The 144179-nt window shown below is 38.6% G+C and overlaps 1 protein-coding gene and 1 pseudogene across 2 annotated transcripts; one reads left to right on the top strand and one right to left on the bottom strand.

The window, feature by feature from the left end:
* Window positions 1–29701: 29701 nt before the first annotated feature.
* Window positions 29702–30841, top strand: LOC308614574 (cyclin-dependent kinase 4-like; annotated as a pseudogene). The gene has a single exon. The product of its transcript is annotated as a cyclin-dependent kinase 4-like (transcript).
* A 42072-nt stretch (window positions 30842–72913) lies between these two features.
* On the bottom strand, window positions 72914–137673 carry FSIP1 (fibrous sheath interacting protein 1; the record flags this gene model as incomplete). Its single annotated transcript, XM_081229046.1, has 9 exons — window positions 72914–73136; window positions 94981–95139; window positions 103034–103144; window positions 104630–104754; window positions 107019–107117; window positions 122053–122146; window positions 125892–126046; window positions 129884–130070; window positions 137548–137673. The coding sequence occupies 9 exons, from the start codon at window positions 137671–137673 to the stop codon at window positions 72930–72932; spliced, it is 1263 nt and encodes a 420-aa protein (XP_081085172.1). The 3' UTR covers window positions 72914–72929.
* Between the last annotated feature and the right edge of the window lie 6506 nt (window positions 137674–144179).

Genomic DNA, 144179 nt, shown 5'->3' with positions numbered 1-144179 from the left:
GTCACAATTAAATCTGGGAGACTCACTTATCAGACGTCACAGCTACCAGGTCAAGAGTCACCATACAAGATTTGGTGTACCCTTGAATAGCAGTTTGTTAATAGCTTGCTAAAACTATCACTTTTCACAGCTTGAGTTGATATTGATATCAACAATATCAGTTTTGAACAAAGATAAAATACCCACAGGATCTCAAAAACCTAAGCTTCCTACTGAAGGGAGGAGGATGAAAAGGGCTGGTTACCTTCATGGTTGCTCCCAATGACATCTGAGCCTTGCAGTTAATGTTCCAATTAGCTACGCCCCAATGGGAGAAGGGGCTTGAGGGTAGTAATGTCAGAAGCAAGGTAGAAAAGTAGGAGAACAAAAAATCAGCTATGTAAATTTGAAACATAAGTCATGATTCTACTTATTGCGCAATAGTATTTTTTTTTTCAAATGGGCATGATCTCATGGAAAGACTACACACCACATTGTTCAAACAACTGCACCCCAGTCCTCCCCTACCCCCACTGCTGCCCTCCACCTACTTTGGCCATGCACCCCATGCTCAGATCAGTGCTCCAAGAAAAGAGTCTTGACCACAGTCAGTACTCAAGTGTTTGTTAAATGAATACTATACTGTCTTCTACTACATTTAACAAGTGGGTATTTAAGGCATACTATGTATAGAGCAATACCTGTGCTGGATACTACTGAAATAACATGGCTGTCTTTTAGAGGCTCACCCAGCCTAGAAGGGAGAAAAAGACACACACAAACAATGCCAATGCAAGCCAGACTACGGAAAGTGTTATAAGACAAATACAAACTAAGCCCTTAAAAACAACAAGGTACACTCAACGACAATAAAACACCAATCCAAATAAAAAATGGGCAAATGACTTGAATAGACATTTCTCCAAAGAAGGTATACAAATGGCTAATAAGCACATGAAAAGATGCTCAATATCACTAATCACTGGGGAAATGCAAATCAAAACCACAATAAGATACCAGTTCCCATACCCATTAGGATGGTTATTATTAAAAAAAAGAAAGAAAGAAAGAAAGAAAATAACAAGTGTTGGTGAGGATGTAGAGAAATTGCAACCCTTGTGTATTGGTGGTGGGAATGTAAAATGGTGCAGCCACTGCATAAAACAGCAGTTCCTCAAAAAATTAAACATACCATCTAGCAATTCCACTTCTGGGTATATACCCAAAAGAATTGAAAGCAGGGACTTGAACAGACATTTATATACCCATGTTGATAGCAGTATTATTTACAATAGCTGAAAGGTGGAAGCAACCCAAGTATCCACTGAAGGATGACTGGATAAACAAAATGTGGTGTACGGTATATGTATATACACACACACAGTGGGATATGATTTAACCTTAAAAAGAAAGGAAATTCTGACACATGCTACAACATGGATGACCTTGAGCACATTAGTAAGTGAAATAAGCCAAACACAAAGGGACAAACATTGTATGTTTCCACTTACATGGGGTACGTAGTCAAATTTAGAGAGACAGAAAGTAGAATGGTGGTTGCCAGGGTCTGGGAGGAGGGAGAATTGGGGAGTTATTGTTTAATGAGTACTCAGTGCCAGTTTGGGAAGATGAAAAAGTCTTGGGGATGGATGGTAATGATGGCTGCATAACAACGTCAATGTGCTTAATACCACTGAACTGTGCACTTAAAATGGTTAAAATGTTAAGATATTGAAAGGGTACAGCATGGTGATTTGATACATGTATATATTGTGAAAGGATTCCCACCATCCAGTTAATTAATATATCCATCACCTCACATATCTTACAATTTTATTTGTCAATTATACCTCATCAAAGCTGAAAAATGGTTAAAATGATAAATTTTATGTTACATATATTTTACCACCATAAAAAAAAACCCACCAACAACAACAATAGGGGAGAGAGATTGCTTCTGCCTGGAGTCTTACAGGAAGGCTTGACATAGAAGAAGGATCTTGACCTGGCTGTAAAGATTGGGGAGCATGGGACAAAAAGAAGGAAATGGGGGATAGAGAGGGTGCCACCAAAGGCACTGAGTAATTAGTCTGAAGGTGTTTGGGGGGAATTTGGTAGAGAACTCCATGTCTAGTATAGAGATATATATTCTACAGATCAGATGAGGCTGAAAGGACAGTTGTACATATTCCAAGGGGCTTTGAATGCCAGGCGAGAACATCTGTACACAGAGGAAGGGAGGACATGAATGTGTTTGAACCCTAAAAAGATGCCTTTGTTAGACCAGACTAGAGCAGGGAGTGCGTGGAGGCTGGGGAGTCAGTGAAGAGTTTGTTATAACAGCTCAGATGGGAATGTAAGGAAGGAAAAGACTTCAAGAGCACAATGCTTTGTCACAACGCTTCTCATGCTTGAGTATATTACACAGGCTGCTTGTAAATGATTTTTCAAATTAAATTATCATTATCATAATGTTACTTAAATGTGTACGACACAGAATTTGGTATAAATCCCTTACACCTATAGCTCCTATGAAACTAAAAACCATAACAAAGTTACCAACCTAGACAGTCTTGTTCCAAAGCTTGTCCTTTCGTGCAACTGGACACACCTCAACGACGTCCAACACCCTTCCTGGGGAATGAATAATTTTCTGAGGGTGTGGTGCCTGGAGCAGAGGACCTGGGTTCAAATCCTGACTCTGCCACTTACTAGCTGGAAACTTGGGCAAATTCTTAATCAATATGAACTTCAATTTCTTCATCTATAAAGTAAGCAAACTAACCTACCTCACATGGCTTTTGTGAGTATCAAACGAGATATGAGGAAAGCACCCTGTTATCTACAAAGCAGAGAATCATCAAAGCTTACATTTTTCTGGGAAAGAGGTAATCACTTATTTCTAACTCCTTATACTCTGGGGATCTTGTGTTCCTCCATCTCATGCCCTTATGTACAGAAGAGAAAAGGCAGACAGGTTGAGGGCCCACTGCTGCTGGGACGTTGATTAATTTGCCATTTGGCAAGAGTATTGACTATGTACTTTGACATAAAACTAAGCATGTGGGTACATTTCCACTGTTTAAATATTTATGTTATATTCTTTTACTCCATCCTACTAAAAAATGAGTACTCTATTAGCATTAATTATCAGGTTACCATTTTAGGCAATGAAATATCAATGCAAATTAACCAATATTCTACATGGAAATTTGATTCTTCTTTCAGCCTCAGCAGACATGATAATCTATTCCTTTAATCAACATACCTTATACAGCCAAACAAGTCTCCCTAAATTATCTATAATTACAAAATAATCTGTTGCATTAAAGTATGATTTTTAAGTTAGATATAGCAATACTTAGTTTATCCCAAATAATCTAATTCCAAAATCTTGTTTGTATTTGACTGCTTCCTATTCAGGAGCTGTATTAAAAGTCAATGGATTCTTCGGGCTTCCCTGGTGGCACAGTGATTAAGAATCTGCCTGCCAATGCAGGGGACACGCGTTCAAGCCCTGGTCCGGGAAGATCCCACATGCCACGGAGCAACTAAGCCCATGCGCCACAACTACTGAAGCCCGCGCACCTAGAGCCCGTGCTCTGCAACAAGAGAAACCACCGCAAGGAGAGGCCCGTGCACCGCAACAAAGAGTAGCCCCAGCTCGCCGCAACTAGAGAAAACCCGTGTGCAGTAACGAAGACCCAACGTAGCCAAAGATAAATTAAATAAAATAAACAAATTAATTTTTAAAAAAGTCAATGGATTCCTCGAAAAGCTCAACATAGAGCTGCCCTATGACCTAGAAATTCCAACTCTAGATATAGACCTAAGAGAACTGAAAATAAATCCAAACAAAAACTTGTATATGAATGCTCATAACAACATTATTCATAATAGCCAAAAAGTGGAAACAATGCAAATGTCCATCAACTGATGAATAAACAAAATATTCCATACATTGAAATATTTTTTGGCCATAAATAAACTGATACTTGCTACAAAATGGATGAATTGTGAAAACTATGCAAAGTGAAAGAAGCCAAACACAGAAGTCCACATATAATATGATTCCATTTATATAAAATATCCAGACTAGGGCTTCCCTGGTGGCGCAGTGGTTGAGAGTCTGCCTGCTAATGCAGGGGACACGGGTTCGAGCCCTGGTCTGGGAAGATCCCGCATGCCGCGGCGCAGCTGGGCCCGTGGGCCACAACTGCTGAGCCTGCGCGTCTGGAGCCTGTGCTCCACAACAGGAGAGGCCGCGATAGTGGGAGGCCCGCGCACCGCGATGAAGAGTGGCCCCCGCTAGCCACAACTAGAGAAGGCCCTCGCACAGAGGCGAAGACCCAACACAGCCAAAATTAAATAAACAAATAAATGAATAAATACAAAGCTAAGCATTTGAAGCTCTTTAAAAAAAAAAAAAATTAACTTTAAAAAAAAAAAAATCCAGACTATGCAAATCCATAGACAGAGAAAGATTAGTGGTTTAGGGTGGGGGCTGGTGGTAAGAGTGACTGGTGACACTTAATGTGTATGGTGTAAGAGAAATCTTCTGGTATTTGACAGCAGTGAAGGATGCACAACTCAGTGAATACACTAAAAACTACTGAACTGTACACTTTAAAAGAATGAACTTTATATTATGTGAATTACAACTCAAAAAAGCTGTTAATTTTTAAAAAAGCCAAGGGCCTTTCAAACGGTTTCTGAAATTTGTTTGTCTCACTTTGCTCTTTCTTATTTGCTACTGGTTTATTTCCTCATATATAATAAATAAAAATCCATTACATGAATAAATCTGAACGCTTTGTCAGTGTATGCAATGCTATAATATTCTGATTCTGGAATTTTTACTGCAAGTTTATGTCCAAAATTGGAATGCTATAGTGTAGAAAATTCAACGTCATTGGGTCCTCTTATGAAAGCAAGAATTTAATCATAATTCTGAAATGTCTTCTAAATATACAGTATCTGAGGCCAAAAATTATTTCAAAACATGAAATAACACAAGTCTATTTGTGACCTCCTCCTTCCATTCCTGCTCACCATTCCGACAGAACCTGCACCCATCTATAAGGAAAAGAAAAATGGCCAACTCCCAACCAACTGCAAGGGCAAGAATGACCAGCCTGCCCCAGAATCAAGAGAGGAAAGAGAGAAGGAGGGGCCCACATCTGCCCTGACAGCATAGCAGCAAGTAAAAACCAGCAACACTTCTATCCTCAGCTTGGGCCAATCAGCTTAGCAGCCCCACCTCCCTCAGGGGAAAATGGAGTAAAAAGAGGGGCAGAATGTCCTTGGGTTCCCTCCCTCTTGCTAAGCATGGAATAGAGGGAGGACAATCTGCTCCCCGACATAAGGAAGTGCTCATAAATGTCAGCAATTTTTATATTTTCTTCACCCCAGACACCAGGCAAATGGAGCTTACTGTGGGCCTTTTAACAACTTTCAAGAAGTAGCTGAACTCATTGAAAAGGTTTAAACTAATCAGAAAAAAAAAAAAGAGAGAGAGTGACAGAAGGGCTTATTGGATTTTTTTTTTTTAATTTTTTAATTAGTTTCTGCTTTATAACAAAGTGAATCAGTCATACATATACATCTGCTCCCACATCCCTTCCCTCATGCATCTCCCTCCCTCCCACCCTCCCCATCCCACCCCTCAGGATATTTATGATATTATAATAGTTTTGACGGAATATAAGCCAGTGGATTGATTCCTTGATTTTATTTTTTTTTTTTTTTTTCCCGATAAAATGAATATATAATTGTGTTGATGTCATTAGGAACCAAGATTTTCAATGTAAAACAAAAGAGACACAAATATAAAATGAAAGTAAAAGAAGCTTAGTGGTAGTGATTTTGAATTGGAAATAACAGTATAAACTCATGACTATTTTCCCCTTAAAATATATACATCTTAACTCTCTCCACTGGAAAGACCTAGAAGCAAAGAGCCACCCAATAGTAATTACTCTGAAAACTGGTAAAGGGAAAGAATTGAGGATTTATCCTCCCTCTCCTATACAGACTGATGATTCCTTGATTTTAAATCCTACAGTTAGATTTCTTCTAGCAGAAAGTAACATTGGTGATATTTTAGCAAAGTTAAAACACTAATCTAAATGAAAAATGGCTGATAAAAGTCTTTAAAACATACAGTACAGAAGTAACAACTTACTGGTTTAAAACAAAAGATTATTTACTTAGAGTAAAATTTTATTTATTTGGCATAAGAAAGCTGAAAATGAATCTTACATAAAATTTTAACATCTGCATCCTAAATCCTAGGGAATTTTCCTGTTTGAAATACACACCTTAATCCAAAAGCAATAATTGAGAAAATGAAGACTTCTCTAGTGAAAAACATACAAGATTGTTGGTATGCAAACTAGGGACTTCAAAATACTAAGGAGCTAAACATTCCCCTTGGAATTTTTTCTCCTATTTATTTTAACAAACTCTCTTTCAACATATAGAACAAGGGTAAACTTCCAGTTAAGCTATACCTAAGGATGAGATGGCTAAATAACGGGGAAGCTGAGCTTCTGCTACTAATTTTGACTCTTTTGAGCCTGGTTTAGTGAATGTAAAAATTTCCTACTTAAATCAACCCCAGGTTGTTTTGTACAATCTTACTACTTGGATACTTTTCATACTAAGACCTAATTTACATGATTACTCTGAGAAAAATCTGAATAATATGAAGATGAGAAGACAATTCCAAGTGGATTTTGCTCACTCACCATTAGCTTCAAGATGGTATATTTTTTTCTGAGCACTGTCAGTGAAAATTCATTTGGCCCAAATTGCTGAAAATGTGACAATCTAGACTCAGAGCACTATGGATTTGGTTACAGATGTCAGAACTAATTAACTTATTACCTTATTCCTTCCCTCAAGTCACACACCAGAGAAAATTTGACTCTGTGAGGGATATAGCTTCTTAACCATAAATATTAATTTTTAGGTCATATCTAGTAGAGTTCTGCCCAGCTGGAAATCACTCTTTTTTTTTCCACTAAGGTTGACTGGTTTAACATTACTAAAGGTTATAAAAATATTATTTAATCAGCCATTCAGAAGCCTGCTCTCCTTCATTCCATTAACACCTTCTAATACAGTGTAAGCATTGTCAAGGTTATAGTCTTAGGCCAGGATGTCTTTGAAAAATTATTAGATCGCCCTCTGAAGGATACTGTAACCCAAACGAATGAGTCACAGGACTAACTGGAAGAAGGGTGGTATCCAGTTTTCAAAAATACAGCTAACTATAACATTAAAAGACTTTTTACTTCATGTTCAACTGCTTACTCTCTTTCTGGCTGGAGTGGGGGTGGGGAAAAGGGTGTGAGGAGGGGTGAAGGTCATTATTCAAATGTACTAAAACAAAAAATTTAGGCAAGTTGCATTATTTTTTAATTTTAATAGTTATACTGGTTAGCAGGAGTCTAGATGTGCCATGCCTAGAATAAATTTAATCATCTTAAAATATTAGCTATAAATACTAAATTCAATCAACTCTATTTCAGTTTTTTAAAAATTTAGAAAAGTTGAAAACCCAGGACCTAAAAGGTCCTTTAGAAGGTGTATTATCAATGAGGGTCCCAGTATCTACCTAAAAAGGAAAAGGAAAGATTTAGCAGGTAAGATGCTTTAAAATAACAGATGTTTTGGAAATTAAAGATGTGTAGTCATACACCCTGTGACTCTTTTCTCAATTAATTTGCATAATATTGCTCAAAGAAGAATAATGAAGTGGATACATTAATAGGCTGTGAGGTGTTCTCCAGCCTTCCATACTGAACAGTACAGGGAAATTAAATCAACTTCCTCAGTTAGACAGGGATGATTATCTTAATATCCAGCACTGGACTGTAAGGTTAAGAAAAATCCATTAAGTTGTAGGAAAAATACAATATTGATACAATTAATGCTTGTATTAATTGACTTTCTTAAAAAGCCTATTAATTGATAATAAAATGCAAGTGCTATTAAACAGCGCTTAGAAAAGCAAAACAACTCCCTGATAATTGCAAATCTGGTTAATGGCATAAAAGAAGAGACCATAAATCAAAAGACAGCCAAAGGATTACTGTCTCGTGTTCAGTATATTTTCTCACTGGCAAAAACCTTATCCAGCAAAAATACAAAATGACATATTTAAAACATAATCTTAGATAACATCCTTACTAAACTCAAGCAAGCTCTCTTGTTCAAATTTGCTTTGATAAAACTAATTCTGCCCAAAACTTGAAAGATTCATAATGTGTAAAGATCCCTTACAGGTCTACACCGTGGTTCTCAAATCCCCTAAATGCCATATAATAGTGACTAAATTTAATAGAACTCTTACCACTTGAAAATGCATAGATCACACTACTACACCCACTTGTGCAGAGTTTTTCAACAAAACCTATAGTTCCACTAACACGATGAATCCTAAATACACCAATAACTGATATCACAACAGAAGAAATTCACTCCCCAGTGTATAAATAAATATATACAGTTGACTTTGTATCTCAATAGATACAAATAATCTCTATATCTATCTGCTTATTTGTGTTCAAATCTAGGATTAATATATCCAACTTGATACTCAGTCCAAATTAAATTCTGCTATAAAGTAAAGGAAAGGTAATAAAAATTCACTCTTAGGTCTCTATGGTAGAAGTAGTTATATTCAAATCAGAACAATAGGAACTGTACTTGGCACACTCATAATACATCCTTATAAGATTAGGAATGAAAATGGACTAAACCATTTTCATTGAAAGTAACTTGAGCAGAAGTAACAATGTGCAATGTATTGAGAGAAATAAGGTATGAAACAAAAGGGGCTGCAGAATTAATTTCCACGATAAAACATTGTCCAAGGGGAGATAAGAAAGGAAACAGACAGAAGTCTTAAAGGGATAACTAGGTTTTAAGAATGTTTCTTAAGGCTTTATTCACTGATCCTACACTCTATTTAATCTCTACTTCACTGGCAAGAAAAGAATTTTATGGAGACAGATATTGTGCAATGGGATGTAACAAAGCATTGTTCAAACGTATTGTCTATTAATTTCTGTCACTGATTTTTGGATCCATTCCTAATGGTAGCTAAAAGCTTTTTGAATTGACAACATTAAAGGGCTGTTAAAAGAAACAAATGCAGAGAGCAGTGCAGCCATGAAATAACCTGCCAGGGTTGGGGCAGGGGAAGGGGCTTCACATTTAGACAGCACTGGCAGAAAGCAGGGTTTTTTGCGTTACTAAAATTATGTTATTCTTCAAAAACTAAAAAAACCATTCAGCAATAAGAGTTTCACCTGATACAATTTATTCCATTTAGAAAAGCAAGCAATTAAAAAAGGGTGGGCCATATTTAATGTCAATTTGCAAAAGTCTTTATTTATGTTCGAAAAGAATTAGAATTAAGAAATCTGTTGTAATTTGGGCTAAATGAGCACATTTTAATGGATTTTTAAAATAAACATATGGGTTCCATCAGATCTACATAAAACTGGTCAAGAATCCATCTAGTCATCTAATTTATTGCAGTCAATCAAAACCTCAGCCCTAGATGAACTCAGACATTAACCTGTAGCCAAGGAGCTGAATATTAGACTATTAATAGGGAAAAATCAAACCAGGCAGATGTATTTTGTTTTAGATTTGTGATTGCTCAGCTCAATGCTGCCCAGAAATCCTGCTGTATTTCTCTTAAGTGTACACTCCCAGCTCAGACAATTATTTCACTCCTGCTCCTCTCTCCATCAACTACCTCAACACACACCTGGACCCCAACCTCACCTGATGACCTCAGTCAACTTGGCTGGGAAAACTAACATCTTTAGCAAAGAGCTCTTGAAAATCCCACCATCAAGTTCCAAACCTCTGCCTCGATTCCCATTTTCCCTTTCCCCTTCCTATTACCAAAGAGAGGTGCCCCTCCTCCAACCAAGGCTAAGTCCCTGACATGTGCTCTTGACCTTCCACAAAGCATCTATGACCCATTCAAGGGGAGAAAGTACAGAAATAACTTCCCTCCTCTCTATCTTTGAAAATACTTCCCCCCTCTCTACCTTTGAAAATACAACCTATTTGTCAAAAGTAGCTATTTCTTCCCACTTGAATATAAGCTCCTAAGAGCAGAAATGTCTTGTTCACAATGGCTCTCTAACATGTGCAAGAGTGCTCATCTATAGTAGGTGTGCAATAAAAATTCCTTGAATATTTGTTGAAAATTACATCTTTTTCTACCACCACTCCCAATCAATTAGCATGACCCCCCAACTACATCCAGGGAAAATTAATTGCTCCCATAACATTTGTATCCCTCCTAGAACATAAGAGGGACTTTTAAAAAATATATTCTCCCTTATTTTGACTCTCATTCCACACTATAAAACAAGGTATTTAAGAGGAAAGACCGTGCCTGATTATGTACCACTTACTGGATTCTAAATCAATGCCTCAATTGATCTAAAGTTTCTTTAACTGAACTGGGGGAAACGTCCAAAATTGCTTTATGAATTAATTTCCAAATTTCATCGCATATTTTTTCACAAAAAAATATTTAAGATAAAACACCTATTTAATGAAGAACCAAAACATTACTTTTCTTTGTTTGCAAAAGTCATCTAGACATAAAATTGACAAGTAGAGTACCACTTAACTTGATGAAAAGATAGTCTAAGTCTGTAATGTCAAAACTAAAAACTGAAAATGTTTTCCCCCCAAAGTCATAGACTAACTCCATGGCAAAGTCAATTAACTACACTTTATCTCACCGACACGAAAAAGAGCTTTCATTTTCCACCAATCCACATCCTTAGATTTCAAGATTTTTGTTCTTATGGAGGTAGTTGATAATTTTATTTTGCCTACTAACAAAAGCAGAGTAAAGTTTTAACTAATTAATTGTACTAAATAAAACACAGGGTAGGAAGCTACTAATAAGAACAAACCAGATTTTTTTCTGGGCCATACCACACAGAGCTAAACAAAAGCCACTTATAAAAAAATTCCTTCAAAGCACAATAGCTATTTTTCTGTGTGGATTCCTACAAGATAATGATTATGCAAGAAAAACAGCTAATTTCCTTTTTTCTTGAATTCTTGTGTTTCCCAAGAGAGGTTACATTCACAATGTGGAAACTGATGCTCTTAGAAGAATCACACATACTTACTAACTTCAGTAAACTTAAAAATTAAATAATATATCAGCTGTTTGAAGCTTCTGGTTAATCATGAAGGGAATAAACAGTGAAACAGGAAACTCTGTGTTAATCATTTCTATTGATCTATCAATTCATGTTTCCTTAAAGTGAAAATGGCAGGTTGCACTGAAAAGTAAAATAAGATAAAGCTATGTCTGTGTGACTAAAAAATTCAGCCAGCCCTGTTCCTGGTACAATTAACACGTATGGTAGAATGACATGGCCAAGACTTAGAGAGACTAACATTGTCTATAAATCTGTAAGCTTGCAATTTACAAGAAGTAGTTTTAACAGTAATTAAAAAAAGATAAGAAAAAGTTCCAAATAAAGTTATTGTTATTATGATTTCAATATTGTTATTTGCATGAATGATTCCGAACTATTTTTTAGTCCATTAGTTCTGGCATTCATATATAGGAGCCACAGGAATGTCAAAGATGCAACAATTAAAGTATCGATTGTTTTACTTTATTCAAAGTGAAAGTAAATATCCATATGGAACATTTTATAAAGTAAAGGGTTTCAAAATAAAAGATAAAATGGCCAGTTAAACCATACTATCAAAGTGAATGAAACACAAATTTTCAAATTTTTCAAACTAAATATACATAGTCTCTCTCATTTTTTCGGTTGAAGATACAGTATTGAACATCGGTCAGTCGTGTGTGATTTTTAGGATGCCTTTGGAACTGAAGTCTGAGACCACAACTAACAAAAAGCAAGCATTTGGCTGCTTCACAGCAGGATGCAGATTCCTTTTTCTCAGCAGAATTCCAGACATTCCATGTGTTTCCTATGAAAATAGAAAATGTCCATCTTAAAGTAGGCCAGCCTGAACTCAGGCCAGCATAAAATGGCCAAGAAATGCACTTATTATGAGAAGGTTTACATTAGCTCTTGTAAGCAAACTACAGACTTCCACTCTTCACTTCTATCCTACTCTTCCCCCAGCTCTTCCTTACAAGACACTGGATGCTGTAAAGAGATGAGCTTTGGGTCCAAGGAAAAACATCAGATTAGGAGAGTTTTTAGGAGAAAAAGTGGATGAAGTACTTGATCTTCCCTCCCCTTAAAAAATGAGTCCTTAAAAAAAAAAACAACTGGTTTTAATAATAATATTCAAAATTATCACTTCTCATAATTCAATGACTTGATTAAGGAAAATAAACTTTTAATAAATCAAAAGTACCATATATTTTTTAACCTGACATGACAGTATACACTAAAATATGAAGAGTACCAGGTTTAAGCAAAGATCAGAATTTTTTTTTAAATGGTAGACATCACAGTAAAGCCTTGGTTCCTAGTCTTTGTGGTATAGCAAATGTACAGCTTAATGTGAGTGGGATTTACACTGGCACATATTCATCCTTAGATGGCCCCAGAAGTGAGGTGTGAAGCACAGGCTGGTCAGCAGAGGATTACATGAGCCTTCTAAATGCTTCATTCAAAAAGATTCAACGGGGGCTTCCCTGGTGGCGCAGTGGTTGAGAGTCCGCCTGCTGATGCAGGGAACACGGGTTTGTGTCCCGGTCCAGGAAGATCTCACATGCTGCAGAGCGGCTGGGCCCATGAGCCATGGCCGCTGAGCCTGCGCATCTGGAGGCTGTGCTCCGCTACGGGAGAGGCCACAACAGTGAGAGGCCCGCGTACCGCAAAAAAAAAGAATTTAGCAAAAAAGCCACAGAATTGCAACAATTTAATTTACGTCTTCAAACTGAAATAAATTTTAAGAGCTTTTAAAAGAAAAATGCTTTGCTGAAACCCTTCCAGGAGTTCAGGCTTTTGCACCTTCCTTCACTACAACCCGGCGTCAGTAGATTGGCTTGACTGCACATGTGTGCAGGCGAGCAGACCCAAATTTGGTTTGGCAACAAACATGTTATTACCTGTTATGATCAGTTCTAAAACAGAGCATTAGAGAAGAGGAAGAGGGTGACCCAATCTAGTCTAGGTATTAGCGAAAGCTTTACCAAAGGAAGTAACGTGTACACCGAGTAGAAGCTAACCAGGTATAGAAGGAAAGGGAAAGGGCAGTCCAAGATTAGGAACCAGTAAGGGCAAAGGCCTGAACCAAGAGGGGCAGAGCCCGTTGGAGGAGCTAGTGAGGCAGAAGGATGGGGAGAAGGAGGGGCACAGGTTGTAGGCTTGGGTTTGGAAATGTAAACAGTAAGAGGTGAAGTTGGTGGCTCCAGGCAACAGTCAGTGCCAAGAGTTGGCTTGGCCAAAAAGTTCGTTCAGGTTTTTCTGTGACATCTTAGGGAAAAACCCGAACGAACTTTTCAGCCAACCCAATATTTTGGCCTTTATGAAAGTAATGGGAAGTAGGAAATACTGGGATCAGAATTTCTGTAGCATGAAGAATGGGTTGAAGGTGGGCCTACAGTAGATAGGTGGAAAATTGTTGCCAGCCTACTTCAGTAAACTGAGGATAATAATGGGAGGCTAAACCCAGCAGGCAGCTGTGGGAAAGGGACAGGTGGGCAGTCTTTAATGACCTCAGATCTGTTACTTTCATTAATCTTCTAATGAACTATATCATTAAAATTTTAAAAAGGCCTGGTCCCCAATAAGCATCCCCACAAATATCTATTGATTCAGCCCATCTTTTTCATTCCATGCTTCTTCCTCTCCTTTTTTAAAAAAGTGCCCTGTTGCATCTGTCTAGAACGGCTCCACATTGCAGAAGCAACTTCTCTAGAAAGAAAAAAATCTGTTAATTCATTTCCTAATACATCAACACTAAAGGCATAAGAGAGATACAAAAAAAAAAATAGGGAGAAAAAGTTCTCTCTGACTTTAAGTTCAAATCTTCATTTCTTTAACAACATTTTACAGTTCAACTTGTTTTGGGTATTTAAGTAAATTAACGTGTACTGTGTGCACTCCCTGCTATGAACACTAATACTATGTACTTTCACCTACACTATTTAGTCAATGCGCCAACTTCATTCCTTTTATTAACCAATCAGAACCCCAAAGGTCAGAGTGACCAGGGACTTATCTGTCACAGAGCCAGAGAGAGCATGAACTGGGAGGTCAAGTCAGCTGGAATCTAAACCCTGGCCCTTTCTCAGTCACCATGCCAGCTCTTGAGTAGCTACGATTTCTTCCCCTTGCATTTTTCCTCACATACACTGACCACCCATTTAAAAATAATATGTCCATTGTAGCATGAGGTCAGTTTGCTGAAGGCTAAGAGAACAGGACACACAAGTTACTCTTTCTAGCTTTGCCCAGAATTATCCAAAAGATCTTTTTTCTTTTTTTCTTTTTTTTTGCGGTACGCGGGCCTCTCACTGTTGTGGCCTCTCCCGTTGCGGAGCACAGGCTCCGGATGCGCAGGCTCAGCAGCCATGGCTCACGGGCCCAGCCGCTCCGCAGCATGTGGGATCTTCCCAGACCGGGGCACGAACCCGTGTCCCCTGTATCGGCAGGCGGACTCTCAACCACTGCGCCACCAGGGAAGCCCTATCCACAAGATCTTAAGCAAACTGTCTTGCCTCTATTTTTCACTGGTCAGATGAAGATAATGATATAAGTGTACAACAGATAAGTATTACTGTTAATAATAATTATGAGAGCCCCACATGGTAGAGCTCAGTCCCTTCGAGAAGGACTTTCCGCCCAGCTGTGGCGAGTGTGGTCGGCAGACAGCCTCCAGCAGACAGCTCTCCAGGCAGCCTCAGCTGCTCAGAGCCTCTTGCCTGAGGTCACACATTTTCCTGGATGGCCTGCGTTCAGTGACTGAGCAAGGGGGAGAGAAAGCCAGCCACTTCAGCCAACACAGGACACTACTGACTGGCAACCAGTTGGTGGAGGCTCGCCAGGTCTGCAGGAAGCTCAGCTTCTCCCTCTGCCCAAATATGCTTCCTCCCCCTCCCTTTTACAGGTAAGGCTCCTAATAAACATCTTGCCTCCCAAACTCCATCTGCACACCTCTGCCTGAGAATCCAAACGGCCACACTCTACCGACTTCAGAGATATTAACTAGGTCAACATAAAACTTAACTACATATTTGAAATGCCAAGAGCAGTCCCGTTGAGTAACATGATTTGAGATTACTCTATTAAATAACAGAAGGATACTTTCATTTCATATTTTAAGTAAATCAAGTCCTAGCTGATACTTTTTAAAATAAAATCTCAAGTTAATTGAATCACAGGCCGAGTCTGAACACTTGACTTTTTATTCCAATAACTTTGGAAGAAAGTGATGAAGCTAAAAATAAAAGGGTAAAACTAAAGTAACATGTCTAATGGAATGACAGTGTCACTGCAGTGACTCTGCCATAGCACCACTATATGGCAGAGATCTACTACGTTAAATATAGACGATATTCCTTCTGTAACCAGAACGGAAGGGAACTTTTGGCCTCTCTGCTCTCTGCATATCTAATTCATATATTTAGGGATTTAAGTGCACATTTCCCTTCACATCAAAACAAAAATGTATACTTCAAAAAAAGCATTAAAACATGTATTCTCATTATAATAGATTATTTCAGGTTATCATTCAAAGGACTTGTCACTTTACTCTTACAGAGCACAAACTTTCAACTATATCTCGGAAAGTAAATTCTGAAATATAAAAAATGAATTGATAACATCAACAGGGTTATTTTTATATGTGCACATGCAATTCCATGATGTAAAAGAGAACAAAAACAAGTACAATAATCCAAACGTGTGATACCCTTCAGTCTAGTTTTCAATGCATTACACAAAACTGGTTCTATAACTGCTTGGTATCAATAAATTAACAATCAGCATTTTTGCCAGCAAAGCACGTATATAAAACCAACAAGGGAGGGATGATCCACTCATGAGTTACTGCCAAGTCCTAATGCAACCAGAGCCATTTAATTTAATTTTAGTTCTTAATTAGAGTGGAATCATGCTCGTTCTAGGAAAGTCTTTTTTCCAACCCTCTTAGAAACCAGAAATTAATATATTTCCCTGCTTACTTATAGCCAATGCCATAATTTTACTTTTATCTAAGTCTGAAGGTAATATTTAAAGACTGGAACTTTAAACCATTCAGGTAAGGATAAGTTTTAAAACATTACATATGGGCTTCCCTGGTGGCGCAGTGGTTGAGAGTCCGCCTGCCAATGCAGGGGACACGGGTTCGTGCCCCGGTCCGGGAAGATCCCACATGCCGCGGAGCGGCTACACCCGTGAGCCATGGCCGCTGAGCCTGTGCATCTGGAGCCTGTGCTCCGCAGCGGTAGAGGCCACAACAGTGAGACCGCAAAAAACAAAACAAAACAAAAAAAATTACGGGCTTCCCTGGTGGCACAGTGGTTGGGAGTCCGCCTGCTGATGCTGGGGACGCGGGTTTGTGCCCCAGTCCGGGAGGATCCCACATGCCACGGAGCGGCTGGGCCCGTGAGCCATGGCCGCGGACCCTGCGCGTCCGGAGCCTGTGCTCCGCAGCGGTAGAGGCCACAACAGTGAGAGGCCCGTGTACCGCAAAACAAAACAAAACAAAACAAAAAATTACATAGATAGCAGTGATATGAAAGGAAAAGTTCACTCTAAACCCCTAAATACATGACCACTGAATTAGACATGCAGAGAGGCCCAAAGGTCCCTGCATTCACTGTCCAGCATTTATTCATTCAAATATTATTTACTGAGCACCTACCACGTGCCAGTCAATGTTTGGATGAGTAAATCTATTCCAATAGTGATTAATTACCTCGCTTGGTGAACAGAAGTAGGAATTCAGAAAACAAACTTGGCCTCAAAACACATAAAAATGGCAGAAAATGTACTTCCACATGTTAGGAGTAAATTAAAGAACGAAGTATTGGATGTAAACTAAAGAGTAGTGATTATTACTCTGTTAATGATGTACAAAAGAATACTGAAAAAAGGTCAATTGATCAACTGGTTGAACTGGAATGTTGAACCCAACTTCTTTCAAAGGCAGAAACAGCCGCTATCTTAGGCTGTTTAAATGGAAATCCTAATAGGATTGTCATGTTATACTGCATTTTATTCAATGTTACCAATAACTTAAATACACTATAAATGCTGAATATTGAGGGATGCCATAGAAACTCTCAGGAGTCACAAATTTCTAAATGTATTGTAAGCACGTTTGCAACCTTTTTATAAACAGAATCTGAGAGTTATGATACTATTTTTCACTTTAGAATTCAGTCATATTCTTTACTGAATTCAAAACCAAGCCACATACACACTACTTGAGCAAAAGGGAGGCTGCAAAAATAACACTTTGACAAACTGACAGAAAAATGTTACCTCCTGCAGAGAAACAGAGGTGTTGAAACAAATCAGGTTGATTCTAGTTTTTATTAATGTTTAATCATTTACAGGACATACTTCATTTGCAATGAAAACACTTGTTCATCAAGTTGAAAGATGAATGATGACTGCTTCTTGAGTATTTTAATATTAACTGGATCAAGGTAGGGAACTAGCAAAAGGGCAAAAAATAAAATGTAACAATTCTTCCTAAAACTTTGTGTCACTTTTTTGGTGTGCTACAGAAGGAAAGGCTTTTAAGTGGAAATTTTTATCCTTTTGTGCTTTGGTTAATTATCATTAATTAAATACTTAGTAAAAGTAGAAGAGCAAACTAACGTTTTAAGTTGAATTTCTTTTTCAAAAAATCGGCTGTCAGTATGGAATGAAGGAATCAGGGCTTCATTCTGTAAAGACTATGTTAATGCTTCACTTGGTTGTGTTTAAAGAACCCGAAGGCTCCTGCAGACTGCTTTCCTTCTATGCCGCTACCCTAGTCCTGGGCATAACCACCAAATTTTAGTGCCACCTCCATAAAAGCCAAGGGAGTAAGTTTATTTTTCCCAAGGTTCAACAGAGATCTCTTGTGCTTAGTGTGAGGGCAGTGGATTCCTGCATTAATGCATATTTTTATGAAGCTCTCAGTTTATTTCAGCATGCTACAGATATTTTCCAAAGGCTTTTATAAACCCTCTAGTTTTCTGAGTTAAAAATCCAAAATACAGCCATGAAGGTCACATATCTAAATGTTCTTACCCGAAGTGGATAATGCAAAATCTCTCAAACCTACCAATCCCAGCATTAACTCATTTTAGATTGAATTTTTAATAGAAAATGGTCAACTAGCCTCCAAAGTTTCCAAAGCCTCTCTTGCCTCAGGAGGGGCTGGCTTCCCCCAAATGGCACAGAGAATCCAACTATCACCCACTCAGCAGATCCCGCTAAGTTCTCGGCTCCACACACTTTCAAGTCAGAATCCAGAAAATGGGATATAAAGATTCTCCAGGAAACAGCATCTGCATAGGCAGTGGTTATGAGTGTGGGTTTTGGAGTCAAGAAGACCATGGGTGGCTCCTGGTTTTGAAAATTACTAACTGCATGACACTGGGCTAGTTACTCTCCAAGCCCCAACTTCCTCATGTTAAGATGAAGGTGAAAGATCTGCTTTGGGGGATTGGGTGAGAATCCAGTGAGATGCTAAGGGTAAGGCATTCAGTACAGTGGCTGCTGCAGAGATGCTCGGTACAGGAGCAGTCGCTGTTAGTATTGTTCCCAGCATTGAGATCAGCCCGAACACCTCCATTTATCAGCGATGCTTAGAAAGGGTCTGGCTGTAAGCCACATGATTGCCTGTCTCTCCCCTCTCTCCAGAACTAGCTCAGACAGAATAGAAAAAAATCACTGGTTGAAAAGTAAAGATAAGGATATTTTGGCACTGTGGTTCTTTTCAGAACTTCGGGAATAAAACAACTGGCACTTTTAGTACACTTAAGGGAAAAACCAGACCAGTAGCTTGAAACTGCATCCACTCTACTTGGAGATTCAAAAATTAATTATATATGATGGTGATATGACAATAATAATAATAATAGATGCAGTTTAACACTCACAAAGACCTTGGAGAAGATGGCATGCAAATTTTTCAGATAACTGATGCTCAGAGTGGTTATTAAATTTTCTAAAGACCACACAGCTGGAAAGAGAAGAGCCAAGGTTCAAATTCAGGTCTGTTTCATTCCAAATGTTCACAATCACCATAATACATTCCAAGTCTTCCTCCCCATAGACTACAAACCTCATACAACAGCACCACATGATGAGATGGATGGGATGGGGGTAGGATGGAAATTCACAGCATATTTAATACAGAAGTGTGTGGCCTAAGAAACCAAAAGAAAAGAGTGAGGCCCTCTATATACTACAGAACATTGTGTACAAAGTGTCAACCTAAAATGAGGGCCATTTAATCATCGAGCAGTTTGGGGACTAAACAATGGAGAACACAGGAATAGTCATAGAACTTACCACTCTTAGGAGGTGTAGACCCTAAAGTACATATGAGTCCATGACATTAAGTTTCATAACCAAAAACTGCTCAAAAGGTCTCTAAAGAAGAGGAACTTAACCAATAACAATGAAGAATACTGGCATGTTTAAAAGACGCTTCTTACTAATCCAGGAATAAATGCAACAGTCTCATAAAGAAATGTAAATTTATTATTTTACCACAGAACTGTATTAATTATCATTCTTAGTTCATAACACATACACTTATCTTTCCTTAATGGTCCATTCATGATCTGCTTTGTATTTAACCATTTGTGTTTTTATGCATATATTTGTATTTTTAGACAATGTACTATACCCTCATGAACTTATCACCTGACATGAGAACTAGAACATTAACAACAATTTACATCTATCAAGTGATTTTTCCCATCCCACCTGGGTTAACTGTTCTGCTAAGTCATGTACTTATCATTGACTTGTTTTTTTAATACGTAGTTTATCATATGTATAGCTTAAAAGCAGATTGTTTAGTTTTAGTTATTTTAAATTTTAACACATTAGAAGTTTAAAGGAGGAAAACTGGTATATCAATAGATTCAGAAAAGCTCTTGGTAAAATTTGAGGTAAATTCTTGATAAAAACTCTAAGTAAATTAGAAATAGAGAATGGAATATCCTTAACCTGATTTAATTTTTTAAACCCTATAATATACATCACACTTAATGGAAAACATGAAAAGCATGGCCTTTAAAATCAAGGACAAGAAAAGAATGCCCATTATTGTAACTTCTAGTCAACACTGTCATGGAGTTCCTAAACACTACAAGGAAAAAAGGTAATAAGAATAGAAAAGAGGAGATAAAAATGTCAACTATGACGTATATACAGAAATCCCAAAAGAATCTACAAATAACATTATTTTTTCAAAAAGAGTTTAGCAAGATGGCTGGATATAAGATCAAGATACCAAAACTAATCACACTTCTGTACACCAACAATAAACTACTAAAACACATAATTTAGAAGACATGATTTATAATTAGCATTAAAAATATCAAGTAACTAGGAATAAATAGATGCCAGATTCAAACACGGGAATGTTTTAAACTTTATTGGGAGACATTAAACAATACCTAAATAGATTGAGAGATATACCAGGTTCATAATTAGGAAGACCTAATATCATAAAGATGACATTCTCTCCAAATTGACCTAAAAATTCAATACAATGCTAACTAAAATCCTAAGAAGGTTCTTCATGGATCTTTAGAAGCTGATTTTAAAACTCTCATGGAAGAACAAAAAGCCAAAAACAGCCAAGACACTTCTGAAACAGAAGAGCAAGGAGGGGAGTTGTGCCCTATCGAATATTAGGACTTCTTCTTAAGAACCAATTAAAAGAACATGACTCCAGGCAGGGATAAACAGATTGACCTATGGAATAGAAGAGAGCTCAGGAAAAAGTCCCACACACATATGTGACTTTAATATATGACAGAGATGGTGAATTAGGTGATAAAAATGAAAACTGAACCTCTGCTTCACATCATATGAAAACTAATTCCTGATGGATCAGGACTAAATATTAGAAGCAAAAATTTTTAATTTTAGTGGAAAATATATTTTAGTTCTTTCTGACCTTGAAAGGAAAGGTTTTCTTTAAAAGACAGAGAAGTGTTCATTATAAAATATTAATAAATTTGACTCTGTTAAAATCAAGGATGTCTCACCATTAAAAGTCACCTCAGAAAAACTGAAAAAAACAAGTTACAAACTGGGAGAGGATATCTCCCATCTATAAAATCACCAAAGGATTAGTATCAAGAATATATTAAAAACTCCAATAATAAGAAGAAAAGCCCAGTCAATCCAATTTTTAAAACTAGGCAAAAGACATGGACAGGCATTTTTCAAAAGAAGGAATACATATGCAATAAGTATTTGAATAAACATTTAACCTTAATAGTGATCAGAGAAATGCAAATGAAGACCATTATAAACTCACATACTGAGCAAAAATTTTAAAGTCTGATACTATCAAGTGTTTACAGAGAATATGGATAAACAAGATTTCTTAAGTATTGCTGGTAGGAATGTAAACTGCTACAACCACTTTGGAAGGCATGAATGCATTATCTTATAAAGCTGAACACTCAGATACCCTATGACTCAGGAATTCCACTCCAAAGTAGTAAAAACCAGAGGAATTCTTATATATGTGTAGCAGATGACATAGACAAGAATGTTCATGACCAGGGCTTTCAGAGTAAAAAAAAAAAAAAAGTCTGGAAATGACCCAAATGTCTATTTACAAGAATATGTATTAAAAAATGTAGGTACATTCCCACTGTGGAATGTTACACAGTCCTCAAAAAGAGTGCACTACTGATACATGCAAAAATATAGAATGTATCTTGGCAACATAATATTGCCTGAAAAATTTAAGTCCCAAGAGATTACCAATACCAAGATACCTTTTATCAAATATAAACTCAAATATAAAATTTAAGGATATATTAAACCAGGAATCCAAATAATAATCAAACGGAAACCCCTACCTCTCTAAAAACTTGTCCTAAAAGTACAAATCTTCAGAATTTCCATGGTGTAATATGCAATCTACTTCACTTATTTTATTTGCTAAATAAAAGTATGTACTTCATCAAGATCAGATGAAATACAAATGGATAAAACTATAAGTGTGAAGTGGTAGAAGTTATACCATCCCTCATTATTTATTAAAATAGTTTGTTTACCCATTTAGGGACGGAGATCATACGCGCAGTCATAAAGACAGTCTTGGAGAATTCCAGTGGAGCAGAAAAACATTAGCTATATTACTGTGAAAAAGTATGTTTTGGAAAACAGCTCAGTCACATAATTTATCTTGCCACACTTGGTACAGTGCCCACCTGGAGCCATTTTTGAGTGAATGGAGAAGGCCATACATTTGTTCAAAGATCAGTGTTGAGCCCTGTAAGGAAATCTCTTTAGCTCCTAAATTAGAAGCCAGAGGAGCTTGGCAGCCTTCACATGTGGGAAATCTATCGAGTGGTGAACAGGATAATTATTCCCAAGGACTGTATATTCTGGACATGGGAGTGCAGCTCAGTGCTCCATGAAAACCACATTTGGTCTCCCAACTCAGACAACACTAAAACCATGGGGGTTTTCCCCTCCTTAATGTCACTAGTCTATTCTGATGACAAATAATTGCCTTTGATTGCCAGGTATTTAATATACGAGTTATATGAATACAACCCATCAATCTACTGTCCTGAAAACTGGGAAATCTGCTGTTTTTGTCCTGAATTATTAAGGCAGAGCTTAATAGGTATTGGAGAATCTACAAATTAAATATAATAGCATTACCATGAGTTTTCACTACTAGAGGTATTTAGGTTCCACTCTTACATGCCTTGTCCATATTTATAAAGAACACATATAAAATAAGGGTCTTTCTCCTTTGAAAAGGAGAACAAAATCGTAGTAAGATAGTTTTAAGCAAATGAGTCTTTATCAACCATTCCAAGCGTAAGTGCAGGGTTCTACTCTGTAGTGTCAGCGGCAGAAAGTACCAAGACACTGGAAGAACAAGGTAGGAAAGACCTTGTAAAGCTATGGAAATGAGAACACAATACAAATGTAGACGAATGCCTTGGTAAAGAAATGAGGATACTGAAATGAATTAGGTTTTCTAAATCACTAATGTCAAAAATTATTAGGTATGTGATTCAGGATATGTACTAATCAAAACACAAATATTTTATTTCCTATAAAGTATTCCATGATGCCCGAATTCAAAAGAACACACATACACATTCCAGAACTACCTGCATATATTGACAATGTTAGTGACATGTAAATTAATACAACCTCTCTGGAGAGCACGGACTTGAGCTTAATCATACCTATGTCTGTCCCCCAACTAGACTGTGAGTTGATAGCAGAGACTGTCTTATTCATTGTTGTATCCTGACAGCACCACATATTATTGGTGCTTAGAAAATATTTTTTGATTGAATGAATGAATTTGGCATTACGTATCAAGAGCCTTAAAAAATTTTTAATAGCCTTTTAAGCCAGTAACTCTATTCCTAGGAATTTATCCTAGGGAAATCATGAGGGCTACAAAGATAAATATATGGGGATGTTTGCTGCAGCATTTTTTCTAATAGCACAACATCTAAATGTTCAACAACAAGGGAATTGGTAAGATGTGGTATATCACACAATGTACTGTGGTACTAGGCAGTTATTTAAAAGCGTATTCACAAAGTATAATTATTGACAAGGGGAATTTTTACAATATAATATTATTTACACAGTATATATTGTATATTTATATATGATATATATTTTATATATATGTATACAAACACATTATGCACACACACTTAGATTCTAATTTATTATATAGGTGTGGGTAATTGGTATACATTGAAAAAGAACTTGTAGAAAGAAAATACACTGAAATGTTAAAAGTACGTTTTACTAATAAATAAAACAGCAATATATTTAAAAGCTTACAAAAATAACTAAAACTGTTCTTTATAAATGAAATATAAATGTATTTATTTAATAATAAACATTCTTTTTGTGCGTGTGTTCTATCTGTAAGCTCTCCAACAACCACACAAAAAAAGCATTTGGTATTTAGTCTTATGTCAGAAACAAGACATTCATAAGGAAGAGGAAAATATGTAAATATAGTTTAAACACCACAAGAGCAACTCCACCAAAACGAGCACACGCTTTAAAAATAGTCGTGCAAATAAAATATCTTATCAGAAAGGTAAATATTAGTGAATATTTTGTTTAAAATATAGAAGCATTCATATGTAGAGTAATGATAACAGCGAAACACACGTTACAAAAATACTTTAAAAACTTTAAAAATAATAAATACAGTTGGTTCCAAATTTTGCTTTCTAAAAATAAAATTCTGCTACCAACTATTACCAAGGGTGTGGGATTTTCTTTCTTTAACGCTGTTTTATGTTATCACTATGTAAAGTCAATGACAGTAACAGAATTCTGGACTCATCCAATGGAAACGCTGCATCCCTACAGGAAGGCAACATGAAATCACAAAGCCCGAGTCTGCCTCCCTGTAAAATCTGTCCACACCAAGCCCTAAAAGCAGCTAATGTTAAACAGTAGAAACCAGATTCACTGATTGATCAAAAGGCTGTTAGGTTTTTCAGTTCTTTGGGTATTGTTTTGTTGTTATCTTTTTTTTTTTTTCAATCCAGGAAAAGTCTTCACTGCGAAGGTCTCAAAACAGAATCCAAAAGCAAGGGAGGATCTTGTCTGGATGTTGGGCTATTCATAAACACAGGTTCATTCTTCAGCTGAGTTTACTAAGCTGTTTAATGTCTTTGAAACAGTTTTTCTCCTTATTAAAACAAGCTAAATCAATTTTCATGAAGTTTTAGGAAGTTCTATAGGTTTTTAAGAAAGATGGAGAACAGTTCAGTGTAATTACCGCAGTAGCCCAGAAGTCCTAACTAGGCTAAAAGCTAAGCAACCAAAAACCCTGAATATCTTAAATCCAGCTTTAGAAACCAAACAGATCTGGACAAATATTGTAAGTCCATGTACATTTTCCTGAACTGTTGCCCTGGCGAACTGACGTGGGGAAAAGAATGTCTGCCCCAAGTAACATCCAAGTTTTGGTCATAGTCTCAGCTACTATTCAGCTAAGGCAATCATGAAGTCTCATTTAAAAATAAGAGTTCTGCTATATCTGAAATGACAGATGGAAGATACAGGGGCCCTCCATATCTGCAGTTTCCACATCCATGGACTCAACCCATGCAGAACCCGTGGACATAGAGGGCTGACTGTACTACATCATTTTAAATAAGGGACTTGAGCATCCACAGATTTTGGCATCCATGGGGGGTCCTGGAACCAATTCCCCATGGATACCAAGGGACAACTGTATACAAGCATCAAGGTACAAAGAACCTGGTCCTTAGTAACTGTGGAACCACAGTCAGCCCTGGGCCTTCTATCTAGACATAATATGGGAAAGAAGTAAACTTCTATCTCGTTTGCACGTAATTATTTAGAATTACTCTATTAAACAGCAATCAGTAATTAGTCAAAACATCACTAATACAGCAGCTAACATTTATTTAGCTTTTACTACGTACCAGACACTGTGCTAAGTGCTTTATATACAATCTTTCATTTGTTCATAACAACAACGCTTTAAAACAAGTACTACTATCCCCAGAAAACCAGGTCTTATAGAGGAGAGATAATTTGCCTGGAGTCACTCAGCTACCAGGCCTTGAACACAGGCCTCTCTAATGCCAACGCCATGGCCAGGCTGTTAACTGCCACCCTCTACACCTTAAATTCCATTTGCCCAGGGCTTCCCTGGTGACGCAGTGGTTAAGAATCCACCTGCCAATGCAGAGGACACGGGTTTGAGCCCTGGTCCAGGAAGATCCCACATGCCGCGGAGCAACTAAGCCCGTGTGCCACAACTACTGAGCCCGTGTGCCACAACTACTGAAGCCCACGTACCTAGAGCCTGTGCTCCACAACAAGAAAAGCCACCACAATGAGAAGCCCGCGCAATGAAGAGTAACCTCCGCTTGCTGCAACTAGAGAAAGCCCGCGTGCAGCAAAAAAGACCCAATGCAGCCAAAAACAAATAAATTAAATAAATAAAATTTTTTTAAAATTCCATTTGCTTAGTATGGCGAGCAACCATGACCCCTCCTACAAAGCACTCCTAGAAGACTGAGTTGTATAATCCTCATATTTGACTAGCACACAAGACTGTGAAGATGAAGGAGGGGGAGGGGAGGGGGAGGAGGAGGAGAGGAGGAAGAAGAAGAAGGAAAAATGTATATGTATCAGCATAGAAATGAGAAAAAGTTATATAGCCAAGATTCACAGAGGAAAAGAAGTTCCCACTGCCACTCCAATATAATACAACTTAAAGTCATGCCATAGAGCTATACACCAAATAGTTAACAGTTTGGGGTTTTGCTTTTTGAGTTTTGTTTTTGTTTTTGTTTTGGAAGGAGGAGATTCTAGAAGACCTTTATTTGCTACATTGTATATTTCTATGATGTCTGAAGTTTTTATAACCAGTTAGCATTACTTTTATTATCTGAAAAGGCAGTAAAGATTTCTTAAAATATGTCCCAGGAATTTTCCTGTTTGGAATTTTATCATTTAAGAATACGTAATTGTCTAAGTTACAAAAAAAAAAAAAAAGGCAAACTGCTAGGAAAATGTAATGATATGGATGAAGTGATCAAAGAAAAAGAAATCAGATTTATAAAAATCTATTTCCAACTATATAATTCCAATATGGATATACAGTAACTTATAACACTAACTACAGCATAACAAGGGAAGAGAGTTAAGTAAAAAAAATTAGGCAAAAGAAAAATAAAGGTGAAAGAAATAAGATGAAAATGACAGTATGCCAAATGCATAGGCTAAAAGTTCTGTAGCCTTGTTAGAAATGGGCTGAAGAATCTTTTTCTGAGCTTCCTAGCAGACAGGGCAAAAGGAGCTCAGCATGTCAATCAGATGATAGAAATGAACCTATGAGAAGGAAACACAACTGATTTGGGGACCAGAAACTACTGAGATGCTTTCTCTGGTGAGACCATGGAAAGAAGGTACTTTTTCACATAATGAATTATGTCTCCAAACACAGATGGGATTTTTGAAACTTTGGGGCCCAGTTTCAAGTACAAAGGTTTAATAATTTTAAGGCCAAAATTTAAATAACTTAAAGCTGAAAGACATGCATATTATATAAAAGCTGAAATAAAATGGTCTCAATATGGTTGCTGAACTAGTTTCCAACCACCTTCTCCTTTATATAAATGATATATTATCATTTACTTTCCATAATTTACTTTCTTTGCAGATACTAACATCTTAGATATTAGTGACCCATTTTTTAAATATGTAGCACTAAAATCATTATGGTCTGACATTTTTATATGCTTATAAAACATATTTTGTTCCAACTGTTTTTATTAGAAAAAATGTGGCCTGCTGAAAACCAAAACCTACATATTTTACTTTGAAAAAAAAAGGCAGCTAAAAATATAAAACCCCACACGTTTGCTTTTAACACTGCTTGTGAACTAAAACCTATAATGTGAATTTTACATCTATTAATGGTTTGCTCAAAGAAACTGAGACTATGTTTCAACAGAAAGCAGCACTCTGAGCTCCCACCACAACCCATGGCATCCTCACTGCTTCCCAGGAAGGGGGCAAGCAGGGAGGCCATGCACTCCGAGGCTCCCTGGATGAGGGCTTGCTTTCACAGGGTTCTCTGCATCGCTGTACTGTCTCCAGACTCAAGAATACAGAAACAAATTCTTTGGAATTTAGCCCCCGGGGAGGCAAGCAAATTATGTTAACCACATGCAAACATTTATATTACTCTCTGGTTTGTTTCCATGACCTTCCAAAATAAATTGCAATTTAAAATCAGATCTTAGAGGACTACATATGACAAGACATCCATATCATTTTCTTGCCTCATGAAAGGACCAAATTAGTGAAAATAATTACTTAATATCATTTAAATCTGAATACTCTAATCACAGATGTGTTTATATTAAAATAAATGTTTGTTTCTTAAAATACAATTTATCCCCAAACTCTTCTGCTATAAATTAAATATGCCAAGCACAGATGGAGGAAGTAGATGCCTAGAAGTGGCCAAGAGATAAAAGGTCCTGGTCCAGTACAGGCAAGGAAAAAGAACAAAACCAAATATATGTACATAGATGGGGGTAGAAGTAAAGTATATAAGCAGCAGAGGCATGGTTGCTCACTGGGTGGGTTCTCAGGGAGCAGGTCAACAGAAGTTAATTGGGTGGTTAACAGCCCAAATAGCCAACTGATTTCCAGTATAAATATCAGCCCAAACACAAGTCTACATGTTCTCTGCTAGTTGATCCCTTATTAGACATCTCCAGTTGGAACTTCAAAACTTGACATAAACCTCAACCAAGTAGGTTTATCATGGGAACACAAGACTAGTTCAATAGGCAAAAACCAACCAATGTAATCTACCAGAGTAGCAGTCTACTGGAAAAATGATAAAAAATAATAATAACAATCACATCAATTGATATAGAAAAGCATTTGAAAAATTTAACATCCATTCTTGATTTTAAAACTCTCTCAGCAAAGCAGGAATAAAAGGGAACTTCTTCAACCAGATAAAACCTGCAGCTAAAATCATACTTAATGGTAAAAGATTGAACGCTTTCATCCCAAAATTAAAAACAAAGCAGAAATGTCCACTCTCACCACCCCTATTCAAAACTGTACTGGAAGTTCTTGCCAGTGTAAGAAAAAAAGGCAAGAAGAAGAAATAAAAGGTATACAAGATTGGAAATTAAAAATAAAACTATTCCTATTCACAGACAAGATGAATGACTATGGAGAAAGCCCCATGGTACCAGGAAGGAAACAAAAAAACCCTCCTGGAACTAAGAAGTGATTTTTAGCAAGTTCACTGGATAAAAGTCAACACACAAAAATTAATCATATTTATATATATACTAGCATGGTACAACTAGATCCCCAAAAAACATACCATTTATAATAGTTCCAAAAAACTAAATACTTAAGTATAGATCTAAAAATGTATGTATAGGATCTATATACTGAAACTGCAAAATGCTGCTGAAAGAAATCAAAGAAGAATTAAATAAATAGAAAGCTGTACCATGTTGATGGATTGGAAGATTCAACATAATAAAGATGTCTGTTCTCACCAAAATATCTATAAATTTGTGCAACCTCAATCAAAATCCTAGCATGATTCTCTATACATATAGACAAGCTGATTCTAAAATTTATATGAAAAGACAAAAAAGAACTAGGATAGCCAAAATAATTTTTATAAAAGAAAAATAAAATTAGGGAAATCACATGACCTGATTTGAAGACTTACCATAAAGCTGCAGTAATTAAGACAGTGCAGTACTGGCAAAGGGATAGACACAATAGAGCAACAGAACAGAATAAAGAGTCCAGTAATAGATCCACACACATATGGCCAGGTTATATTTGAAAAGAGTGTAAAAATAATTCAATGGAAAAAAAAAAACAGTCCTCAGCAAATGGTGTTGGAACAAATGGACACCCATATGCAAAAACAAAAGAACCTTGACCTAAACCTTATACCTTTGATAAAATTTAACTCAAAGTCTATGGTCGGCCCCATAGCGGCCAGCTGCCCCAGACCAAGCTCAAGTGTATGGCGCCGCAAGAACTGGCTCCGAGGCCCCAATAACAGGCCGCCCCCGCAGCTCCAGACACGGGGTGAGGCTCATACCACCCGAACTGTGGAAGGAATTTCAGTGGTAGGAGTCTCTGTGATTGTAGGGTCTCCTCTGGTCTGAGAATGGCTACCCCTCGAAATGAGCCAGTGGCTGAGATTGGTGTTGGTGCCTATGGGACGGTGTATAAGGCCCATGATCCCCACAGTGGCTACTCTGTGGCCCTCAAGAGTGTAAGAGTCCCCAGTGGAGGAGGTGCTGGAGGAGGCCTTCCCATCAGCACAGTTCATGGGGTGGCTTATTGTGGCAGCTGGAGGCTTTTGAGCATACCAGTGTTGTCTGGCTGATGGGCGTCTGTGCCACAGCCTGAACTGACTGGGAGACCAAAGTGACCCTGGTGTTTGAGCATGTGGACCAAGACCTAAGGACATATCTGGACAAGGCACCCCCACTAGGCTTGCCAGTGAAGACCATCAAGGATCTGATGCACCAGTTTCTAAGAGGCCTAGATTTCCTTCATGCCAACTGCATCATTCACCAAGACCTGAAGCCAGAGAACATTCTGGTGACAAGTGGTGGAACAGTCAAGCTGGCTGACTTTGGCCTGGCCAGAATCTATAGCTACCAGATGGCACTTACACCTGTGGTTGTTACACTCTGGTACCATGCTCCAGAAGTTCTTTTGCAGTCTACGTATGCAGCCCCTGTGGACATGTGGAGCATTGGCTGTATCTCCACAGAGATGTTTCATCGAAAGCCTCTCTTCTGTGGAAACTCTGAAGCTGACCAGTTAGACAAAATCTTTGACTTGACTGGACTGCCCCCAGAGAATGACTGGCCCCGAGATGTGTCTCTACCCCCAGGAGCCTTTTCCCTCAGAGGGCCCCGCGCAGTGCAGTCAGTGGTATCTGAGATGGAGGAGTCTGGAGTACAGCTGCTGCTGGAGATGCTGACTTTTAACCCACACAAGTGAATCTCTGCCTTCCGAGCCCTGCAGCACTCTTATCTACATAAGGCAGAAGGTAACCCAGAGTGAGCCACGGAATAGTTGCAACAGAACCAAGAGAAGAGAAGCCAATATTCCCTTCCTTTGAACATTTGAGGTGGAGAGCCCCCCACTAAGAAGGCAAACTCTGCCTTCATCTCTGAGGCTATGGAGACTCCCCCAACTTTTTACAGAGAATATTTTGCTGCCTTAATGACATTCCCCTCCCACCCCTCCTTTTGAGGCTTATCCTTCTCCTGCCCCCTCTGTGTCCTTACACCAAGGGGTATGTCCCTTGTTTTTCCCCTTCCCTATACCTTGATATTGGGATCCTTTTTTATACAGGAAAAAGAATGAAACAAAACAAAACAAAACAAAATTAACTCAAAATGGATCGTATATCTAGTGTTAAAATGTAAAGCTATAAAACTTTTCAAAGAAAGCATAAAAGAAAATCTTCATGACCCGGGGTTAGGCAAAGATTTCTAGACATGACACCAAAAGAAGAAAACAATAAATTAAAACTACTGCAAAATTAAAATTTTCTGCTCTGCAAAAGACACTGTTAAGAGAATGAAAAGACAAGCCAACAAAGTGGAAGAAAATATTTTGCAAAAAAGATAAATCAGTCCTTTATCTGATAATGGACTTGGAAACAGAATATTTAAAGAACTCTCAAACCTCAACAGTAAGAAAATAAACAGCCCAACTTAAAAAAAAAGGGGCAAAAGACAAACATTTCACCAAAGGGGATGTATACATGGCAAATAGGCTCATGAAAATACATTCAACATCATTAGCCACAGGAAAATGCAAATTAAAACAATGATGATATACCACTACACACCTACTAGAATGGCTAAAATTTTAAATTCTAACAATGCTAAGTGCTGGAAAGACTATGGAACAATTCAAACAATCATATATGACTGAAGGGAAATGCAAAATGTATAGCCACTGTGGAAAACAGTTTTTGCAGTTTCTTCTAAAGGTAAACAAATACTTACCAAACAACTCAGCAATTCACTTTTGAGGAGAAATGAAAATTGATGTTCACACAAAAACCTGGATACAAAGTTTATAACAGTTCTATTCATTACTGCCAAAAATTGGAAATAGCCCAAATATCCTTCAACAGATAAACAGACAAACTATGGTACATCCATACAATGGAAAACTATTCAATGTATTTCATACAATGGAATATAGCAATAAAAGGGAAAGAACTATAGATACATGCAACTTGAATGAATTTCAAAGGCATTATGCTGAGCGAAAGAAACCAGACACAAGAGTATATGCCACATTATTCCATTTATATGGTGTTCCCCTACAGATGTGGGAAGAGTGTAACTACAAAGGGATAGCATGGAGAGTTTGGGGAAGCAACGGAACTGTTCTGTATTCTTACATGTGTTAAACTTCATGGGACCTTACACCAAAAACGTCCATTTTGGGGCTTCCCTGGTGGTGCAGTGGTTGAGAGTCCGCCTTCCGATGTAGGGGACACGGGTTCGTGCCCCGGTCCGGGAAGATCCCACATGCCGTGGAGTGGCTAGGCCCGTGAGCCATGGCCACTGAGCCTGTGCGTCCGGAGCCTGTGATCCGCAACGGGAGAGGCCACAACAGTGAGAGGCCTGCGTACCGCAAAAAAAAAAAGTCCATTTTTCTGTATGTTAATTTAAACTTTAAAAAAACATAAATATCTTTGAGATAATTTAATATTAAGGAATTATTCTTAATTTTGTTAGGTGGATAATGGCACGGTGGTTATATTTCTATAAAACCCTTATCAATTAGAGACTCATACTGAGTATTTATGGGTGAAATGACATAATGTCTTGGATTTGCTTTAAAATAACTCCTACAGGCACAGGGTCAGGAAGGGGGTCACAGATATGATAAATGTTGAAGCTGAGGATGGGTAATGGGTAACTGGGTTTTCATTAGACTCCTCTGACTACGTTGTTATATGTGTTTAAAATTTTTCACAGTCAATGGTTTTTTAACATAAAAATTTTGTGATGTTGAGCATGAGGAATCCAGAGAGCACACTGAGGCACATGGGGAAAATTATTTAAAAGGCTGGAGAACAAAAACTACAGCAGTGATTCTTGTCAGCCTCCCTGCCCATTGGATTCCCCAGTGCCAAGCACAGTGCCTGGCACATAGGACTTAGTCCATAAATCGTTGCTCAATGAATGAAAAATGAATGATGAGCAAACAAGGGGAGAGCTTACTTTTTGTCCTTAGCCCTATAGAAGGACACAGCATCAAGAATCATAATTCTTTGTATTTAATTTTTGATAGTTTGATTAATATGTGTCTTGGCATGTTTCTCCTTGGATTTATCCTGTATGGGACTCTCTGTGCTTCCAGGACTTGACTATTTCCTTTCCCATATTAGGGAAGTTTTCAACTATAATCTCTTCAAATATTTCTCAGTCCCTTTCTTTTTCTCTTCTTCTTCTGGGACCCCTATAATTCAAATGTTGGCGCGTTTAATGTTGTCCAAGAGGTCTCTGAGACTGTCCTCAATTCTTTTCATTCTTTTTTCTTTATTCTGCTCTGTGAAAGTTATTTCCACTATTTTATCTTCCAGGTCATTTATCCATTCTTCTGCCTCAGTTATTCTGCTATTGATCCCTTCTAGAGAATTTTTAATTTCATTTACTGTGTTGTTCATCACTGTTTGTTTGCTCTTTAGTTCTTCTAGGTCCTTGTTAAACGTTTCTTGTATTTTCTCCATTCTATTTCCAAGATTTTGGATCATCTTTACTATCATTATTCTGAATTCTTTTTCAGGTAGACTGCCTATTTCCTCTTCATTTGTTAGTTCTGGTGGGTTTTTACCTTGCTCTTTCATCTGCTGTGTTTTTCACTGTCTTTTCATTTTGCTTAACTTACTGTATTTGGGGTCTCCTTTTCACAGGCTGCAGGTTCGTAGTTTCTCTTGTTTTTGGTGTCTGCCCCAGTGGCTAAGGTTGGTTCAGTGGGTTGTGTAGGCTTCCTGGTGGAGGGGACTAGTGCCTGTGTTCTGGTGGATGAGGCTGGATCTTGTCTTTCTGGTGGGCAGGTCCACGTCTGGTGGTGTGTTTTGGGGTGTCTGTGGCCTTATTATGATTTTAGGCAGCTTCTCTGCTAATGGGTGGGGTTATGTTCCTGTCTTGCTAGTTGTTTGGCATGAGGTGTCCAGCACTGAAGCTTGCTCGTCGTTGAGTAGAGCTGGGTCTTGGCGTTGAGATGGAGATCTCTGGAAGATTTTTGCTATTTGATATTATGTGGAGCGGGGAGGTCTCTTGTGGACCAATGTCCACAAGACATTTGTGGCTCTCCCACCTCAGAGGCACAGCCCTGATGCCTTGCTGGAGCACCAAGAGCCTGTCATCCACACGGCTCAGAATAAAAGGGAGAAAAAAAAAGAAAGAAAGAAAGAAAGAAGAAGATAAAATAAAATAAAGTTATTAAAATAAAAAATTATTATTAAAAAAAATTTTTAAGTAATTTAAAAAAATAAAGAAAGAAGAGAGCAACCAAACCAAAAAACAAATCCACCAATGATAACAAGCGCTAAAAACTATACAAAAAAAAAAAAAAACGGACAGACAGAACCCCAGGATAAATGGTGAAAGCAAAGCTATACAGACAAAATCACACACAGAAGCATACACATACCACTCACAAAAAGAGAAAAAGAGAAAAAAATATATATATCGTTGCTCCCAAAGTCCACCTCCTCAATTTGGGATGATTTGTTGTCTATTCAGGTATTCCACAGATGCAGGTACATCAAGTTGGTTGTGAAGACTTACTCCGCTGCTCCTGAGGCTGCTGGGAGAGGTTTCCCTTTCTCTTTGTTTGCACAGCTCCCGGGGTTCAGCTTTGGATTTGGCTCCGCCTCGGTGTGTAGGTCGCCGGAGGGCATCTGTTCTTTGCTCAGACAGGACGGGGTTAAAGGAGCAGCTGATTCAGGGGCTCTGGCTCACTCAGACCCGGGGGAGGGAGGGGTACGGAGTGCGGGGCGAGCCTGCGGCGGCAGAGGCCGAAGTGACAATGCAGCAGCCTGAGGTGTGCCGTGCCTTCTCCCGGGGAAGCTGTCCCTGGATCATGGGACCCTGGCAGTGGCGGGCTGCACAGGCTCCCGGAAGGGGAGGTGTGGATAGTGACCTGTGCTTGCACACAGGCTTCTTGGTGGCTGCAGCAGCAGCAGCCTTAGCGTCTCATGTCCATCAACAGGGTCCGCACTGATAGCCGCGGCTCGTGCCAGTCTCTGGAGCTCCTTTAAGCGGCGCTCTTAATCCCCTCTCCTCACGCACCAGGAAACAAACAGGCAAGATAAAGTCTCTTGCCTCTTCCGCAGCTCCAGACTTTTTCCCGGACTCCCTCCCGGCTAGCTGTGGCGCACTAGCCCCTTCAGGCCGTGTTCTGGCAGCCAACCCCAGTCCTCTCCCTGGGATCCAACCTCCAAAGCCAGAGCCTCAGCTCCCAGCCCACACCCTGTCCCGGCGGGTGAGCAGACAGGCCTCTTGGGCTGGTGAGTGCTGGCTGGCACCGATCCTCTGTGCAGGAATGTCTCTGCTTTGCGCTCTGCACCCCAGTTGCTGTGCTCTCCTTTGTGGTTCGAAAGCTTCCCCCCTCCGCTCCCCACAGTCTCTGTCCGCAAAGGGGCATCCTGGTGTGTGGAAACCTTTCCTCCTTCACAGCTCCCTCCCACTGATGCAGAAAATTATAAAACACTGATGAAAGAAATTAAGGATGATACAAACAGCTGGAGAGATATACCATGTTCTTGGATTGGAAGAATCAACATTGTGAAAATGACTATACTGCCCAAAGCAATCTACAGATTCAATGCAATCCCTATCAAACTACCACTGGCATTTTTCACAGAACTAGAACAAAAAATTTCAAAATTTGTATAGAAACACAAAAGACCCTGAATAGCCAAAGCAATCTTGAGAAAGAAAAACCAAAATGGAGGAATCAGGCTCCCTGACTTCAGACTATACTACAAAGCTACAGAAATCAAGACAGTATGGTGCTGGCACAAAAACAGAAATACAGATCAATGGAACAGGATACAAAGCCCAGAGATAAACCCACGCTCATATGGTCACCTTATCTTTGATAAAGGAGGCAAGAATATACAGTGGAGAAAAGACGGCCTCTTCAATAAGTGGTGCTGGGAAAACTGGGCAGCTACATGTAAAAGAATGAAATTAGAACACTCCCTAACACCATACACAAAAATAAACTCAAAATGGATTACAGACCTAAATGTAAGGCCAGACACTATCAAACTCTTAGAGAAAACATAGGCAGAACACTCTATGACATAAATCACAGGAAGATCCTTTTTGACCCACCTCCTAGAGAAATGGAAATAAAAACAAAACTAAACAAATGGGACCTAATGAAACTTAAAAGCTTTTGCACAGCAAAGGAAAACTTAAACAAGGCGATAAGACAACCCTCAGAATGGGAGAAAATATTTGCAAATGAAGCAATGGACAAAGGATTAATCTCCAGAACATACAAGCAACTCATGCAGCTCAATATCAAAAACACAAACAACCCAATCCAAAAATGGGCAGAAGACCTAAACAGACATTTCTCCAAAGAAGATCTGCAGATTGCCAACCAACACATGAAAGGATGCTCAACATCACTAATCATTAGAGAAATTCAAATCAAAACTACAATGAGATATCAGCTCACACCAGTCAGAATGGCCATCATCAAAAAATCTACAAACAATAAATGCTGGAGAGGGTGTGGAGAAAAGGGAACACTCTTGCACTGCTGGTGGGAATGTGAATTGGTACAGCCAGTATGGAGAACAGTATGGAGGTTCCTTAAAATCTACAAATAGAACTACCATATGACCCAGCAATCCCACTACTGGGCGTATACCCTAAGAAAACCATAATTCAAAAAGAGTCATGTACCCCCAATGCTCATTGCAGCTCTATTTACAATAGCCAGGACATGGATGCAACCTAAATGTCCATCGACAGATGAATGGATAAAGAAGATGTGGCACATATATACAATGGAATATTACTGAGCCATAAAAGGAAATGAAATTGAGTTATTTGTAGTGAGGTGGATGGACCTAGAGTCTGTCATACAGAGTGAAGTAAGTCAGAAAGAGAAAAACATATACCATCTGTTAACATATATATACGGAATCTAAAAAAAAAAAAGGTCATGAAAAACCTAGGGGCAGGACGGGAATAAAGACACAGACCTACTAGAGAATGGACTTGAGGACGTGGGGAGGGGGAAGGGTAAGCTGGGACAAAGTGAGAGAGTGGCATGGACATATATACACTACCATATGTAAAATAGATAGCTAGTGGGAAGCAGCCGCATAGCACAGGGAGATCAGCTCAGTGCTCTGTGACCACCTAGAGGGGTGGGATAGGGAGGGTGGGAGGGAGAGAGATGCAAGAGGGAAGATATATGCGGATATATGTATATGTATAACTGATTCACTTTGTTATAAAGCAGAAACTAACACACAATTGTAAAGCAATTATACTCCAATAAAGTTGTTTAAAAAAAAAAAAGAATCATAATTCTCCACAACTGAAATCTGAATAGGAAAACTGGCTTCAGATCTTTTTTTTTTTCTGAAGTGTTCAAAACTCAGTTCTATTCCTATTTTCTCCCTTTCTAAAATATCCTAGCTCATACTGGTTTGTCTTTTGTGAACCATTCTAGTAAATGGTCCTATCAATTTCCTACTTGATAAAATACAGTGTTGAAGTGTCCTCTTGTGTATGATGCCTATGCTTTGGCTTCCTCACCAGATGATGAGACGAGAACACCTAATGTGGACTGAGTCCCCCCATATATCCAGGCACTGTCCTAAGAACTTTCCATTCAACCCTACAAGGTCAGTTCTTATTATCTCCACTCACAGAGGAAGAAACTGAGACAGAGAGAGGTCAAGTAACTTCTCAAAAGTCACACTACTAGTAAGGGGCACAGCAGGGACTCAAACACAGACAATTTGGCTCCACACTTGTCTCAATACTGCCTCTTATTAGGACCTTGAGAATACAGACTCCATCATACGTACTTTTGTATTCTTCTCAGCAATGACCCCCATGCAGTAGACATTTTACAATCTAAGTGACTGGTGTTATTATCTGGGCTGTCTTTGCAAATCTCAGAGAGCATCTTTCGGGAAGTTTTTAGCTGAAGTCTGCGTTGCTCTGAAGAGCTCTCCTGTTCTTTCTTTAATGTTTTATTTAATTCCACCATGAGAATTTCCTTGACAAAAAAAAACAACAACCAACTATTCATGTGTAATAAAGACAAAATGTTAGTACCTAATCAGATGTTAAGATTCTTTGTGCAAATACTGCCCAAAATAGATACCAAAACAATACTAATAAAGTAAAAATCTTCTGAGAAAATTTATTTTATAACCCAGTAAAAGTCCTTTACTGCAAACGTTCCTCCCCAACCCCTAACTCCCTCCCCCCATCATACACACGAACAGAGGAACTTTCAAAGATTACTCGTCACTGAGGAGATAAAATACACCTCTGGGAATTTTGATCATTCTTAAGATCTCTATCACTAGCACTTTGTTTTGAAAAACTTCAATATTTGACACGATTCTGGATTACCTGTGGTTTAAGGGTAAAGAAAAGAAATTAGTACAGCCAGCTGTCTAAAAGTACAGGCTATCATTCTAATGAGGTGTGTGCTTGCTGAACACAGCTAATCTGAAAAAAAAAATTCGAAAAGATGAGTTCCCATTGATCTTTTTCTTCTATGGAATTATTCTAAAGACAGATTAATCCTAAAAGAAGAATAAAGACTTTTAATGAAATTTCACTGCACCTGGCCATCATGCAGACTTCGGTTAGGTCCCACAATACACTCCAGACACACTACATGTCTTCTGTATGTTCACATGTGAGATCATTTCAACGAAACGGTAAAAAATCACGAAGCTATGATTTTCAAGTATAACTCAAATCTTGCTGGCATAATTAGTTAACACTAGCAAAAAGGATAACAAAAACCATCCAGCTAATAAAAGTTATTTTAAATAATGAATTTGGAGCAGGATAATTTTAGTGACCATAAAACAAAGGGAAAAACATTATCCTATCAAGACAACAATATGCTAATCGATTCACCACTTACATCTTAAAGGGATTCTCAAGGAAACCCTAACTCTACCAAGCAACCCTCCACTGACTTCCAATTACCTCTGGCAAGAAAGAGAATACAGACACGAGGATGTGACCACTAGGTGGCACCTCCACACCGTTTCTTTCATCTCAAAACCTTATTTCCTCCGTTATTATGGCTTTCACAAAATATTAGCAGTGCAAAATACAAAATCAGGTGCCTTACTTCAATAAAGAAAACAGACAAAAACAAATTTAGAAAGCACATTTTTAGTTAAAAATGCTTCCTGTAACTTTATACATATAATGCTTTGGTTTACAGTCATCAAAGACTATCTCACACAACTATAAATATGAATTAGTATTCTGTATCCCTCTCTCTTTGGTAACGTATCATTCCAATATCACAATATAGAATTGGGATGAATTTCTTTTCTTTTTTGCCATAAATACCTTTTAAGGCAAACTTCTGCATAAAAATCCCTGTGTGGGAGATTATCGGTTCAATATGGTGGATTAGAAAGACGTGCGCTCACTCCCTCTGTGAGAGCACCAGAATCACAACTAACTGCTGAAAATTCATCGACAGGAAGACACTGGAACTCACCAAAAAAGATACCCCACATCCAAAGACAAAGGAGAAGTCACAATGAGACGGTAGGAGGGGCACAATCACAATAAAATCAAATCCCATAACTGCTGGGTGGGTGACTCACAAACTGGAGAATACTTATACCACAGAAGTCCACCCACTGGAGTGAAGGTTCTGAGCCTCACGTCAGGCTTCCCAACCTGGGGGTCTGGCAACGAGAGGAGGAATTCCTACAGAATTAGACTTTGAAGGCTAGCGGGATTTGACTGCAGGACTTTGACAGGACTGGGGGAAACAGAGACTCCACTCTTGGAGGGCACACACAAAGTAGTGTGCACATCAGGACCCAGGGGAAGGAGCAGTGACCCTATAGGAGACCAAACCAGACCTACCTGCTAGCGTTGGAGGGTCTCCTGCAGGGATGGGGGTGGCTGTGTGTCACCGTGAGGACAAGGACACTGGCAGCAGAAGTTCTGGGAAGTACTCCTTGGCATGAGCCCTCCCAGAGTCTGCCATTAGCCCACCAAAGAACCCAGGTAGGCTCCAGTGTTGGGTTGCTTCAGGCCAAACAACCAACAGGGAGGGAACCCAGCCCAACCCACCAGCAGACAAGCAGATTAAAGTTTTACTGAGCTCTGTCCACCACAGCAACAGCCAGCTCTACCCACCACCAGTCACTCCCATCAGGAAATGTGCACAAGCCTCACAGACAGCCTCATCCACCAGAGGGCAGACAGCAGAACAAGAAGAACTACAATCCTGCAGCCTGTGGAACAAAAACCACATTTACAGAAAGATAGACAAGATGAAAAGGCAGAGGGCTATGCACCAGATGAAGGAACAAGATAAAACCCCATAAAAACAACTAAATGAAAAGGAGATAGGTAATCTTCCAGAAAAAGAATTCAGAATAATGCTAGTGAAGATGATCCAGGACCTCAGAAAAAGAATGGAGGCAAAGATCGAGAAGGTGCAAGAAATGTTTAACAAAGACCTAGAAGAATTAAAGAACAAACACCTAGAAGAGTTAAAGTACAAACAAACAGATGAACAATATAATAAATGAATTGAAAGATACACTAGAAGGAATCAATAGCAGAATAACTGAGGCAGAAGAACAGATAAGTGACCTGGAAGATAGAACAGTGCAATTCTCTGCCGTGGAGTAGAATAAAGAAAAAAATGAAAAGAAATGAAGACAGCCTAAGAGACCTCTGGGACAACATTAAACATAACAACATTCAAATTATAGGGGTCCCAGAAGAAGAAGAGAAAAAGAAAGGGACTGCGAAAATATTTGAAGAGATTATAGTTGAAAACTTTCCTAACACGTAAAAGGAAATAGCCACCCAAGTCCAGGAAGCGCAGACAGTCCCAGGCAGGATAAATCCAAGGAGAAACACACCAAGACACATAGTAATCAAATTGACAAAAATTAAAGAAAAATTTTTGAAAGCAGCAAGGAAAAAACAACAGATAACATACAAGGGAACTCCCATAAGGTTAACAGCTGATTTCTCAGCAGAAACTCTACAAGCCAGAAGGGAGTGGCATGATATATTTAAAGTGATGAAAGAGAAGAACCTACAACCAAGATTACTCTACCCAGCAAGAATCTCATTCAGATTCGATGGAAAAATCAAAAGCTTTATTGCCAATCAAAAGCTAAGAGAATTCAGCACTACCAAACCAGCTCTACAACAAATGCTTAAGGAACTTCTCTAAGTGGGAAACATAAGAGAAGAAAAGGACCAACAAAAACAAACCCAAAACAATTAAGAAAACGGTAATAGGAACATAAATATTGATAATTACCTTAAATGTGAATGGATTAAATGCTCCAACCAAAAGACACAGGCTTGCTGAATGGATACAAAAACAAGACCCATATATATGCTGTCTACAAGAGACCCACTTCAGACCTAGGGACACATACAGACTGAAAGTGAGGGGATGGAAAAAAGATATTCCATGCAAATGGAAAACAAAAGAAAGCTGGAGTAGTAATACTCATATCAGATAAAATAGACTTTAAAATAAAGAATGTTACAAGAGACAAGGAAGGACACTACATAATGATCAAGGGATCATCCAAGAAGATATAACAATTATAAATATATATGCACCCAACATAGGAGCACCTCAATACATAAGGCAACTGCTAAGTGCTATAAAAGAGGAAATCAACAGTAACACAATAATAGTGGGGGACTTTAACACCTCACTTACACCAATGGACAGATCACTCAAAAAGAAAATTAATAAGGAAACACAAGCTTTAAATGACACAATAGACCAGACAGATTTAATTGGTATTTATAGGACATTCCATCCAGAAACAGCAGATTACACTTTCTTCTCAAGTGCACATGGAACATTCTACAGGATAGATCACATCGTGGGTCACAAATCAAGGCTCAGTAAATTTAAGAAAACTGAAATCATATCTAGCATCTTTTCTGACCACAACGCTATGAGATTAGAAATCAGTTACAGGGAAAGAAACAAAAAAACACAAACACATGGAGGCTAAACAATATGTTACTAAATAACCAAGAGATCACTGAAGAAATCAAAGAGGAAATCAAAAAATACCTAGAGACAACTGACAACGAAAACACGACAATCCAAAACCTATGGGATGCAGCAAAAGCACTTCTAAGAGGGAAATTTATAGCAATACAAGCCTACCTCAAGAAACAAGAAAAATCTCAAATAAACAATCTAAACTTACACCTAAAGGAACTAGAGAAAGAAGAACAAACAAAATCCAAAGTTAGTAGAAGGAAATAAATCATAAAGATCAGAGCAGAAATAAATGCAACAGAAACAAAGAAAACAATAGCAAAGATCAAGAAAAGCAAAAGCTGGTTCTTTGAGAAGATAAACAAAATTGATAAAACATTAGCCAGACTCATCAATAAAAAGAGGGAGAGGACTCTAATCAATAAAATTAGAAATCAAATAGGACAAGTTACAACAGACACTGAAGAAATACAAATCATCCTAGGAGACTACTACAAGCAGCTCTATGCCAAAAAAATGGACAACATGGAAGAAATTGACAAATTCTTAAAAAGGTATAACCTTCCAAGACTGAACCAGGAAGAAATAGAAAATATGAACAGACCAATCACAAGTAATAAAATTGAAACTGTGACTAAAAATCTTCCAACAAACAAAAGTCCAGGACCAGATGGCTTCACAGGTGAATTCTACCTAACAGTTAGAGAACAGCTACCACCATCCTTCTTAAACTCTTCCAAAAAATTGCAGAGGAAGGAACACTCCTAAACTCATTCTATGAGGCCACCATCACCTTGATACCAAAACCACATAAAGATACTACAAAAAAAGAAAATTACAGACCAATATCACTGATGAATATAGATGCAAAAATCCTCAACAAAATACTAGCAAACAGAGTCCAACAACACATTGAAAGGATCATACACCATGATCAAATGAGATTTATCCCAGGGATGCAAGGATTCTTCAGTATATGCAAATCAATCATTGTGATACACCATATTAACAAATTGAAGAAGAAAAACCATATGATCATCTCAACAGATGCAGAAAAAGCTTTTGACAAAATTCAACAACCATTTATGATAAAAACTCTCCAGAAAGTGGGCATAGAAGGAACCTACCTCAACATAATAAAGGCCATATATGACAAACTCACAGCAAACATCATTCTCAACAGTGAAAAACTGAAAGCATTTCCTCTAAGGACAGGAACAAGACCAGGATGTCCACTCTCACCACTATTATTCAACATAGATTTGGAAGTCCTAGCCATGGCAATCAGAAGAGAAAAAGAAATAAAAGGAATACAAATTGGAAAAGAAGTAAAACTGTCACTGTTTGCAGATGACATGATACTATACACAGAGAATCCTAAAGATGCCACCAGAAAACTACTAGAGCTAATCAATGAATTTGCTAAAGTTGCAGGATACAAAATTAATGCACAGAAATCTTGCATTCCTATATACTAATGATGAAAAATCTGAAGGGAATTTAAGGAAACACTCCCATTTGCCAATGCAACGAAAAGAATAAAATACTTAGGAATAAACCTACTTAGTGAGACAAAAGACCTGTATGAAGAAAACTGTAAGACACTGTTGAAAGAAATTAAAGATGATACTAACAGATGGGAAAAATACCATGTTCTTGGATTGGAAGAATCAATATTGTGAAAATGACTATACTACCCAAAGCAATCTACAGATTCAATTTAACCCCTATCAAATTGCCAATGGCATTTTTTTACAAAACAAGAACAAAAAAATCTTAAAATGTGTATGGAGACACAGAAGACCCCAAACAGCCAAAGCAGTCTCGAGGGAAAAAAGCAGAGCTGGAGGAATCAGACTCTCTGACTTCAGACTATACTACATAGCTACAGTAATCAAGACAATATGGTACTGGCACAAAAACAGAAATATAGATCAATGGAACAAGATAGAAAGCCCAGAGATAAACTCACTCACCTATGGTCAACTAATCTGTGACAAAGGAGGCAAGGATATACAATGGAGAAAAGACAGTCTCTTCAATAACTGGTGCTGGGAAAACTGGACAGCTATGTGTAAAAGAATGAAATTAGAACACTCCCTAACACCATACACAAAAATAAACTCAAAATGGATTAGAGACCTAAATGTAAGACTGGACACTATAAAACTCTTAGAGGAAAACATAGGAAGAACACTCTTTGACATAAATCACAGCAAGATCTTTTTTGATCCACCTCTTAGAGTAATGGAAATAAAAACTAAAATAAACAGATGGGACCTAATGAAGCTTAAAATCTTTTGCACAGCAAAGGAAACTACAAATAAGATGAAAAGACAACCATCAGAACGGGAGAAAATATTTGCAAATGAATCAGCAGACAAAGGATTAATCTCCAAAATATATAAACACCTCATTCAGCTCAATATTAAAAAAAACAAACAACCCAATCCAAAAATGGGCAGAAGACCTAAATAGACATTTCTCCAAAGAAGATATACAGATGGCCAAGAAGCACACGAAAAGCTGCTTAACATCCCTAATTATTAGAGAAATTCAAATCAAAACTACAATGAGATATCAGCTCACACCAGTCAGAATGGCCATCATCAAAAAATCTACAAACAATAAATGCTGGAGAGGGTGTGGAGAAAAGGGAACCCTCTTGCACTGTTGGTGGGAATGTAAATTGATACAGCCACTATGGAGAACAGTATGGAGGTTCCTTAAAAAACTAAAAATAGAACTACCATATGACCCAGCAATCCCACTACTGGGCGTATACCCTGAGAAAACCATAATTCAAAAAGACACATGCACCCCAATGTTCACTGCAGTGCTATTTACAACAGCTAGGTCATGGAAGCAACCTAAATGCCCATCAACAGACGAATGGATAAAGAAGATGTGGTACATATATACAGTGGAATATTACTCAGCCATAAAAAGGAATGAAATTGGGTTATTTGTAGAGACATGGATGGATCTAGAGACTATCATACAGAGTAAAGTAAGCCAGAAAGAGAAAAACAAATATCGTATATTAATGCATATATGTGGGACCTAGAAAAGGTACAGATGAACCAGTTTGCAGGGTAGAAATTGAGACACAGATGTAGAGAACAAACGTATGGACACCAAGGGGGGAAAGTGGCAGAGGTGTGATGGTGGGATGAATTGGGAGATTGGGATTGACATATATACACTAATATGTATAAAATGGATAACTAATAAGAACCTGCTGTATAAAAAAATAAAATAAAATTCAAAAATTCAAAAAAAAAAAAAAGATCATTTACTTAGACTGTTAGGACCTGACCCATTCCAGATTAATATTTCTTACTTTAGGTATCTTAACTCCAAAAGAGTGCAATGATTTACAAAAGACATTTTAGTCTGACAGTTTTGGTATATAATATGAGATGTCAAGTATGATAAGAAATAAACAAATTTAATATGCAAAAAAAAAAAATCCTCCCTGGTTGGGACACATAGTTTTTCGAGGCAGGAGCCTGCTGTGTCCCCTTTTGCCTGGCAAAGCGATAATGCTATCCTTTTCTACTTCACCCCCAAAACAAAAAAACAAACAAACAAAAACCCAGCATTACATTAGGCTCTCAGGGTTGGATTCAGATGGTTTGCAGTAGAGTTTTTCCAATGATTTAGAAATTCCTGTCTTGGCCCAATCTAAGAGATCCTTGGAGGAAGTTACCATGTGCAAAGGGCACCATTTCATGTTAGCTGAGACTCGAACGGATCCATGAAAAAGGCCTTTTTCTAAACAGAACAGGGCACAATCCTGCCCTACTGTTCTGCCATGCCCTAATCCAAGCCCCAGGAGAGCTGCACTGCATGGGGACAGAAGGACATGCTCATCAGCAGGGCAGGAAAGGGCACCATAGAGTCAGACCACAGGCAAGAGAAGAGTTATCCAAAGCCCACTGCCACTAACTCCAGGCCACCTGTGGAGAGGACAGAGCCCCTGAATCTACCTGCCTCCTGATGAGAAAGATGGATGAAACAGAGAGAAAGAGGAAGGAGGAGGGACCCGGCCAGGCCTCTTCCCATGCCAAATAAGTCACTCCCACACAACTCCAGCCAGTGGAAGAAAGAAAGAGAAAAACGGCATACAGTCACACATGAAAGCTTCAGCCCTAGAAAATGTGGCCTAGTCAGGGTTTCAAAGTAAAACAGCATTCCTCCTCTTTGGGAATGGAGTAACTTGCCCTAGATTGCAAGATGGAGCAGGCAAGAGGCCTTGAATTCAGCCTTGAGGACAAATCTATCTAGCATGATTTCAGAGGTCCTTGGGGAGGTTTCATTCCTACCAAACACTTAGCCTCCAAATTCATTCTTCATTTCACAAAATTAATAGACTCTACCATTGCCAGGCATGGGCCAGGTATCAGGTAAATTCATTCTGAAATGAATAAGTAAGACATAGTCCCTGTCCACAGCCTCACGGGAAAAACAGACATGTGGAGAGAAAAGCTTGACAAAGCATGTGACATTTCAATAAGCCTTTAAGGATGAGAAAGTGAAAAGCAGCGGGAAGAATAAACTGTGCTAAGCACTCACATGAAAAAGCTTTGTATGTTTGGAAAATGGCTAGGAGTTCATAGCAGTGGGTACACTGGAAAGACAGGGAGCTACTGCAAGAGATGGGCCGGAAGAGAGGCTCTGAGCAGGGAGTGAAAGTCCATACACATCCAGCGAAAGAATCTGGATTTTATCCTAAAGGTAACAGGGCCACTATAAGATGTTAAGCAGGGGACTTCCCTGGTGGTCCAGTGGTTAAGACTCCAAGCTCCCAATGCAGGGGGCCCGGGTTCAATCCCTGGTAGGGGAACTAGATCCCATGTGCCAAAACTAAGACCTGGTGCAGCCAAATAAATCAATAAATTAAAAAAAAAAAAAGATGTTAAGCAGGAATGTAACATACCATATTTGCACTCTAGAAAGATCTTTTTTTCTTTTTTTTTGCAGTACACGGGGCTATCACTGTTGTGGCCTCTCCCGTTGTGGAGCACAGGCTCCGGATGCACAGGCTCAGCGGCCATGGCTCACACGGGCCCAGCCGCTCCGCAGCATGTGGGATCTTCCCGGACCGGGGCACGAACCACTGCGCCACCAGGGAAGCCCTAGAAAGATCATTCTTGTAGCAGTGTGGAAATGGCCTGGAGAGACTGGCCATTTAATGTGGTGAAGCAGAGAAGAAGGACTGGAAAGAAAACGAGGAGGAAGAATCTCCTGATATGGCTCCCTTCACAACTGTGGGTAAAGAATACAGTCCCATCTCTTACTTTTCCATTCATTGTTTCTGATATCCCATCAGCCACAGTATTAGCAGCAACTTCACTATCTCCCTCTAGAAGCTACTCCCCAATCCCTAACCCCAAATTGTTCAGAACGTTTGTGGCCTGTCCTGCTTCCAAACGACAGCCTGAAAGAAACTGGAAAGTCTAATCAGTTTAAGATGGGTCCAGATTTCTAGCTGCCATGGCTCCTGGTAAAGCCACAAATGTTCCATTTTTGTTCACTGCTGCCATGAACCCTGATGTAGATCCCTGCACAGGGTACAGCAGTGCCTCACACAAGGGACCCCAGGGCGTTGCTGTTTTACCTTCACTCACATACTCTGCCCAAGCACCGGTGCTGTGCCACGGACCCAAGCTCAGCCATCAGAACCTCCCCCACGAGCTTCCAAAAGCCCCAACGTTAAGCCTGGGTCACCAAGTCAACCTCCTCCTTCCTCCGTGCTGAGTTTCCCTTTGGAACCCCCGGAATTCTTTCCTTCCGAGGGACCTCACCTGGGGCAACATCAATCCATCAGAGAGGTTTTGGTAAAAGTGAATCGAAAGAGAAAGGGGTTAGAGTCTGGTTCCCTTCCCTCCCGGACACTCGCTGGTCCCTGTGCCGGCCATCTGCAGCGCACACGAAGGGATACTAACAGTGGCGATGTTGTCCGGCCACAAATTTCCTGTCACTCTTCTCCCAGGATAGTGGTTACTTATTTGCCTTATCTTTGCATAATTAATAGCGTCCAGTCAAGTGTTTAGGAAAGGGAGACTTTCTATGTCCACCTAAAGAGCAATGTGCCTGAACAATTCACCCAAGTTAAAAAAGAAAAGAGAGAGTAGAAGATGTGAAGTGTCTAGCCTTGGTGACTAGGTAGACGGTGTTCAACTGCCCCTGCCCTGAGTCTCATCAACAAGCAGCACCTACACAGGATGCCTTTGGACAAATTGGAAAAGGTGCCCCTCCAGGAAGAAGCAACCTCACTGAGGTGCTTGGCCAGTGACTAGAGCCTTTCACGTAAAGAGAAAGTCTCTCCCTTATCATGGTGATCATTGTGTGATGTATGGAAATATTGAAACACTATCTTGTGCACCAGGAACTAACACAGTGTTGTAGATCAATTATACTTCAAAAACAAACAAACTCACAGAAAAAGAGATCAGATTTGTAGTTACCAGCGGTGGACTGGGGGGAGAGGGGGGACTGGATGAAGGCAGTCAAAAGGTACAAACTTCCAGTTATAAGATAAAGAAGTACTAGGGATGTAACAACATGACAAATACAATTAACATTGCTGCATATTATATATGAAGGTTTTTAAGTGAGTAAATCCTAAGAGTTCTCATCACAAGGAAACAATATTTTTTCTTTTTATTTTGTGTCTATATGAGATGATGGATGTTCACTAAACTTCTTGTGGTAATCATTTCACAATGTATGCAAACCAAATCACTATGCTGCACACCTTAAACATATACAGTGCTGTATGTCAATTATATCTCAATAAAACTGGAAGAAAAAGAGAGAGAGAAAGTCTCCCCTTCCTCCAGGTGAATTCAGCAGGTGCCAATGAGCAGGACTTAGTAAATGGAGCCCAGTGGATTTCAGCCCCTTCCTGTCCCTTAGCCAGTGATCTCTGAGCAGTGCCCAGTGACCAAGTAGCTCTGCCTGACATTGCCATGGCTGAACACTCTCCTTCAAGAAGTTTAGTTCCACGATGAGTCTCTGACCTTGACAAGTCAAGGTCATTTCCACCCAGTCTCATCTGTTAAAGAGGAGAAATCCCAATGAGGTAAGATAGCAGAAAGGATCAACCGGTGAACAGTTTTTTCATGGCGGGAGGGGGGATACTGGACAGGAAGTTGATATATCTCTCAACTGATGTGGTTCTTACCCAGCCCTATTGTGAAGACAGAAAGTCTCTGTAGTTCTCTTAACCACTCTGAATAGCCGGTTCTCAAGGGGATAGTCATCAGACTATCTTCTTTATAATTTTCTAATGATGCTTAAAACCCTATGATACATATTTTTTAAAGCATAATTGCTTTAAGAAACCAGAATAGCCGAAGAATAAAAACTATGGTTTCTTACTTTATGGTGTGAGTAAAACGTAAAATTTTGCAGAATGTTCAAAGGTGGTTCTCTTTAAGTGGTACAAATTGTGATGATTTTCTACCAAGCCTGATAAAAATACAAATAAAGAACGCTGATAGGAAGGATCATTTCATCAGGAACTTTGTAAGTATGTAAGCTTAACAGTGGGGGGAACCTCCAGTCAATAAGCAGCATACAGTGGGAGGAAAGAACTCCCCAAAGCCCGATGAGTCTTTCATTCTATGCTACCAACTAACTGTGTGGCCTGCAGCACTCACCTCATATGAATCCCTAAATCACCCATGTTGAGGGTAATTTAAACAACAAACAAGATAATTTACATGGGAAATGCTTTGCAGCTATAAACCATTATTCATCTGTATTATAATTATGTCCCTACAAATTGTGGTTATTTGTTCACATCCCAAATCTACCTAAGCATCAAACACCATTTTACACATTTTAAAAGGACATTATAAAGTTTTGAATTACACTCTGGCTAGAAGAAAATACCGAGCTGTTTAGGAAAAAAAAAATAATAATAATAATAATGCATCATCCACATCTTCAAGTCCTAAAGGGTCTAACCCCATCACATAACACAGCAAAGCCTGTTATCCCATAAAAGGAAAGTATTAAACCCTCAATTTAAGGACTAGTTACAACTGATTAAAGTAAGGATACTTATAATTTAGTGTGTAAGAATGTATGCTGAAATATAATTAGTGCCTCTGAATTAAAGCAGGATGGATTAGGCTAATTCATGGAATACTGTTGGAGAGACGACATTGGGTTAAAAAGAAAAAAAAAGAGAGAAAAAAAGAAAGAATGATCCTTGTGTTTGCACAGCAGCTAAGCAGCTTTATGTTCCTCTAATCAATCTGAATGGAAAGAAAGGGGAGGTGGAGCCCTCTCCATCGCATGGGCCCCCATTCTGCCTGCTTGGCACTGCAGCCCTCGCAAAGTGGGTATAAGCAGAAGGGGCCGGGCTTTGTGCCCTCCGCTCATTTCCCAGCTTAATTTATATGGTAATTAGAGCTCTGCTGCCAGAAGGGAGAGCATCTGCCAAAAGTAAAGTCCTCACAATAACAAAACTGACATCTGCTGTGATGCCGCCAAAATGCTGAATAAGAAATTTCTTTTATCTCCTTTTGAAGCCATAAAGTACTATTCGTGTTATTACTAGCTGGGAATTTTTAACAGTCTTGCACTGACAGCAATTATTTAACACATGCACAAAACAATAGAGCTTCACACCACTTAATAAACCTTTGAGCTCTGGGACTTCCAATGCTCTCACTGGCTGGATTTTATGGTCTAGTAGCTCCTGAACAGTCAAGTATATGAGCCACAAAAACAGTATGAAAATTATTTGAAACAACCTCTCTTTGTGCCCTGGCAGATCCAGGAAATGAATGAGGTAAGCTCCATGATCAAGGGCTAATTAAAAGATTTGTCTGCCCACTTGATTCTGCACGCTTAACCGCTGCAATAAATCTCTACAAAGGAATCAAGCTAAGTGTGTGGCTGTTGATCTACCCCTATATCTAATTTTTTTCAAAACATCTGCCAGAGTAAGGCAGGTTTTAACAATCTATTTAAGGTAGGGCTGTATTATTACCTTTCTTGGGAAAAAGAATTCATTCAAATATTTGAATACCTATTCCACTAAGCCTGAAATGGTATGACACATACAAAGAAGACGAAAATCAAAAGTACTGCCTTCCGATACCATCCAATTAGGGAGCTATGATCAAATAATAATGACAGAGGCTCTATATGTTTAAAGAACTTTCTCGGAAGTCAGGAGATATGGGTTACAAGCAAGTCACCTAAGCCCCATGTCTTGGTGTCCTCACCTGTAACAGTAGAGGTAGTAATGACTATACCTACCTCCAAGGCTGTCATGAAGATCAAGTCAAACAGCAGGGACAAGTATTATTTGTCCCTTGGAAAGTAATACTTTCCAAACTACAATGCACTACAAAAGCAAGGGGAATAATGATGCTCTGAAAATGACACTGAGTGGTCTTTTTGTTTTTCACTCTGATTCAAAGATTTTAATATGTAGCCATCTTGACCACTGAGGCCTTGTGATCTCATCCTATTTACTCTGAGTTATCATCATGACTTCACTAACCCAGTGTCAAGAATATAGAAGTCAGAATATCAAAGTTTTAAGAATTATGAAATTTGTCTAAATGGGATATATGGTTAAAAATGGATGGCTAAAACCCAGCAAGCATTATAAAACAAAGCCAACTTTTAAAAGATCCAAATTATATACACAAAATTCTCAAAAACTACATAAGTTTATGTCTTAATACATTATGTACAAAGTTTGAATTACACTATGACCCAGTTTTCAAAGGTATTTTTAGTCAACTAATCAAATAATTAAAAATATACGTAATGTGAGTTAGGTACCATAGAAAAATCATAACGAATTACACAATCTCTCTTTCTTAGCCCAATTCTTCTCCCTTAAATTTGTAGTAGAGATTCACTGTCAGTGAGGGTTACATTTTCCCAGCATACAGACTCATAGAACCATAGGGTTTTAGAGCTCTCTGTCTTGCTTTCACATATGTTGTCTCCTCTCATGTTTGTATATCTCAGCATTTTACCCATTTTCTTAGATTGCCTGCAATCTAAGAAAAAAGATTGCATGCAATCTTGTCATGCAAGCCCACTACTTTGATAAGGTTCTAGCTGACTACCTAAGGTTAGTCCTTGACCCCTACATCAGGATCCATTCCTGGAGCCTGCCCTCCATGGCTGCCAATCCTCATCCGTATCCTTGTGGCATCCAATTGTTCCTCCTCCACTTGTCCCATTCCCCTCCTTCTCTCTGAGTAACTCAAGCCCTACCTATAAAGCTTTCTTTCCTATTTGCCAAAGTATCAAATCAAAGTAGCTTCTATACTGTATTCTTCAAAATCTTGAAATTATTGTTTATCTTCTCCCACTATTTATGTATTTATTTGCCTTGTGTCCCCTATTTAAAATTCTTAGAGACATGAATTTAATATATTAATATATTAGTAGCTTTCATAGTCAAATTTAATATTACCATGTTACTTTCATACCCAAAAGTGTAACAGTAGCTAAAAACAGCAATTAGGGGGTAGACTTTCCAAACTATGAAAAGCCCTATTTTTTACTAAGTATTTCAAAAGTTTTTGGCTCCCCAACTTTACTGAGATATAATTGACATATAACATTGTATATGTTTAAGGTACACAAACGTGTTGATTGATATATGTTGCAAAATGGTTCCAACCATAGCATTAGCTACTACCTCCATCCCATCACCTAGTTACCATTTCTTTTTTGCATGAGACCATTCAACATTCAAGTACGTGATACAGCATCGGTTAACAGGTCTGTCAAATCTTAATACGTTGTTAAAGACTTTACTAACTGCTGAACATTGCTTGAATAACCAGCTCAGAAAATATTCTGAAGGATAATCTCAGACCATTGATGTTGATTATGTGTGTTTTCATATAATGTAGAGATAGAATAAATAAAAATAAAAATGGTGTTGGCTAATTCCATTTTTAACATTAAATTAAAATATTAAAAGTACACTCCCTCAAGAAAAGAAATTACATTCTTCTATGTTTTCACTTGCCACTGCTTATCTAAAACTTAGATCCAAAGAAATGTAGCTAAGAAGAGATTAGCAGCAAACTTCAAAGTCAATAACAGACGCTTTAGCAGGAACATAATTAGATGGTGATTTCCTTGACACAACGTACTCAAAACATACTCTAGAAAAGATGCAGGGCTTCAACATGAAAGGATATAAATACTTTTGATGTGTCATTTCAAGAAACACAAAGCAAGTTGCAACAACCCACATATACTTCTCACAAATGACTCCACATGATAATAAGGTAGAAAAACAGCACCTTGCAAACTTTTTTAAAAACTGGAAAACAGTAAGTATAATTTAACATTTTGGAAATAGGTCTATAACATGTAACAAAGAGTATGTGTTCTAAATATATAAAGATAGCTACACATTAAAAAGAAAAATACCTTAATTCTTAAAAATGAACAAATATATAAATAGAAAATTCACCAAAGAAGAAATACAAACTGCCAGTAAACATTTGAAAACATGTCCAAATTCACTAGTAACCAAAAAATGCAAACTAAAGCAATGACACCATTTTAAACTAACAGACTGGCAGCAAATTTTTTTAATGGTAACACTATAGGCATAGATCTAGCACTCTAGAACACTGTTAGTGCATGTATAAATTAAACATCTTTGGAGGGTAATTTGGCAACAGAGAGCCAAACTCTTTCTACATATACTCTGACTCGGCAATTCCACTTAGGACATTATCCTAAGAAAATAATTCAACAAATGCATAGACAAGGATGCTCACTTCATCATGGTTTACAACAACAAAAATACTGACCATAACTAGACATGAACAATTACAGGACTGGCTCAATAGACACACTCATATACTCATCATAGTAGCATACTATTTAAGATGATGAGGTGGGTATATACTTTATTAACATAGGAATGTGCCCATAATGAATGTTAAAGGAAAGAGCAGACTATGAAATATCTGTAGAATATGGTCTCAGTTTTGTAAAAAGACAAAGAAAACCAGAAGGAAAGGAAGGAGACAAGGGGGGAGGGGATGTGTGTGGTGGTAGAGAGGAGCATTTGAATAGGAAAAATGTCCAGAAGGATAATGGCCACAGGTTAACTATGGCTGTATTATAGGTCACCTTTCCAAGAAGTGACATTATGGGTGATTTTTCCTTTCTTCTTTATACTCTTCTGGGTTGCCTGAATTCTCTAAAAAGTCATTTTTGCTAACCAGGTTTACATAATTACTTTATAATAAAAAATCTTTCAACAAAGTCTCCTTCTTCATCTTTAGAAGCAGTCATCTCTCACAGACACAGAGAACAGCCTTACGGTTGCCAAGGGAGGAAGGGGCTGGGGGAGGGGTGGATTGGGAATTTGGGATTAGCAGATGTCAACTGTTATATATAGAATGGATAAACAACAAGGTCCTACGGTATAGCACAAGGAACTATATTCAATATCTTGTGATAAACCATAATGGAAAAGAATATTTAAAAAGAATATATATATGTATATAACTGAATCACTGCTGTACAGCAGAAACTAACACAACATGGTAAATCAACTATACGTCAATTAAAAAAATAAAAATAAAATAGAAGCAGTCATCTATTATTTCTAGTTGGGCACAATAGAATCCTTTGTCTTCACAAAGTGTGTCTCTAGTCATACCAAAACAAAACAAACTAAAATACTTCGTGCATGTCTGCAGAAACCTTTTTAAATGTTCTCTAGTACTACCAGCAAGAGGCACTTTGGTGGAGGTGGGACCTGCTGAGACATCAGACTCTTTGCTACTGGTAAACAGTATCTGATGCTGGTTGACCAAAAAGAAAGTAGAGTTAAATACCCTTCGGAATATTTGATTCATTAAATGAACTGAGACAAACAACAATTACATTAGCAAATATTATGCCCAAATAAAAATGGTTGAGATATTCTAACTTCAGGAATCAAATACAAACTGAGTTGATATGAATCTCAATGACTATAACAATGAAGTAACAAAGCCTTTTCTGTGTTCCTGAAATTTGTCTTCTCTCATCCCTCCCAATTTAAGGAAGGAAAAGGCTGTAACAGCAGAATGGTAGAACGAGTTAAATAAATTCCCAACATTTTAGCTAGACATTGTGAATAATCCCCAAAAGACACAAATAGTTTCTTACTTGTTAATATACTCAAGAGGTGAAATTGAGAGTATTTTTTCTGTTTCCAAGATTATACATGTGGTTTCAATAAATCTTTTAATTTTGATTTCTTGGCCATCTTTCTTTTTTCAGATCATAGCTAACAACCCAGGTCAGGCTCACTTTAAAAAGTGACTCTTTAAAAAGATGGCTGGACATTTTCCATAGGACTTTTTCCTCACCATTGTTAGATTCTCCTAGAAGTTAACTTATGCATATTTCTTCTACAACCCTAGACAATTAGAATTTTGGTGAAAATTTTTACTTTTTTTGTTTTTAGAATAAACCAATGTATCTGTATAGCATATAAATCACTTTGTTCTTCTCTAAAACTGCCCTGTCCAATACAGTAGTCACTAGCCACATGTGGATACTGAGCACCTAAAAATGTGACTAGTCCAGACCAAGATGTGATACATATATATATTAGTTCATTAATAATTTTATATTGATTACACATTAAAACAATAATAGGCAATGTGTTGGGTTAAATAAAACTTCACCTGTTTGTTTTTACCTTTTTAAAGTGACTATTGCAAGACTTGAAGTTACTGATATATATGTTGGCTGTACTGTATTTCTTTGGATGGTGCTGATCTAGAATGTTAGTCCATCGTGCCAGGATTCTTATTACCATTTCTATTTACTCTGCAAATACTCTCTGGGCCATCACCAGTGGCATTTTGCAGGAGGCTTGCTCCCTCCATTACAGCCTGCGAAATGCCTGTCGCTAATCACTCGCTTACCCGCAAAGTGACTTCTGTGTCTACTGGAAGTTCCTGCACTACTTTGAGCACTCTGTGCTCCTCGTGATCAGAGTTCTTTCCCTTGATGTTTGCCCTCTGTGCCATCTGTATTCACTTTAGCAACAGGAAGAGGTTATAACCTGCTTCCACTGGGGGAAGGTGTAACTTTCAGTTTGGGGTTGAAACTCACATCCCACAAGGCAGACACACTGAAGTGCCACAGAAATTCCCCTGCAAGACTCATTAATTCCCTTAATCCCACTGATGCACTAGCATGAAATGTTAAACATTTTATATCTGACTGGAAGTAGGCTACCGTATCAATGAGTATTACTTTCACTAAAAAAAACAAAAAAACAAACAAAAAAACGACAAGACCTGCCTGACATAGCCAAGGTTGGTTTTTCTAACTTAAGAGATAGGTCAGGGCTTCCCTGGTGGCACAGTGGTTAAGAATCCGCCTGCCAGTGCAGGGAACACAGGATAGAGCCCTGGTCCAGGAAGATCCCACGTGCTGTGGAGCAATTAAGCCTGTGCACCACAACTACTGAGCCTGTGCTCTAGAGCCCGTGAGTCACAACTACTGAAGCCTGCGCTCCTAGAGCCCAAACTCCGTAACAAGAGAAGTCACTGCAATGAGAAGCCCGTGCACCGCAACAAAGAGTAGCCCCCGCTCGCCTTAACTAGAGAAAGCCCGCGCACAGCAACGAAGACAAAACGCAGCCAAAAATAAATTAATTAATTTTAAAAAAGAGAGAGATAGGTCAGAGGTCAGCAGATAAGGGGTGATGCAGTGGCTTCATGATGGCATCACTGCCCCATCCTCCTTTATCTTTCTGCTCTGCCCTCGTGTTCTCAAGATGCCTCCTGAAGGTTCAAGAAATATTTCTATGCTCCAACCAAGAAGAAGAGAAAGGATGAAGGGCAAAGGGCAAATGTTAGCTGAGTCTTTCTCTTTTTATCAGAACATGCCTGCTTCTACCCCATTGGCCAGAACTGGTGCACAGGGCCACCCCTAGATATAAGGGAATCTGAGACTGTGAGTATTGTAAACTAGGCATATGGCTGTCCCAGAGTTTTATCAGTAAGGAAGAAGGGTAAATGGGGTAGGCAATCGGTAATGTCTACCAAAGACATGTTATAATCATTTTATAACAAATATGATTGCAGTTCTTCTAGAGAGACAGAAAAACTACCTAGAGAGATGGAGATTACAGAAAAATCCAACACAACCTACAATCTTCATGCAAGGTACAAAACTGGGAGAACAGAAGCCTTGAGAATAAAACATCTATTATGTGAATCATTTCATTTTACTGAACTTCTACTTATTTGAACAGTCCTTATAGTAACTTTCAGCATCGCCTTTGTTGATAGGATAAGTTTAATTAACACACCAATAAAAACTTTTCTCTAAGTTCAGTTCAGATCATATCAAACAGCTGCTCATACAACTTTATCAGCCTGCCATATCCTGCCATTAAATATGACCCTATTCTACTTTTACAATTTTATTTTCCTCTGTTCTCTTCCAGTCAAACTGGATATAAGCAGACCCTTGATCATAGAAAGGCTTTGTCCCACGTCATTTGCAAAATTCCAAACTCCTGTCACCAATCTGATCGCATAACTAATTCAGCATTCCACTTCTACATTTATCTGAAGCAACTGTCATTGTTACTAAGAACCAATGTCTTTTCCCTCTTTGCAAATCTCAATCACCACCACCAGAAGAGCTTTTTTAATAATAATAAAAAAAACATAGAAACATAGCTTTTAATACCCACAAGTGTTAAGGTCCATGTGATGTCAAGTTGAGACTAGGAGAGCTGGGTTGGCAGTAGATGCTGGGCTGGCAGCTGGGGTGCACACTCACTAAGTGACCCTCTCCCAAACAAGAGCACTACAGAAAGCCTGGTTCACATTCTTGCTTCAGAAAAGTTCAAGTTTCCAAAACGTCATGTATCTCTGTGTCATTAGCATGAACTCAAACCTTTGTATTAATCCATAGAAGCCACTGATCTTGCCTACTATTCCCTAAAATGGCCCAAGCTTTCCCGTATCTAGCCCTTTTCTACAAAGTATCTTCTTTCTATAATACCCACTCCCATCTACACAAAGGAAAGCCCTACACATTTCCCAAGATTCAACTCAGATTTCACATTTTCCACATAGCCTTCCCAGATCCCTCTGCTATAATCCTTCTCTATTTTGAACAAATTATAGCACTTTCTTTGTACTTCTCTCATGTCCGTTGTTTCTTCTGCTTTATATTATCATATTTGTTTACCAGTCCTATCCTCTCCCGCTAGATCGAAAGCTTGAATCTATACTCCACCAAATGCTGACAAGGATGTGGACCAATAAGAACTCTCATTCCTCGGTGGTAGAAATGCAATGGTATAGCCGCTTTGGAAGACAGTTTGACAATTTCTTACAAATTTAAACATAGGCTGCCATAAGATTCAACAATCGCTCTCCTGGTATTTACCTAAATAACCTGAAATTTTATGGCCACACAAAAACCTGCATCCAAATGTTTGTAGTAGCTTTATTCATAATTGCCAAAACTTGGAAGCAACCAAAATGTGCTTTGGTAGATGAATGTGGTAGATCCACAGAATGGAATATTTTTCATCGATAAAAAGAAATGAGCTATTAAGCCACAAAAAGACATGAATAAATTTTATTTTTCTCTTTTTTTTGAATTTTATTTATTTATTTTATACAGCAGGTCCTTACTAGTTATCTATTTTATACACAGCCGTGTATACATGTCAATCCCAATCTCCCAATTCATTACACCAGCCCCCCACCCCCGCTTTCCCCCTTTGGTGTCCGTACGTTTGTTCTCTACATCTGTGCCTCTATTTCTGCCTTGCAAACCGGTTCATCTATACCATTTTTCCAGATTCCACATATATGCATTAATATACAATATTTGTGTTTCTCTTTCTGACTTACTTCACTCTATATAACAGTCTCTAGGTCCATCCACAAAAAAGACATGAATAAATTTTAAATACATATTGCTAAGTGAAAGAGATCAATCTGAAAATTCTATACACTGTATTATTCCAACTATATGACATTCCGAAAACTATATGACAGTAAATATACGACATTTTGGAAAACTATGAAGACAGTAAAAAGATCAGTGGTGGCCAGGGATTCATGGGGGGAGAGGGAGGGATGAACTGGTGGTACACATGGGATTTTTAGGACAATGAAGCTATTATTCTGTATGATACTGTAATCATGGGTACATGTAACACACTTGTTAAAACTCACAGACTGTACAACACAACTATTGACTTTAGTTAATCATAATGTATCAGGGGGCTTCCCTGGTGGCACAGTGGTTGAGAATCCGCCTGCCAATGCAGGGGACACGGGTTCGAGCCCTGGTCCGGGAGGACCCCACATGCCATGGAGCAACTAAGTCCGTGCGCCACAACTACTGAGTCTGCGTTCTAGATCCCACGAGCCACAACTACTGAGCCCACGCGCCACAACTACTGAAGCCCAGGCACCTAGAGCCCCTGCACCACAACAAGAGAAGCCACCGAAATGAGAAGCCCGCACCCCGCAACGAAGAGTAGCCCCCGCTCGCCACAACTAGAGAAAGCCCACGCACAGCAACAAAGACCCAATGCAGCCAAAAATAAATAAATAAAATAAACTTATTAAAAAAAATAATGTATCAAGATTGTCTTATCAATTGTAAGAAACACACCACACTAATGTAAGACATTAATAATAGGGGAAATTTCGGGGCCCCAATAGTGGTGAAAAGATACATGGGAACTCTGCTTTTTGCTCACTTTTTTTCTGTAAACCTAAAACTGCTCAAAAAATTATCTATTATGTTTTAAAGTCTATGTACCACATGATTCCAAGTACATGACATTCTGGAAAAGGCAAAACCATAGAAGAAAGATCAGTGGTTGCGAGGGGTTCAGAGGAATAGGAGGAGGAATGAATCAGAAGAACAGGATTTTTAGGGAGTGAAATTATTCTGCATGATATTGTAATGGTAGAAATATGACTTTATGCGTTTATTAAAATCTATAGACTGGAGACTTCCCTGGCGGTCCAGTGGTTAAGACTTCGCCTTCCGGTGCAGGGGGTGAAGGTTCAATCCCTGGTCAGGGAGATAAGATCCCACATGCCTCAGGAACAAAAAACCAAAACATAAAACAAAAGCGATATTGTAACAAATTCAATAAAGACATTAAAAATGGTCCACATCAAAAAATCTTTTTAAAAAATCTAGGGACTTCCCTGGGGGCACAGTGGTTAAGAATCTGCCTGCCAATGCAGGGGACACGGGTTCAATCCCTGGTCCGGAAGATCCTACATGCCACGGAGCAACAAAGCCCGTGCGCCACAACTACTGAGCCTGTGCTCTAGAGCCCACGAGCCACAACTACTGAGCCCATGTGCCACAACTACTGAAGCCTGCAAACCTAGAGCCTGTGCTCCGCAACGAGAAGCCACTGAAATGAAAAGCCCACGCACCACAACAAAGAGTAGCCCTGGCTCTCCGCAACTAGAGAAAGCCCATGCACAGCAACAAAGACCCAATGCAGCCAAAAATAAATAAGTTTATTAAAAAAAATCTATAGACTATACAACACAAAGCATGAACCCTAATGTAAATTATGAACATTAATAATGCATCGATATTTGTTCATCAGTTGTAGTAAATGTACCACACGAAAGCCAGATGATAGTAAAAGGGAAAACTGCGAGTGGGTATATGAGTACACTTTCTGCACAATTTTCTGTAAACCTAAAACTGTCCTGAAAAATAAAGTCATTTTTAAATGTTTTAATGAATCAGGGAGTTCATTTCTTTATTAAATCTGGTACATGTCCCAATTAAAACTGTTCAATGTAAAAAGTTCAAGTATAAAGAGCTAACACTGTAAAAGCTAAAGCTAAGAGAGGCAGTAAGAAAGGCAGATAAGCAATTGGAAAAAATCCATTTTACTAGGGAAAAAAAGTAACAGTGGTGTATTCTTACAAATGTAGGTTGTGTGTGATTATAATATACCTTTTTCCTTCTTCTGCCCTGGAGTTCAGACACTGATGTGCTATTCTAGAAAAACTACATAACTTTTCTCTGGCTGATATGAAAATACTGGTGTTCTCACTAGAGGGATGATGCAAAGATTTAGAAAAGTTACAGAAAGATGTGGGGAAAATAAGTGTAAGTTCCAGGATCCTGTGCAGAGATCAAGGAAGGTCTAATTCCAAGAATTTCCACTTTATATTTTCATTTCTATGAGTTCGAATTGGTTCCATTTCAAATCTCAAAAGCCCCTTTGATTTCTTTAAATATATTAGGCAGACTTATTTTACACTCTGAAATATACTGTTCCAAACTGCAGTCTATGTGGGACTGATTCTGCAGTGTGTTTTTTCTATTAACTCTTGCTTATGGTGGCTTATTTTCTTATGGTTGTTTTGAGGGGGAAAGGGGATCTTTACTGTGAATTCATGGTCCTTAAACTTTATTTGTGGGAATTCTATAAGGATTTAAATTGTCTTCTTCTAGAAGAGATTTCCCTTTCCTTCTATCAGGAGTCAGGAGTACTCTAAGTTCTCTAAGACCACGTTCAACTAAACATTCAACCTGGGGTTTCTCAGGCTCTGCAAGGAGTGTGAATTCAAACCCAAAACCTACCTTCATGCAGACTTGTAGTTAGAAATTCTCATGGGAGACTTTTTTTTCCCATTTCACCCACAATCAAAGCAGATAGATACATAGATAGATATACACATACTTACATAAGTGCATACATAGGAACATACATACACACATACACACATATACATACATACATACATACATACATGAGAGCACAAGGTTTCTACCACTCCCTCTCCAGAGCAGGTTTTTCCTCATCCACTGAGGTTTTAATCATATGGTTGCCAACTCCTCAGCCTCAGGCTCTATCGCCTGAGCCCCCCACACACAGCCTGTTAAAACCCAGGCTTGGGGCCATTGGAGATCATTAGATACCTCAGGGACAAAAGCTGGCTCCAGTGGCTACTTACCCCTCCTGATTCATACTGCCTTTGCCTTTTCATCTCTGTCCTCCAAGAGATTCCCTTATGTTTCTGCCAGCTCAGCCACGCTTTAAAAATTACTTTCCAAAAAACACATTTTATCCAACATATTTAGGTTTTCCTTACTAAGAGAAGTTTCTCTAAACTCTAGTTGGCCCTATAGCTAGAAGTAGAACCCATTTACTTAGAGACCTGGCACAAGGGCTGGCTGAAAGGCCACTGTTTTCTCTTATTTCTAAGTATGAAACTTTATATGATTCACAATTCCAGGTAGTATTTTTCATTTTGTTTCAGCTTTTTCAACTTCCTTCCATGGCCATGTTCCACATGGCCCAACTGGTCCCACTCTGGCCCCAGTTTCACACAATGAATGTGGTCTGGTCCCCAACCTGACATGAGTCACTCTGGCCTCACCAGCAGAGGTGAGGAATGGACCTGCACTCAGTGCTCCTCCAAGAGTGGCCTGCTGGCAATGCCAGGCCTCAAACTGATTGTTACTGGTCTACTATGAGATAAAGAGCCATGCCAGAATTTAAATCAGCCACAACATTAAGCAAGCTTTTCTTGATGAAGTAAAGAGTGTATGGATTTATGTTTTGGTCGCATTTCCTTATGCCACCGGTAACAAACAGTTCTCTGACCATCTACGCTGATATCACTGCTTTAGATAATCCGTGCTTTGGCCAGAGGGAGCCTGAGATGGTAACCAGAAGCAGATCTAGGGTCTGAAGGTCTAGTTAAAAAAAGCTGGCTGTAGCTGGTTGAAGAGGTAATAAAAGGATTAAAGACTACATATGAATATTAATAACTAACATTTCCATTGGGAAAGAATCATTCAAGAATTTAATATACAGGGGGCTTCCCTGGTGGCAGAGTGGTTGAGAGTCCGCCTGCCGATGCAGGGGACACAGGTTTGTGCCCCGGTCCAGGAAGACCCCACATGCCGCGGAGCAGCTAGGCCCGTGAGCCATGGCCGCTGAGCCTGCATGTCCGGAGCCTGTGCTCCACAACAGAAGAGGCCACAACAGTGAGAGGCCCATGTACTGCAAAAAAAAAAAAAAAAAAAAAAAAATTTAATATACTAAAAGAATGATGCTAACAATGACCTTAGGTGTTGAAAAAGAAATTAAACAGTATTCCTACCCCATGTTAACATCCAAATAATAGGCTTGATTTCAACCTCTAAAATTGTCATAATTTTTATCTATGCATTCTAATTTTATGTTGATAAATGCTATAATGGTTAAATGTGTTTTATGTATATGCATTATAATTTTTTATAATACTTCTTTTACTTTATATAATTATATTCTTCAGTGTGCTATTATTTGCTTATTTCTTGAAGCATGTCCATGCACTTGTTCCAGGTAATCACATCCATGGCACATGGCCTCAACCAATGAACTCTGAAAATCAATTCAAAGAGCAAGATTTGAGTTATGCTAAAATCTAACTAGCTTTATTATATATTTCTAGAGCCTCTGCTCAACAATAAAGCTTTGAGGAAAAACAAGTAGTATTATGAAACAAAATTGTCATCAAAATCAAAATTCTCATTTTGAAGATGACTTTCAAGATATGGCACATTATCATTCAGAAACAGCCCAATACTACACCCAATAACAATATCAGGTCTGCATTATCATAATACATGTGAAGAATCATAATCCAGAAGAAAATATCCTTAATACTCATAAAAACATTTTTATTGTGTAAGCAGAATACAAGGTATATTTATATCTCCTTTTATTCCAAATTGGATTTAAAACTGAAATCTACTAACATATTTTATAAATGGATTAAAAATGATAGTGGAAACAACATAAGTCAATGAAAAAACATCTAATTATCCTTAACATCTTATTTCCAAAGCACTGTAGCTAGCTGTGTTTTCAATTTATCCTACACTATATTCAAATGTCACATGTAACCAATAACTTTTAAAAGGTTACTGGCTCATTTATTCATTCCACAATAACTCCTGAACACCAGCCATGTACCTGTAACTGCTACATGCTGTTTCTCAACCATTAAATGATACTATTCAGTTGCAAGAAGTTTTGTCAAACTTCTGCATCAAATTATACATATATATATATACATACATGTGAAATTTTAATGTTCTACTTACTTGTTTCAAAATGTGTTTCTTTGCCTATGACTAAGAGAACACATTTTGTAAGGTCTGTTTACCTATCAATGTGTAAATCTCACTCTCAAAATTTCACAACCAGATATTTTTCATCATTATTGCACACACCTGCCATCACCTACAGAAGAAAAATAAAGAGGTCTTTGTATACTCTATAAAAAAATACCAATTTTAGGTGTCAATGTTATTTTATCCAGCTTCCTAAAAGCTGTTACAAATGAAAAAATAAGGTTAAATAACTCCTACAGTTCTGAACAATGGCACCAAAGAAAGAGTACAATTACTTTTCCAACTCAGGCCTTAGTTAATGTATGAAAACTTAAGGATACTAGTTAGTCTTCCAGTTTAACCACAAACATGTCAGGTTTGTTTGGAGTTCTGTTGAATTTGGAAAAGATTTCTAACTGTTAGTAACAGCTTAACAGTTTTAGAATAAAGCCCACATTTGTGAGTAGCCCCAAATCTTAGCTGAAAATTGGCTGAACTATACAGGTGTGACCTAGAGAGGTTGGATTTAATGAAACATCCACAGGTTGAAGTGTCAAAAGCATTGGGGATTGGCCCAAGTCTATCAATAACTAATTGTGAGTCCTTGAAAAGTCACTTAGCTGTTCAAGACTTTGGTTTCTGATCCATGGAACTGGCTCACGTGACCTCTAAGGCCCCTTCAGCTCTCACATTCTATAATTCCAATTCTAATTCTGACATGTTTAGCAATTGAAGGTAGACCCTCCATCCATTCACTGAGCAGAAGAAACCCTCCAGTCTTCTGATTGGGGTCCATGGATTCTTATACTAGGTTAAATGGCAAGAGCATGTCAAAATAAGAATCAGAACACAAGGATTTATCACCCTTTGTGAACCACATTCTTATCCACAATGCTCAGCAACAGGCTTCGAGTGCTAAACATTTTGATGCAATCATGACAATGCAGTTCACCAAACAAGGCCAAGCTCAGTGGTTTCCAGGAAACCGAAAAGGGAAAGAATGTAGAAAGAAATAGTAGAGACTTCAAATGATGAAAAAAATGAATTAAGTTCAAACAGAGAATCAAAAAGAGAGAAGAGAATCAATAAAGACCTAAAAAGTACGGTCAGTGCATTTAGAATGAATGGAACTGTGGAAAGCTTTTCCCACCAATACTAACAAAACATCCTTGAGAATATTTTATCATTAAAGGAGTCAATGAGATAGATCATATTGACGATTCTTTCTTGGAAAATGAAAAAACTAAAATTGAATTCTTTTGATTTGTGAAAGCTAGAATTATTATGCAACTTCATTAATGGCATTTTTACGTAATCCAAGAAGTTAAAGATGTTCTTTGTTTTTTAAAAAATCCCCTTAGTTTTATTATCGCAATGGAATACTCAATACCTCAGAAAAATTAGACCAAACATGAGTTATTATTTCTTTACATTACCCAAAAAGTTCATCATTACACTAAAGGATTAAAATGTGTATAAATAAAACAAAGAAATAATAGAATTGCCTCAGTTATGACTCCCCTTTCTTTAGGAATAAAGGAATTTTAATAGAAAGTAGAAAAATAAAGCTAAGCTATTAATACATATTCTACTTCCCTTCAGGTTGTTGTCAGTATATATATATAAATACATTACACAGTTATAGTTGATACTTAGAATCTATCTAGAATTTTTATTTTTATGTTTTGTATCACTCATTCCCAATTAAAAGTCCTTTCTTGACAAAATTCATATACTTGTCACTTTTACTATCCCATCATAGTATTAAATGGGTTAAGATGCTATAAATGCTTTGACATTCTATTTGAGAGCATTTAAGTTGTTTCTTGTTTGGTTTGGTTTGGTTTGGTTTTGCTTGGGTGTTATTTCTTTGGAAATATTCCTAAAATATTCTTTGGAATATAAAAATATAAATATAAAATATAAAAAGCGTAAGAGCTGTTGCTATAACAATTGACCCGTTGCTTTCCAGAGGGAAAGATAACCAATTTAAAGAGCTACCCATAATGTTCACATATCACTGTCCACACCTCTCCTACTAACATATAATTATATCACATTTATCATTGTTTTTGCTGGTCTGGTAAATGTACAGAGTGCCTAAACGTTGCTTGAATATGAATTTTAATCACTGGTCTGGTGAAGCTGAACATTATTCCTTGTGACCCACTCTATTTTTCTAAATGCATAAACACCACTTACTGAGAGACAATAAGTAGCGATCTTTTGTATGCATCAATGCATTCCATATATTTAAACATTAATTCTGTTTACAAATGCAATACATGTAGATTACTGAAAGTTAGAAGATAAAGAAAAGTAGCAGAAATAATATAAATATCACCCATAATCCCAACACACTTTTCCCTTTAAATAGAGTATGTTATAAAAAGCGAATTTCCTTTTTCACCTCCCCATCCATCCTATCCCCACTAAAAGTAAGCACTCTTAAGCATTTGGTACATATATTCCAGGATTTTTCTATGACTTTTTTTGTTTATAAAAATGGTATAATACTGATCATTGTCTTACGCAAAAGGCACTTTTTCCTTAATATGATATCACAGACATCTTTCCAAGTTACACAGATCTACCTCATTCTTTTGATGGCAGTATGGGATTCTATTATGGTATATATGTTATGAAGCCAGGTCAAAGAAGGGCAAAGGGGTCCCAGCTGCTATCTGGGGTATACATATGACATTTGTTCTTTTTTTAATTTTAGTTATGGTCTCATACGTACCACCAATTCCCTTGCCTCTTTGATCTTCCACTGCAATCACCCTTCCTCTTCTCATCCCTGCCTCAATTCACAACCCATTTTCTCCATTTTTGGTGGACTGCTGAGGGCCGTTAGAGAAGACTCCAAACCTTACTGGCTGGCACCATTTTATAGCAGGGGTTTCCAGCCTCAGCTGGGCAGTCTTCATTGTTTACCACTGTTTCTTTCTAACCCTCACAAGGTCTATTCCCATCCTTTCCTACCCTGCTTCAAGGCCCTATCCCCACTCTACCTCTCATTCTGATCATATGGCTTGACCTCTAATTTACAGAGTAAATAGAGAACATTCAGACATGACCTCTCTCACCTTCTCTTCATCTCTGAACCTTCTAGGCCATCCTTCCTTTCTTTCATCCTGAGTCAGGAAAAGGGCATCTTGATTCTTCTCCAAGGCATATCCCTCTGTCTTCAATTTCATCCTCTATACTATACCCTTCCCCTTCCTTATCATAGAAACAAGCTTATGTAAATGCCATATTAATAATGTTAGTAACAACAATAATAACAATTTAAGTGCAATTTACATAGCACTTAAAACGTGTCAGACCCTGTTCAAAACACTTTATGTATGTTAACTAATTTAATCCTCATATCAGCCTATGAGGTAGGTATTAATTACAACTCTCCCCATTTTTCAGATCTAGGAACTGAAGCACAGAGAGGTCAGGAGACCTGCCCAAGGTCACACAGAGAGTAACTACAGAGTTGAGATTCAAACCCAAGCAGTTTGGCTCTTAACCACTATGTCCCATGTATAGAAGCTTACATAACGGAACTATAACCCAGGGAGGTAATAAAAAGCAGAGTGGGGTTAGAAGACTGAGTGGGCAGAGAAGCCTATAGAGCACCAAAACAAGGGAAAGTGACTCTCAGAGCTAGATGGGATTAGAGGTACCAGAGGGTACTGTATGGCAAATGATGGAGAGGGTATTTGTGGGGTTTGTTGCCTACTCTATGAATATGGCTACTTCCATTTTCTCCTAATTCTATTACCTCAAATTATCTCCACACAAGTAGTTAGCCTGACAGATCATGGTCAAAGCCAATACTCCTAACCCCATGGGAACCAACTAGGTGAGAGGTGAATGGCTCAGCACAAATCCTCCCCCAACATGTGAAAAACAGCTCAAAGCACAGCACCTTCACATGCTCACCATACACAAGCTGCATACCTGTGCTGGAGAAACTGACCTACCATCCAGCCACTTTTTTTTTTTTTTGGAGTATAGCTGATTTACAATGTTGTGTTAGTTTCAGGTGTACAACAAAATGATTCATATATATATATATATATATATATATATATATATATATATATATATTCTTTTTCATATTCTTTTCCATTATAGCTTATTACAAGATACTGAATATAGTTCCCTGTGCTATACAGTAGGTCCTCGTTGTTTATCTATTTTATATATAGTAGTGTGTATACGTTAATCCCAAACTCCTAATTTATACCTTCCTCCCCCCTCCCTTTCCCCATAGTTTGTTTTCTCTGTCTGTGAGTCTAGTTCTGCTTTGTAAATAAGTTCCTTCATATCATTTTTTAGATTCCACATGTAAGTAATATCATATGATATTTGTCTTTCTCTGTCTGACTTACTTAGACTAATACTTCTTAATTAATAATATTGCAAATTAATATTAACTAATATTACTTCTGACTAATACTTACTTATTTAGGATGATAATCTCTAGGTCCATCCATATTGCTCCAAATGGCATTATTTCATTCTTTTTCACAGCTGAGTAATATTCCATTGCATATATGTACTGCATCTTCTTTACCTATTCATCTATTTTTTTTAATAAATTATTTATTTATTTATTTATTTATTTATGGCTGTGTTGGGTCTTCGTTTCTGTGTGAGAGCTTTCTCTAGTTGCAGCGAGCGGCGGCCACTCTTCATCGCGGTGCGCGGGCCTCTCACTGTCGCGGCCTCTCCTGTTGCGGAGCGCAGGCTCCAGATGCGCAGGCTCAGTAGTTGTGACGCACGGGCTTAGTTGCTCCGCGGCATGTGGGATCTTCCCAGACCAGGGCTCGAACCCGTGTCCCCTGCATTGGCAGGCAGATTCTTAACCACTGCGCCACCAGGGAAGCCCCTACCTATTCATCTATTGATGGACATTTAAGCTGCTTCCATGTCTTGGCTATTGTGAATAGTGCGCTATGAACATTGGGGTGCGTGTATCTTTTCAAATTAGAGTTTTCATCTTTTCCAGACATGTGCCCAGGAATGGGACTTAATACTTAAACCCTCCCTACAGCTACCTAGCAGGTGTCACTCCAGCCTAATTTGAAATCCTTGCCCTTTGAAAGATCACTCCCACTGAGATCATTCTAACTTTCTTCCTTAGTATTTAGCAGAAATCTGTTGCTTTGTAGCTTCCCAATCACCATGCTTTTTTCCCTATACTATAAAGAATAAAAATAATACTTCAAATGTTAGTCCTTCAAATCTCTTCGGGAAGTTTTCATGAGTGATTTTTCTACCAAACCATCCATCCCCTCCTTCCCCACAACACACACACACACACACACACACACACACACACACTCTCACACATACACACACACATACTCTCACACATACACACGTGCATGTCTTTTCTTCACCAGGCTGAATAAACACACTCAGCCTCCTCAACAACCCTTCACATGAGCTGGTTTTCATACCTTCTTTATCCTTGTCCTTCTACTATCCAAGTATGATCAGCTTTGCTCACCTCTTCCTTCATGTGTAGCACAGCAGCTACATTATAGTGCTGACTCATTCTGAGTGAATCCAAAAGATTTGTTTCACATATGCTGCTTCTAGTAGCCATTACTCATTCTGCCTCTACTTATGCAGCTGATGCTCAGGCCCCTGCATGCTCACTGAATTTCATAGTATATTTTGAACCTCACCCGCATTTCATTGTGCCTACTTCCCCTAGCTCCTAAAAGCAGGATCCACTGATACCAATACCACCACCACCACCTCCAGATTAAATCAAATCCACTTCCTCCACCAATCTTGACCAATGTAAATGTGCATCAACAGCCTCAAGCTACAATCGGAAACAAAGGATTAAGTCACTTTTCCAGCCTTTACTCACAAATCAATCCTGGGATCCAGGTGGCTCCAGGAGCACCCCACAGGGCTCCTGCATTGCCCCTTAGCTCACTCTTTCCCCCTTCTATCCCTAAGAGTAGTTGTACTTAGATTTGATCCTTTAATCACCAATTCAATGGCCACAGATTACTTCTTTCACCCAAATCATTGATCTGGAAACAATGTTCCATTGCAACAGGGAGAATAAGACAAAATTAGCCATTTCTAGAAGCTATATCATTCAGAAAACATAGTCTTTGGTCTGTAGGCAACAGGCTAACTTTTCTATATATATAAAAGACAATGTCATATTCTCCTGAAAAGTGTTACTAAATTTCCAAAAGCAACTTTCAACAGAAAATTTAAACCAATTAATACTAAATATTTAGGAAGCACACAAACTGAGCCTTAGATACTATAAGTAACACCATCTCTCACCAAAAATAAGTACGCCAGAACCACAAGCAAAAGGACAGAGGTCATCTAGCCTCACTCCCTTGATTTTAAAGTTATAAAACTAAGTGTCTAAGAGACTGAGTGACTTATTCAAGGTAACAGAGCAGGCTACTGACACCACTGAAACTAAGACTGGGGTCTCCAGATTTCTCATCCACAAAGTACCTAGAATTCTATGAGGTACAAAGAGCTTTAAAGAGTTTGAAGCAGACACAGGATCGTCCCTCAAAAGTACACACACAGTACACAGTCTATTCCATAGGCCATTATGAAACAATAAGCAATTAAAACATAAAGACAATACAGATCATTACTCATGGGCCTGTATCTACCAGAGACCAGTTTCTGAAAGTGCTGACACACAAAAATGTGGAATTATCATTTATACAAGGGATTCCAAACATTTGCCAATGAATATTACTGGTTATAACAAATGTACCACACTTTAATGAAAAGACAATATTAATCAGAAAGGAAAAGCCAGTAAGTACCAGAAAGGCAGTATAGCATGGCTGTTAAAAGCTAATCATTTAACCCCTATCTCTTCCTCTCACTAGCTCTACAACCCTGAGGAAGTTACTCAACCTCTCTGTGTCTCCATCTCCTCATCCATAAAATGAGGACAGGAGTGTTTACCTCACAGAGTGGTTGTAAAGATTAGGTAAGTCAATAAATTGTAAACTATTTGCAACAGTGTTTGGCACATAGTAGATACACAATAATTGTTCCTTTTTTTTTTTTTTGCTCTTCTGTATTTATATTATTCTTTTCCACTTAGACAACAACCAACTCTTGATATTTATCATATCTCTTTAAGTCTAGCCAACCATCATATGACACTGGAATAAAATGTAAGATTTTCTAAAGGACCCAGCTTTTGAGTCAAAAATTAAATAATTTATAGAGACATGGTAGAAAAGAATGGATACGTGTCCAAGGCATAGGACAAATGGTCAGAAATCAGGAGAACTGAATTATGGAGAATGACAGGCTTTGCCTACCTGGGATTGGTAGGTCTGGGATGAGAAGTGCCAACAGTTTTCAAAACCAGTCAAACCACAAACATTGTATTTACCACATCAAGTTTTCAATGCCTCACCAACCACCCCACAACTACTGGCCAAGGGCAAAGAACCCCTATGCACTTCCTAACCATCCCTACTTCTTTTACTTCTTCCCCATATCATCACACTCAAGGAGAAAAAAAAAAAAACCCTGAGAAAATAAGAATAGAGGTCTCCCTGAAATATAATTCCATTAAATTTCCCATGAAAAGTAAACAAAAATGAATGATAAAGAGAAGCACAATGCATTCATTCCCTCTAGATCTGTTGCCTGACTCTCATTAGGTAGACCTAGATACCCTTTAGGTCCGAGTCAGTGCTGTTGTCCATGGCTGGCAAATGGGAAGAGCAATTCAGCTGGACGTGACCATGAGGGGTGAAGAACCTCAGTGAGGAATGATGGACACTCATAGAGAGCTCTGAGGAGACCAGAATTTAATCAAAAGTACTTACCTGATGCTAACTCTCATGGGGCAGCATACAAAATGGAATAATGAGAGAAGAGAGTGACCAGGTTATAAGCAGCTGGACAGGAGGTGACAATGCTGAGAGAGGGTGATACAAGTAGGGACAAGAAAGAAAAGATTTTCAAAGAGTCATAAGGAACAGTGGTAAGATATGGCCACAAATCAGAAGTACTGGTTAAAACTTCATGAGGCCTGAAGATCACGCAAGAGAACAGGATTTAGTAGGAGACAGAAAGTAGGGACTGCAATTATGATAAGACCAGCCCAAGGAGAGAGGATGTAGGTAGAATCACAAGGTCAGCCTCATCATGTTTAATTTTAGGTAAACGCCAAAATTAAATATGTAGCCAAAATTTAGAAACATTCTCTGGGTAGCTGGAAAATCGTAATATTATAGAGCATTTCTAATAGGTTCAGAATATCAACCAGCTCACAATTTAGTTGATTTGAGAGTTTTCTCTCATCAGCAATAATACGTCTTTAAATGGCAAGCAATTAAAACATGAAATAGGCTCAAGATGGATTTAGAATGTATTAATATTGAGTAATAATATATTATGAATTATGAACCAAAAATGGGAATATTTAAGCTTTAAGACCAACATATAAAGATGATTTTATAGAGAATAACTACCAAATTTTTCCACACAAACAAAGAACATATGTCTTTCAGACACAGAATATTAGGCATATGGATGATTATTCTGACTTCAGATCACCTTTCACAGGTTTATTATGTCATATAAATTAATTATAATACTACTTTAAGTTCTATGAGTTCTACTTTTAGCCTTTATTCAAATCCTTACTGACAAATACCCATGTTAGCTTTCTTGCCTGATGTAACACATAAAAACAGTCATAAATCAGTCAAAGAAAACTGGAACATTTTTAACACAGTCACTGGTTACTTTAAATAAAAAAAGTTTTACCACATTTTCCTTCATCTTTCTTAGCTTTTCATCTATCTCTCTCAACCGATTCTGCTGATCCCGTTGCTCTTTGGTATTCCGAAGTACCTTTTCTCCTGGAGTTATTTCTGTATTTCCATCATCACCATTAAGGTCAGGTTCCTAATTTAAAAAAAAAAAATTTCATGCACAGGCTGAAACTATACCATCACACATTGTTCCAGAGCAACTGAGCCCTGAATGCTGGCTTTGCTTCTCAAACAATATTTCTTCCCTTCAATATTTATAATTCTCTAAACTCTTCCTACTTGAGGGAGAAAAGGTCCAACTATACTAAACAAGTAAGGAAATAAACTCAATCACCTGAAAAGCAGGAAGTTAGAGTGAAAAGAGCAGTGGCTGGGAAGCAGGGACCTCGGCTCTGATCCCTGCTCTGTACTTATCAGCTTGGAATCTTGGGCAAATCAGCTTTTCTGGACTTCAAGTTCATCATAAATAAATTATAAAAAAATGCCCATCTATGTTATGAGAGGCAGCTATGTAACAGTGAAAAGAGAACTGAGCTTGGTAAAGTCAGGAGTTTTGAACCCTGGCTGTACCTGGTTCCTGACTGAGACGGCCTTAGGGGAATCAATGAACCTCTCTGAACTTCAGTTTCATCAGCAAAATGATAATAATAATATCTAGCCCAAAAGTCATCACAGTACATCGCAGGCATGCAGCAAATCTTAGTACCTAACAAATATGAGGGACTTCCCTGGTGGCACAGTGGTTAAGAATCCGCCTGCCAATGCAGGGGACACAGGTTTGAGCCCTTGTCTGGGAAGGTCCCACATGCCATGGAGCAACTAAGCCCGCATGCCACAACTACTGAGCCTGCGCTCTAGAGCCTGCAAGCCGCAACTACTGAGCCCACGTGCCCCAACTTCGGAAGCCCACACGCCTAGAGCTCATGCTCCGCAACAAGAGAAGCCACTGCAATGAGAAGCCCGCGCACCACAACAAAGAGTAGCCCCCGCTCGCTGCAACTAGAGAAAGCCTGCGTGCAGCAATGGAGACCCAACACAGCCAAGTTAATTAATTAATTTAAAAAAAAATATATGAGCTGAATATGTCCTTTGAAAAGAATAAGCACTATATGAGGAAAGCATCTCATTATTATCAGCAATATTTGAATTGACAGACCCATATCCTCCCAAAGTTAGTATTATTTCTAGGTGATTTAAATGGGTATTTCTTGACAGTAAGCTGGCCCTGTATCTGTAACTAAACTTCTTACATTTCCTCCACAGATTTCCTACTCTGTGTTGCTATGAGGTAACTGGTATAAATGACATTTTTACAGTTGCTTAAGCAGAATCCTCCCACATTCTCATTCCTTACATAGAGTTGATCAAGAATAGTCACCGTTTCACTTTTAATACCTCTTTAATCAAGGCCCTTCTCTCTTTCTCACTGCTTCATCATTCACTTCAACTAGTAGTTTTCAAACTCCAGTGGTCTTCAGTCTCACATACAGAGTCTGTGATAATATTCAAAGGCCCATCCTCCACCCTGGAGACTCTGACTCAATAGGTAAGGACTGAGGACTGACCACCTGAAGCACAACTGCTCGAAAATTTGAGAACTATCAACTTAAAGTGCAAAGTTCTCACCCCTTCCCGGCCCTTCAGGCTCATCTCCCATTACTTGGGTCTCTGACCCAAAGCCTCGGCAATACTCACCACTGCTAGTTCTCCACCCTCTACACTTCCTCCTTCCAGCTCCTCATAGAGACTCCTACTCTTTTTTGAGCTCAGCACAAACACGTTTTCACTATAAAATATTTCCTGACATACCCAAGAAGGGCAATTATTCTGCAGTCATGCCGCATGTTCCCTCACTGCACTTACCACACTGTCACGGCCCAGACATGGACCCGGACTGGTCCCACCCTGTATCCCAACACAAACTACAATCCTGAAGCTGGATAAGCACTGGCCAATAGACTGTAATTTTGGTTCTCAGTGATCACACCAATGAAATTCATATTGTATAAAATTCTACTGAGGAGACTATTAAAAAGAGTATCTCAATTTCAAGAAGTGACTCTTTTACATCTTATTTTCCCCACAAGGGGACTCACTTCTGTAGCCCTCAATCTCTAGAAGCAACCAGAGGGTGAATTATGATCGGCAATATCTTTAAGAAGGAAACCTAATGTTAGGGAGGAGTTTGGAATAGATGGTATCAAGGTCTCCTTGCAGCTTGAAGCATCCAGTATTTTATGGCCCACTTTGAAGTAGGATACACATTGTCTCAGTCTGTTTGAGCTGTTATTACAGAATACCACAGACAGTGTGACTTATAGACAACAGACATGTATTTCTGACAGTTCTGAAGGCTTGGAAATCCAAGATCAAGGCTCAGGCTGATTCTGTATCTAGTGAAGGCCTGCTTCCTAGTTCCTAAACGGCCATCTTCTGGCTGTGTCCTCACATAATAAAAAGGACAAAGAAGCCCTCTGGGTCTCTTTTATAAGGGCACTTAAACCATTTATGAGGGCTCCATCTCCATGACCAAATTACTCCCAAAGGCCTCCCCTCCAAACACAATCACACTGGGGATTAGATTCCAACATATGAATTTGGTGAGCATACATTCAGTCTATGGAATATAGTGCCGGAAGAACACTCAAATTGTATTTCATTTTTAAATAGAAATCTTTTTTTTTAAAGGACATTTTAAATAATCTACAACTATGTTTTTTTAAATCACTGGCTAGGCAAAAAAAAAGAAAAACAGAAAGAAAAAATTTGTAAACCAGACTTCATCAATATTTTTAAATTTTACTTATCCAAAGCCACCACTAAGAAAATAGAAAAGCCACAGACAGAGAGAAAAATAAACCACACAAATCTGACACAGGACTTGTATCCAGTATATACAAGGAACTCACACAGTTCACTTAGTTCACTAAGAATCAATAATATTTAAAAATCTAGTTCTAAAATGACTTGAACAGATATTTTATAAAGATGATAACATAAGTGATAAATAAGTACATGAAAAAGTCCTCAACATCATTAAGTCATCAGGGAAATGCAAATTAAAATCCCAATGACGTATCACTAGCCACTAGAATGACCCACATGAAAATGTTTGTTAAAACTAAACGTTGGAGAAGTATAGAAAAAGCAAACTCTCACATGTTGTTGGTGTCAGTATACAATGGCACAACCACTTTGGAAAACTGTTTGACAGTTTCTTAAAAAGTTAAATGTTTGTTCATGTAGCTCAATATCAAAAAAAACAAACAACCCAATCCGAAAAATGAGCAGAAGACCTAAATAGACATTTCTCCAAAGAAGATATACAGATTGCCAACAAACACATGAAAGGATGCTCAACATCACTAATCACTAGAGAAATGCAAATCAAAACTACAGTGAGGTATCACCTCACACCAGTCAGAATGACCATCGTCAAAAAATCTACAGACAATAAATGCTGGAGAGGATGTGGAGAAAAGGGAACCCTCTTGCACTGTTGGTGGGAATGTAAATTGATACAGCCACTATGGAGAACAGTATGGAAGTTCTTTAAAAAACTAAAACTAGAACTACCATACAACCCAGCAATCCCACTACTGGGCATATACCCGGAGAAAACCATAACTCAAAAAGAGTCATGTACCACAGTGTTCATTGCAGCACTATTTACAATAGCCAGGACATGGAAGCAACCTAAGTGTCCATTGACAGATGAATGGATAAAGAAGATGTGGCACATACATGCAATGGAATATTACTCAGCCATAAAAAAGAAATGAAATTGAGTTATTTGTAGTCAGGTGGATGGACCTAGAGACTGTCATACAGAGTGAGGTAAGTCAGAAAGAGAAAAACAAATACCGTATGCTAACACATATATATGGAATCTAAAAAAAAAAATGGCTCTGAAGAACCTAGGGGCAGGACAGGAATAAAGATGCAGACATAGAGAATGGACTTGAGGACACAGGGAGGGGGAAGGGTAAGCTGGGACAAAGTGAGAGAGTGGCATGGACATATATACACTACCAAACGTAAAATAGATAGCTAGTGGGAAGCAGCCACATAGCACAGGGAGATCAGCTCCGTGCTTTGTGACCACCTAGAGGGGTGGGATAGGGAGGGTGGGAAGGAGACGCAACAGGGAGGGGATATGGGGATATATGTATACGTATAGCTGATTCACTTTGTTATAAAGCAGAAACTAACATAACATTGTAAAGCAATTATACTCTAATAAAGTTGTTAAAAAAAAAAAAAAACCAGCCAAAGCCTTCATGTTCCTGGTTGTCAATGTTTCCTATTCATTTCATTTTCTTAGTCTTAATAAAAAGAAATAAAAATGAAAAAAAAAGTTAAATGCTTGTCTATCCTATGACTCAGAAGTTCCACTCCTGTGAATCTATCCAAGAGAAATGAAAATGTATGACTCAAACTTTGTATATGAATGTTCAGAACAGCTTCATGCACAGAGCCAAATGCCCACCGAGACAAGAATGATAAACTGTCATGAACATCTGATGCAAGCTGGGACAATTACTCTTTCTCCTTGACCTCTGTCTTGTGGTTAGGTTTAGTCAATGAGAGGGGAGGAGTGTTAGGAGATTGGAGCGCAGGAAGAAGAAGAGTTTGGGGTATCTTCCCCTTCCCCTCACTGCTTTGGCATTATGGTTTGGGCAGCAATGTATCCCTGAGGTGCCCATTAAGGGGATTTTTCTTAGATTCAACTGAATATTCATGTTCAAAGGCAAACAGAGGCCACACTTGGAGCCAGTCTACTCAGAAGGATGTAAGACAGGAAACACAGCAGAGCAGTGTCAGGTATCCCTCTTCAGTGGGAGTTTTTGCTGCAGTCCATGTCATAACTGTATAGGTACAAGGGGCAAGGAAGCTACCCTGGAAGATTCTTCTACCACAGCTCTAGCTCTCCCTAAGCTCCAATACACTTTTTCTTCTCCCTACCCACTGTTGCTAGTCCTACGTGTCCCAACATCTCTTACTGGCTCCTTTAAATCTGTAAATAGTTCCTTCATCTCATTATCTTCAAAATCCAAGTTGGGTGTTTTTTCTGTTCCTTGCCCAGAACTCTAACTGGTATACTGTGTATGTATGTGTGTATGTGCATGCACCTGTAGAGAAACAGACTGGAAGGAAATTTAACCTGATGGTAAAAACCTTGATGATTTTATCTTATTTTTCTTAGATGTTTTTGTATTTCCTGAATTTCTACAGTAAACATGTAATGATTTCATAAGCATAAAAAGTCATTTCTTATTTTTAAGAAAACAAAAAATTATTCTACCAAGGCTATTTTCATTCTGCTTTGACAATGTGACTCTCTGTACCCAAAAGATACTGGTCTAAAGGTGAGATTTTAGCCCCAGTTCTGCTGGTATAAGCAGCTGGGTACTTTTAATTAAGCAAGTGACTTTTTCTTTCTGGGTCTCAATTTCTTCTAAGAAAGTTTCTTTCAACTCTGAAAGCTTATGAGTCTGCAATTCTCCACAATTAAATCCAAGGATATATAACGTCTTTCCTCAGTCTCAGTCTCTGATAGCATAACCATATAGTACAAATATTTGAAGGACAGCATGTGATGAAAACAGAGGCCAAGAGGGAGCAAGAAAAGGCAATCACTGGTTCTGGCAAAGATTGCTCATTGGTACATTCAAGAAGCTCCGTGGTGCCAGGAGAGGTTCTATTGTCACATCAAAGTGCCAATCAGTACCATCTGTTTTCCTGATCAGAAGCAGCAGCTTGATTTCCTCTGGTAGAAAGTTTTGAGCAGATTCTCTGACCATCCATATTGTTTATATATTTCTGAGTCATACAGAAATGCTTTTATTCAGTTAAAGTAAAATTCAGTTCAGTAAAAGCTCTCCATGATATACACAGAATATCTAAGGAGCGACAAGAAGAGAACAGACCCTGAGGTCAAGAGGTATTTGTTGATTTGACTAATTGATTGCCAAGGGATTCTAAGTTCATCCTTAAAAAAATATCTGTGGTGTTGACTGAGCCAACAGGTGTCTTTGAAGCTAAGTAAACTCATTTCTAAAAGCCAAATACAGAGGAAATTACTCATGCCTCCATAAGTTATCTGATATGAAAATAAGGCATGAGTTAAGGGCCAGAAAAACACAAACCTGCCTAAATAAAGCCAGCGTGCCCTGTGTTTTCAAGCTAATGGTATACTTTTCCATAGGCTACTGCTATTTCCTGGCATCAGATGGATCATTTGCCTGGCAGTACTAAAAGTAAAGAAAAAAAATCTTTCAGCCAGATTGTTTTTATCATTTTGAAATACTTCCATGAAATGAAAGAAATCTTGACTACACAGGAGGCTTAACATAGAAAAACCAAGAAATATAAACAAAAACTTCAAAGTAATCTGTAAAACATAGGTAGCAAGAATTCCCCAGATTTAGCTGGGAACATTTGCCAGGTTAGCATCAGAGGCAAGGATGTCTGAAGTAACTTCCTGTCTATTCCTCAATTCAGAAATCCATGCTCTTGTGGCATACTTCTGTAGTTTTTTGAAATGAACAGATGGTCAATAAGATTTCTGTGCTTGTGACTAGCATACATAAAAGATTCCTCAGTTCCTGCCCTTGACCAGCATAGTAAGTAATCTGAGGTCAAGTGAACAGCATGGCCGTTATTGGAACTCTACAAATCCCTGAACTCAATAGTAAAACATCTTTGAAGATTACATGTCAAACCATGTTTTATATTTCCTCAAGTTTAGCTAACATTGAAACAAGAGACCAAAACACAGTTAATTGTTGGTCGGTATTCTCTTGGCAAGAAAAGGGATTAATACACCTACAATTTTCCTCAAATGTTCGTTCATTTTTGTTGGTCTTACCAAATCGTATACAACTAAATCAATATTTTAAGAACAAGAAAATACATCAAGTGAGAAGGACTTTTATAGTCAATTAAACTAGTTGACTTAACAAAGAAATGCCTCATGACGATAAGAGCCATTTCTGAAGACTCTCTCCCAACCAGGAAAACAACATCTAATGATGAACTGGAATTCTAGATTTAGTAAGACTGATTGCATGAGAGATGAATAAATTATACTTCTTTATAAGAGCCAAACTGAATAGAATTTATTATTGAATCCATTTGCTAAGGATTTACGCAACTGAGTGCTTACATAACTCCTATCTATATCCTGGATATTTCTGGCGAAAGCTGGAATCTAACACAGCTGCAAATAAGAAATACGGTAACTAGATTATAGAACATCACTCAATTTTATGGTGGGATTTACAATACGTGGAAAGAACTACCTGATTTGTTGGAGGGTTAGGGGATGGATACAGAAAGGTATGCACAGTTAAACCACAGATCCTAAGAAAAAAATTGCTTCAATTAGTTCTCTTTCGCTAAGATGAAATGAAAATAAAAAGCAGATGTAAAACTGCAACCACATGACATTACTCACATTACAGCAATAGCAGTAACATGCCATTCTTTCTTCTGAATGTGACCACATGCTTTGTTTTACGCTAAAGAAATCAGATATATAAAAGCCAAATGCTGCTTTTAAAACATCGCTATGAAGTTAAGAGTTGAGGGCACCTCATGAGAACATTGTAATCAGCAAGCTCATAAGGAAAAGATTTCTTATCTGCCGCTTTCACAACAATCAATACTTCCTGAATCTGAGTGACCTCTCTGGAGTCCCTCAAATTATTCTGACTCAGGTACATTTATCATCCCAGGCTTACATGCCTACTAGTTTATCATCTTAGAGCTGCCATAGTCAGGTAAGTCAGAAAGCCTGAATGTTTCAACTTGTTTGGGAAACTATTTTCTTGACCAAAATTTTAAAACTTCCAAAGGAATTTTTAAAATATCACTCCTTCATTATATAACCTTTCCTTTCTCTGTGCTCCCCCAGCATATGTTTTCTGTACTTCTCATAAAATCAGTTCCCATATTGTGGTACTTCTGGTTTCCTTGTATGGTCGGTCATGGCACAACCTGGTCTATGTTTACATCCTATCCTCCAGTATCCTATGAGCTGATTTCAGGTCAGAGGTGAAGCCACATATTAATCTGGATACTCAACATCAACCACCACACCGCCTCTTGTGAAATAAGCAGGAATTCAAAGATATTTTGATGACCTGTGCAGGGGCTGGGCAAGTTACACAAATGCATGAAGTAGCCCCATGTATTGTGGGCAATACAATATGGCATGAAGGATGGCACAGCAAGCTGGAGAATCTGTGCTCCATAGAAAGCAGCAGTTGCTACTTAGCTCAGTCCTGCAGTTTGCCAAGCAAGGCTTCAAGCCTAATTTGCCAGATGTTCTAATGTTTCAAAAGAAACTAGAAATTTGGGTTTTTATATAAGTTCACCCAATTTTTAAATGTTTGCTAAAAAAAAAAATTGTAAACCCTAAGTGGTCTAAAGGAACCCTACCTGTGAACCCAATTTGCCCTGCAGACCACCGATTTTCAACCTCATGCTGTGTGATGGCAGCCTTCTCAGGGCCTTGGACCCCCTCTGCCTCACTCACTGGTTTCTCTTCCTCCTTCTATCCCTCACTTGTAGAAATGAACTTTCTTGATATTCCTTCTGGATGTGCTTTCTCTCTCTCCTCTGAACCAGCCCAGCACTTTGCTCATAGCCTTCTCCTGTTCTTACCTATAACGTCTTGTACCACAGTTATCTATGTGCATTCTGTGTCTCTCATAAGAAATAAGTTCCTTAAGTCACTTATTATAATAACATCTTGGGTTGAGTTTTGAGTCAGATACCATGCTCAGCACTTTACACATATTAGCTCATCTACACTTTAAAAGAACACTAAAGAATAATATTATCATTACTGTTTTACAGATGCGGCAACTGGGGTTTAGAGTGCTTCTAATTAATGCCCAAGTCCTCAGAGCCAATAAGTGGAAGGGTCAGAACCTGAAGCGAGGCTGTCTGACTCCACAGTTATATATGTGCCTGACTCGTCATTATTTATTTTTTAAACATCTTTATTGGAGTATAATTGCTTTACAATGGTGTGTTAGTTTCTGCTTTATAACAAAGTGAAACAGCTATATGTATACATATATCCCCATATCTCCTCCCTCTTGCCTCTCCCTCCCACCTTCCCTAACACACCCCTCTAGGTGATCACAAAGCACTGAGCTGATCTCTCTGTGCTATGCGGTTGCTTCCCACTACCTATCTATTTTACGTTTAGTAGTGTATATATGTCCATGCCACTTTCTCACTTTGTCACAGCTTACCCTTCCCCCTCCCCATGTCCTCAAGTCCATTCTCTACATCTGCGTCTTTATTCCTGCCCTGCCCCTAGGGTCTTCAGAACCTTCTTTTTTTTTTTTTTTTTAGATTCCATACATATATGTTAGCATGCAGTATTTGTTTTTCTCTTTCTGACTTACTTCACTCTGTATGACATACTCTAGGTCCATCCACCTCACTACAAATAACTCAATTTCATTTCTTTTTATGGCTCAGTAATATTCCACTGCATATATGTACCATATTTTCTTTATCCATTCATCTGTTGATGGACACTTAGGCTGCTACCACGTCCTGGCTATTGTAAATAGAGCTGCAATGAACATTTTGGTACATGTCTCTTTTTGAATTATGGTTTTCTCCAGGTATATGCCCCATAGTGGGATTGCTGGGTCATATGGTAGTTCTAGTTGGTTTTTTAAGGAACCTCCATACTGTTCTCCATAGTGGCTGTATCAATTTATATTACCACCAACAGTGCAAGAGGGTTCCCTTTTCTCCACACCCTCTCCAGCATTTATTGTTTGTAGATTTTTTGATGATGGTCATTCTGACTTCTGTGAGGTGATACCTCATTGTAGTTTTGATTTGCATTTCTCTAATGATTAGTGATGTTGAGCATCCTTTCATGTGTTTGTTGGCAATCTGTATATCTTCTTTGGAGAAATGTCTACTTGGTCTTCTGCCAGTTTTTGGATTGAGTTGTTTGCTTTTTGATATTGAGCTGCATGAGCTGCTTGTAAATTTTGGAGATTAATCCTTTGTCAGTTGCTTCATTTGCAAATATTTTCTCCCAGTTTGAGGGTTGTCTTATTGCCCTGTTTATGGTTTCCTTTGCTGTGCAAAAGCTTTTAAGTTTGATTAGGTTTCATTTGTTTATTTTGGGTTTTATTTCCATTTCTCTAGGAGGTGGGTCCTGTGATTTATGTCACAGAGTGTTCTGCCTACGTTTTTTCCTAAGAGTTTGATAGTGTCTGGCCTTACATTTAGGTCCTTAATCCATTTTGAGGTTATTTTTGTGTATGGGGTTAGGGAGTGTTCTAATTTCATTCTTTTACATGTACCTGTCCAATTTTCCCAGCACCACTTATTGAAGAGGCTGTCTTTTCTCCATTGTATATTCTTGCCTCCTTTATCAAAGATAAGGTGACCATATGTGTGTGTCTGTTTTTGTGCCAGTACCATACTGTCTTGATTACTGGAGCTTTGTAGTACAGTCTGAAGTCTGGGAGCCTGATTCCTCCAGCTCCGTTTTTCTTTCTCAAGATTGCTTTGGCAATTCGGGGTCTTTTGTGTTTTCATACAAATTGTGAAATTTTTTGTTCTAGTTCTGTGAAAAATGCCAGTGGTAGTTTGATACGGATTGCACTGAATCTATAGATTGCTTTGGGTAGTCATTTTCACAATGTTGAGTCTTCCAATCCAAGAACATGGTATATCTCTCCATCTGTTTGTATCATCTTTAATTTCTTTCATCAGTGTCTTATAATTTTCTGCATGCAGGTCTTTTGTCTCCTTAGGTAGGTTTATTCCTTGGTATTTTATTCTTTTTGCTGCAGTGGTAAATGGGAGTGTTTCCTTAATTTCTCTTTCAAATTTTTCATCATTAGTGTATAGGAATGCAAGAGATTTCCATGCATTAATTTTGTATCCTGCTACTTTACCAAATTCACTGATTAGTTCTAGTAGTTCTCTGGTAGCATCTTTACGATTCTCTATGTATAGTATCATGTCATCTGCAAATAATGACAGTTTTACTTCTTTTTTTCCAATTTGGATTCCTTTTATTTCTTTTTCTTCTCTGACGGATGTGGCTAAAACTTCCAAAGCTATGTTGAATAACAGTGGCAAGAGTGGGCAACCTTGTCTTGTTCCTGATCTTAGAGGAAATGGTTTCAGTTTTTCACCACTGAGAATGATGCTGGCTGTGGGTTTGTCATATAGGCCTTTATTACGTTGAGGTAGGTTCCCTCTCTGCCTACTTCCTGGGGAGTTTTTATCATAAATGGGTGTTGAAATTTGTCTAAAGCTTTTTCTGCATCTATTGAGATGATCATATGGTTTTTCTCCTTCAGTTTGTTAATATGGTGTATCACATTGATTGATTTGCGTATATTGAAAAATCCTTGCATTCCTGGGATAAACCCCAGTTGATCATGGTGTATGATCCTTTTAATGTGCTGTTGGATTCTGTTTGCTAGTATTTTTTTGAGGATATTTGCATCTATGTTCATCAGTGGTATTGGTCTGTAGTATTCTTTCTTTGTGACATCTTTGTCTGGTTTTGGTATCAGTGTGATTGATGGTGGCCTCGTAGAATGAGTTTGGGAGTGTTCCTCCCTCTGCTATATTTTGGAAGAGTTTGAGAAAGATAGGTGTTAGCTCTTCCCTAAATGTTTGATAGAATTTGCCTGTGAAGCCACCGACTCATCTTTAAATGACCTACAATTCCCTGCATGCAGTGAGCACTTGATTAATATTTGTGGGATTGATTGCTGAAAAACAGAAATTTATATTCCATTTAAAAGACATTCTTTCTAAGGGAGCATGGAGAAAAGCTACTGGTGAGTTAATGGTTTGCAGAAAGGTTAAAAATTTTAAAAAATGACTATGCATTATGAATATTTGTGGTTCAGCAATAGACTGGAGGCCATTTGTCAAGTGAATAGATATGCAGGGTTTATCCAAGATACTTTCAGTGTATTATTCAAAAAGAATTCCAATCCAAAAATAATATCGGGGGATAGCTTCAAGATGGTGGAGGAGTAAGATGTGGAGATCACCTTCCTCCCCAAAAATACATCAAAAATACATCTACATGTGGAACAGCTCCTACAGAACACCTACTGAATGCTGGCAGAAGACCTCAGACTTGCCAAAAGGCAAGAAAGTCCCCACGTACCTGGGTAGGGCAAAAGAAAAAAGAAAGAAAAGAATAGGGACAGGACCTGCACCTCTGGGAAGGAGCTGTTAAGGAGGAAAAGTTTTCACACACTAGGAAGCCCCTTCACTGGCACAGATGGGGGGTGGCAGGGGGGAAGCCTCGGAGCCATGGAGGAGAGCGCAGCAACAGGGGTGCAGAGGGCGAAGTGGAGAGATTCCCACACAGAGCATCACTGCTGACCAGCACTCACCAGCCTGAGACACTTGTCTGCTCACCCGCTGGGGCGGATAGGGGCTGGGAGCTGAGGCTCAGGCTTCGGAGGTCAGACCCCAGGGAGAGGACTGGGGTTGGCTGCGTGAACACAGCCTGAAGGGGGCTAGTGCACCACAGCTAGCCGGGAGGGAGTCCAGGAAAATGTCTGGAACTGCCTAAGAGGCAAGAGACCATTGTTTCAGGGTGCACGAGGAGAAGGGATTCAGAGCACCGCCTAAACAAGCTCCAGAGACTGGCGTGAGCCGCGGCTATCAGCGACAGAGACGGGCATGAGATGCTAAGGCTGCTACTGCAGTCACCAGGAAGCCTGTGTATAAGCACAGGTCACTATGCACACCTCCCCTTCCTGGGAGCCTGTGCAGCCCGCCATTGCCAGAGTCCCATGATCCAGGGACAACTTCCCCAGGAGAACACACGGTATGCCTCAGGCTGTTGCAATGTCATGCTGGCCTCTGCTGCCGCAGGCTCACCCCGCATTCGATACCCCTCCCTCCCCCCCCAACCGCCTGAGTGAGCCAGGGCCCCCTAATCAGCTGCTACTTTAACCCCATCCTGTCTGGGCAGGGAACAGATGCCCTCAGGCAACCTACACGCAGAGGCGGGGCCAAATCCAAAGCTGAATCCCAGGAACTGGGAGAACAAAGAAGAGAAAGGGAAATCTCTCCCAGCGGCTTCAGGAGCAGCGGATTAAATCTCCACAATCAAATTGATGTACCCTGCTTCTGTGGAATACCTGAAGAGACAACAAATCATCCCAAAACTGAGGCGGTGGACTTTGGCGGCAACTGTAGACTTGGGGGTTGCTTTCTGCATCTAATTTGTTTCTGGTTTTATGTTTATCTTAGTTAAGTATTTATAGCTTACCATCACTGGTATATTACTTTATTGATTTGGCTGCTCTCTTCCTTTATTTTTAATATATATATTTTTTTCCTTTTTCTCCTTTTGTGAGTGTGTATGTGTATGCTTCTTTGTGTGATTTTGTCTGTATACCTTTGCCTTTACCATTTGCCCTAGGGTTCTGTCTGTCCATTTTGTTTGTTTGTTTGTTTGTTTTACTATAGTTTTTAGTGCTTGTAATCATTGGTGGAGTTGTTTCTTGGTTTGGTTGCTCTCTCTTCCTTTTTTCTTTTTAATTACTTTTTTATTTTTAATTATTTTTTTATTTTAATAACTTTATTTTAGTTTTTCTCTTTCTTTCTTTCTTTCTTTTTCTCCCTTTTCTTCTGAGCCGTGTGGCTGACAGGGTCTTGGTGCTCCAGCCAAGTGTCAGGCCTCAGCCTCTGAGGTGGAGGAGCCAAGTTCAGGACACTGGTCCACCAGAGACCTCCCAGCTCCACGTAATATCAAACAACAAAAGTTTTCTCAGAGATCTCCATCTCAACACTAAGACCCAGCTCCACTCAGTGACCAGCAAGCTACAGTGCTGGATGCCCTACGTCAAACAACTAGCAAGATGGGAACACAGCCCCATCCATTAGCAGAGAGGCTGCATAAAATCATACTAAGTTCACAGACACCTCAAAACACACCACCAGACACGGTCCTGCCCACCAGAAAAACAAGATCCAGCCTCATCCACCAGAACACAGGCACGAGCACCCTCCACCAGGAAGCCTACACAGCCCACTGAACTAACCTTACCCACTGGGCGCAGACACCAAAAACAACGGGAACTACAAACCTGCAGCCTGAGAATAGGAGACCTCAAACACAGTAAGTTAAGCAAAATGAGAAGACAGAGAAATACACAGCAGATGACGGAGCAAGATAAAAACCCACCAGACCAAACAAATGAAGAGGAAATAGGCAATCTACCTGAAAAATAATTCAGAGTAATGACAGTAAACATGATCCAAAATCTTGGAAATAGAATGGAGAAAATACAAGAAATGTTTAACAAGGATCTAGAAGAACTAAAGAGCAAACAAACAATGATGAACAACACAAATGATGAAATTAAAAATTCTCTAGAAGGGATCAATAGCAGAATAACTGAGGCAGAAGAACGGATAAGTGACCTGGAAGATAAAATAGTGGAAATAACTTTCACAGAGCAGAATAAAGAAAAAAGAATGAAAAGAATTGAGGACAGTCTCAGAGACCTCTGGGACAACATTAAACGCAGCGACATTCGAATTATAGGGGTCCCAGAAGAAGAAGAGAAAAAGAAAGGGACTGAGAAAATATTTGAAGAGATTATAGTTGAAAAACTTCCCTATTATAGGAAAGGAAATAGTCAATCAAGTCCAGGAAGCACAGAGAGTCCCATACAGGATAAATCCAAGGAGAAACATGCCAAGACACATATTAATAAAACGATCCAAAATTAAATACAAAGAAATAATATTAAAAGCAGCAAGGGAGAAACATCACATAACATACAACGGAATCCCCATAAGGTTAAAAGCTATCTTTCAGCAGAAACTCTGCAACCAGAAGGAAGTGGCAGGACATATTTAAAGTGATGAAAGAGAAAAACCTACAGCCAAGATTACTCTACCCAGAAAAGAACTCATTCAGATTTGACAGAGAAATTAAAACCTTTACAGACAAGCCAAAGCTAAGAGAATTCAGCACCACCAAACCAGCTTTACAACAAATGCTAAAGGAACTTCTCTAGGCAGGAAACACAAGAGAAGGAAAAAATCTATAATAACAAACCCAAAACAATTAAGAAAATGGTAATAGGAACATACATATCGATAATTACCTTAAATGTAAATGGACTAAATGCTCCAACCAATAGACACAGACAGGCTGAATGGATACAAAAACAAGACCCGTATATATGCTCTTTGCAAGAGACCCACTTTAGACCTAGGGACACATACAGACTGAAAGTGAGGGGATGGAAAAAGATATTCCATGCAAATGGAAATCAAAAGAAAGCTGGAGTAGCAATTCTCATATCAGACAAAATAGACTTTAAAACAAAGACCATTACAAGAGACAAAGAAGGACACTACATAATGATCAAGGGATCAATCCAAGAAAAAGATATAACAATTGTAAATATTTATGTATCCAACATAGGAGCACCTCAATACATAAGGCAAATACTAACAGCCATAAAAGGGGAAATTGACAGTAACACAATCATGGTAGGGGACTTAAACACCCCACTTTCACCAATGGACAGATCATCCAAAATGAAAATAAAAAAGGAAGCACAAGCTTTAAATGATACATTAAACAAGATGGACTTAATTGATATTTATAGGACATTCCATCCAAAAACAACAGAATGCACTTTCTTCTCAAGTGCTCATGGAACATTCTCTAGCATAGATCATATCTTAGGTCACAAGTCAAGTCTTGGTAAATTTAAGAAATTTGAAATCATATCAAGTATCTTTTCCGACCACAACACTATGCGACTAGACATCAATTACAGGGAAAAAATCTGTAAAAAATACAAACACACGGAGGACAAAAAATACACTACGTAATAACCAAGAGAGCACTGAAGAAATCAAAGAGGAAATCAAAAGATACCTAGAAACAAATGACAATGAAAACACGATGACCCAAAACCTATGGCATGCAGCAAAAGCACTTCTAAGAGGGAAGTTTATAGCAATACAATCCTACCTCAAGAAAAAAGAAACATCTCAAATAAACAACCTAACCTTACACCTAAAGCAATTAGAGAAAGAAGAACAAAAAAACCCCAAAGTTAGCAGAAGGAAAGAAATCATAAAGATCAGATCAGAAATAAATGAAAAAGAAATGAAGGAAATGATAGCAACAATCAATAAAACTAAAAGCTGGTTCTTGGAGAAGATAAACAAAATTGACAAACCATTAGCCAGACTCATCAAGAGAAAAAGGGAGAAGACTCAAAGCAACAGAATTAGAAATGAAAAAGGGGAAGTAACAACTGACACTGCAGAATTACAAAGGATCATGAGAGATTACTACAAGCAACTCTATGCCACTAAAATGGACAACCTGGAAAAAATGGACAAATTCTTAGAAATGCACAACCTTCCGAGACTGAACCAGAAAGAAATAGAAATTATGAACAGACCAATCACAAGCACAGAAATTGAAACTGTGATTAAAAATCTTCCAACAAACAAAAGCCCAGAACCAGATGGCTTCACAGGGGAATTCTATCAAACATTTAGAGAAGAGCTAACACCTACCCTTCTCAAACTCTTCCAAAATATAGCAGACGGAGGAACACTCCCAAACTCATTCTACAAGGCCACCATCACCCTGATACCAAAACTATACAAAGGTGTCACAAAAACAGAAAAGTACAGACCAATACCACTGATGAACATAGATGCAAAAATCCTCAACAAAATGCTAGCAAACAGAATCCAAGAGCACATTAAAAGGATCATACACCATGATCAAGTAGAGTTTATCCCAGGAATGCAAGGATTCTTCAATACACGCAAATCAATCAATGTGATACACCATATTAACAAATTGAAGGAGAAAAACCATATGATCATCTCAATAGATGCAGAGAAAGCTTTTGACAAAATCAACACCCATTTATGATAAAAACACTCCAGAAAGAAGGCATAGAGGGAACTTACCTCAACATAATAAAGGCCATATATTACAAACCCAAAGCCAACATCGTCCTCAATGGTGAAAAACTGAAACCACTTCCACTAAGATCAGGAACAAGACAAGGTTGCCCACTCTCACCATTATTATTCAACATTGTTTTGGAAGTTTTAGCCACATCAATCAGAGAAGAAAAAGAAATAAAAGGAATCCAAATCGGAAAAGAAGAAGTAAAGCTGTCACTATTTGCAAATGACATGATACTATACATAGAGAATCGTAAAGATGCTACCAGAGAACTACTAGAGCTAATCAATGAATTTGGTAAAGTAGCAGGATACAAAATTAATGCACAGAAATCTCTTGCATTCCTATCCATAATGATGAAAAATCTGAAAGTGATTTTCAGATCACTTTTGAAACCATTTCTTGCAACAGTTTAAAAAATCTGAAACCATTGCAATAAAAGAGAATAAAATACCTAGGAATAAACTTACCTAAGGAGACAAAAGACCTGTATGCAGAAAATTATAAGACACTGATGAAAGAGAGATGATACAAATAGATGGAGAGATATACCATGTTCTTGGATTGGAAGAATCAACACTGTGAAAATGACTATACTACCCAAAGCAACCTACATATTCAGTGCAATCCGTATCAAACTATCAGTGGCATTTTTCACAGAACTAGAACAAAAAATTTCACAATTTGTATGGAAACACAAAAGACTCTGGATAGCCAAAGCAATCTTGAGAAAGAAAAACAGAGCTGGAGGAATCAGGCTCCCAGACTTCAGACTGTACTACAAAGCTCCAGTAATCAAGACAGTATGGTACTGGCACAAAAACAGACACACACATATGGTCACCTTATCTTTGATAAAGGAGGCAAGAATATACAATGGAGAAAAGACAGCCTCTTCAGTAAGTGGTGCTGGGAAAGCTGGACAACTACATGTAAAAGAATGAAATTAGAACACTCCCTAACACCATACACAAAAGTAAACTCAAAATGGATTAAAGACCTAAATGTAAGGCCAGACACTATCAAACTCTTAGAGGAATACTCAGGCAGAACACTCTGTGACATAAATCACAGCAAGATCCTTTTTGACCCACCTCCTAGAGAAATGGAAATAAAAACAAAAATAAACGAACGGGACCTAATGAAACTTAAAAGCTTTTGCACAGCAAAGGAACCTATAAACAAGACGAAAAGACAACCCTCAAACTGGGAGAAAATATTTGCAAATGAAGCAACTGACAAATATAACCTCCAAAATTTACAAGCAGCACATGCAGCTCAATATCAAAAAAAAACAAAAAACAAAACCGCAATCCAAAAATGGGCAGACGACTTAAATAGACATTTCTCCAAAGATATACAGATTGCCAACAAACACATGAAAGAATGCTCAACATTATTAATCATTAGAGAAATGCAAATCAAAACTACAATGAGATATCATCTCACACTAGCCAGAATGGCCATCATCAAAAAATCTACAAACAATAAATGCTGGAGAGGGTGTGAAGACAAGGGAACCCTCCTGCACTGTTGGTGGGAATGTAAATTGGTACAGCCACTATGGAGAACAGTATGGAGGTTCCTTAAAAAACTAAAAATAGGGCTTCCCTGGTGGCGTAGTGGTTGAGAGTCTGCCTGCCGATGCAGGGGACACGGTTTCGTGCCCCGGTCTGGGAAGATCCCACATGCCGCGGAGCAGCTGGGCCCATTAGCCATGGCCGCTGAGCCTGTGCTCCGCAATGGGAGAGGCTGCAACAGTGAGAGGCCCGCATACCGAAAAAAAAAAAAAAAGCTAAAAATAGAACTACCATACAACCCAGCAATCCAACTACTGGGCGTATACCCTGAGAAAACCGTAATTCATGAAGAATCACGTATCACAATGCTCATTGCAGTTCTATTTACAATAGGCAGGAGATGGAAACAACCTAGGTGTCCATCATCGGACGAATGGCTAAAGAAGATAAGGCACATATATACAATGGAATATTACTCAGCCATAAAAAGAACGAAATTGAGCTATTTGTAATGAGGTGGATGGACCTAGAGTCTGTCATACAGAGTGCAGTAAGTCAGAAAGAGAAAGACAAATAACATATGCTAACACATATATATGGAATTTAAGAAAAAAAAGTCATGAAGAACCTAGGGGTAAGACAGGAATAAAGACACAGACCTACTAGAGAATGGACTTGAGGATATGGGGAGGGGGAAGGGTAATCTGTGACAAAGTGAGAGAGTGGCATGGACATATATACACTACCAAACGTAAAATAGATAGCTAGTGGGAAGCAGCCACATAGCACAGGGAGATCAGCTCAGTGCTTTGTGACCACCTAGAGGGGTGGGATAGAGAGGGTGGGAGGGAGGGAGACGCAAGAGGGAAGAGATATGGGAACATATGTATATGTATAACTGATTCACTTTGTTATGAAGCAGAAACTAACACACCATTGTAAAGCAATTATACCCCAATAAAGATGTAAAAGAATAAAAACTAAAAGTAGAACTACCATACAACCCAGCAATCCCACTAAGGGGCATATACCCTGAGAAAACTATAATTCAAAAAGAGTCATGTACCACAATGTTCACTGCCGCTCTATTTACAATAGGCAGGACACAGAAGCAACCTAAGTGTTCATTAACAGATGAATGGATAAAGAAGATGTGGCACATATACACAATGGAATATTACTCAGCCATAAAAAGAAACGAAATTGAGTTATTTGTATTGAGGTAGGTGGATCTAGAGTCTGTCATACAGAGTGAAGTAAGTCAGAAAGAAAAAAACAAATACCCTATGCTAACACAAAAAAAATGGTTCTGAAGAACCTAGGGGCAGGACAGAAATAAAGATGCATACGTAGAGAATGGACTTGAGGATATGGGAAGGGGGAAGGGTAAGCTGGGATGAAGTGAGAGAGTGGCATGGACATATATACATTACCAAATGTAAAACAGATAGCTAGTGGGAAGCAGCCACATAGCACAGGGAGATCAGTTCGGAGCTTTGTGTCCACCTAGGGAGGGTGGGAGGGAGATGCAAGAGGGAGGAGATATGGGAATATATGTTTATGTATAGCTGATTCACTTTGTTATACAGCAGAAACTAACACACCATTGTAAAGCAATTATACTCCAATAAAGATGTTAAAAAATAATAATAACAATATCCGTAAAATAATTTGCCATGTTTTCATTTTTGGCTTGAAAATTCAATGTGCAATGCTGGTTTTAGTTAGGAATGAGGAAATGCCAACAGGAAATTGAATGAAACCTCAAAATATACTCTTTTTTGCATACAAGAAGCACTAATTATTTCTTTTCAACAACTATGATGTTACATTTCTGTTTCTGCAGCCAGTGAGAGTCCCAAAATGCAGTTTTCTCTCTTCTCTACATATACTGTTTCACACAAAAATATACAATATCAGTATGTAACAACTAAGTAATGTACTGGTTTTCCCTTTTATTATTTTTTAAATATTTTATTTAAACCATAAATGTGAACTCTGAAAATGTGAGAGAGATGACAGTGACCACAGTCATACTTTATCTGAAGTCCTAATGGCTAAACAAATCTCTAAATTCTCAGTCTCTCTTTCAGGAATAACATTTGATGGTCACGAAAAAGACATTTTCTATCTTTAGGACCATTATCCAGCTTTGAGATCTCAGCGACCCGTGATATCTAACAACAATAACAACAACAACAACAAAAATCAGCTGTAACACAAAAAGAACACAGAATATCCCTGAACAATTTTACTCCCCTATCCTGGCTTCCTCCTTTTGGGAAATGGCACCCAGTAACATAAATAAACTAGCAGCATACCTGTTGATGTGTCAAAGTCCTGGGGTATATTTGGGTAGGGACAGAGATTCCAATTCTCTGTCTTCCAAGAACTCTGATGCCAATCCAGAAAACAGTGGTTCCCACTACCACCATATTGCTGTGTAAAGGGCTCAGAGGCAGCTGTGCCTGGCCCTTAGGAACATAATTTAAGGAAGCTGCGATGGGTCTGTAAGGTTCCATCACGACCAAACTTTCTTTGGAACATCTTAACACTGCTCCTTTCCTCTGAAGTAGCTTCAACTGGCCCAAAGCCAGATCCCTAATCTTCAATTGACAGGTTGGAGAAAAGACTGACTATAAAGCAGAATTATTACCTATAGAATACTGATATTATTTAAATCTTCTTAAAAACCAGGAAAATCACAAGCATCTAATATTGTACAGAAAATGATTTGGTGAGATGTTTACAAAACCGGTAGAGGGTTAGTGGAATAACAAAAGACCAGCCATTTTCTCTTAAGGCAAAAACTACCACCCAACCCCAAACTAGATCCCACGAAGTACTGAAATATAAGGGGGAGACAGGAATTTTACTGCTCCAAAGCTGTGGTTACCCTTCCGTTTTTCTTCACCCTCTGTTAGCTTTGTAAAAGAATATTTGAGGGAACTATCAAGAAAGGAAACATACTCATTTCAAAATTCTCACAGGAGAGAAGTTATCAACAGAGTGAGCTTCACTGCTTGCTGGTAAATCAAAGGAGCTAGAAGAATGTGCCAGAGTAAGGGACAGGTGACTGCCACTGCTAACACCTAGAACCAAAGGAACAAAAAGAAGTAAAGCTCTCAAAGGATTAAAGTGCTGTATCTATTCTCTTCCCTCTCCTCTCTCCTGATCATGATCAAAAATTAGCTTATATCATAAAGATATAATAATATTAAAATAAATATTTCACCCCATCTCAGCAAATTACCAACTGAAAAAAAAAATGAACAGAAAGTAGAAACTGGCAAAGGAAAATAGACACTGTTGTAGAAATCACTATCACTGCAGTTGCAGTCACGTAAAAGGCAACTGGGAAGAAACCTCTTTAGTTAACAAGCAGATTGTCATATTATGTGAACTAGCTTTAGCACACATAAACCTGAACAGCCTATGGGCTCTAGAGTTAAACATACCTCATCATTCTGATGTTCAGGTCTTGGAGAAGAGCTGGAAATTGTTGAATAAATGGCAGAAAGTTCTTGGAGTTTTTTATCAATTTTAGCAAGCTGCTCATGCTGGGTGACTGCAGGTGTGTATCCTTCTCCTGGGACCAGCCAGCCAGACTGATCTCCCTAAAAGGAAACAAGGATCACCAGTTCATTCTTATGCTACATTTTTTTTTCCAAAATATACCTTTCAGACCGCTACATCAGTGCTCCTCACAAAAACAAATTAAAAAAAAGACCAAATATTAAAAAATCAGAATTAACTTGGGATAGTGCAAGCAAAAAAATTAAATAGTTTAAGGTTTCATTATCTGCCAACTCTGTGTAAAGTATCTGCTTACATTTTGTGGCCGTTCTACCCTATGGAATAACTCTCTTAGCCTCACAGTCTGGGTCTCATAACATTCTCATTTCTCCACTCTGAAAAAAGTGGTCTGTGACATGTTGAATAAGGAAAAAATCATGTTTACCCTATAACAGAGATGTTATTTTCAAAATTTGTCCCTGAAAAGTAACATAGACTCGGTTGTTTGGGTTTCATGATCATAACTGGTCATCTAGGGACTTCCCTGGTGGTCCTGTGGCTAAGACTCCATACTCCCAATGCAGGGGGCCCGGGTTCGATCTCTGGTCAGGGAGCTAGATCCCACACGCCGCAACTAAAGATCCTGCATGCCACAACTTAGACACGATGCAGCCAAATAAATAAATATTTGAAAAAAAAACTGTTCATCTAACTCGTTATTGAACTAACATTAGTTTCTTAACGGGTTAAAAGCCATTCATAACATTCATTCAAAAACCTCGTACTGAGTGCCTCCTATGGGGAGGCATTACATTGGGCACTGGTGATTCAATATGAATCTCACACGTTCCTGCCCTCAGGAGTTCTCAGTCTCTTGACAGCAAAGATTTTAACAAGGTGTGAAAAGTGCTGGTAAACCCAGGGCTCCATGGAGAACAGGGAGGGTCAACTAACCTCTGTTAACAGGAAGGGGCAAGGAGAAAACATGTTTGGAGAATGCTTCCTAAAGGAAATAATCTTAGTAGCATCTTAGAGAAACAACACAATCGGCTGTGCACTTTAAAACTGGAGCAGGTGAGGGTGGGACTGGAGGCAGAAAATCCAGTTAAGAAGCAAAAGCCGTAACCTACAAGAAAAGTGATGAGCGCCTGAACTCGGAATGTTTCCTGGGAATGAAGCACACAGGACCAATTCCAGAGAAACTTAGGAAGCAGAGTTTACAGAATCTGGAGACAATTTGATGGAAGAATGAAGGGAGGAGTAAGGATCAAGGATAAAAACCAAATTCCTGATTTTATCAGCTAGGGGGATGGTGGTCATAAGGACCAAACTAGGGAATATCAGAGACGTGGTAGGTTTGAGGAGGAAAATGATGATGATGAATTGTTTGGGGCCTTCTGATATTCACAGATGCCCCTAGGATATCCAGAGATTATGTTAGGTAGTTAAATATGTTTGTCTGAAGTTCAAGATAGAGACCTGGATTGGAAATAAGTATTTTGGACTCACCCATAATTCTATAATGGTTCAAACCCTTAGATCATGGGAATGGGTGAGGTCACAAAGGGAAGCATGTAGCACAAGGACAGAAGAATCATGAAGAACACTAAGAATAAAGGGGCAGATGGAGGGCAACACACACTTTGGTTTCATGACTCTAATACCAGGGATCAAACCCTAAGTGGTAACCAGAAGAAGTACATGCAAAAACTTACACAGAAAGACTTACACCGTCTCTTCCTGGCCCCAGCATCCAATCTCCCCTTCTGCTTCAGTGAAACCAAATACTGCATAAGTCTCTCTAGGGAACAGGTACCCACCAGATACTCCTTCTCCCTACCCACTGGCATCAAGAAGACAAGCAAATGACCTAGATTCAGCCAATCAGAAGGGAACACCCTGGACTTTGACTCTTGAGCGAGCGAGCGAGAGAGAGAGAGAGAGAGAGAGAGAGAGAGATTCAAAGATGCAGGGAAAGTGGGGAAGTGATTGATGGTGACCGCAGTAGAAGTGAGGATCCAGTGTTGATAGCAGTGAAGGTGGCAGCACTGATCATTATCGGGGGGTGTCTGGTGGCCTCGGTGCAGCCCCGAACCAGACTGATTCTCAGGAGTTTCGAGGGCCATTTTTCTGCCTACCTTGGTATCTGCCTGGTTTACAAGCCCGGTCCTCCAAACTTCCCACTGTGCCTGTGAGCTACTCAAGTCTTCCAATAAATTCGTTTTCTGTTTTTTTAACCAAAATCTGCCTCTGTTTCTTGCAACCTAGAACCCTGACTAAAATGTTTTTTGCCATGTTACTTACAAAAAAGAGTAACTGCAAAAAGTCCAAATGTCTGAAGATAGGGAGAAAGTGAGACTACACTATATCCATATAAGGATATGATACAGTAATAAACATTTTAAATATACTTGCAAGTTGGCATATGAAAGTTATACATAATTATTTTAAAAAATACTTAACTACTCACAAATAAGAAACTCTGATTAAGTTTTCCTAAATAAAAGTGATATAAATACTGTATGACCTAAAAGAGAAAAAAAGAATCAGACGGAAAAAAAAAAAGCTATGGAATCAATGACTAAATATTGGTTAATAAATTTTAAATTCTTGTTTGAATGGAATTCTTTTTTAATGACACTGGAGGTAAAAGAACATGGCAGATTAAATTCAACAGAAATTTAAATGTTTCATGCTTTATGCTGTTACAGAAGGAAATTATGTGTAACATGTAGTAGATGGTATGTGTGTGTCTAGACTTGCAATGTGTAGGAGTCTTGTCTCCCTAAGACAGAACCCAAGAAATGCTCTGCACCACCCTGCTTTACAGCTAGGGTTCACACCAGTAATGAGGGTCCTCAATCAGACTCACCCATTCAATATTGATTTAGACGTGAGTAATTTAAGATCTGATGCAAAATACATTTTGTTGGGAAGGGTGACAGTAAAGGCTTCCAGCGTTGGGGAGAGCCATTAGTTGCAAGTGTGAGTTCCCTACCTAGGAGGAAATCTTTTAAAAATTCTACCTATCCTAGAGAAATTTAAGAGAATATTACATCCATACGGTCAAACATACCACTGTAAGGAACAACCAGCGGGCATGAGTTCTGTGGAATTCAAACATAATTATCACGTTAGTCATCCTCTTTAGGTTGGATCTGTCAGAGACGAAGTGGCAGGGCACTCCGTAAAGAAATGAGCACACAGACGCTTGAAAGACTACAGCAAATGTGAAGCATGGCAAGAAGTTTTGTACAGTTTGAGAAAACAGTGGATCGGTCCCTTCCTCAAAGTGTTCCTAAATGCTTCCTGCCACATTCACATCTTCCTCCACTACATCTCTATTCCAACATGTGCCACCACCTATATGGCTTCATAGAATCTCCATATAAAATGTCTATCTCCCACATCAGGTAATAAGAAAGGACACTTTCTCCTCAGAGGACTTACAGAAAGAACCCTCAGCAAATATTAGTTTAAAAACAATAGTAACTGTGAAAATAACAACAATCTCAAAAGAGGGCTGCATAGCTAAGTAGCAGAATAGAGATGTTTGAAACCCAACTAGGAAAACCGTAAAATGAACTTACATGAGCAAAATGACAAAAAAGATAAAGATTATGAGAAAAATATTTTAAGACCTGGAGGAGAGATCCAGGAGATTCTATACCCATCTGTGGGCTGGTACATTGACTGACCTAGTCCCCTTTTCCAATCTCCTCCTTTCTTGCCTTCCTCTGCAACAAAAAAAGAGAAAATGAAATAATTGAATCCCCAGGCTCGCTTGCAGAGCTGTATGAAACAAATGACTACATGACAGCTTGGCCAGTGAGATGCAGGTGGAAGTCGTGGGGACACCACATCTTCCCAAAGGAAAAGGCAAAACTTCAGAGGAGTCTCTTTTCTCCTTCCCTTTCCCCCTTTCTTTCTGCCTGGAAAATTAACACATTACATACAGATATAGCAGCAATCTTGCACACCTAAAAACAAAACCACACTACAAACATGGGTCAAGAAGATCAGAAGACATAAGCTACTTATACCTGGATTTGTTACTGAAAAAAATAAACTTCTTGCTGAAGTCACTGTTTATAAAGTTTTCTGTTACCTGAACTCAATCCCATTCCCAACTGATATCCCACTTTACAGGAAGCCCAAAAGGAAAGAAAAAGAGATGATAGAGGGAAGAAATAAGATAATTTTCTGCACAGAGAAAAGACTTGAACCTTCAGATAAAAAGGGCCTACCTACAAGGTACCATGCAGGAACAAAAATGTTTTTAAAGACACACATAAAATACATTCTGATAAAAATCTGTGAACTCAGAAATAAAGAGAAAATCCTCGATGCTTCCAGAAAGAAAGGATTTTGCATCTAGGATTTAGCTACCACCATTTGAAGCTATCATTCAAATGAGGGAAAAATAAAATTTTTGAATAGGCAAACACTCAAAAGATTATCTACACACCATCATTATTTCAGGGAAATTTTTTTTTAATTCCAGAAGAATAACTCAGGAAAAACGATTTGTACAAATAAACAATTAGTTGAGCTTAAATACACAGGTAATGACGCGATTTAAAAATTTGGCTACTATTGAGAAAGATTCCTAAAATATAAGAAGCATACTATTTTTAAAAGGAAGAACTTGGGGGCTTCCCTGGTGGCGCAGTGGTTGAGAGTCCGCCTGCCAATGCAGGGGACACGGGTTTGTGCCCCGGTCCGGGAAGATCCCACATGCCACAGAGAGGCTAGGCCCGTGAGCCATGGTCGCTGAGCCTGCGCATCCGGAGCCTGTGCTCCGCAACAGGAGAGGCCCGCGTATCGAAAAAAAAAAAAAAAAAAAAAAAAAGGAAAAACTTCTGGGCTTCCCTGGTGGTGCAGTGGTTAGGAATCTGCCTGCCAATGCAAGGGACACAGGTTCGAGCCCTGGCACGGGAGGATCCCACATGCCAGGGAGCAACTAAGCCCATGCACCACAGCTGCTGAGCCTGAGCTCTAGAGCCCACGAGCTACAACTACTGAGCCCACGTGCCACAACTACTGAAGCCCGTGCGCCTAGAGCCCATGCTCCACAACAAGAGAAGCCACCACAATGAGAAGCCCGTGCACCCCAACGAAGAGTAGCCCCCGCTCACCACAGCTAGAGAAAGCCCGCGTGTAGCAACGAAGACCCAACACAGCCATAAATAAATTTATTTATTTATTAAATAAAGGGAAAAACTTCTAACATCCTGGAACTAAAATTCCAGGTGATTTCAATACATTCTGGAGGAGAGGAAAGGGGAGAAGAGGAAAATAAAAGCATACCAAGATCCTGTCAAGATATAAGATTTTAGGGCTTCCCTGGTGGCGCAGTGGTTGAGGGTCCGCCTGCTGATGCAGGGGACACGGGTTCGTGCCCCCGTCCAGGAGGATCCCACGTGCCGTGGAGCGGCTAGGTCCATGAGCCATGGCTGCTGAGCCTGCGCGTCCGGAGCCTGTGCTCCACAACGGGAGAGGCCACAGCGGTGAGAGGCCCGCGTACCAAAAAAGTAAAAAAATATAAAAATAAAAAATATAAAATTTTAGAGACTTATTAATTATTGAAGGACCTCCAGAGAGGAATGCAGCCCCATGCCAACACTGATTCTAGGCCAGTGAGACCACTTCAGATTTCTCTCCAGAACTAGGGGGAAACTGAGGTGAAGAGAAATAACTTCCCAAGGTGACAGAACTGAGAAATGATGGATCCTGCGTTGTAGCCTGGGTGACAACAGACTGCCAAAACCAGAACACACAACCACTCTCTGCTACCACCTGCAGTGTCTGGAGACTCCATTTCTACAGACCACAGTGTCAGCTGTGAATACATAACCTGGAGGAATATACACCAGTACAACACTGGCCTTTCCTGGAGTGGGAATGATGGAGAACTGTTATTTTTTTTCTTTTTACCTGAATTTCTAGCTTCTCTTGACAAATTGGAGGATCCAGGCAGCCCTGGGCAGGATTTCCATGCAGCAGCAGCCACGGACTGGCACGCTCTCCCCCACTGGCTACAGATACTGCTGCACATGCTTTGCTTTTTACCCAGAGCAAAAAGTACCCTCTGAACCTACATGTCTTAGGCTGGGTTCCCTAGATCTGGAATCTGAGGCAGAGATTCTTGTTTAAGTGACTTAGTGGGGGGATGCTTTCAGGATTAGGGGTGTGAGGGGAGCAGGCTAGGACAAGGGAACAAAGCTAGGCGAGGATGTGGTCTCAGCTGAAGACTGGGTGACCCCTGGGGAAGAGGTGGAGGACAAACTGCAGGGCACAGCTAATCCCATCTCAAGGTGAGGGGATGTGAGGGGAGGCGGGGGCTGCTGTCCTGGGATGGTCAGCTCCCCTTTAGCCCAGGGCAATTCTCCAGGGAAGGAGGCAGCTGTGCACCCTTGGCACAGGGCAGGGGGATGGATGCACACATGTGCCAGGTAAAAGGGATCTGGGCAGGGTGCCAGCAGCATTTACCACATCATCTCTATTAAACATAGGGGATTAAAAACTAGACGACAAGGCTAAGAGCTTCAAGGCACACAGGAGAATGTATTTCTTTGTAGAAGTAAGAATATTACAATAGCCAGGTCATGGAAGCAACCTAAATGCCCATCGACAGACAAATGGATAAAGAAGTTGTGGTACATATATACAATGGAATATTACTCAGCCATAAAAAGGAACGAAATTGAGTCATTTGTTGAGATGTGGATGGACCTAGAGACTGTCATACAGAGTGAAGTAAGTCAGAAAGAGAAAAACAAATATCGTATATTAACGCATGTATGTGGAACCTAGAAAAATGGTACAGATGAACCAGTTTGCAGGGCAGAAATAGAGACAAAGATGTAGAGAACAAACATATGGACACCAAGGGAGGAAAACCGTGGTGGGGTGGGGATGGTGGTGTGCTGAATTGGGCGATTGTAATTGACATGTGTACACTGAAGTATATAAAATTGATGACTAATAAGAACCTGCAGTATAAAAAAACAACTAATACTAAACTTTCTTTTGGTTATTTGTATGGAAGTATGTTAATATAAATGTTTCACACATTACATGAAATTTCTAAAAATCTTATATGTTCTCATATAATGTTATAAGTAATAATTCTAGTTATTACTTTAAAATGTATATCTCAGAAATAACTTTAATTAATAAATAAATAAATAAAAAGAATATGGCTATAAGTTTAGTATGCAAACAAGCACAAACACTGAGCCACTACACTCCTTATGTGACCTGTCTGGGCCCTATAAATACCCGCATTCACACCCTGGATTCATGCTTTTCCCCTCCTTAGACTCAGTCTGTGCCCACCCCAGACTCTTCAGGGAACTAGATGCCCAGTGGTACCTGGGCAGGAGCAGGATGGTGCTCTTCAGGATTACTAAAGACTACGCTAAAATATCATGGAACCAGTTTAGGGATAGTAAGTAATGTCCAAAATAAAAGGATCCAGAGAAACACAATTGTATGTCATCAATGACCAAGCCCATCACATCACAGGCAGAGGTTATTATTGTGAAAGCCAATTGTAGTCACTCTTATAATGACATAGGAGAGTCAATAATGAATCAGCAAGAATAAATTGGAAAATTTAGATAAGAATAAACTTGTAAAACGGGATTTTTTTTTTTTTTCGGTATGTGGGCCTCTCACTGTTGCGGCCTCTGCCGTTGTGGAGCACAGGCTCCAGATGCACAGGCTCAGCGGCCATGGCTCCCAGGCCCAGCCGCTCCGCGGCATGTGGGATCTTCCCAGACCGGGGCACGAACCCGTGTCCCCTGCACCGGTAGGCGGACTCTTAACCACTGCGCCACCAGGGAAGCCCAAAACGGGATTTTTTAAAGTCAGAAATATTTCTCCATAATTTGAAAAATTACTATAAATTTATGCTAATGGGTCAATAACATGATTAAAGAAATAAAAATTAAGAAGTGTAGAGCTTGTGGAATATCAGAGTTTACTTACCTCAGAACTGGACAGCTCCAAATCACTGTTATCCAAGTCCTTCAAAAGTTCAACCAGCCTTTTCTTCTCTCTGTCAATCATAACTACTGGTTGTCCTGAATTCTTGGCCAACTACAGAATGTATGAATGGAAAATATTAAATACTCAAAGGAATTCATAGTTCAGGAAAAATAAAAATGGGACCTGAGGCTTCTACAATACAGAAACACTAAGGTAAAATTTGTGAGATTAGGCATTTTCATTTGCTAGGTAATTTTACTTTATGCCAAATTTTTGATAGAGGTCCATTCTCCAAGCAAAGATATTCAACCATTTCAACAAACATTTTATTTAAAATTAAAACATGGGCAGTTTGCAAACCTCTCTTTATATAATATGTATCAATGCAAAAACATATTTGCTGAGACATGTGGAAGGAATCTTACCACTTCCTATGTGGCATATATTCACTAAATGAAACTGCTTTTAAATTTCAAGAATATCATATCAGGAGTTTAAATAAGATTTAGTTACTATTGTTAAAAGGGAAAAGGGAAATATATGGTGGAGCGGCTGTCTGTGTCAGCAAGAACTTGGATATGGGGAAAACCTTACTGCTCTTGGAAACTTAAACACTAAATCAACATACAATGAGCCAGCACAAAGAGACAGAGCAAGCTGGAGAAGGTCTCCTTCAGATCATATGAAAATGGAGCACAGAAAAATCGAGAGTCCCAAGGGTCAGTCCTGACAGCAGCAGGCTGACCCATGAATCCAGTCTGCCTGGAAAAGACGTGCTAATTGTGGGAAAAGCATCAGGCTTGAACTATGAAGAATTACTTAACTCTCTCCTCTTAATACTTCATACTCACCAATGTAGCTCTCTAGTGACTTAACTGCCTGAGTGGTTTGCCATGAGCCTTCTGTCCACCATACTTACATTTCTTGCTATAAATTAATTCTCATTCTGGTCTAATACAGGAGTTCCTGTGCCCTTAGTTAGTCTAAGTCTGCCTTAAGGACAAACCAAGTGAGACTGCAGGGCCTGTAAGACCAAGGTTGAGCCCCTAAATCAGGGAGCTAATCAGAGCAAGAGACAAGTGATGGGCTGCCAGGAAGCTCAGCTGGAGTTGGGTGGAAGGGGCAGGGGCAGTGGGCAATCAGTTGGCCTCTCCAACTCTGCCAGGAGAATTTTCCATTCAATTTTCTAAATGCACCAGTTATAAAATCAGTCTCATTACTTTAATAAAACAATTTTAAAATTGATTTTAAATATGCAATTTAAAATCTGGGAAACACTGTCCAAAACTATTTTCTAAATAAATGTTTTTCAAACTGCAGGAACTAGATTCATTTCTGCATAATGAAACAAATGTAGTAAGTTGCAGCTAGCAATTTTAAAAGGGGTAGGATGGGATAGAATAGGATAGGATGGAGTAGAAAATAGTGAAGTTAAGTACTGGCTCATAAAACTTTTCTATCAGTTGTATATAGTGTTTCAATTACATACACGTGCATCATGGTCAAAAAAATATTTAAAGACAATGAACAGAACTATTTCCAAGCTTGAAGCTCACTTCATCCCACATTCTGGCTTCTAAATTTCTAAGTACATACCTCAATGTTTCGTTTAATAAAATCCTGGCTGTGTTTACCCCTGAGCTCAATCTTTTCTGTATTTGAGAAAGGTTTCTTTTCTGCTTTGATCAATGACTCATTTCTTTCCACACCATACGTAAAATCTAATATTAAGAAAGTTCAAAATTTTTTGAGAATTATAATTGTCCATTATGCTAAAATTTTACCTTAAGCATATATTAGAATATATAAGAAATAAAACACACATAGACGTACTTCTAAATTCCAGATCCAGAAACTTAATACAGACAGAGATTTTTTTTTTTTTTTTTTTGGCTGTGCCACATGCCTTTCAGGATCCCAACCAGGGATCGAACCCGTGCCCCCTGCAATGGAAGCACAGAGCCCTAACCACTGGACCACCAGGGAATTCCCCAGAGATTTAATCTTAAAAAGATAAATGTGCTCCCATAATTTGCCATGAAGTTCTCATAAAACTTCTTTTGTTATTCATTATCTTGTATCAAACTTCTTATGCTGATTCCTTTGGAATCATGGGAAACACAAAAAGAACTTCAAGTGATATATGTAAAGGAGAAATCTCTGATGTCATGGGAATTTTAAAATATATTTTATTTTAGTCTTTATATGAAATAAAACTTTCCCTAAAGACTAGAGTCATTACCCACTACTCTATTAATTTGCCATCACCCTCTCAGAACAATAAACTTTTTGTTCAAACCTGTCTTTTAAGCAAAGTCTGGGCATAAGTGTCCTGGATGTTCCACATCCTATCTGCACAAACCCCTAAAACACATTTCAGTTTATCAGTTTTTCTCAACCTTTGAAAAGAGATTTGAGTCAGCCTCTGAGTTGTTCAGACTCTGAGTACTCAAGACAAGAGTCAGAAAAATACTTGTGGACTCTTATCCCCTTTATAAAATATCTTGTTTTCATTGTAGTCACATTTAAAGCATTTTTTTAAAAATTATGTGAATCCTTCATTAAAGCTCTAAAAATAAGGAAGAGTCTTCTTAAATGACAAATGGAGTCCACCTTACAAAATAGGATAAATTGCCATATTAAAGTCCAACAGAAAAAAACACTAGCCAGTAGCTCAATGCAGACAAGGCTTACTTAAAAGTTACCTTTGTTTTATAAGAGAGGTTACCTCAATAAAAAGGATTAAGGGAGCTAGTCAATTGGTGTATTTACAGCTTATTATCAAAGATTCAGTACAAATTTAATAATTAAAGAATAAATTTTGATAACACTAACTGAAAAGAACAAGGAAAAGGGTGAGATCTCCGGATTTAATTTCTTTTCAGACAAAAGAGAAGTTTTACTTTTCTATCCTTTATAATTGGGGTTTTATTCTTTAATCAATAACATAATTTTTTAAATAAACTATCAATAGTTAAAGTATGAGTTACTTCTTTGGTGAGTGGCCTTCTTAGATATAAAATATATAACTTTTTCCCATAATCCAAATTGTATATAGTCTTTTCAGTCTATAAGTTGGTCTATTCATTCAGCTGAAGTTTCATATTCTCTTAAACAATACAACATTAAAATAAATCAAATTAAATGCATCTCTGTCTACATTTATAATAGTTTCTTTAAAATATACTTTTAAAAAATTGTAGGAGAGGGCATCCCTGGTGGCGTAGTGGTTGAGAGTCCACCTGCCGATGCAGGGGACACGGGTTCGTGCCCCGGTCTGGGAAGATCCCACATGCCGTGGAGCGGCTGGGCCCGTGAGCCATGGCCGCGGAGCCTGTGTGTCCGGAGCCTGTGCTCCGCAACGGGAGAGGCCACAACAGTGAGAGGCCCGCGTACCGCAAAAAAAAAAAAAAAAAAAAAAAAAAAAAAATTGTAGGAGAAAACCTTAGATTGTCTGGTAGGAATTATCTCCCTAGAAATGTCCTCTTCTCCTCTCCATCCTGGTAGTGATCCAGGGTAGAAGCTGCCATGTTCCTATAGTGACCCCAACCCTTGCTAGGTTGGATGAGTTGGTTGAACCAAGGGTGGGCACCTAACCCAAGACAGATCAGTTGGTCTCTTCTCTAGGATTTTGGAATTGAATTGCCCTCTCAATGACTAGCCACAGGATATGCTCTTGGGAATTAAAGAAGCTGTCTACCAGCAGGATTCTTTCCATAAATTTTCTTTTTCACTTAAAGCTAGGTTTCCATTACTTGCACCCAGATCTTCTTTAGCTCTTTATTATACAAAATTTCAATCCAAAAGTAGAAAGACTGGTATAATGAACCCTCAACAACTAACTTCAATAATGACCAATCTTGTTTCATCTATAACCTCACCTACTTCCACTCACCACTGAATTAAATCACATCAAATTGTTTCATCTGTGAATATTTCTACATACTGCTAGTATCTTCTTGCGACAGTATGTAAAATCACATACCTTTATTGACATTCTGTATACAGTTTTCATAGTCTTCTGGAGGGACTTGAGTGTGAAACACAGAGAAAAAGGTATCTTCATGCTCGTAACAAGAAGGATCTATTGATTTAAAAATCACGGGTTCAATACACACAAAATAAATAAGGAATTGTTTATGTGAACAGTTGTTTTAAAAAAGATAAGATCTAATGTTCTCTGCAATATTCCTCAATTCCCTCCACGCATGTTTCTTAAGACAATATCACTTTCAGGTAGAAATGATAATCATCTTTGTACACATGAGCCACTCAAAACAGAGCAATCAAGATAATCAACAGAATTTCCCTAGAACTTCTGTGCAAAGAGGATGTACAAGGGTGCACTAAAATATCACATTAATTATCTGGAGATAATGTACCCAAAGTCTAATATTCTTAATACGGAGAATGTGCACACTGCATAACTTTGTGTTTTTATTTTTTGTTTTAGATCCCCAAGGTGAAGATTTCAGATATATGGTCAGTCATTAAAATGACAGAATGTGTTTGAGAGAGAAAACTGGGGAGACACTTAGCAGTTAGCTTTCTTTTATTTTATTTATTCTCTTGGGATAATACCCATAAAGAAATTAGGAAATTGTGGTTTTTAACTCTTTTTGTTTAATGTAATTTGTTTCATGTTCTACTAGCTATTTCAGACACTGTATATTTACAAGAAACTGCTAACATAAATAAATATCATTTTGGCTTAATATGAGAGATTCTGCCAGGTTATGGCACAGAAGTGTTTTTGCCTAAGAAAACATGACAAGTCTTGAAGACATTACAGGATTCATCACCTACCTCTGAAACAAACCTGATTCAAGCATCTACTCGGAGACAATACAGGCAAGATACATTCACCCTAACACACAAACACCACCAAATTCATAACATACAACTTCTGACAGTAAAAACAAATTCATCAATCCAATTCCCTAATTTGGAATTCATAATAATCTGGCATCACCAGGATTGACATTACAACCATAATCCTTGTACAATCTTTGATGAGTTAATCTAGCAAATTAGTGGTATAAACCTTGCAGGGAGAGGGGTAAGCTACTCAAAAAGCAAAAAGGTTTAAAGTTCTTTTCAAACTTTAATTGTTTTGCAACCACTACGATTAGGGGTCTTAAAATATTCATTAAAGCAGGCTCATCAAGTCAGCAATTTGGCAACATTCTGTTATTGGTTTAAGTTGCATCACATATCCAAAGTGGTAATATATTTATTTTTGATCACATAATTCCTCTTTAATAGCAGTTTCACTCAATTTTAAACTAAAGTACCTAGAAAGACACAAAAATATGAAAATTTGCAATGCTAAAAACTATTATAGCAAGGTGACACTGAAGCTTTTAAACCCAGGGGTTTTTCCTAGGCTGAAATCATTCGTGTGACCCTGAGGCTCTTCACCCATAGTCGCAGGGTAGTCATTGCCTCAGACAGAAGATGGGTACAGCCTAGAACAAAGGCCTCATAGCTCAGTCTTGAGTTTAAAAGACAACAGTTGTAAAAGGCAGACATTCAACTGCAGGAGCTCAACTCCTTGAGAGAGAAAAGGAATTTTCTAAATTCCAAAAGTCCTCCATTAGAAAGCTCTTCCTTAGAGTAAAAAAACATTCTAATTAATGTAGAAGAAATGATGGAATTAGAAAATAACCATTTGGTAACCATCATAATAATAACTGATTCAGGTAGGAATCATCAATGGATAATAAAACTCATGGGTAACAGTTTGAAGAATAACAGGATAATAGCCTCAGGGTATCCTTCCATGAGATAACTTATTCAGTACAAAAAGAAAAATGGTAACTTTACAGTGCAGAAACCTGGCAGACACCACCTTAACCAAATGATCAAAGTTAGCATCATCAGTGACAGAACAATCAACATCATGCATTTCCTTAGATGATTCATGGAGAAAAACACAGTACCACTTCTGTGGGATTTCTGCCAAAAATGCATAACTTGAACCCAATATATGGAAATATAAACAAACCCAAACTGGGCAACAGTCTACAAAATAACAGGCCTATAATCTCCCAAAATGCTAATGTCATAAAACACAAAGAATGACTAAAGAGACATGACAATTAAATGCAATGCATTATCTTGAATATTCTTTTGCTAGAAAGGATTTTAGTGTGACAACTGGCAAAACATGAGGAAAGCCTGTCAATTGGATAATAGTATTGTATCAATACTTATTTCCTGATTTGTGTGCATCTGTGTGTCCTCTTGTGGACAGGAAGACAGAGGATGTGGTAAATGTTAACACTTGGAGAACCTGCGTAAAGGGTATTTGAGAATTCTTCATACTTTTCAGACTTTAAGTCTAAAATTATATCAAAATTAGAAGTTAATAGGAAAATTTTCACATTTCCTCACTACAAACATTGATCTGGGGGGAAAAAATCTCCCTTGAGAGACCAAGGGCCAGACCTTGAAAGACTGAGCACAATTTTTTTATTAACTTTTTTTTATTGAATGAAAGACTCTTTCAATTTTATAGTGCTTTACAATCTTCAGAAGTTTTGAGTGCAATTTTTAACAAGAGTCTTAAAAGAGGAAGATTGCAGGATTGATTTAAGTTGCTTCCTGCCACCTAGAGAAGAAAGCCCATCCCAGACAATGGGAAGGACCTAGAAGAACATCAGAGGGGATGAGTTTGCAGAAGACACAAGTGACACACACATGAGGCTGCTCCCTGGCACTCATCCCATTGGAGGTGAAATCTTGGAGTTGGATAGAGATCACCAGAGAGAATGGGAAAACCAGAGCCCTATGGGCTCTGCCCCACTGCGTACCTGGAACTTGGGAAGAGACTCCACACACAGTGCTCCACACCTACCCCTGACAGCTCCAAAGCAGCAATGGCAGTGTGGCATATTTAGAGGAAGACAGGGACTAATATATTCACCCTTTCTTCCTCCCTCCCCCTCTCTCTCCCCCCGACCCCAACACACACACACAGAGAAACATATGACACACAATGGCATGGCTGGCCTGTGGCATAGAAGAGAACCAGAAGTTCTCACTTGCCCCGATTAGGTAGAAACAGACCTCTTCCCACTGCACATGATGACACCAACCAAAAATGCACACATCCAAATGTCCCCTACAATTAAGAACCACCCTATTAGACTACAGAGAAAATTTCAATAAACTCAAAATATCAGAACAATGCCCACAGTGTTATAGATTTCCACATTGGCTTTTAAAACAGAGGGCTTAAAAAAATCCCTGGAGAACAAGGGAAAAGCACCATTTTCTATTTAACTATAAGGTCAATGAAGAAATAAGAGTACAGTAACAACCTGTAGAGAATAATGATGATACCATACACCAAAGAATGGAGTACAGAGCTAAATCTACATGCAGAAAAAAATTCATAGCAATGGGGCTTTTATCATATTGTTATGGACTGAACTGTAACCCCCAAAATTCATACGTTGAAGCCCTAACCCCCAGTGTGGCTGTATTTTACGGAGGTAATTAAAGTTGAATGAGGTTATTAGGTGGGGTACTAATCCAATAGAACTGGTGTCCTTACAAGAAGAGGAAGAGGCACCAGAGATATCTTCACCCCGCTCCTCTTCTTCCCTTGTGTACAGAGAAAAGGTCATGTGAGGACACAGTGAGAACGTGGCCATCTGTAAGCCAGGAAGAGAGACCTCACCAAAAAACAAATTTTCCAATACCTTGATCTTAGACTTCTAGCCTCCAAAACTGTAAGAAAATAAGTTTCTGCTGTTTAAGCCACCCAGTCTGTGGTATTTTTTTTATGGCAGCCCTAGCAGACACATATTTTAAGAGAAAATAAAATGAGCTTAACTAGTTTAACTGAAGAAGCTAGAGAAAACAATAACAAGTTCAAGAAAAGAAATAAAGATAATTGCTAGAATTAGCAAAGAAATTCAAAACTGGTTCACAAAGGTATAAAAAGAAAAATCCTCAAGTATAATTTTAAAAAGAGAAAACACTCACTGTAATCAAGATAGCATGGTATTGGCAAAAGAAGAGCCACATAGATCAATGCAACAGAATAGAGGGTTCAGAAATAGACCTGCAAAAATATAGTCAACTAATCTTTAGCAAAAGAGCAAAACAGTTGAATAGAGGGAGGATAATCTCTTAAACAAATGGTGCTGGAACAATTGGATGTCCATATGCAAAAAATAAAAATAAAAAAAGAAGAACATAGATACAGACCTTATACTTTACACAAAAGTTAAATCAAACTGGATTATAAACCTAAATGTAAAATGCAAAACTATAAAACTTCTAAAAGAAAACACAGGATAAAAATCTATATGAGCTTCAATTTAGTGATAAGTTTTTGTATACAACACCACAAACATGATCCATGAAAGAAAAAATTGGTAAGTTAAGCTTATTAAAATTTAAAACATCTGCTCTGCAAAAGATACTGTTAAGAGAAGGAAATTACAAGCCACAGGCTGGGAGAAAATATTTGCAAAACACATATCTGATAAAGGAGCTGTATCCAAAATATACAAAGAACTCTTAAAACTCAACAAGAAAACAACCAATCCAATTTTTTTTAATGGGCAAAAGATCTAAACAGACAACTCAGTAAAGAAAATATATATATGACAAACAAGCACCTGAAAAGATACTCAACATCCTTTGTCATTAGGGAAATGTAAAGGCAAATTAAAACAATGAGATATCAATATATACCTATTAGAATGGCTAAAATCCAAAAATCTGACAATACCAATTGCTGGCAAGAATGCAGAACAATAGGAACTTTCATTTTTGCTGGTGGGAATATGAAATGGTACAGCCATTTTGGAAGACAGGCAGTTTCTTACAAAGTTAAACACTTATTGTATGATCCAGCAATCCTGCTCCTACATATTTACCCCCAAAATGGAAATTTTATGTCCACACCAAAATCTGCACACTAATGTTTAAAGCAGCTTTATTCGTAATCATCAAAAACTGGAAGCAATCAAGATATCTTTCAATAGATGAAGGGAAAAACAAACAGTGGTACATCCATAGAAAAATATTTAGTGACAAAAAGAAATCAGCCATCAAGTCACAAAAAGACATGGATGAATCTTAACTGTATATTGCTAAGTTAAAAAACCCACTCTGAAAAAGGCTACATACGGAATGATTCCAATTATACAACATTTGGAAAAGGCAAAACTAGAGACAGTAAAAAAAATCGGTGGTGGCTAGAGGTTTGGGGGAAGAAGGGAGAGTTGAATGGCGATTCACATAGGGGACCTTTGTTTGTTTTGTTTGTTTGTTTGTTTTAACATCTTTATTGGAGTATAATTGCTTTACAATGGTGTGTTAGTTTCTGCTTTATAACAAAGTGAGTCAGCTATACATGTACATATATCCCCGTATCTCTTCCCTCTTGCATCTCCCTCCCTCTCACCCTCCCTATCCCACCCCTCTAGGTGGTCACAAAGCACCAAGCTGATCTCCCTGTGCTATGTGGCTGCTTTCCACTAGCTATGTGTTTTACATTCGGTAGTGTCCATATGTCCATGTCACTCTCTCACTTTGTCCCAGTTTACCCTTCCCCCTCCCCGTGTCCTCAAGTCTATTCTCTAGTAGATCTGCGTCTTTATTCCCTGCCCCTAGGTTCTTCATGACCATTCTTTCTTTTTTTTTTAGATTCCATATATATGTGTTAGTATACAGTGTTTGTTTTTCTCTTTCTGACTTACTTCACTCTGTATGACAGACTCTAGATCCATCCACCTCACTACAGATAACTCAATTTCATTTCTTTTTATGGCTGAGTAATATTCCATTGTATGTATGTGCCACATCTTCTTTATCCATTCATCCACACAGGGGATCTTTAAGTGTGGTAAAACTATTCTGTATTATACCGTAACAGTGGTTACACGACACTATACATTTTTGGAAATCTATAACTTCACAGCACAGAGAGTGAACCTTAATGTATGCAATTTTCAAAAGATTATTTAGGACGTCACAGAATCCCAGGATAAAATACAGAATTTGAGGGCTTCCCTGGTGGCGCAGTGGTTGAGAGTCCGCCTGCCGATGCAGGGGACACGGGTTCGTGCCCGGTCCAGGAAGATCCCACATGCCACGGAGCGGCTGGGCCCGTGAGCCATGGCCACTGAGCCTGTGTGTCCGGAGCCTGTGCTCCGCAACGGGAGAGGCCACAACAGTGAGAGGCCCGCGTACCAAAAAAAAAAAAAAAAAAAAATACAGAATTTGATAAAACAATCTGTGTTATCAATGTATGAAATAATTTCACTGGAGGGGGTGAAGGGAAAAATGCTCACTTTAAGTAACTGTGGAAATGAGTAGAGTTTGCAAGACTAAAGGCAACAGAAACTGCACATGAGCTCTGTACTCCAGTTGATGAGGTTATGTCCTGTGGAGTACAGGTCAACAATTCTGGTATCACTACACACATACAGTAGAATTGAACAATTAAGTAAATGGATGGCCTTTGATGAGAGCCAGGTGTTTCACTGTTGGAGTGGTGGTTACAGATAAGCAAGAGAAAAGGCTAGAATGATCCATGGGGTAATAAAGTCAGAGACATAAGTATGAACCTATGTTTAACCCAATACAGATACAGATGGTTACACATAGAAATATTTATAGGTAAGTGTGTAACAGATTAGCATACACACAAATACTTCCTTTCTCAGAAGGCCTAGAGTTAACAACTCCCCAATAACAGCAAGCACACCTAGCATCCAGATCTGGTTTCTAGTATCATTCTCCAATAAGTGGAACCAGCTGACCGGAGAAACGGCTGATTCTAGGACTCAGGTAAGAAACATAGAAGATGAGTCTGAAGCCAGAAAGTGAGGAAGTGCTCACAGCAACAGCAAAACAAAACTCACAATGGAGGAAATATGACAAAAGGACACAAGAGCCAACTGAACAAGCTCCCAATGGTCAAAGCTGTAAAATTTTGAGCAATAAAATAATCCAAAGTGTAAACAAATATCCACAAGTCAATGGTGAAATAAATAAATAAGGAGACTAGATGAATCTCCCATGCAGAATAATTCACAATGGGACTTCCCTGGTGGTCCAGTGGTTAAGAATCTGCCTTCCAATGCAGGGGACAGGGGTTCAATTCCTGGTCAGGGAACTAAGATCCCACACGCCGCCGGGCAACTAAGCCTGCGCACCACAACTACTGAGACCGCACCACAGCTAGAGAAGCCCACAAGCCACAACAAAGACCCAGAGCAGCCAAATTTTAAAAATAAATAAATAAAATTTAAAAATAAAAATAAAGAATAATTCACAATAACTTATGTAAATGCTCTGCCATCAAGGAAGTGATGCATAACTCCCCACTCCTTAAGTATGGGCTGCACATAGTAACTTTCTTCTGAAGAAGACAGTATGGAAAAGGTGAACTACTGAGAAAATTTACAGTGGAGAAACCTGACAAATACTTCCTCAGTGATAAGTTATATTGATAGTATGATGGGATGTAATGAAAATGGCACTTTAACTCTATGGTCTTCCTCCCAAGAACATACAATACAAATCTAATCATGTGAAAACCATGACATAAGTCATAACTGCTGGAAATTCTACAAAATACCTGACCAGTACTCCTCAAAACTGCCAAGGTCATCAAAGACAAGGGAAGTCTGAGAAAGTGCGTAGCCAAGAGTAGCTTAAGGAGACATGAGTAAACGTAATGTGGTATACTGGATGGGATCTTGGAACAGGAAAAGAACATGAGGTAAAAACTAAAAGCCTGAATAAAGTATGGACTTTAGTTAATAATAATGTATCAATATTGGTTCATTAATTGTAACAAATGTACCATATTAACCTTAATAAAAGGGAAACTCATTGTAGGTATATGGAAAATCTCTGTACTTTCTTCACATTTTTCCTGTAAATTTAAAACTGTGCTAAAATTAAAAATTGGGCCTCCCTGGTGGCGCAGTGGTTGAGAGTCCGCCTGCCGATGCAGGGGACGCGGGTTCGTGCCCCGGTCTGGGAGGATCCCACATGCCGCGGAGCGGCTGGGCCCCGTGAGCCATGGCCGCTGAGCCTGCGCGTCCGGAGCCTGTGCTCCGCAACGGGAGAGGCCACAACAGTGAGAGGCCCGTGTAACGCAAAAAAATAAATAAATAAATTAATTAATTAATTAAAAATTAACTTTACAAAAATTCCAGATTAAAAAGAGAAACAAACAATTAACAAAATTAGAAATAAGAAATGGGACATATAAACAATAAGAAGGAGAATTATCATTTTTGAATGCTATATGAAGTTTTATTAGTAAAATTTTAAATCTCAGTGCAATGGATACTTTAAAATCTCAATGACATGGACATATTGCCAAAATTGACTCCAGAAGACTAGTAAACTGTAATACAATAGTAAATATGAAAGAAGCTGAGAAAAGAATCAGAGAATCGCCTCCAAGAAATTATTTGAACCAGATGGCTTTTCCAGTGAAATCTTTCAAATTTGGGGGGAACAGATAATCCCCATGTTATATAAACTGTTTCAAAGCTTAGAAATAAATGGACAGCTAGCCCCATTCATTTTATGAAGCTAACACAGACTGACAAAGCATACACACAACCACCACCAACCCCACCTCTACCTGCTACACCATGACATATATGCACATGGGCGCACACGCGCACACACACACACACACACACACAGCTAATTTCACTTATAAATACAGATGCAAAAATTCTGAATAAATTCAGCCATTCAAATCTGGTACTAAATTAAAATAATAATCTCCCATAACCAAGAAATACATTAACCTAGGAATAAAAGACTAATTTGGTATTTAAATCTATTAATTTTGAAACATTAATTAAGTTTGTCAAGAAGAAAAAGCTTTACAATACTTTAAATAGATATTGAAATACATTGAATAAATTTCAACACTGTGTCCTTATAAAGTTCTCAGAATAGGAATAAGTGTTGAAAATTAATATTATTTCCAGGTGATCATAAACTAACAAGACTCAAAGCAAACAACTAAAGATAATTAGAATAAATAAAATAATTATTACTGAGGGCCAGAGGAGATCAATGTCCCAACTCGGTCAGGCAGAGAGAGGGCAAATCCCTCCCCCCTCTACATTTTAGTTCTATTCAAGCCTTCAAAGGATTGGATGATGCCCACCCACAATCAGGACAGTATTCACTTCACTCAGTCTACCAATTCAAATGCTAGTCTCTTCCAGAAACACCCTCACAGATACACCCAGAAATAATGTTTAACCAGACATCTGGGCATCCTGTGATCCAGTCAAAATGACACATACAATTAGCCATCACAAAGACTGGGTGGATGATGAAACCATTAACCAAGATAGTGAAAATATACAAAAGAAGAAATAGGTTTCAACCATGGGAAATAAGGAGGGGGAGAGGAGAACCAGCAGGAAATAATGAATCCAGTAAAAAAAAAAAAAAAAAAAAAAAAAGGTAACTATTCTATGAGTGGTCAACTGTGTCAGATGCGACAGAGATATCAAATAGGATGAAAATTGGGAGGATGTCACTAGATTTAGAATTTAGGAGGACCACTGATGAAATAGTTTCTGTAGTGTGATAGGAGAAAATACAGTTGGGAAGTAAATGGAAGTTGACCAAGTAGCACTAGTAGGTGTGGACTATTCTCTCAAGAAGTCTGACCTTTAAGGAGAGGAGGGAAACCGAATGGTACCTGTTTGGGAGTAGGGTGACGAACCGAGGGAGGAGGTTTTATTTGTATGTTTTGTTGGTTTGATGGCTCTTTGATTCTGTTTTAGGGCCAGAACATTTAAGCCTGGTTAGCTGAAGGGAAGGACCCAGAGGAGACAAGAGAGATGAAGCTCTAGGTAAGAGACAGAAAACTTGATGGATCAGGAGGCAGGAGTAGAGTGAAGGGGATGGGACATTATTGACTTTGGCTTTGGAGAAGAAGAGCACCTACCCTCCCTCTAAGGGAAGAGGGAGGAGGGTAGAGGAGCACAGTCAGGGTGCAACTTGGAGACAGAAAGCAAGAATTTGGAAGGGACTCCGAACCAGTTGGTGCATTTTCTCTGAACCCTAAGACTGCCAGGGTAAAGGACTTGCATAAGAGGATGGGAGGTTAAATACACAGTAACAATTTGGAAGAGCCACTTTGGAGAATGTAAGAGAAATTGCTAAGCAATACTGAGAACATAACAGAGGTTAAAACCCAAAACTCCTGGGGTTTCCCTGATGGCGCAGTGGTTGAGAGTCCACCTGCCGATGCAGGGGACGTGGGTTCGTGCCCTGGTCCGGGAGGGCCACATGCCGCGAAGCGGCTGGGCCCGTGAGCCATGGCCGCTGAGCCTGCGCGTCCGGAGCCTGTGCTCCGCAACGGGAGAGGCCACAACAGTGAGAGGCCCACGTACCGCAAGAAAAAAAAAAAAAAATCCTTAGCTGTACCAGTCAGCACAATTACGTGATTTTCTCCCCAAGCCCTCTGCAAATCACAGCAGAAAGAGACTACCAAATTTTCTTGGAATATTTAATCTTAACATGCAAGAGCAGAAGCAAGATTTTCCTGAATTTCACAGAAAATCATTTTGAAAGAGGTATTTGCAAATTTTGAGAAATCTGATTGATTAAAGTGCCACTGTTTTGTGCTTACATGTACTTATACATTGGAGCTGGAAACACAAGGGCAAAAGTGACAAAGGCAAAAAAGAATAACCTCTATCCAAAACACCGATAACAAGCAATCCTATCACTAGATATATTTGTCTCAGAGAGTAGTGAATTCTACCTCTATCCATCAGATAAATGCTAAAAACTAAGGGAAAACTCCTGGTACGGTAAATGATTTTCACATTTCTCTAGAAAAGCTTTAAAGTGATCCCTCAAAAATGTGGTGAGACAGGGCTTCCCTGGTGGTGCAGTGGTTGAGAGTCCGCCTGCCGATGCAGGGGACGCGGGTTCGTGCCCCGGTCCGGGAAGATCCCACGTGCCGCGGAGTGGCTGGGCCCGTGAGCCATGGCCGCTGGGCCTGTGCGTCCGCAGCCTGTGCTCCGCAACGGGAGAGGCCACAACAGTGAGGGGCCCGCGTACCGCAAAAAAAAAAAAAAATGTGGTGAGACAGACTTTTAAAATACTTCTGAAATCTCTAGCAAGTGCAATACTGTCCACTTTGAAACCTCAGTACTTGAGGATATTATCTCTGGTTTATGAAGTCAAAATGTGGTTTAAAAAGAAATCAATTTAATGTGGTGTTTATCTTTTTCTCATAAAGTCAACACCCCATTTGTGTTTAGTTCCTATAAATAAAACTAAATACACAACAAGTATCTTTTCTTTTTTTTTTTTGCTATTGTTTATTTGTGATGTTATAAAGGGACTATAACATCCCCAAAGGATGCATTTTGTGTTTAGGGGGTGGGAAAACAGATTGGAAATTGCCATTCTGCCACTAGCCCAAAGTCCCTTGAGTTACTCTTAAGAAAGTTAAGGAAATGACTGGGAGAAATAAAGAAGAACACTCATCCTAAGATTTCTACCTTCGTTTAAAGGGAAAAAATAAGAACAGCAAAAAGTAGGTTTGGGTATTTATAGATTTGTGTTTAAAGTTCAAGTCCAAATAAGCCTGGCTCTAAATTCTTCAAGAGATGCTTTTAAAATACTATTTTAACTAGATGCCGCCACCTACTGGACAGTTTACCAGGACTTTGAGCTTTCCTGGGAACAAAGAAAAAAATGATCATGGAGGAAAAGAGAGCAAAAGATTTCTGTTTTCATAATAAGCCTTATAAGAAACACTTTACTTTAAAATTTATGGCTATCCATAGGCTTGATCAAAATAATTTTTTAATTTTTAAAATTTTTACATTTTTAATTAAGCGAGGTAGTTGAAGTTCAGTGAATAACCTGGGAAAGAAACTAATCTCAGGACGCAACAGATATAAGCAGGGTCACACCATTTCATGATATGCGGCTATGTTGTAACAGTAGAAATATGAGACTATCAAAAATCAGTGCTAGGTGGTAAAATTGGACTCTTTCATTTCTATGCATTTCTTTCATACATTTCTTTCATACTTGCTAATAACACATTTCATAAACTGAAGATTCCAAACGTCACCTCTTTTGGAATAAGGTAATAATTATGTTATGTCAAATGTTAAAAAAATGTATAATTAGGCTAATAATGGAGTTTATAGTAAATGCTATCTCTTTTGGGTTTTAAGATTTTTAAAGACCAGATATATGTGACTGCTGTCATGCCTAGGATGTGAAGAGCCAGCAAGACACTCCATTAAGGAACCTGTCTTCTATGAAAGGCCAGCCACCGAAAAAGTCTAATTAAATCTGAAGAACCAGGAGTACAATAGTGTTGTCTCTTCATTCTGGTGAACTAGTCAAGCGTGAGCTAATCAAGACAGACGGCAGCAAGAATGAAGGGCGACAGACCCTTGATTTACCCAAAAGCGCCTTTGATCCCCATTTCCTTTCACACTGACCCTACTCTCACACCTTATCTGCTCTGCACACGATAAACACTGCCAGTACACAATAATTGACTAAGAATTCGAAATCTAAAAATTGAAACTCTGACATGGTAATGTTTAAAGCAATGACTCTCTCTGGCCATAGCTTCCAAGCCTCTGGTAACTACAGCTTTCAGATCATGAAGTCTAAGAAGTTTCATGTTAGAATATCAGTACTAATCTAGCATGACTGTAAATGTCTACAGGGCCTACAGTAGTCACGTGACTCCAGAGATACAACTGTGAGCTCCATAGATTTAACCAAATGGACCTGCCATGGGCTTTTAAGATTAAATGTATATGATAGTTCAGATTTGTTCATGAAGAAAGGCCAGCTGAAAACAAGTCTTGCCTTCTAAGGCCGAAAGTTCACTCAGTAGTGAACTCTGTGACCAAAAGCCTAATGTCAAAAGGCCACCATGGATCCCTTTACAGAGTGGCCTGTTTTACAGTCCTTGCTCCAGAGTCAAGCACAGCAAGTGTGGCCTCTTAGAAATGCCTCAGTGGTGAAATCAGCATTTAGCTCCTGCATTCTAAAATACAGATGCTGGGCTTCCCTGGTGGCGCAGTGGTTGAGAGTCTGCCTGCCAATGCAGGGGACACGGGTTCGAGCCCTGGTCTGGGAGGATCCCACATGCCGTGGAGCAACTGGCCCCGTGAGCCACAAATACTGAGCCTGCGCGCCTGGAGCCTGTGCTCCGCAATGAGAGGCCACGATAGTGAGAGGCCCGCGCACCGTGATGAGGAGTGGCCCCCACTTGCCGCAACTGGAGAAGGCCCTCACGCAGAAACGAAGACCCAACACAGCCATAAATAAATGAATAAATAAATAAATAAATTAAAATACAGATGCTGAACGGCAAAGGAAACCATCAACAAAACGAAAAGACAACCTACATACAGACTAGGAGAACATATTTGCAAATAATGTGACCAAGAAGGGCTTAATTTCCAAAATAAAGGAATAGCTCATACAACTCAATAACAAAAAAACAAACAAACCAATCAAAAAATGGGCAGAAGACGTAAATAGACATTTCTCTGAAGAAGACATACAGATGGCCAACAGGCACATGAAAAGATGCTCCACATAGCTAATTATTAGGGAAATGCAAATCAAAACCACAACAAGGTATCACCTCACACCATTCAGAATGGCCATCATCAAAAAGTCTACAAATAATAAATGCTGGAGAGGGCGTGGAGAAAAGGGAACTCTCCTACACTGTTGGTGGGGATGTAAATTGGTGCAGCCACTATGGAGAACAGTATGGAGGTTCCTTGAAAATCTAAAAACAGGGGCTTCCCTGATGGCACAGTGGTTGAGAGTCCGCCTGCCAATGCAGGGGACGCGGGTTCGTGCCCCGGTCCAGGAAAATCCCACATGCCACTGAGCGGCTGGGCCCGTGAGCCATGGCCGCTGAACCTGTGCGTCCAGAGCCTGTGCTCCGCAACGGGAGAGGCCACAGCAGGGAGAGGCCACAGCAGTGAGAGTCCTGCGTACCGCAAAAAAAAAAAAAACCCACTAAAAACAGAGCTACCATATGATCCAGCAATCCCACTCCTGGGACCCCTACTTAGAGCCAGTCTAATGCCCAAGCGATACTATATGACCATTTAGATGATGTTGGTTAAAGGATTTCAAAAGTGTCCTGCCAAAAATCCAACTCTTCCCAATCACTAAAACATTAAGTTAAAATAAGTTATATGATTCCACAGTACTTCTGTAGACGAAGAAAAAGAAAGAAAAGAAGGAAGAAGGAAAGAAGAAGGAGGAGGAGGAGGTGAATCACAAATATACAGCTGACCCTTGAACAACATAAGTTTGAATTTCACAGGTTCACTTATACACGGATTTTTTTCAATAAATGCGTACTATAGTACTACACAATCCTTGGTTGGTTGAATCCATGGATGCAGAACTGCAGGTACAGCGGGCCAACTATAAAGTTATACCTGGATTTTCAACTGCACAGGGGTAGTGCCCCTAACCACCACGTTGTTCAAGGGTCAACTGTTACATACACACAAGTGGGGGAAGTAGAAACATATGCACGGAATTAACTGGCTGGTCTCATAAACCAGGACTATGAGAGAACAGGGAAAGGACAAATCAGTAATGGATTTTTATGAAAGGTTGCAGAGGCCTGAGTGAGACACCTCATGGGACAATCCCAGGCAGTTAGGGGACCGCACAAACTGGGTGTGTAGAGGCATCTAAGAGTCAGGAAGTAAAGGCAAAGACACACTTTGTCTATTTCCTGATTTTTCACTGCCTTGTCCTCCTCACCCTTGAACAGACACAAACACTAGAAGACTCTGAAACATACCTAACTTCAGAGTAGTTCCATATAGTCCTATCCAATGCCATCATTTCCTCTAAAGAAGAATTAAACTCACAAAGAAAAAGAAAAGATAACTGAATTGGGACTTTTACTTTAATCCAAATATTCTATGACCCTGAGATAAAAATAAAGGTGAATCAATTTTACTCACCAACAGTTTCTTCTGATGCAGCAGTTAAAGCTAGAAAGTTTTTTGTACTTTCCATCTCCTCATTACTTTGTAAAGCTTCACCATTTTTTGCAGACTAATAAAAGAGAAGTAAAAGTTTAAACATGGGAAATGAAGGCAACTATATTCATCGATATTTTTTAAAATTCCAACATGGTTTCCAATCCTGTACATACAAACAAGAAAGTCAGATCATTTTTATTCCTTTAATTAGGGAATCTGTTAATGTTTCCTGTTCCCTCAAAATTCTGTCAATGAGTATTCCCAGATAGAGTTGGACTATGTCTATCATTATATAATTACCTTGTTTAAAGTTTCTTAAGTTTCTGTTTAATGTTTCTATAACTAATGAGTAACCTAAAGATACATTATCAAATTACAGTTTCAGATATTTTAAAATTGATACTGTATTTTATTATGATTCCAGTTATAATTTATATTTCCAAGCAAGTAAAAATTTGCTTAGAGATCCAACAGAAATAACTGACAGACTAACTTTTCCTGCTAAAATTTACACAAATTATTTCTCTAACTTAAAGCACTGCATTTTTAAAAATAAATTTATTTATTTATTTTTGGCTGCATTGGGTCTTCATTGCTGTGCATGTGCTTTCTCTAGTTGTGGTGAGCCAGGGCCACTCTTCGTTGCGGTATGCAGGCTTCTCATTGCGGTGGCTTCTCTTTGTTGTGGAACATGTGCTCTAAGCTCGTGAGCTTCAGTAGTTGTCGCTCATGGGCTCCACAGCACAGGCTCAGTGGTTGTGGCACACAGGCTTAGTTGCTCCGCAGCATGTGGTATCTTCCGGGACCGGGGCTAGAACCCATGTCCCCTGCATGGGCAGGCGTATTCTTCCCACAAGGGAAGCCGCAGCACTGCATTTTATACATTGCTTTTTTCCATCCCAGTGGTTTTCCTGGGAACCTTGTAAAAATGTATTCTTAATCACTTTATTATTAATTCATATCATTGCCTGGGAAATTTCCTAGGAAGTCAGTCAACTAAACAAGGAGGAATTTTTCAACAACAGCCAATCTGAAAGTAGGTATAGAGGGAACTTTCCTCAATATAATAAAGGCCATATATGACAAACCCACAGCCAACATCATCCTCAATGGTGAAAAACTGAATCCATTCCCACTAAGATCAGGAACAAGCCAAGGTTGCCCACTGTCACCACTATTATTCAACATTGTTTTGGAAGCTTTAGCCACAGCAATCAGAGAAGAAAAATAAATAAAAGGAATCCAAATCAGAAAAGAAGTAAAGTAGTCACTGTTTGCGGATGACATGATACTATACATAGAGAATCCTAAAGATGCTACCAGAAAACTACTAGAGTTAATCAATAAATTTGGTAAAGTAGCAGGATACAAAATTAATGCACAGAAATCTCTGGCATTCCTATACACTAATGATGAAAAATCTGAAAGAGAAATTAAGGAAACACTCCCATTTACCATTGTAACAAAAAGAATAAAATACCTAGGAATAAACCTACCTAGGAAGACAAAAGATCTGTATGCAGAAAACTATAAGACACTGTTGAAAGAAATTAAAGATGATACTGACAGATGGAGAGATATTCCATGTTCTTGGATTGGAAGAATCAATATTGTGAAAATGACTATACCACCCAAAGAAATCTACAGATTCAATGCAATCCCTATCAAACTACCAATGGCACTTTTTACAGAACTAGAACAAAAAATCTTAAAATTTGTATGGAGACACAAAAGACCCCGAACAGCCAAAGCAGTCTTGAGGGAAAAAAACAGAGCTGGAGGAATCAGGCTCCCTGACTTCAGACTATACTACAAAGCTACAGTAATCAAGACATTATGGTACTGGCACAAAAACAGAAATATAGATCAATGGAACAGGATAGAAAGCCCAGAGATAAACTCACACACCTACAGTCAACTAATCTATGACAAAGGAGGCAAGGATATATAATGGAGAAAAGACAGTCTCTTCAATAAGTGGTGCTGGGAAAATTGGACAGTTACATGTAAAAGAATGAAATTAGAACACTCCCTAACACTATACACAAAAATAAACTCAAAATGGATTGAAGACCTAAATGTACACCAGACACTGTCAAACTCTTAGAGGAAAACATAGGAAGAACACTCTTTGACATTAATCACAGCAAGATCTTTTTAGATCCACCTCCTAGAGTAATGGAAATAAAAACAAAAATAAACAAATGGGACCTAATGAAACTTAAAAGCTTTTGTAAAGCAAAGGAAACTACAATCAAGACAAAAGGACAACCCTCAGAATGGGAAAAAATATTTGCAAATGAATCAACGGACAAAGGATTAATCTCCAAAATATATAAACAGCTCATGTAGCTCAATATTAAAAAACAAACAACCCAATCAAAAAATGGGCAGAAAAGATGTAAAAAAAAAAAAAAAATAGGCAGAAGACCTAAATAGACATTTCTCCAAAGAGGACATACAGATGGCCAAGCACATGAAAAGCTGCTCAACATCACTAATTATTAGAGAAATGCAAATCAAAACTACAATGAGGTATCACCTCACACCAGTTAGAATGGCCATCATCAGAAAATCTACAAACAAATAATGCTGGAGAGGGTGTGGAGAAAGGGAACCCTCTTGCACTGTTGGTGGGAATGTAAATTGATACAGCCACTAAGGAGACCAGTATGGAGGTTCCTTAAAAAACTAAAGATAGGGGCTTCCCTGGTGGCGCAGTGGCTGAGAGTCCACCTGCTGATGCAGGGGATACGGGTTCGTGCCCCTGTCTGGGAGGGTACCACATGCCGCGGAGTGGCTGGGCCCGTGAGCCATGGCCACTGAGCCTGCACGTCCGGAGCCTGTGCTCCGCAACGGGAGAGGCCACAACAGTGAGAGAGGCCCGCGTACCGCAAAAAAAAAAAAAAAAAAGCATTTATAGTTTTGGCTTGCACATTCGGTGACCCCACCTGGAGTTTAATTTTGACTTTGATGTGAGGTAGTAAGCTAAATTTATCTTATGTCCCTGCACTATTTAATTAGCCCATCCATTTGTTGTAATCCCACTTCTGCAATAAATAAATGTCCACTCAAAAAAAAAAAAAAAAAACAATCTGTTATTATAATGTTCCTTACCTTAAAAGTGCTCTCCTTTGAGGGGCAAAGTTCAAATATGAGCCAATGGCTATGCATCAAGTCAGTGCCAACATGTGGTCAACTTCCGCCCCTCAATACCACAGAGAATAAAAGGTCCAAGAAGACCAAGGAGAGTTCATTGAGACATAAGCAGATAGAGCATGGTCACAGGCCACAAGTATTTTACAGCTCCCCAGAGACAGCCTGACCAGCATGTGAAATAGTCAACTTCCTGCTTGTTTGTCACAAAAGTTTACTCAAATAATAATGGTAACCAGGGGGGTTAAATTTTTGTGTATTTGTGTACTTATGTCCAAATTGTAAGCTCACTGAAGAAAAAGCAGACATATATACTTGATGAAGGTAGGCACCAGATCCCTTTCTATTCCAGAGATGGAGGACCCAGGCCTGACACTGGTGACAGAGGCCTATGATGATGCCTGTCCACTGTCCATGGGGAATGAACATGCCCAGTGCAGTGCGTGAAATCCGGAATCCTGCAAAGTCACCTTCTCCAGTTCCAGAAAACTATCTCCCTCACTACCCCCCTGCCCCATACACACACATATACACACCACTGCCCAACCTCCACAAAATAAATTAAGGCAGACCACACTAACACTACCAGAGGCCATGCTTTTCTTACTCATCTTAGAGGAAGTTGTTTCTCATATGTCAGCATAAGATTATACAATTCTTACCTTAAGTTTTTCAAACAGCTTTATTCTCATTTCTAGACCTTGCTTCTTGATTTCTTTTTCTCTGTGTTGTCTCTTCAACAATATCTTATCAAGCCTCTTCATCTTCTGAATAGCGTCTTGAAGTTGAGAATCTAATGCTTTTAATTCGGATTCATCTATATTATGTTGAAAGTAGGAATGAGCTTGAAGTTTAGTAAAATCATAAAGCCTTTTTCTTCTTGTTTTGTTTTTACTATTTGTTCTTTCATTCAACAAATGTTTATGGCTGATGGTAATAACTAACACTGGTGTCATGTATCTTGGTTTACAAGGTGCTTTCACATATTTTTTTCACATAATTATCTAACAACCCTGTGAAATAGACATTTACCTCTATTTTATGGTTGAGATAACTGGATCCTTTCAAATAGCTAATAAATTATAGCACTGAATTCAGAAGTGGATCTCGTATGATTTTAAATCCCAAATTCTTTCTCCTTCATTCTGCTATACTTTCTATATTCATAACTAACAAATAAAGAATAAGACAAAGACCCTATCCTAAACCTGCTTCAGACTAACTGAAAGAGAAGTCAGGTACACAAATAGCTACAGTAAAATGTAGCATGTCATAGAGACACAGAGTGATTCCAATGTGTTAGAAACAAATTCAGAAAAGTACACAGTGTATCTTAACACCTTTAATCTGTGCCTCTCCCATTTGTTCTATTTTCCTAAAGTACCTAAAAATGTTCTTGAATTGTGCATAATTGATAGTAACTTATTTAAAATTAGGAACTCTTTAGAGCTTCTGTCATTCAAGTTTTAACTTATCATTACGAATAATATTAATAATTATCATTATGATTAATGATAATATTAATAATAGCAGCTAACATTTACAGTTACCTGATAGGCACAGTCTTAAGTGCTTTTTTACATTCATTATCTCATGTAACCTTCACCATAAACCAGCAAGATGGTATATTGTAACTGAGTTACATATATGTCCGAGATGTATCATCTTATAACTAGTAAATGCCAGAGTCAGTTTCCACCCAATCTGTCTGACTGCAGAGCCAAAGCTCTTCACCACCAGGAGATACTTCCTCTGTAAGGTCTGATGAAAGATGATAATCTGGCAATGAGCATAAATGCTCAAGTTCTAAAGTCTCAGCCACCCCAGCTTAGATCATTAGAAATGGCATATTATGCAAAGGAAAGCCAAGTTTTGCAACTTTTGTAAATACAGAGCCCAGTGATGTTTCCCTATAATGTATATCACTTCCTCTTAAAAGAAAAGGAGATATGTTTAGAGGGAATAAGCTTATCCAAAAACAATACTAATCTTACTAATAAGGAGACCCTACGAATCATATGGCTCACGTACGTCAAATGCAACAGCCTCTAGTTCTAATTCCCAACCACCAGCCCTAGCATTCTCAGGCCCCATTGTACATGGGTGGTCTATCCAGCAGGCATTTTGAAGTAACTCTTGCAGTACGGAAACAGTATAAACAAATACACTGTAAATGGGGCCAATAGCTAATCTCAACTCTAATACCTTGTTTCCTAATAACTGTAATCCTGAGTCACCTGGCCCAAGAGCTGATCTCATCCCAAACATACTCTAACACAACAGTTCACAAAGTTTATGAGCTCAGCTTCCCTTTACAGTTTATAAATTATGGAGAACCCAAAGTACTTTTTGTTTATGTGAGTTACATCTATTGATAATTACCATATTAGAAATCAAAACTGAAAAATATTATAAATATGTATTTATTTATTCATTTTAAAATAATAAACATGGTATTACTAATTACATGCTAACATAAATATAACACTTTTATAACAACCAAATTTTCCAAAAAAAATATTGAGAAGAATGGCACTATTTTAAATTTCTAGTATCTGGATTAATAGAAGACAGCTGGATTCTCATCTCTGCTTCAGAGTCAATCTATTGTAATCTGTTGCTTCAGTTAAAGTATTGACTATATGAAGAAAATCTGGCCTCGTACAGTAGTTGGAAAGGGGAGGAGAAATTTAATACCCTTTTCAGATAATTGTGGATATTCTTCCTTGATACTAATATCAAAACTGGACAAGGGGGCTTCCCTGGTGGCGCAGTGGTTGAGAGTCCGCCTGCCGATGCAGGGGACACGGGTTCGTGCCCCGGTCCGGGAAGATCCCGCATGCCGCGGAGCGGCTGGGCCCGTGAGCCATGGCCGTTGGGCCTGCGCGTCCGGAGCCTGTGCTCCGCAGCGGGAGAGGCCACAACAGTGAGAGGCCCGCATACAGCAAAAAAAAAAAAACTGGACAAGGGGTAGTTTCTTAAAGGTTAGTTGTAATGTGAAATATGTAACCCTATCGGTGAGCTTTTTTTTTTTTTTTTTTTTTTTTTTTTTTTTTTTTTTTTTCTGTATGTGGGCCTCTCACTGTTGTGGCCTCTCCCATTGCGGAGCACAGGCTCCGGACGCGCAGGCCCAGCGGCCATGGCTCACAGACCCAGCCGCTCCGCGGCACGTGGGATCCTCCCGGGCCGGGGCACGAACCCCTGTCCCCTGCATCAGCAGGCGGACTCTCAACCACTGCGCCACCAGGGAGGCCCTCGGTGAGCTTTTTGTATTTGTATTTGTTCCATAAATCCATGGATCTATCTTTCATGCTGAATGGATCTTTTATCCTGCATTGATTATTTGGAAAATAGTGGTTCACTGAATTAAATATTCAAATATTCAAATATTCAAATATTTAAATATTAATGCATTTCAGTATACAATATGAAAAAAAATCACATCTGTTAATATTGTCACCAATTTTTATCAGAAAAGTCTAAGTATTGGGAAGCTGTAAAGCTCACGTTGACATACACAAATTTTCCAAGATTCTAATTTTTCACTTGAAAGCTGAAATTTTATCATTGACATAAAATACTGTCAGTTGTTTTCCTTGAAATAACAGGCCCAGTTCATTTTTTTTTAAAAATGTCTGCCAAATATCTAAGTCTGAATGATAACAGATGATCTGTCACTCATTCTTTCTAGTAAAAATGGTGTCCCATTAAAAAGTGGCCAGTTCAGCTCTCAACTTAAATTATCACACCAGTACTTTTCCTCAACACAAACTTCACATTTTGGCACACAGCAGAACTGCTGTATATGTACCTACCATTTCACCACACAGGATATTAAAAAGATGTGTATTCAAAGGTCAAGATTAAATAGAATTTAAATTTTTTACTGCTCCATCAAGGACATTCTTGCGTCACACTGGCTATTTCTTTTCTCTGCCCATGCCAGGTCTTGAAGAACACAATGACTATTAGCACAATTTGGTGCCATTCATTGCCTTGATTCATGCTAAAGCACCAGCAATTTTACCCACCATTGCTTTTGTACCATCAGTGAAACCAACAATTCAGTGGGAAAAAAGGCAAACAGCATTATTTCAATATTACAATGAATTATATCACTATCAGTATTATGATGAAAGTAGTTATGACTTTGCAGAGTTCCTAAAAGGGTCTCAGGGTCCAGGGCTCTTTCAGTCCATGTTTTGAGAACTGCTGTTCTAATCCACTCTGACCGGTATTAATTAATACCAGTATTAATACCCATGAAATAATGGAGTCTCTTAAAATCCAAAAGTTATTAAGATCAAATAGGATTATCCCTTAAAAGGCATTTATAAATTACAGGATATATTTTATTGTACAATTTTCAAAAAGATCAATAAATAATGTCATAAAATGCAGAAATACTTCCTGCTTGATTAATGTAAAATGACTACAATAACAATTTTATTAAATGACATATTTTATTATTTTTCTAAGTGTATTTAAGAACTCTTAATATTCTTATAAATGAAAACTGGTGATTTGCTTGCTCACAAAAAAAGTCTCATTTTTTTATTATTTCTACTTAGCTGATAAAATAAATATGTAATTCTAATATTTTAACTATAGCATCTGTAATTATCATTAGCCAATCGTCAAGTGATTATCCTACCTGAACATTCAGGGATTATCTGAGGCTGAACCAAGTTCGAATCTTCATCTGATCCCTCTTCAGCCAGTTTTATTTTCTCAGAGTAGTTTTCCCCTTTATCATCATTACCGTTTCTACTTTCCTCTGTATTACTACTGCCTTCTGAGTGGCCTTCTTTACCAGTGTTCAAATTGATTGCAGTATCAACCTAAAAATTATTTCCAAAGAAACAGTTTTCAAAAGTAAAAGTAAAAAAATATTTTTTTTAATTTTAAATTTCTAGACTATTTTAACTCTAATGTAAGTATACGTGAGGACATATATATATAGTAGCATTAAATGATTCTACAAATATGACACTTAATTAAATGTAATTTAAATAGACAATTAAATTTAAAAACATTTGCACCAAAGTAATATGCACCACTCTCCAGCAATTTCTAGCAATAACAGAGAAGGGTCAGAAATCAGTCCCAAAGAGAACTGCTATCTGCCAAGCTCTGGGGTTGAAGCATCATGGCCCCTGCTCTCTGAGCTTACCCTCAGATGGAGAGTCAAGGGTCTAGAGCTGGGCTGTCCAATACAATAGCCACTCGCCACACTGAACAGCTGCAAAGTGAACAGGCTGAACTGCGACGTGCTTCTAATGGAGTTCTTCAAATCATAACCATGTGCTTTGCTGAATAATTTATTTTTACGCTATTTACAGTTTTTCTATTTCATTTTGGTTTCTTTCCATTTTAGCAAAGTTCATTTTGAATACACCAGTTTGGTGCAGCTGTGTTTTCCTGAGAGAGAACAAGAAAAGACATCCATGGCTGCACCAGGAAAAAACAGGCATCATAGGGCCCTGAGGGCTGTGCTTGGCAATGAGTCACAGTGGAGGTGAACATAGCCCATGGGAGAGGCAAAACCTCAGGGACAGCAGGTCAGCCACTGCTGAGATGAGTACCTTTCCCCTCCAACGGAGGGACTGTCTGCTCCAGCCCTTCAGGGGTCAGCCCTTGGAGGCTTTTATGCTCATGGTCCACACCCCATCACTGTAATCTGTGCCCCCTTGTGAATCTCCAGGACAGAAGGTAGACAGTGCTAAGAATTAAACTGCCAGGGATACAGGACTGCACGAGCATCTATGTTCACCTGAACTAGGACATAAGTCCCAGCAGAAATGAGCTGAGCCAGTGGTATAAAAATCATAGCCGACATTGACTGAGGCATTAACTATTAGCCAGGTCCTGTGCTAAGTACTTTAGACACACTACCTCGTTCACGCCTCACAATGATACAGGCATTACTACCCGGATATAACAGAGAAGAAAACAGATCCAGTATGGAATGAAACTAGTGGAGGCCCAATTTATAATAAGCAAAACAATGCTTACTTTATGTGATCTTGGAGGTGTTAAAGAAGGTTCCCTGTTGAAAAATATCCTTCTGTCAAAGACAAGGTAAAGCCTAAAACTCCATAATATCCAGTAAATCCTTAAGGCTATATAGTTCTGTGAAAATGCTGAAATTGCTAGGAGAGGTCACACGAGCCCTGTCAGTAATTTATATCTTGGCATAAATGAATCTAGTTGACCTTTCCCTGAGAATGGGTTTTTAAACAGGGGAAACATAAGTAGACATTAGCAACATACTCGGATACCACACTTCAGGATACACAAAGATCTTTCACATATATCATCCCATATGACCCTAACTCTTAGGATGAGCGGGAAGCAATGAGGCAGAAAAAGATGAAACTAGAGAACAAAAGGCAAATATTGCCCATTTCACAATTTTACCCGTAGTTCCCCACCCCACTAGCACCAACCATCTCCCCCATCCCGTTGCCCACTGGCCTCTCTATTCCCAGCCCTCCTGATCTTCTACCCTGTGGCCTAAGTGTATGATTTTTCTTTCTTCTTCATTCTCAAAGCAACATTCAACCTCCATTTTTCATTGCTCTGTGTCCCCCACTTCATACCTCCATGTTAGTCCAGGAAAGGTAAATAGCCTATAAAAACCCTTCCTAGCAATTAGATCCCTACCTGAAAGCCATGAGATTTTTACACCAATTGCAACTATTGGCTCATTCAAGAAAAATATTCAGAAGTAACAATAAACCAAAATTCTTAGAGTGAGAAATATATCACTACAGAAATTTCATTAAAACTCTAGCATTTTAAACTTACTTTCTGCTATACAGAAATTTGGGGTAAGAAATTAATAAAAGACAAATGAGCAATAAAATTAATCAAAATACCAGGATTTATTTATTATTTAGACAATGTATAAGGTTTTATAGACATTGAATCATTTGCAGTCAGCAGTCAACCTGCAGCATACCTGTGGCTTTCTTCTGCAACCTAAGGTGAAACTTACTGATTTTCCATGAATTTGATTAAGACAAATCACAACTTTTAGGACGTCTTGCTTTTGATATAAATATCAAAGTCCCTGTCGATTAATAAATATGCTAGAGTTTGACCTATAGCTTAGTGGGTTCACATAAAATCTGACTTGAAGTGATTGCTGATATTTTACTTTTAAATAAGCCTTGAATGAAGTAATATTAATCTATGTTTTAAAACATGTGTGTCAATATTGTGAAGTTGCTACTTTTAAAAAAATCATCACCCAGGAATACGTAAGCAGAAATACTAATGCTTTGCTACCCTAAAATTTGTCAGGTCTTTGTATATTACCCTACCTACATAAAATGGTAAAACTGTCATTCTAAATTTGTTGAACACATATTATGTGAATACCTACTATGTGCCCGACTTTACACTGAATCCTGTGAATAAAAACATGGGAAGGACTAACCAATTAGGTTAAAGAATTGAGGCCAATTAGCTAAGATGTACTGAATACCTACTAGGTGCTAGTCACTTCTAAAACCTGTAGATATTTCATCTCATTTTATCCTCAAAACATGCCTATGGGGTGGATAGTATTATTACGCCTTTGAACAGATGAGGAAACTGGCACAGAGAGTTGAAGTAGTTTGCCCAAAATCACATAAAATGTGGTCATCAGAGCCTATTTTGAACCATGACTCCAGAGTTTAGGCTTATAATCACAAAGCTTGAGACTAAAGAATCTAAAATTGTTTTTAGATTCCAGTTTGGGCTATATGGAAAACTGAATAAACTGAAACCTTCCATCTACTTACAAATGCATAGGTAAGTTCACAAGAACCCTGGGGAAACTGCCAGTGAACAGAAATTAAAAGGAAACTGAAAGCTGAAATAGGAACCTTGTAAATCCTTCAAGTAGCTGCCCTGGTGGGGGTGGGGTAGGAGCAACAAGGACAGGCAAAGGAGGATGTGCTGGCCTCAGAAAGCTATGGGCTTGGGCTTTAACACCCACACAGAGCTAAGAAACTAAGCCTTGGGACCATGCAAGACAAGATGGACAGGAACCTTCCCTCTCCTGCTCCATGAAGCTGGATCCCTCAAAAAGGTGCCTCCTTGGTGAGAGGGTAGACTAGAAAAATACATCTATCCAAAAGCACAGGATACAAACAAAAAATGTGTCTGGGTTCCAAGTGGGAAATCTCTTCCCTGAGAATGTACAACCACAGGGTCATGCTTCATGTGGGTTTGGATTCCAATTTATATTATTCATATGTTCTGGAATGCTTAAAGATGAAAAATTAGCACACACACACAAAAAAGATTCATGCCAGTAATATCTCTGAGGCATTTGGTAGAAGCAAACAGAAACTTGCTCTGGAAGGTATAGTTTCAAATTAGGCTTCATAAAATTCCCAAAATTAAAGCTTACATTCTAAAAGGTCAAAAGCCATGAATACATGACCAATAATAAGCAAGAATCAGAATAAACAAAAGAACTTAAGATATTAAAAAGCTGATAAAGGTAATCACATAAATATTTTTAATGGGTATAAAAAAGAACCCCAAAAACACAAGATCAAGGTTTTACAAAGAACAGATGGATTTGAAAATAAACTAAAACGAACTTCAAGAAATTAAAAATACATCATTAGGGGCTTCCCTGGTGGCGCAGTTGTTGGGGGTCCGCCTGCCGGTGCAGGGGGCGCAGGTTCGTGCCCCGGTCCGGGAGGATCCCACATGCTGCGGAGCGGCTGGGCCCGTGAGCCATGGCCGCTGGGCCTGCGCGTCCGGAGCCTGTGCTCCGCGACGGGAGAGGCCGCAACTGGGAGAGGCCCGCGTATCGCAAAAAAAAAAAAAAAAAAAAAATCATTAGGCTTAAAAATTCAATGGATGAATTAAAGAGCAGATTTGACATAGTATAAGAAAGAATTCCAAAATTAGAAAATACATGTTAAAAATTCCCCAGTATGAAGCACAGAGAAATAAATGAATTAAAAAAAATTTTTTTAAGAGACATGAAGGATAGAAGAGAAAGGTTCAACAGACATTTAACTGCATTTTGAGGATGACAAAACAGAAAAAAAATGCAGGCAATATTTGAAACATGTGAAAACACAATGGCTAAGAAGTTAAAAAAAAAAAATGAAACATACAAATCCTTATATTGAAGAAGTACTAGTCTCCAGAAAGATAAATAAGTCCATACCTAGGTGAGTAATAGTAGATACCAAAGACATAGGGAAAAAAAAATAAAGCGACCAGAGAAAAATATCTAAACTAGACAACCCACACTGGAATGAATATTGGGTTTACAAAAGCCTTCTCACTGGCAACAAGAGAGGCCACAAGTATCTAAAACATAAAACTATAAAACTTTCAGAAGAAAAAAATAGGAAAAAATCTTTGGGAATTTGGGTTAGACAAAGGGTTCTTAGATATAACCAAAAAACACAATCCTCAATAGAAAAAAAAATTGATAAATTGCACTTAAAATTTTAAATGTTCTTTAAAAGACCGTTAAAAGAATGAAAAGTCAAGCTATAGACTGGGAGAAAATATCTGCAAATCATATATCTGACAAAAAACTCTATCTAGAATATATAAAGAACTCTCAAAAGTCAACAATAAGTAAACAAACACAACTTAGAGTGTAAGTCAGAAAAACAAATATTGTATATTAACGCATATATGTGGAATCTAGAAAGATGGTACAAATGAACCGGTTTGCAAGGCAGAAATAGAGCCACAGGTGTAGAAAACAAACCTATGGACACCAAGGGGGTAAGTGGGGGGCGGTGGGATCAACAGGGAGATTGGGATTGACATATATACACTAATATGTATAAAATAGATAACTAATGAGAACCTGAAGTATAGCACAGGGAACTCCACTTCACTGTACAGTAGAAACTAACCCAACATTGTAAAACAACTATACCCCAATTTAAAAAAAAAATTTTTGAACATACACTTTCCAAAAAAGAGATGTGGATTGCAAATAAGCACATAAAAATATACTTAACATTATTAGTCACCAAGGAAATTCGAGTTAAAACAACAATGAGATACTACTGTATACCTATTAGAATGGCTTAAAAAAAAAAACTGACAATATCAACTGCTGATGAGGATGCAAAGCAGCTGGAACTCTCATACATTTCTGGTGGGAATAGAAAACAGTTTGACAGTTTCTTATAGTTAAACATACACTTACCATACAACCCAGCAATCCCACTCCTAGACATTTACTCAAGAGAAGTAAAAACCTATTTCCCACCACACCCCCAAAATCAATATGCAAATATTTACAGCAGCCTTATTCATAATCGCCAAAATCTGCAAACAACCCAAATGTTCCTGACTGGGGAATGAATAAGCAACCTGTAGTTTACTCACACAATGGAACAGTACTAGCAATAAAAAGGCTTGAACTACTGATACAAGCAACAACATAGATGTGCCTCAAATGCATTGTGTCAACAGACAAAAGCCAGATGCAAAAGCTACATATTTTTTTTTAATTCCATTCATGTGGAATGGAATTAAACCTTCTGGAAAAGGAAAAGCTATTGGGACAGAGAACAGATCAGGAGTTTCCAGGGATTAAGAGTAGGAGAGATTGTTTATAAAGGGGCAGCATGAGGGAATTGAGAGGTAATGATGGAACTGTTCTATATCTTGATTGTGATAGTATCACTCTATGCATTTGCCAAACTCAGAACTATACACCAGAAAAGAGTGAATTTTACAGTATGTAAAATTTTTAAGTTAGAAGCAAAGAAGTCAATGAGATACAATGTTAATAGATGGGAAGATTTAATATCATAAAGTTAGAAATTTTCTCCAAATTAATCTAAAAATTCAAAGCAATTTTAATCAAAACCCCAACAGTATTTTTCACAGGACTTGAAAAACTGTTCTAAAATATAAAAACAACAAAAAGCCAAGAATAGCTAGGACAGTCCTAGAAAAGAATATGATGGGAAGACCCATCCCACCAGATATCAAGAATTATTACAGGGCTTCCCTGGTGGCACAGTGGTTGAGAGTCCGCCTGCCGATGCAGGGGACACAGGTTCGTGCCCCGGTCCGGGAAGATCCCACATGCCGCGGAGCGGCTGGGCCCGTGAGCCATGGCCGCTGAGCCTGCACGTCTGGAGCCTGCGCTCCGCAACGGGAGAGGCCACAACAGTGAGAGGCCCGCGTACCGCAAACAAACAAAAAAAGAATTATTACAATGCTACAAGAGTTAACACACAGTATAGTAATGATGCAGGATTAGATGAAACAAAACAGACAGCTAAGCTAGAAACTGTATTTTACAAAGCTGCTTGCAGGTTGGGTTCTGGATGCGTATTAGTTTCATCCAAATAGGTACATCTGCCCAAAAGTTTTACCACAGAAATGAGATAGAAGCCATCTTGCTAAGCTCCTGATACGAAATTGACAAGAAATATCAAAGGCAGTCATCTCTGCACGTCTAGTCACCAGTTTTGTGGTTCTGAGGGATGTGTAGCAGTGTCAGAAGCAGCAACAGAAAAGCAGCAGCTTTCAGATCTCCGGATTTTGGATATGGTGGTGTGACCTGGGAACCAATAATCCAAGGGAAGTCCCCTCGTATGGTTTCGCTGGCCTTCCATTGATTTTTGAGGAACTGAATTTCTTGTATTCAATCCCTTTCTGCTGGAAATGTCTAGAAGGCTTTCTATTTCCAGCATTAAATCATGATAGACAAAAACTCTAAGAGTTTCATAATGCAGAGTCTAGTCCGTAAGTCAAAAGTGAGAAAGGATTCACAAACTTGCAAGAAACTTTTTCACCATAAGTTCCAAAATTTTTGTTTCCCACAACCTTAAAATAAATTATCCCCCATCACAGAGGGAAAAGCAGATTCTTTAAAAAAAACATCAAGTTTAGATATTTTAAGAAAAGAAAAAGAGACCAGGTAATGTACCTATTAACATATACAATGTGGTTTTTATCCAAACTCTATTTTTTAAATTACTGAATCTTTTTCATAGTAAGAGTCAATGGTGGCATAGTAGATGTTGGAATACAAAGCTTTCTTATAAAAGAAGAAAAGTTAATAAATGAGCATTAACAAAGTACAATCGTGAAAAAATAAGCCATAACTCCCCCCCAAGAAAAAAGAGGAGAAGGTAAAGAAGGAAACAGTGTTTTCACATTAAATGATCTAAAGTAAAATCCAAGAAATCTGAGTGCGCCCAGAACACACCCTTTAAAGATGAACCTTAGAATGGGATGTAAACAACAGCCTTGGTTTATCAATTGCTATAGATCAGAAGAAGTAGTTTATATCATTTCTAAACAGCATAGTACCTTGAAGGATGCTGGTTCCGGTGAGAGCACCTCCAAAGAAGCATTTGAACCTCTGTTCCCATGACGTGTTCTTGAATTTGAGGCTGGTTTTGAAATTCCATCTAAGTTTCCCTTTATAATATCCATTGATATCCTGAAACAAACAAACAAAATTTCAAGCAAGTTATGACTTGTATATTTAAATGTTTCATCAGTGTTAATAGGCAGTGAACTCAGAGCCTTTGTTATAAGGATTATGTCACTACCAAAGTCACAGTACCCTAATTTCATCAAAAGATGTCTGTGTCCATGGATCATTACATCTTATGTCACCGTAGGTGGAAAAAACATGCTGCCAGGATGTCAGATTCTGAAAGTGGCTAAAAGAGAAAGCAGACGTGAACACCATCTCAATGGCCTTCTGTGCCTCCGAGAGAAACAGTTACTGTGTCCTTGGCCTAAGAAGACACTTACAGAGCACCACAGCCCTCAGCCAAGATTCATGCTTCATCGTAATAATCTGCCAAGGCCTCTACTTTCTTCGGGTTTTACATTCCTTATTCTAGCTCAGCCTTCAGCCAGGGCTCTCTCTCAGCCCAGATTTTTCCTCTCCTCCTTGGTACTGCATTTTCATGGAGTACTTAATCTCCAGGTGACCATTCTTCTATCAACCCTCCCCTTCTAAAACCCATGATTCTACTTCTGCCTCGAAACAACAGAGAACTGAACCTCCTCTCTCTACTAGAGGACCGGCTTTCACTATCTGGATACACATTGCCAATCTCTTTAACTATTTTTCATGTGACACCGTCTGCAAGACTCTCACCAGTCTGGCTGCTCTATTCCTAGGACTATTTCCTGAAGCAGGAACTATTAGGTAGGATGGTTTAAACTAGTGGGAAAACTTGAGCACTGCTGGTACTTCACTCCTTTCAAACTGTGCCCTTGGTCAGGACCATTCCAAATATGTCCAGTAATGCTTGGGGTACCATGCATGCCAAATAAAGTGGAAGAAAGAGAGAGAATTTCCTAGTTTGACTTCTCAATACTTAGCTTTACATGTGAATGGATATCTTCCAACAAATCCTTTCCTAAATTCCTATCAATTATAAATTAAACCATTTCTCTCATAACAGAATGAAGAGAGGCAATTGCCTCTGGCCCAGCAAGTGTAACAATGTCCCTTTCTTACCCTAAAAAATGACTCATCTTTCTTTCTTTTTTTCAACAGTTGAGGCAGAGTCCAAGGAAGCTTTGGACACAGGAGGAAGCCCAATCATGAACAACCCCATGCTCCTCCAAGGCACACAGAGCAGTAATATGATCTACCCTCCAACCATTCAGTGTGCCAGAGCTGAGGCTTAAAGGACAGTAGGTCAACTCTTTCCATCTCAGCAAATGAAAAAGGCAGTGATCTCAACATTATTCAAACTCTGCAGAAGGGTTTTTGGCTCACTCAGGAAGGCACTGACATTATTATTGTGGGATGACGGATCGCCCTGGCCCGTCATGTCACCATCAAAAAGCTTAAGTCACCGAAAGGCCAAATGTCTTGTAATGCCCTAAACAGACTGTCAAGGGAGACTTATTGTGGCTAACAGAGGGAGCAATGAGATGGAAGCCTGTGCAGAGCCAGTATAATACATGTCAATAAAGGGAGAGGCACAGGGAACCACCAATGGCATGGATCAACTAAAAGGCTCCAGAAATCTTTCAATTTGTTTTAGAAATAGGTCTGTTCTATTATGTTTGCTCATGAAAATAATAAATAAAATACAGTTTCCAGGATGGGTAGGGTTGTAACTAACAATCTTATGAATTTGGCCATGTAGAAAAAAGTATGGATAAAGCATACTGAATTAGGAACTTAAAGATGTTTTTGAGTATTTGAGAAGAAATCTCAATAGCCAGAGAGAAATTCCACAAGAAAAATAAAGCATTGTTCAAGAAAGCAAACAATCAAATGATAATACTTATATAAGTACTGAATTTAACCAAACATTGTGCCTTAATTACATTGAGTGTATGTGAGGAGGAGTATGTAAAAGAAAAGGTAGTATAAAAAATCTAGGGCCTCCCTGGTGGCGCAGTGGTTGAGAGTCCGCCTGCCGATGCAGGGGATACGGGTTCGTGCCCCGGTCTGGGAGGATCCCATATGCCGCGGAGCGGCTGGGCCCGTGAGCCATGGCCGCTGGGCCTGCGCATCCGGAGCCTGTGCTCCGCAACGGGAGAGGCCACAACAGTAAGAGGCCCGCATACCGCAAAAAGAAAAAAAAAAAAAAAAAAAAAAAAATCTAATCTGTCCTAATAGGAAATCAAAGAGAATATCCAAAAATTGATAAAGCCAAACAATAGTTAAATAAGCACAATAGTTAAATAAGTTCAAGATATTTGCCCCTGAAGGATATGACTAGAGACTGCTTTTTTTATTGTAAATGTTACAGTAGTTTGACATATTTTACTATATTACTTTAATAAAAGTAAAAAAAATTAATAATAAATATAAAATATGGAATCTTCAAGGGACTGGAAGGAAACACAGAGCTAATTTATATAATAATGAGGTTAATGGCTTACTAAGCAGGATATCAGAGCATAAGTCAAACAGGACAAAACTAATAGATTTGATTATGTAACATTTAATGCTCGAGTATCAAAGCAAAAAAGAACTCTAAATTAAATGAAAAGGTACATGAGAAAATGGAGAAAATATATGCAATACAGATAATATACAAAAGGTTAATACATTTACACATTTAAAGAGCTCTTACCAATCAACAAGGGAAAATTCCAGTAGAAAACTGGCTAGGGGCATAGACAAGGAAGGAAAGAAGGAGGAAGGAAGTCAACACCTTGTTTAAAAAAACAAGTCCAATTTCTCTAATTAAAGAAATATACAGAGAGGGACCTGAAAGATGATCACAAGTCAAAGAAGTAACAGTGGTAGATTCTGGGTTGGTAGGTTCATGGATGTTCTTGTGTCTTTTTTCACTTTTTGCTTATCTGTATTTTCTGGTTTTCTATTAATCTTAAATTCATAATTAAAGAATTTATTTACTGAAGAAAATTTTCTGGAATATATTAAAGTATACTCGAAAATAAATAAAAATCACCCAATATTCACCACCCTGAGCTAAACACTGCTGGCACATTTCCTTTCCATTTTTGCTTTTTATGTCTTTTCAACAAAATTGGATTCATAAATTTCTCACTTAACATTACATGATAAACATTTTCTTATTACATTACAGATACTTCAAAAATAGAATATTATTTACTTCTTGATATTCCATTAAATACATGGATATATGACCAGATTCTAAGTTGTAACAAATCACTACTAAGACATACCAGCTTTTCATAACATTCATTTCAAGCAAGATTAATTTAAACTTTTTCAGAGAAATGCAACCACCACGAATGGTTTAAAACCAAAATGGGGACACGTGGCTGCTGTAATCTGATGTTTTCAGATAAATGGAAGAATCAAAAGAAAATGAATCCTCCTCTGTTTAGTAATAACAAATAGCCAGCCTTTTTAAAAAAGTAGAATTACACTTATTTTCATGATTTTAATATCTAAAAATTACTTATGGTAGTTTTTTTTTTTTTACTTTCTGTACTTGTTTATTATGTAAGAAATACTTGCCCTTGAGAGGGGAAAAAAATCAAATAATACAGAAGATTGTAAAAGTTTTTCAAGTCAAAATTACCCTCACCCCAAGAAAGATTTTTGTAGGTCTCACTTTTTTAGGCATATGCAAACTTTCTATCCTTTACCTCCCCAACACAAACACACACAAATGGCATGGTGCTTCGCAACTTGCTTTTTCACACTTAATGTATTTCAAAGATTTTTCTATACCACCACATACAGATACACTTCATGCTTTCAAATGATGGCATAGTATTTCATTACATAGATGTAGCATTTTTTTAATCAGCTCACTTAGGTTGTATATGGAAGATTTGTTATTAAAAAATAATACAAAAATTTAGTCAAAATTGATCATAGGCCTAAAATAGAAAATTAAAACTATAAAATTTCTATAAAATATGTGTGATTTTGGGCTAGCAAAGCTGTCTTAGATACAACATCAAAAGTATGATTCATAAAAGAAAACACTGATAAGTTGGAATGCATCAAAATTTAAAACTTCCACTCTTCAAAAGACACAGTTGAAAAGGAAAACACAGGCCAAATATTGGGAGAAAATATTTGCAAAACACACAGCTGACAAAGAACTTATATCCAGAATATATAAAGAAGTATCAAGACTCAATAATAAGAAGATTTGAACAGACTCATCACCAAAGATGTATGGATGGCAAACTAGCACAAGAAGATGTTCAACATCATTAGTCATTGGAGAAATTTAAAACCACAATGAGACACTGCTACACATTCAAATGTGAAAATTATTTTTTTTTAAAAACTAACAATACCAAGTGCTGACAAAGTTGGAGCAACTGGAACTTTCATATATTGCCGATGAGAATGCAAAATGGGACAGCCGTGTTGCAAAACTGCCTGGCACTTTCTTACAATGTAAACATACACTTACCATACGAGTCCACAATCTCACTCCTGGATATTCACCCAAGAAATGAACATTTATATTCACACAAAAACCTGTACATATAGCAGCTACATTAATAACTGCCAAAAACTGGGCACAATCCAAATGTCTCTCAATTAGACAATGGATAAGCAACTGTGGTACTTCTATACAATGGAATGTTACTCAGCAATATAAGGGAACAAATTACTGATACAAAACATAGACAAATCTCAACTGCATAATGCTAAGTTGAAAGAAGCCAGATTCAAAAGGCTCCATAGTATTTGTTTCCAATTATATGACTTCTAGAAGACAAAACTATAGGGACAGAAAACTGATGACTGTTACCAGGGCTGGGGGTAGGGAGGGGTTAACTACAAAAACAGTACTAGGGGATTTCAGGGGGAATGATGCAACTGTTCTGTATCCTGATTGTGATGGTAATTACATAACTGTATGCATGTGTCAAAGCTCACAGAACTGTAATATTAAAAGGGTAAATTTTACTGTATGTAAAGAATAACTCAATTTTAAGTTAACCTCTTTGTATAAGTCTTTGCTTAGTTATGTTTATATGCCCAGAAGATAAATTAGAATTTCTAAGTGAAAAAAAGAGAGTTGCCATATGATCCAGCAATCCCACTCCTGGGCATATACCCAGACAAAACTATAATTCAAAAAGATACATGCACCTCTATGTTCATAGCAGCACTATTTACAATAGCCAAGACATGGAAACAACCTAGATGAATGGATAAAGATGTGGTACATATATACAATGGAATACTACTCAGCCATTAAAAAGAATGAAATAATGCCATTTGCAGCAACATGGATGGACCCAGAAATTATCTTACTAAGCGAAGTCAGAAAGAGAAAGACCATGTACCACCTACATGTGGAATCTAAAATACAACACAAAAGAACATATCTATGAAACAGAAACAGACTCACAGACATAAAGAACAGACTTGTGGTTGCCAAATGGGAAGGGGAGATAGGGGAGGGAAGGAATGGGAGTTTGGCATTAACAGAGGCAAACTATTATACATAGGATGGATAAACAACAATGTCCTACTGTATAGCGCAGAGAACTATATTCGATATCCTGTGACAAACCATAATGGAAAAGAATACGGAAAAGAATATACATACGTATAACTGAGTCACTTTGCCGTGCAGAAGAAATTAACACAACACTGTAAATCAACTATACTTCAATAAAAAAAATTATTTAATTGCTGAGTCAAAGAACACTGTCTTTCAAATTTTGGTAGTCTGCCAACTGTCCTCCAAAAAGGGTGTACCAAACTACATTACTAACAACAGGGTACGCTGACATGAAAGTGCCTGTTTCCCCATCTGGGCCAATCTGCTTATGTCAAAGCTTTTCATCTTTGTCAATGTGAGCAGTGTCAAAAGGTATCTGTGAGTGTGATCTACATTTCTTTAATTATGAGAGAAGTTGAGTCTCTAGTCAAATGTTTACTGCCCACCTTTCATTTTTTCTGTGAAATGCCTATTTGCATCCTTTGTCACTTAAATGGCGGGCGATTAATTTGTAATACAAGTTCTAGATCTTAGGGGCTAGAAGAACAGTGAGAGTCCTTGGTACTTGGTCTTACGGTCAGGAACGTTTACCGCCGTGTCCAGGAAATCCTGGCGACACACAGCCTTCAAGGAGACGGAAGCCTCTCCGGCGTCAGACCTGCGTCTCTCTCCCAGGCCTGGACAGCCTCTGCTGAGCCCGCCGCCCTGCTTGGGCCCGCCGCCCTCTTATTGGCCCTGCCCACTCTCCGGGCCCAGCACCCTGACACGACTCCGCCCCGCCCTCTCATTGGCTTGTCGCGCGGCGATAGAGTTCGCTCCTTACCTGTGCGGTTCCTCACCTTCCGGGCGGAAACTGGGGGCTAGTGTCCAGTCGTCAGAGCATTGACACTCTCAGCGTCACCCACTGTCCCCCCAAAGGGGAGGGGTCTTTCCCGCCACCGCAGCTTCGCTGGAGGTGGAAGAAGCCGCGTATCAGAAGCCCTCCGGCCTCCCGGAACGCCGTTCCCTTGACAACCAGAAGCACGACGCTGCGAGTCTCGC

The sequence above is a fragment of the Mesoplodon bidens genome, assembly GCF_964165515.1.
Source record: "Mesoplodon bidens genome assembly, chromosome: 3".
NCBI classification, from domain to species: domain Eukaryota; kingdom Metazoa; phylum Chordata; class Mammalia; order Artiodactyla; family Ziphiidae; genus Mesoplodon; species Mesoplodon bidens.
Note: the sequence above shows the minus strand (reverse complement) of the source record. Positions and strands in the feature narration are given on the sequence as shown.